Genomic DNA, 138,902 nt, shown 5'->3' with positions numbered 1-138,902 from the left:
TTTGATTATGTCATCTAAAACTTTGATTGAAAAGAAGGACTCTGGATTTTTAATTTCTAGAAACATTCTAATTCACATTGTAGGCTAAAAAACGTAATGAGGACAACGCTTTTTTTCCTGTTAAATTTAAAAAGAAATCTGCAAACACGATAAAGGAAAAGCGGAAAATATCATATCTTTACGTATTGATTAGTACCACTATTAAAAAGTATTGAAAAGTGTAAAAATACATAATTGAAATTTTTGAAAAATGGCCCAACACTACTGAAATATTTTTCTATAGAAAAAGTTTAGAAATAAAAGCAGTACCACATGTATAAACACAAATCGTGATAGCCATGGGTATTAAAAGAAAAAATAATATTCTCGTGTTTAAAAGAATGTCTATATCGAATAACGATTGCTGTGGGTGCTGCTAGGGCACCACTCCACACTACCTGGCTCCTGGGCGCAAATGGCCTGAAAAAAATTTAAATTATAAGAAAATATTCAAGTCACAAAAGAAAGAAATGTTTTCATACCGAATATACTCTGGTCAATTTTTACCTCATCTCTGCTTCAGTTTTTCTGTGCATTTTGTCGAGAATGGCTTACAGAGTTTCTTCTTCTTCGATGGCGTAGGAGCTTTAAGAAGTGCATTTGCCTGTGGACGACAGACAAAGTATATGCTCAACTCCATATACATGGTAATCTTTTTTTTACATTTTTTTTTAGTTAATTTAAAAAATTTTAATGGTTTCAGGAGATGAACAACACATCATGTATTCTTCAAGGAAGAGATACGAATCAGCAAAAACAGACTGCTTCGACTTATACATCTCTTACCTGATCAATGCAGAATAAATGACTTTTTTCTACTTTAGGAAAGATTTAAAAATCCGAAATTCCCTTCTTCCTGGGGGTGTACCCAACGTGGTGAGCTACTCCTGGATTCGAAAAACAGGAAGGAAACTTGAAAATGGAAGCCAATTCATTCTAAACAAAAGAATAAATTTGGAATGGAGCTTACCCTCCAAATCGACGGAATTAGTAAGTAAAATATAAATTCAACCCAATTGTCATTTTACAATTTTTTTAATTTAATAGATTTTCAGGTTTGTGCAGTTCGTCGCTGTAAGAAAACAGCGAAAACGTCGGCGTACATGAAAATGTTCTTCAAACTATTTCATGCCAGGAAAATTACAGCTTTCCATTTTGAACAACAATTGGAACAAAACATTATTCCAGCCTTGATTCCTGTTGACCGTTCTATTATTTTATTTCAACGGTAATTTGTCGGTGACAATAAATAATCCTCAACGTTTCAACGAGACGTCTGGTAAGTTTTGATTTGCGCAATTTAAATAACATAAGGTTTAATTGTTTTATTTTTTTTTTAAAAGATATTTTGACAGTTAACTTTGACAGATATTTCGACGGTATTGCCATGGAAGAAGACAAATGGAGTAAGTTAAATATCTAATGCAGTCTTCCTGATCCACATCCACTTCTCATCACTATAATGGACAAGGGAATGGTTCTCAACGAAAACGACGAGATAAGGTTGCTGCAGGATAGTACGGCCAACGCAGCTGCCGATGTTGATGCTGTCAATCCTTATAATGGATCGTGTAGCAAATAGTGAGATGAGAGTCCTGCAGGTCGGTGAAGCAGCAGAAGGTGCTGCCAACCCAGCAGCCAATGCGGCCAACTTAGTCGCCGGTGTGGCCCATCCAGTAGCCGGTGTGGCCAACGAAGTTGTTATTTTTCAATTATTATCATTAAAAAATCCGAAATTCTGCTTTTTCCTGGGGGTGGCGTGTACCCAACGTGATGGTACTCCTGGATTCAAAAATCAGTCTACCGTTAGTAGACTGGTGCAAATTCATACAAGGGAAATATGTGATGCATTTGAAGGCCAATTCTATCATTACTTTTTGGAAGTTCACCGAAATGGGCGAGGTAAGTGTGCTGTCTGAAACTTTTAAATTTACGACTGTTAACTTATATTTCAAATAGTCATTTCAGGTGAATCGTATGGGCCTAAAAAACAATACGCATGTAATGAGGCCTATTTGGAATTAGCCAGTAGGCTATATAATGCCAACATGATCTCCAATGTCAATGGCGTTATGAAACGTGATTTTTTAAAGCCCAACATTGAAAACGATGCAATATGCAAGTCTTTCAGCAAATCCAATCCCATGAGTAAGTTTAATATATAAACTATCGGTGGTACCATCAAATTCTCGAATGAAATGAAGCAATATAGAGCATTGCCCATTGGGTAATTATACTGTTTCAATCTAAACCCATAACCCATTCCTCCTGGAAATCAGTGGAAATCCCTCGAGAAAACCTATATTTGTTAGCACATCAATAACTCAACTTGCTTTTTGAACTTTTTTTTTCAAAAATTAGAATAATTTCGTTTCTTTTGCTGTTTTAAAAATATTTTTCTTCATTATTCATTCTTGTGTGACGATGATTAGATCATAGGTACATGAATACTCTTCGCCATGTTTGAATAAAACAAAATACTTCAAGACGTCTAGGCCCTCCATTTTAAAATTTTTGTAGAAGGTGCGCCTCTTAAGGTTTTTTATATTATTATAAGTATCTTGGAAGATCCCTCTACTTCAGCTGTGAAGTATATCTAATAGACTTATTATCTATATGAATGTTAAACAAGCTCTAATAATCACTGATGACGAGAAATTTAACACAGTGGAAAAAATTCCAACAGATGATCAGTAGAGAACCCTCGAAATAACCTGATGTTTTTTTGCATGTTTGAGTTGAGTTGGTCACATCAAAGAAAGCAATTTGACGGAAACTGGAGAAATATTTGCTGAAAAACTCAAGATTAGTTTATTCTTCATTGTAAGGGCAGGGGATCGATGGATATTTTTATCGAAAAATAATCTAACGACTCTGGCAATTTATGGATGGAAAATAAAAAAAACCCAATTTATCCATTCTTTACAATTAAAAAAAATGTGTAAATTTGTTTTCATATTTGGAAAATGAATTGACAAAGGAGTTTTTTTACGTCATTAATAAACCATATGCTGTTAATTTTGATCGGAGCTTTTTTCAATTGACACCCCTTTTTTAGAGGCGAAAAATAAATTTTCTTGGTGGGAGAATTTTATATTGGTGGGTTTAATGACGGGTCATGAGCATGAAGTACAAAAGAAGTACACCAGTGGCAGAGGTGAATTGAGGATGACTCACTTATAGTCCAACTAAAACTAAAAGTAGTCGATAAGCCAAAAGTGTAGCGCAGCTTACGCTAATTGGAACCGATGTGGTTGATAGCCGAACTAAAAATTTGTTTTAATGCTTGATCACTCTTGATTCCACTTGCCTGCCATATCCGTCAAGACAAAAATGGTCCCTGAGGGGCACTCCCATGGCCGCGAGATGAGTAATGGATCCTCGCTGCTAAACAGCGGAGCCCGCGCTGCACAGGCAACATTGCCAAGTGAGAATGTGTTCCCGCATTCATTTATATATTTTTGGCAACATTGTATGATGGGATGGCTATCAGAGGGTGCGCCCAGTCGGTATTCGATTGAATTAGTTTTATTCACGTGATCTCTGAAAACCAATGGCGTTGCTGAAAGTTAGGTCGAAAGTGAAACCATCTCAAGATCAAAACACTTTCAGCATTGCCAAACCGTTATATAGAGATCTTTGAACTAATTCTTTTGTTGGGAAGGACACGAGATAAATATGTGTCAACTATGAAAATGTATTGAATTTAGTTGGGTTAACTGGATAGGGCGTCACTCGTTAATTGATGCATTTTGAGAAGAAATGAGATTGAGAGGTCGAATCTTGTTGGGAGCAAGTATTTTACAATATACAGATTACCAAAAATATTCACTGGAATCATAAATTATTGTTGCAGAAAGTTTGAGATTGCAAAATGAAATAAAAAAGTAAAGAAAAAAGTTTTGAGTGATGCTCTACTCATCTTTCACTTTCCAATAGCCTTTCCATATATTTCAAAATAAAATAGTACCTGTGCACATACCATTAAACAAAAATTTAATTAATGATAATGTTTTAACTCATTATCCTTTCGCAGGAAACCTCTATTCTAAATCTTAAAGTAAAACTACATTAAAGAAAACTAGTATAATTTCAAAACTCATTGAAAACAGGAAAAGTGATGAATTCTGAAAGTGGCAATGCTGTAATCTGTAAACTAATTCGAGCTGTACAAGAACTTTCAAAATCAGCTGATCGAAAACTAATTCGATCGAATACCGACTGGACGCACCCAGAATGATGGAAACTGGCACGCAATCCCATCGAAGTGTTGGGTTGCATATTAGGTATCTGATTTTGCTGATCTTGATTGATGGAAAGGATAGAAAGTCTTTAACTTAGCAATTTACCAACAGCAATGGTCAAATTTCTGCAACCAAACTAAAGTTAACATCCCTTTTTTAAGGGTTTTCACGATTGAGAAAAGTTTGCCATTTTTGCAAATATTTGTTGTGTTTTTTTTCAACGCACCTCATCTTCCCTATGCCCATTGTGTTTAGTTATTGTATATAATAACTAATACACCATTTTATCATTGTCGATTACATTTTGACTGTATGTGAAAGTTGATCATATACAACCTGCGAAAAAGTTATTGAGTTTACTTAGCACTGTTACATCACTTCTCTTCTGAAGTAATAGAAACAATTAGTTAAAACAGCTACGATTATCATAGCAATTGACAAATTTTTTACACATGGACGCGTTTCATGTTTGTCATAATCAAGAAACAGCAAGATTAGAATCATAGCGACTGAAACTGAGGATAAGAACAAAATAGATCCATTTAAAAGATGACCAAGAATAATAAAATGGTTCTTAAAGTTTTTGATCACTGGAACTAAAGCCCTCATAAGGTCCATAATTTGTGAAACATTCACAAAATTAATTGACGAATTAATTGGATCAGGTTTGTTTTGATAGTCTTCCTCCTTTTATACAGCTTCATCCAGCAGCATTTGCAGACGTTGAATTTCAGCTTTTTGGTCCGTCACAGTATCAGGTGAGGGCGGATGGGGGATAGTGGGTAAAGTTGTTTTAGGATCCTTCCGTTGTTCTTTACATGCAAAAGAAGACAAAAATAATTAAGATTTTGAAATTAAAGTTATTATTTAATGGTTAAATCGAACCTCGACGATGTGATTTTTACCCGACAGGGCGATGCCCAGCTCAAGGTACCCCACCGTTATTGTTAATGTGTTTATTTTCACATGTTCATTCTTTAATTAGGGGGGGGGGGCATTAGTTACGGGGGGCCTTTATTTTTGTGGGCGGCAGTCAGGGGGCAATTGGAGCAAAGCCAGGGGGCATTTGTCGAAGACGATGATCGTTCAAATGCCCTTGGAAAGGGTCGGCTATGCTATTCGGGTGGATAGGCTACGCTTGGTGTAGAGTTCTATTTTACCCTGTACTTTGGAGGGACAATCACCACATTTTTTGCTAAAGACTATAAAGATCTTCATACCAAATTTCTTTATTCCAAGCATATCAAAAGAGTTCCGATTATCAAATTTCTGTAATTTAAACTTAAATTAGTTTGTATATCTTATGTAATAATTAATTTTTTTTCCTACAGATTTATATTTAAAAAAAATTAGGTTTCACCAGGGTTCCTCATTGCCAATGTCTGAAGTTTAGAACATGAAATTGAAAACTATATTTTAGTTTAAGTTTATTTTCAATGTTTTATCTTTTACTTACAAAAAATTAATCTCAATGATGGTGGGCACTGTGTTTTCATTGATTCACATCTGGTTGATCTCCATGTTAGGCCTTCCCGTTTCTTTGACCCCGTTAGGCTCTGGCTCTGGCTCTGCCTTTGCCTCCTAATATTATTAAATAATTATTTTTGCTACTTTAATTTATTTTAAATAAGGAATTTTTTATTTTTTATTACTAAACTGATGTCTGGGCCCTTCATCTATTAAAATTTGAGCTGAAATATTCAAGAGGGTTTCACGGTCAGGTCCCCAGCCGAGGCAACCCACAACACCACGCTGAAATATGGAAATTGTAAGTATTAGTTAAAAGAAATAAATGAATCCTTTTCAAAAACTTACCTCGGCAAATCTCCATCCATTGTAGATAACCACACAATTGAATCGATATTCGTGGCTGCTGTTTTTCGAGTAAGAGCTCGAGTACAGGTGATGCAGCCCTGCTTGTACTTCCCGATGACAAGTGACTTGAAAAAAAAAGTTCGCCGCACTAAGGGTGTCACTAAACGCAACTCTCACGCGGACTGCATGAAGACTTCCACCGCGAACCCGACGAGAAAGACGAATTTCTCGACGGTTCAGTACCATTTTTTTTTCAAATTAAGTCAGAGTAAACAAAATGGCGACGCAGACCACTAAACAGCTCAGAGCTGAAGTCAAAAGACGCCACCGAGCGCAGGCAATTTGGCGACCGAGGCCATACGGAAGATTGCAGCGTAGAAGAAGAAGCGCGTTCGATCCACACACGGCAAAGGAAGTTGTTTTTAGTAGGAATACCATGGAGTAGGGTTGGGACCGAAGCGGCTGTTGCGCTTTAGAACCGCACCACTAGGGTGCAAACCGTGACGCACAACAGCGTGCGTAATTCGAATTATCCCTTACCAAATTTTATAAAAAATGGCGACGTATCTCGGTCAGTTTTATAAACAGAATGAGATGCATTAAGCCCAATAAGTGGAAAGTCAATTGAACAAGAAAATTTTAGAATCTGAATCTAAATTATTATCCAAATGAAAAACCATCCAAAAATAAGCACTGGTAGCGTAGATTTTAATCCATGAAAAAAGAAATATAATAAATCTTCTGGAATGCCGCGTTGGAATAAATCTTCCAAAATAATCTTCTGCAAAAAAAAAATGTTTATTAAAAAAGAAAAAGAAAATTTTTTTTATGTGCGGCAGTTGTAAAATGGGAAAACTTACTAAATGTTGTGGCGAAATCGTGAATGATGCTGGTTGGGACATAACTAAAACCAGAATGTCCATTGGTTGGTACTTGTGAATCATGTTATCGAATAATAAACCCATTGGCTGCCCATTGATTTCTGCTTTTCGAGTACGATTGAATCTGGATTGTATGCTAGAGATAGCCTTGGCTGGTGCCACAAAGATTCCACCATTCTTCCATTTGAGGGATATCCTACTCGATTGGTTTGACCAAATGGCCCATAATTATTAAAAAAAGATTAAGTAAATTAAAGAATAATGTAGGAATAACAGAAACTCCCCTCGCGCTATCGAAAAAAAGACTCTTTCAATTTTATTTAGTGATCTTTATATATTGGCAAATCACCAGATTGTCTACCGCAATAAAAAGTCCAAGTGACTGCCTTTCTCTCTAACTTTTCTTGTTCCATTTTGGGTAGAAATAACCTGTTGGCATAGATTCTTGCACTTTGAATACGTTTTGTAGAATGGCATGCTTGACAAAGTTGAGTTTTTGTATCAATCATAACATCCGTGAAGTGTCGGCATCTCCTACACTTTGGACCAGTAACGATTGGTAACGGTTATTTATTACATAATTCCTTCGAATACAAGATATGCAACATTCCGTGCAACGGAGACACTTGCCAACGAACTTAATCACATGAAATCTTCAGCGATTGACTTGACGTGCCTGACAGTAGCGTTTTATTTGAACTTTTTAATTGTTCAGTTAGCAAAGTAAATTGCTCTCCATAATTTTCTGCATGTTGTATACTTGTATCCATAGTTATACCCTTTCAAACAATGGAATGCCAAATTTCCATAAACGCAAGCAGACACAACCGTTGAAATTATTATTTTCTTTCGCCTCTTTCTGTAAGACATTTTCTAATTGCTGTCCTCGCTTGCCTAGGAAAAAAAATAAAAAAATAGGCGAAAATATCGAAAATGACGCCTTGCCGCAATAATGCCTTGCATCTTCCAATGATGAATTTCCACAAACCATTTCTAAGAATTTACGTCTATCTGCATCAACAGGATCAACAATCGTCATTATCTTCATTTTCGGATTCAAATTCTGCGTATCTTTTTTTGCTGGAATCAATCATAAAATTCGCACGCGCATTCGTTCTTGACGTGTCTTTTATCCTTACGGCATTTCTGCTTAATTCCAAGATTTTTTCGGAAGAAGTAGACACTACTGAAAAACAAGCACTATTGGCCTGAGGTAATGAAGACTCTATAGCATCAAATAGTTGACTATTAACTTGAGATGAATCTTTGTTTTTGAGATTTTTTCGTTTTCATTTCATTTCTTCTTTTCTAATTCTACTTTAATTTTCAAATTCTTCAACGTAAAAATTAAAATTTTTCCAGAATTTCTTCTTGTTGTGATTCATCTACCAGTAGTTTCAGTTATTATTTTTTGTTTTGTGCAATAGTGAATTGTAAGGTTTTTTTGTTTAGCCGAAAAAACAAATTAAATATTGGGATTTACGAAAAACATCTTGAAGAGACTGAACATAAGAATTATCTTACACTCTAAATATCAGTGTGAAATAGAGGTATAGCATAGGCTATCCACCCGAACACTATAGTCGGCCATCTTTAAGGATTTCCAAAGATTCCCGTGCCGATAAGTTATGAAAGGAGTCGTTCAGTTTCACAACAACGTTTGTTCTCATTGTCCCAAAAAACAAGAAACTACACAAAACCTGTGTAGGGTGGTGTTCCATGGATAGCACACTCAGATTTCTAAGTAGTTTTTCAAATTTTCTCATCTTGCAGCTTTTTCCTGACATCTTATTTCTTTTTTTTTTCGCTTCCACAACTAGGTGAAAAATTTTCATGTCAGAATGTCTTTTAAACTGAGATTGAAGAAAAGCAAGTAGTATAATGTTGTGACCAAAACAGTTTTTGTTATTTGTGTAGAAGTTCTTGATAATAGTATTGTAAAATGCACTTTTCATCAGATAGTCTTGGCTATGATTGCCTTGATAATGTTTGCCAACGTGTGGGGCTCAACCAGGTATCAAATTTTTAAATAGACGAGTGACAATTGTAATATTTGCTAATATACTGGCTGTTTATGGCATGAATATTTTGTATTACGTTAGGCCAGTCGAAAGTCACACCCAGGGTTTATTTTTCATTGATATTTAAAAAATATTATGTTGCTAACATACAACTTTTGTATGCTGAGTTCGTTGGGTTGAACTTGATTGTCCACTCAAGAAACAACTGAATAAGCATGCCCAAGAGGCTTATCTTTTTTTGAGAATCATGTAACATCTAAATGATGTCACCCTTTATAAAGAAATTAAGTTCTTTTTTTTTCTCAGCAACTAACTAACAAACAAACAAAATTATTTATCCGAATTTAGGGATCATGATCCAGAACGTAATACTTTGCAAAACTTAACAGAACTCGTTTATCAAAAGTATTGGGCAGGTTTATACTGATAGGGATGGGAAATGACGAGGGAAAAGCAAAGGGGTTCAAAGTTGGAAAAATCTCCCTTACTTCACAAACAATGCTTGTGAACCAAATTGTATCTTTCGATTGAGGATGGTTAGCTAATAAAGGATCTGCAATTATCGAATAAAATGAATTGAATAAATACTAATTACGCAATAGTATTTGATATTAAACTACCGTTACTTCGTTTCAACCTACCGAGTCGTATCGTCACAAATATCTACGGTGTGGCACATTTTGGGGTGCAGGTCGATTCGGCATGTATATTATTTTCATACATACATTCATATTATTTTGACACATCATTTACGGAGAAGAAAATTTTGAGGGCAATTCTCACCCATTTTTAAATCCCCTTTTCACCTTTTAAGGAAAAGAATGAGAGAAAGAAAAGGTGAAAAAAGGATTAACAAATGAGGGAGTAGTTTGATTCTCAGTATACCTTCCGTAAACTTGAGATAAAAACATACAGAGCAATTTGCCTGCTCCAGAAACTTTCAAGCATGACTGTATAAAGAAAAAAAAGAGTAGGACAATTTGGAGAAGGAATACATCGACGGAGTAAGACTGATTGATTATGAAGTTAATGAGAAAGATGGTAAATCCCTACTCCCAGAAGTACCATCAACCAGCCAAAAACGCGTTGGTGAAGGTTGAGCAGGAAGAAGTTCCAGGCAATCGAAAGAAGAAAGCAAGTTCACTAATGACTGTGGTTTGTTTTCAATACAGTCCATTATGCGGCCGACAAGGCCTCTTTCGCCTTTGCTTAGTTTGTTTGGGGGGAGGGGGGGATCCGCGGTTTATCTGTAAATGGCGTTTGGAAAACCAGTCGAGCAAAAAAAAGGAAATAAACGCAACTATAAAGCACAAAGGAAGAGATGGGAAAAATTTGAGAAGCCGACAACGACTGGCAAAGCCAATTAAGTTATTTATAAGTAACTTTCCACAAAGCAACATCTACTATTTTATGATCCATAAATCTTACCTTAACCAGGCTAGGGTAACTTCTGGGAAGTTTGACTTTGAGAGGTGCTCCTTTTCTCATATCCTATTAAGGCTGCTCGATGAATATAGAGGAATATGTGGAAATTAATGGCATGGCCATCAACATATTTCTGAAATACTAATTGAAATAATTTTGTTGTAATTAATTTTTCTGGAAGAAAACAGTAGCAAACCTTTACCTCTTTTAAAGCAATATTATACTTAAAAGTGATCATGGAAAAAAGCACAAGCAATTTCACTGTTTTCACACTGCAGAAGGCACGTAATTCAGAGTCCTACTTGGTTCAAGGTAAATTTTTTAAATCAATCACAATCTATTATTATCTGATTTAAATTAGCTGTAGTACTTACTAAACTTATAGTACAGGGTTTGATACTTGGTTGTGATCACTAGGGCGTTTAATTCCCGACGAATTTTTTTGTTCACAAAAGCGTTTGTGGATCGGAGTTCTTTGATATTTGAAAACTCTGTGTATTTTTTATTTCAACCATTCGAGAACCAAAGGAACGATGACCGTATGGAGTACTCACGCCTTTCGGGTGGACCGTCATGGGAGAGATTCCTGGCAGATCCATCCAGCAAGATCCATCCAGAACTCCCTTCAATGCCACAAAATCAGAGTTGATGGAGATGAAGAATCGGATGTTGTTGAACAGTTCTGGAGTTTCGAATCGTTTGGATCAAAACTAAAGTGGAAGGAGTATTTGACAGAGCAGAAAGAACTGGCAATGTCAACATTTAATCGGACGATCCGGGACGTTGGTGACAGATGCGAGATCGGGCTACCGTAAAGGTCCGGAAAGGTACGGCTGCCGAACAATCGCGCAAGTGCCCAGCGTAGACTCTTCACAACAGAGTGTCGTTTCCGCAGTGACATGGAGTTCGCTCGACGCTACACTAGACAGATCGAGGCAAACATCGAGGCTGCATACGCCAGGCGGTTGCGCTTAGAGGAACTCGCCGGGCCAAAAGGAAGAACCTGGTACCTTCCCCATTTCTTAGTGACGAATTCTAATAAGCCTGAAAAACCGAGACTGGCCTTTGATGCCGCGAGCAAACACGGCTGGTTGTATCTTAATAAACGACCCGCTGCTCCCTACCAACCTACACGACCTACTGCTCCAATTTAGGGAGCGACCGTATGCCGTTTCGGTGGACACCGCAAAGATGTTCCTGCAAGTCCGAGTGAGAGAAGAGGACCAGCGGGCCTTTCGTTTTCTGTGGAAACGGCCAGGAGATGAAGAAGGCCCACCCGTAGCATACCAGATGATTGTATAGATATTCGGAGCTGCTTCTTCTCCTACTTCATGCACTTTCGTACTGCGTCGAATGGCGGAGGACAACCGTGGGTACAGCGATATAGCGCACAATTTTTCGGAAAATTTCTACTAGACAATTATTTAATATCTTTCGACGACGTGGCCTCTGCCATCGACTGTTGCCGAAGGATGTGTGAATTGTTGAAGAAGGGCACACCTGATGACACACCTGATGACGTCATCACGAGAGATGTGGCAATCCTTTCCTGCTGAGAAGCGGGCTCAAGCGGAGCTGAACGTGGATTTGGACAACCTCGAATCGAACGCTAGGACTCCTATGGCACAAGAAAACTGACACTTTCGCGTTTTCATTCAACAAGACGGGCAACGCAGACACCAACAGGTCGATACTAGCCGCAGTATCAAGTGTTATTGACCCAATGGGATTGCTGGCTTGTGTCACTTTGACCTCAAAAATACTACTACAAAATATTTGGCGGTATGGACGAAACGACGACGAAGCGGAAAAGTTTAAGATCGGATGGGACCGTCTACCCGAGAGCTTGTTGAAACGATAGTACGCCTTCGCTGGAGAACTAAACGCCTTACAAGCGCTGCGAGTAGCAAGGAGCCCACGCCCACTTGACTTTGACCCGGCTCTGACTACGTACCAGTACCATACATTTTGTGACGCCTCAACGCTTAGCTACGGGGCAATCGTCTACCTGAGAGCACAATGTGGGTAATCTACATCAGTGAGTGTAGTGACCGCCCGTGCCAAGGTGGCTCCAGTTGGGCAGCAAACAATTTCACGTCTGGAGCTGATGGGCGTAGTTCTTGGATACCGACTGCGAGTACGGACTAGGTGAACCTTAAGGTTAATTATTGACTCTGTATCTTGGTAAACAGACTCATGTACAGTGCTTCATTGGCTGCGTACCGAGGCTACACTATATAGCGCTTTCGTTGCAAACCGCAAAGAATAAATTCGCGAAGGATCAGGGTCATCGGAGTGGCATGCCACTCCACGTGCCGGGAGTACAAAATCCCGCCGACGACGGGAACCGCGGAATCTATGCTACTGAGTTAAAGGTAGATCACCGCTGGTTCCAGGGCCCCCGTTTTATGCGAGATCATCCATTAAAGAGGAAAATTAACAATGACCAGCCACCGGAGAGCACGGATTTGAAGGAAGTGTACCCTGCTAAGAAATTATTTTTCTGTCGAAAGGTCCCGAATCTCCCGATAAAAAAAGGGCCCAATATTTATTTACATTTTTTAATTTTGAAACCAAAACCCATTTTTTCTTATAATTTTAATAATAGTTGTTGCTGTGGACGCAGTCTCGCGGTGGCGCGGGGGTCGCTAGCATTGGACTGACGTCCATTATCACCACCAGGGTTGATCCAGGGCTTTTGTTGTGTTTGTGTTTGTGCTTTTGTTGTGTATTAAACCTTGTGTTGGCTTACCAGCGGCCATTTTATTTGAACAATTTTTCACGTGAAAACAAAACACTTTCTTTCCTTATTTCCTATTTCGTTTTCATCAAAATTCATGTTCAAAGGGTAAATTTTGCTGAATGAAAAAGTAATTGTCATCTCCCTTTCAATTACTGTAAATCTAGTTCTCACAAACAAGTAGTTTCAAAGTTAGTGTGTTGTTAGATAGTTTAATTAACTATGAAGCTTCTAATAATATTTGTTTCTTTTAAATCTATTTAGGCTTTCTGATTCGACGGAACAATAGACCTCACTGAAGTTCACTTAATCAAGTCTTTCTTCTAAACAGTTGGCCTGAAATTGTTCTACGGTAAGACAAAATCATTACTTTCTTCATCTACTTGAAACATTTGGTTCTATTTGTGATCTGTTCTTGTCTCCCCCGAATGACTGCTTGGAACTAGTGATGCTTATTAACTATAAGGCATATTAGAAGAGAAAGAGAAGATTGAGTCTATTTCACTATATTTTTTGTAAAATCGGAACACAACACAACAATATTCATGATGTCTAACTTGTTTTTTAAGTTGTAGTCAATTTGAGCTTCAATCTTTAATAACGACAGGTAAAAGTGTATTAGTTTTCTTTATCTTCTGGGTACGTTTTATCTGAACCTTTTTATCTACCTTTTTTTTCACGGTTTAAATTTTATTTCTTCTTCTTCCATTGGGTTTGTATAATTTGCTCATCATTTTTGCGTCGACGGATTGCGAAATATCGGTCTGATTGAACGAGAAAAAACCCCGTCGCATATTCTCTCTCTCTCTCCGTTTGTTCTTGTCTTCTTTGAACGAATTGCGCAAATGCAAAGCAGCTGATAATGGACGTTGGGCAACGCGGCCCACCGTCTTTTGTGTGAGTGAGTGAGGCGAGCCGATTTTGTGTGTTTAGACACACGCGTGCTAAGTAGTGGAGGGAATTGAACGCACGAACACAATTCGGTTCCAGTCTTCCTGTTTCATCGCCTAGAAGAAAAGAAAAAAAGAAACGATAATTTTTTTCTTTTCTTTTCCGACTTGTCATTCTCCTCACGCAGGTGACGCGACGGGTCCTTGGTGTCCCATGTGGACACACACACACACACACACAAAATCCCGCCCGTGCAGTAAGTGCTTTCCAATGTCTCGGTGGGCCCCGCCGAATCATAACACCCTTTTAAATTCTATTGACGTTCGGCGCTTGTCTTCCGATCGTCTCTCTGCTCATTTTCGCTCACTTTGAGAATTTCCATGTTTTTTTCTACCGAAATTTTTCGTTTTTGTTTTATTTCGCTTGCTCATTTCGATTGGACGGACACCCAACATGGCATTGCATTTTCCATCCTCGGAAAAAAAACAATGAACAAAACAAAAACGTTGAAATTTTTCTTCCAATCGCCCCAAAGTGATATTGCGACCGGTTATCTCTTTTTACCCGAATCGCTATCAAATCTTCAATCCTTTTCCGATCACATGATTTTTGACCAATCGGTCTGATGGTTGGGACTTGTATTTGCTATGCCAATTTCTTCCCCCTCCAACGCCATACCGGTTAACATTGTTTTTGATTTGATTTGTTTGGGGTTTTCCCATTAACATTCTTGTCCATTTGTGTTTTATTTCAAAGCGCCGATGATTTGGCGCCAAGAGAAAAAAGAATAATGACCCAAGTTTCCATTTTGATTCGCCCGCGTCTTTTTGCTCTTGTGATGCTGTTACCGTTCCATCAACAAGGGATAGAGGGGGGTGTATTCTCTCTTCTTGTCGTCGGCGTGCGTCCGTCTCTGCCCATCGAGTCGATAAATATCCGGCGGCGGCCAGCGGCCGGCCCGATGAATGGGATGGTGATTGAAACAGACGTTGACGATTCTCCTATAAATTACCCGGCACAGATTAGACGCTGGCACAAATCTCGCATTTTATTTATCTCTTCTCTCCCCACCAACCAATCGGGTGGTATCCTCGTTTCACTTTCTCTCTTCTACCTGGGCTCTCTTTTACCTGCATTACACAACAAGGACATCACAAACACAATCGGCAACTGATAAGCCATCGATGATGACCTCCCAAGCAGCAAACAACATCAACAACAAACCTCCTCCCAAAATGAGAGAGAAAGAGAGAGAGTTTGACTGTTGTAGTTGTTGTTTCTCTTTTTTGAGTTTTAGATAAAATTCGTTGCGCACAACAATTCGATTATTCCGATTGTGTATTATGAATCGCCCCCTTTTTTGTTATCCTTTGAGTCGGTGTGATGGTGTGTGTGTGTGTGGTCTATTGTTATTGGGTCTCCACCAAACAACAACTCCATTCCGATTTACATCCGAATCTGATTTTGATTTGTCCTTTCATAAATTCTTTATCAGCTGGGTACGTTTTATCTGAATTAGGGTACGACGTGTAGCGACTAATTGTCTGACGGCAGAAACAATGGATAAACGCAAAAAAACGTATCCTGTAGAGAAAATTCTTAATGTTGGGTAAGTTTGTTTTAATTTTTTAAATTATTTAGATGATGTAATTCTTTTTTTTATGTTTTAGAATCTGTCCGATTGGAAATACATGGTATCTAGTAAAATGGAAGGATTACAAAAGAGCCGTATCAGCTAGTATAAGCTAATTAAGACCTCAACGAGCCTTACAGCACTGGAAAGAAGCGTAGCAGAGATGGAGGAATTTTCAGATAAAACCACCGTGGCCCAATTGCAGATGGCCTTAGAGAAGTGCATGCGACGCGTGCAGGAGGGAAATTTTCAAGCTGAAATCGACGCCATTCATAACGATTCGAGTATTCCCAGAACATCGAACGTGCTCAAGCTTTCCCCGTTTTTGGGCCAGTTTGGAGTGCTACGCGTTGTTGAGCAAATAGAAAAGGCGCCGATTGATCGAGACGCAATTCACCAGATGCTACCACATCGTCAACCCTTTACGAGTCTAGTGACCAAGGACGCACATGAGAGATGTTTTCATTCTCAAATTGATTGAACCTTGTATGAGGTACAATCAAGGTTTTGGATTATACGAGGAGGCAGGGGGTGCACAAGGAAGTGAAAAAGTACATGGAATCAGGAGAAGACTTTCCAAACCAGTATGGCCCCATTCTCCACAGCTCGAGTCACCCTTGATCTCTCGCCGTTCACTCACGTTAAAGTGGACTATTTGTGGCTGCTCCACGTAATGATAGGAAGACACACAGACAAAAAGTATGGTTTTCTTTTTACGTGCCTCGTAACACGCACCATCCACACCGATTGGCTGTCCAGCTCCACACGGATTCATTCTTGATGGCCTTACGGCGGTTTGTGAGCATCCAAGGACACCCCAAAGAAATTTTCAGCGACAACGGTACTAATTTGGTGGCAGGTGAACGCGAGCTACGAGAAGGATTACGCGCTATGGAGAAAGAAAACAAGATTTTAAGCAAAGCAGCAGAAATGGAGATCAAGTGTCACTTTTTACCCCCTTCTGCACCACATTTTGGAGGAGTATTGGAACGCCTCGTCCGATCAGCTAAGACCGACCTTAAAGCGGTTCTTGGCATGCAAACCGTTCAAGAAGAAGTTCTCAGTACCACATTTGAGGGAGGTGTACTCTATGTTGAACGCCTGACCACTCACGCATCTGAGATGGCATCCGCAGAACGGAGGAATTTTAACCCCGAATCACTTCCTCCATGGCCGGCCACATCCACTCTTCCCACTCGGTCTCCTCGACGATACATGGGGGTTGTGTCTTCGCAGATGGCTAAGAGCCCAAGAACTGGCTCAACAAATCTGGAGGAGGTGGTTAACAGAAAATGTGCCATCACTGCTTCAGCGAACGAAGTGGACAAGGAAGGAGCGTAACTTAGCAGTTGGAGATATAGGCCTAATAGTCGACGACAAGAACCCTCGTGGTAAGTAGCCAACCGGACGAGTGACAAAGCTACTGCCGTGTAAAAGGGAAAAAGACGGAAACCAGACCGTAAGGACCGTAATAGTAGAGACGCAGGATGAAGAAAATCAACGGCCGGTGGTAAAACTGTGTATCCTCAAAGCCGTGGAAGAAGAAATTGCTGATAACCAGGAAGAAACAAAGAAGAAATGATGGAGTTTCCAAAAAGAAAAATGGACTATATATGTTGCGGCTCGAAGAACCGCAAGAACGAGTTGGCAACGCCGTTTTTTTTTTGGGGGGGGGGGGGGGGTTGTTTTGGTTCAGCAGACATTTTTTTTTAACTAGTAAATTTTTTGCAGGCTGGAGTCGCAGCTTTAAGAAATAAAAGGAAGTTTTTGCCTAAAATTCGAGTTGTTCGTCGTTGTATTTTACTCGGGTAATATTCTGTGCCGACCTGTTCGCGGTTTTATAACCGGGTAGTTCTATAACCACGCACTTGATCCCAGCGCCATCTACGGGGGATTCCACTTTACTAAAAGCCCATACATAAATAAAGACAGTCATTTCTATAATCTTGGAAATTGATTTTTTTTTTCACTATAAGTAAACAAATCCTGCTGTTTGTTTCGAAGTCTGTTTTATTTCGATGATATTTTTTCTTATTAAGCTTTAAGAAAGTCTAACTTTGGGATCTGACTCTAGATGTAACTATTTTCTCACTATATTTTTCCCATATGAAACACCCTCTTATCATATGAAAAACTTTTGGTCGCTTTCAATTATTCTGACAATAAGCCAAGTTTATCTACTTTATTTTAATATGGTATAAAGAAAACAGTGGAGATGACGCAAGCAACTAAATGCTTGGATTGGGTTAAATAATTACGAACATGGTCGCTTTTTTCAGTAGGGAAATTAAGGAAGGCAACGATTGTGAAGGAAACAGGCTATTAACTCGTATTCTTTTTTAAATGAGTCCCAACATTTCTTTATGAACCGCTTAACGTTTGAGACATTAACCTAGAGTCCAAACTGACGACCCTTTCTGTCTTATTTGCTGTAAATTCTAAGTTCCCGCTGCAAAAATTTACATCTGTTGAATCAGTACGCCGATGGTGGCGCTGAAACACGGCAGAGCCATTTCGGTTCTATAACCGGGTTCGTTCTATGATCGGGCGGTTCGCTAAGTGGTGCTGTCTCCGTAATTTCTTTATGACAGATCCCACTCCACTTCCTGCATGTTTAGGTAATCAATAGGACCATAAATTTCAAAAAGCAATCATGCTCCTTCTCCGGGGGAGAAAGTGGTTGACATGATAAGATCCCAAGCGAATTTTAATTTCGTTTTTTTTTAATCCGTCGTCAGCGTCAATGTGTTGTTGGCCGCTTCGATGAATAATTTCCGTATAAAGATTCTACAGTTGTATTATACTTCACCTATTGTCAAAGTCGTCCGGCAAGATCTTTTTTCTTCATTAACCAGCAATTAGTTACATATTTAAATTTAGAACCCCATAAAAATCTGTGAATTTATGGAATGCCATAAACCAGCACTGAACATTCACGTTCAAAAAGCAAGTAATTCCTTTCCACATTACTCAAAAGACTATTGCGTACGTTGAAGGCTTACGCGTACGTTGACGGCTTGCGTACGGAAAAAACTCTCTTAATTTCATATTGATACTGTTCAATTTTTTGACTAACGTTTTCAACATATGTAAGAATTCATTGGCAATGGAACCCGTTTAATAAGTTGTTCTCAGTGGTTTAGGAATTCTGCGTGCTTCAAGTCGTCAGTAGCTCGCATTTGATGACTAAGTTCAATTTTTTTGAATGTTTTGAATAGACTGATGCCATACTTGCAATGAAAAAAAAAACACGTGGGACAAGCAAAAAGACACATTGTGAAAATTACATGCAAAATACATAAGAAGAAAAATAATAGTACAGGAAAAAAATAAAATTTAATATTCTCGTTTCCCGCTATCTTAAAGCAATTTTCCAGGACTAATTTTCTTAGGTGATTATTAGGATGCGGGAATCGGATGTTTTCGTACTGGGATCGCTCACTGTTCTTCAATATATGTTAACGTGAGATTGGGTTAAGTTCAGAAATTCAGCTTCACATCTAGCAGAAAAATCACGCTGACACACTATTGATGAATATCAATAAAGTACGACACTTCTGTCAACTTCAATCACAATGTAAAATATAATATTTCAATAATTACTGGAAAATTTTTTCATTGATTCAAGTAAAAGCAACAAAATTTTAGTATCTTGTATACCATTATGTGTAGTCGTATTCCTGAGGAATTTTATTATAGAAATGTGAAATTTATGTGTTTCATGATAGTTAAATTATTGATGTGTTGACAGTTGCATTGTTTTGAAAAAACTGTTTCATTATTACAAATCAACTTGTTTGGTTTTGAATCCCTGTATAGCTTTGCGTCCAAATGAAACTGGTTTTCCTAACCATTCGAGGAGAATATTTGTAAATTTAAATAGTTGCGTCGACTTGGACAAAAATAAGCCATTTATTTTTTCTCTAGACTTCCTAGTAAGTCAAATATAGCGATTCACATTTATAGTTAGCAGACCCCACACCATTTAGAAGTTACACCTGGCATTGAAAACTTTAATTCAATGCCCACTTCAAATTTGCCTCTTAAGCTACGTAAAAATGAAACTGTGAAACTGTAGATTCCAGATTCGTCTGCTTGAAATTAAATCAGCAACATAGGGCTTAAAGTAAAAAAGCTATAATACAGATGTCTGGGTGAAATGACGTTTGTGAATATATGTCCATTAAATTGAAAAAAATCTGACGACGAAATCTCATCATTAGTGCCTCGAAACTAAGAAAAAAAAGAGACCACGACCTTTCTCTGGGAAATTCGAATTTTGAAATACAATTTTAATTAAGTAATTACGTTCCACAGCAGACCATAATGATATGGGTGATTTCCTAGACTTTTTCGTTAAGGAAATGGATGAAAGGAGATCACATATAATATTCAATAATCAATATTTCAATTCTTTTTAACTTATGGAAGTTTAACAAAAAAAAGTATTCAACTACACAAATATACATGACCTATAAATATGGCCTTCTATCAAACATACCGATGAAAAACAACTTCTAATGGCCCTCAATGCGGACAGATATGCCTAAAAAGAATATTGTTGGGTGTGAAAGAAATATTTAGAATACAAAAAGTCCACCCTTTCCTCCTTCCTCCGTTGGAGCTAGCTGAAGCACTTTTTGATGCCATATTTATGGACTAAATGGGGCATTTCACACCCCCCTTTACATACGTTAACAAGTATATATTATGGTCGTGGCCGACTATTTTTCATATGGAATATTGAGCCGGACTGGGACCTGAACGCAGTGCCTTAAATGATCTTAGAATGTCTACTTGCTTACAAATTGCCAAGGCACTTTCTGCAGACATTATTTCAGACATATATTTCAGTAAATATTTTGCCTTTGGAAAAGGAGGGTGGGTAAAATAATATTTAAAAACAAACGATTTTGAGTTGAAATAGTGAACAATGAATATCCTTTTCGCATCAGCTGCAAATCACCGCTCTGCAAAATGAACTATCGAAGATTAATTTATGGTTTCTAATTCTGTAAAATAAATCATGTGGAGAATGATGTGTCAAAATGCAGATATTTGTATTTGAACCTACGCTCCCAGATTGAAACTGGTTTTTGTCAGTCTTCTAAACCACTCGGCCTCATCTGCTGTTGTGTATTCTGAAAGAAGTTTTTTAGTCTTCCATATATTTTCTTCTGGATGGATTATTTATTACTTGTGTTAGACAGAGGAATTCTTACTTACAGAACTGAAAAACGATGGACTGCTCGTGACCTGAATTCAACGCCACAAACCGTTTGGCCATCTTTCGTCCTAGTAGATTGAACTCACAACAACTTGAGGATAGAGCGTATGTCAAGATTATTGCTCTTCTACTGAGCTAATCAGACTAAGAAACTAGAATAAATCTTATCGTAAAGCTCATTTTAGAAAGAGCTATGATTGTTGGGGAAAAATGGGGTGCTACAATAGCCCGCCCCGCTTTGTCTGACCAATTGACGTAGGTCACATGACGTCAAATTTTGTCATGCGTCATGTCATACGTCACATTATCTCTATACTCATCCTGCCAGTTCATCCCCGCAGCACCCGCGTTGATCGCTTTCGCAGGTGCACGTTGTTTGGGGATAAGAATCCACATTTCCTGGGGTAAAATTGCATTTGTGACAATCGTCAGGGGTAGTGGGTTTTAGGTTATTCAATCTATCAGCAACTATGAGCACAGCTTGAGCACTTTTTCCATGGCTAGCAGTGACAGTGATGAACAGGGCACTGAGGAAGAGAGTGGTTTTTTTTCATAAAAAAATCTCATTTTAAGTTCGTTCTCCTGCCTTTTTTTCCATTGCTGTAGTTCAGAAGTTTTATTGTTTTTTGTATGTTAATCAGACGGGATTAAGCGTAATACACCTTCATATGCTATGGGGCTTTCCTGTAGAATTGTTTGGGTTAGTAAAAGAGAATGAATGTGCTAAATCTGTAAAAAAAAACCTTTAAATGGCATTGGATTGTGCAGAATGCAAAAGAGTAGCTTATAGGTTGTTGAGGATCCTTTCTTGTAACTAGCAAACTTCAAATTGATGATGTTCAAGATTTCGCGACATGCGGTCGATTGCTCTAGAAATTTTTTTGTAGATTTTGCTACTTCAACATATTCTTGAATCAACTTGTCTTCTTCTGAATATCCAATCATAGTTATGTTAACGCCAGAAAAAAATCTTCTGATGTCAAAAACATCTGAGGGGCAAAAACCGAAATGTAAATATTTTTAGTTAATTGCAACCCATTCATTTAAAACGATTAACTCGCTGTCAAAAGCTTAACTTCTCGTCACTAAGAACCGCTAAGAACCAAAACAGAGCTGGGCTGATGGCAATTAGCAGCAGATGGAGGACTTTCCACTGACTATCCTGCGACTTGCTGACTTTGATTGTGAATTGTGCTAATTGCGAAAACAAAAAATTAATTGGCAAATTCCAAGGGATCAGTTTTTCCGTGGCTTTTGACGGCTATTCCATTGAGACCGATCCAATAAGCCCCATTGTATTTTTGGAGGTACAGTTGGCATTTCAAGCGTTCAAAGATGAGCTTTGTAATCAAGTACTCAAGCAATCCCCGCCACGAGCTGGAAAAGCCCCACTTCAAAGCGTCAAAAATTAGGCGTATCACGCCTTCTCCCGTTTTGAGGGCCATGTTCCCCGTAATATTTATTTTATTTAATAATTTTTTTTCGGTCACCGAGACATCAATAATCCCGCGGGTCAGATTACCCCCCCCCCCCCCCCCACACACACACAAACACACAAACCCCTGAAAATTCAGGGGAAGTTTTAAAAGAATAGAAGCAGCTTCCTTCAGTAGAGTGGGGCCATTAACCACTTCAGAGCCGTCTTTGATCTACCCTACTTTGGGATTGGGTATGCCAAAAACATGTTGTACAAATTTTTCTCCCATAAGGACAAATTTGACCAAATGACACAGTCTACACTGAATGTTGCCTCCTAGATCCAGGAAAAGTCTCTCTCCCTTGAAGGTGGGAATTTTATTGACAATTGCAGGGCGATCAATAACTGGAAGGGTCTTCAAAATGATTTTTGCGAGCCCCATGTAGGAACATGTGTTCCCTGCTGAAAAAAACGAATCGAGTTTTTCCTCTACGATGAGCTTCCAGAGCTAAGCGCATGCTCGAGCACTTTAACGAACGAATGGCCATGCCTTGTTTTGTGTAAACAAGAATCAGTTCATCCTTATGACAAATATAAACCTTCTTTTGAAGATTCGGGTATTTTTTAAGTAAAAGAGAAAGGCATTCTCCCTCTCCAAAAAGAAGAAATATTAGAGACGAGAGGCACTGAAGGATTAAATGAAGAACCTGCACAACAACTCTGGTGCATGGTCAACCCCATGACATCCACCGTGATTGTTAAGGACACTACGCCCTTACTCCTCTCTCAGATTAAAGTCACAAATATACAACATTTTAGGTTTAGCTCCCAGATTGGTGGCATTGGCTTCCTTAGGATCCAATACAAGGTGATCACGGCAATGACTACATGTCCCGCAAAAATGATGGGAAAGCTTGTGAGCCCCCCCCCCCCCCCCCAGCAAAAGGGCACAATATTTTTAGGTGTCAAACGGTCATAAGCCCTCCACAAGTTTCTTCGAATGTGGGAGGTTCTCTTCCTAGGGACAACCATCTGTTTTCCTCAAATTCATTCCAACTAAGGGCTCCCATATTTAGCTTAACCTTCAAAATTACAAGAGGGGTTTAACCTTCGACCTTATTTTACTTTGGAAAGCTCTGGAGATAAAAATTCAAGCAAGCATTTTGAGAAAGGGGATTTCAGGAGAGCGTCAAGTACTCTTTCTAGGTGGATATTTGGTGATCTGTTTTTCAAAAATGTTTTTGAAAAATCAAGGGTTGTTTTGTGCTCTCATGCCAGTGAGGATTACACCTTCCTTTCTCTTTTCATATATTTTTTTTACCTTTACAGGTCTTCCTATATGCGCTGGCCAATTAACCCGTTGTCGAGATCGTCATCACCGTCTGGCGATGCGATCCGTGGTAGTCTTTGAATCCCCCCCCCCCAAAAAAAAACACGGCCACTACGTTTTTCGTGTCCTATAATTGCGGGATTCGGTCACTCGTCCCGAGCCACCTGCCACGTTTGATTGTTACTTCCTCTTCTTCCTCTTACTATTCCTCTTTTAGGTGTGAAACAACGAATTTACGTCATGAAACGGAGCAATATGCGCTGGCTAATTAACCATTGTCGAGATAGACATCACTGCCCAGAGATGCGATCCGTGTTGCCTTTGAATTCCCCAAAACACGGCCACAACATGTACCGTGTCCTGTACCGATTACAAGTAAATTTTTGTTTCAATTTTTTTGTTACTTTTTTATTAATTTTTATTTTTTTTTATATTTCCAGAAACTTAACGAACATGTTATGAGGAATTCCGGTTCGTAATGAAGAAGGTGATGCCCGAATACTTCGAAAAGTGTTGTGACCCGAGTTGTAAGTAGTATTCTCCAAATCATAAACAATTGCAATCCTCCTAACAATGTGTCATTTGTTCGCCATAGGCACAAGAGGATAGCGGATAGCTGTGCTACCCCAGTTGCTGCTCGATCAGAAACCACCAATCTCATTCCACACCTTCAGAAAGTCGGTGGGAGAGTAAGTTATACTCTCTCCAATTTGAATTTTTAGAACTGAAAGACAGTTCTAGAAAAGGCCAAGCCCTTTCTCAACCGCCATCTTTTCGTCAAGAAAGTACCCAAAGATTGTGACGAATCACGGATAAATATTTTTTTAAAATGTAATGTATGGCATTAACTCTTTTTTTATTTTATGAACTTTTTGCTCCATGTGGAGTTTTCTTGGCCAGCCGTTTCAATTACCATTCGTTCATCGTAATATTCAACGAAAGAGATTCTGTTCCTTCAGTGCTTTAAAAACAAGTACATTTTTATAAGGGGTCAATAGGGTCAGCTCATTGCAAATTTCCACTCGAGGTCATCCTTAATTGGCCAGGTTCTCCTCCTTCTTTGTAGAGAGGGAAGGTTAGGATTCCCTCCAGATCTACTAGAAAAGTTTGCGACGTGCCCAGTTTGTTTCGAGATTCTTATAAGAATGCCGACACCAAAGAAGATGAAGTACGCTCCGACGGTGGCCGAAAACGAAGCATTGGTTACCACAGTTACTATTAAATTGAGAAAAGTACTCAATTTCCGGGCGAAATTGAGGATGTACACAGACTACGATCACCAGTATCGTCGGTGTGGAATGATAATAAAGTCCACGAAGAAAAGAGTTTGTTTAATAAGAAAAACCACACCGTGAAAAGCCAGCAAGTCCCCGCAATATTTAATAGTCGAAATATTTCAAAAATAAATTACAAAATTTTGAATTTTTGGGTTAATAATAAAGAAAAAAAGCGGAATGCATTCATATCTTTTGTACATTCTTATTCATAATTAACGCTCATCCATCGTCTCGCATCGTCTCTCTCTCTTATACGTGTTCTTCCTTGTTTTGGCCGACTCTGTAATAATAAGATTATATATTCTGAATTCGCATCCTGCAAATCTCCACTTCTTTTTTCTTTTATGTTTTGATTTTCTTTTTTCGGGAGCTTTTCTTCTTTTGTTTTTATCTGGTTATGGCCAGACCTACAGAACAAAACAAAAGATTGGGAGGAAATTGAATAAAATAAAATCTGTACTGATGGAATCTGCTGAGACAGCTAATGCTACATTAATTTTCGTTTATTTTCAGATTTCACAGAAGATTGGCGATCTTCCCCGCATGATGGAACGTCCCCAATCTAAAGATTTCATGGGAGGAAATTGAGGAAGAGGAATTGTCAAGCAATGTTTCGAGTATTCAAAGTGGTTGGTCAAAAAATCGTCAAAGTGGTAAAAATTTCAAGTTGTAATTGTCAAAGTGGACAAAATTTCATTTTGTCATTGTCAAAGAAGTGTAAAAATTTCAAGTTGCAATTGTCAAAGTGGCTTAAAAGTTTGAGTCGAATTGTAAACAAGAAAACTTTTTCTAAATGTCTTGTACGAATAAATGTACAATCAGGTTAAACATTCAGTGATGTTACATTACGAAATGGGTAAATGGGTCAACTCGTGATCGCTGTTGGTTTTCCACCAGAAGTTTTTTCAAGCCTCGCCAGCACGTCGGTATCAAGAAATTTCTTGTTGACTGTTTGCAGTGAGAGCGGGATGGAGCGCTGAGGAAAATCTTTCAAGAAAAATTTTAAGTTCGCAAAGGGTAGGAGAAGTTGAGAAAATGCACACTAACGTGAATCAGTAAATGTTTATGTTTTTTAAATGTATTAATATAATTTTCTAAATGTGTATTTTCTTTTTCGTGCTAAGACGTCTTATCCTTCTTTTTATAGGAAGAGGCAGCCGCTAGAAAGCAGTTGGTGGAGCTGACTGGGAGATTGGCGAATTTGGAGGAAAAGGAAAAAGATATGTTGGAGTAATTTTTAAATGTTTTTTTTTTGTTTGTTTGCTGTTTTTAAACATTTCATTCATTCAAGATAAATATAATATCCTTTTAAACAACTCCTTTTTATACTTTTTCGTTCTAAAAATAAACACACTTTCTCGATCTGTTTACTTTACTCAGCCTTTAAAAAATGAGAACGGAATAGAAATCTTTTGAAAACTATAACTTTTAATACTTTGTGTACTGTTTACTGTGCTTGGCCTTTGCTTTTGTTAAATTTTTTCTCAGAAGTTTCTACGGAAAGGTGCACTTTCTTTTGAAGTGAGCTGCAATAGAAGAAAGTAAGTGGGTGCAAGTTTGTGATTTGGGAATGAAATTCTAGCAATCCACTACAGGATTTTATTCCAGGTATGTATTTTCATTATTCCTGCTTCTATTTGTACAAACGTTAGTTTTAACAATTGTTAACTTCCTGTTAGAATAAGAGAAAAAGGCATTGGAAAAGTGCGGCGTCCAATATCCGATTTTGTTGGAAAAATTGCTGCACTGCTTCAGAGGAGGGCATGGTTTTCTTAGTGCAGGATACTGTTGCTTTACAGGGAAATAATAATGGGATTGCAGTGGGTGTGGGGGTTAGGGCGGCAAATGTAGAAGATAGATGGAATTTTTGGCTGGAAGAAATGCTGAAGTAGATGTTGGCGGGGCACATGCAGCAGGTGGCAAGAAGAAGAAGGGGAACAAAAAGAGGAAAAATTTAAAAAGAAAATTTCACACGTTGTTCTTCCCGGAGCTTTCCATGACAGAGGTAACCCAGGATACCATATTCAACCCGTTAACTTCGTCACTGCGAGTTAAGCCCTCACCTCCCCAAGAAGATGCACCTTATGTTTTTGGGTTATTATATAGTATTTGCAAGATTTGTTTTTTATTTAAATACATTTTAATCGATCCTTTAAAAATAAATTTACGAACTCTACAAATCTATTGCATAAAGAAAAATTCACTATACCATAACCACCAAATGGACATTCATCAAAATCAACACAGTCATCCTAGTTTGCTCTTCCCATATCACCGAAAGCCGAATTGTCTTTACAAATTTTAGAAGAAAATTATTTCTTCCATCTGGAACATGACAACGAGAAGATGAAGTATATTTGGATCTTTGGTTTGATTTATCGTCAAACCAATTTATATGGTGCATTATATGAGTCAAACTTGATGTTATTCATTTAAATGCTTCAAAAGCCGTAGATGAGTCAAATGCTTTATTTTCGCAGCTCTAATTTACATATTTTTAGTTCACACTTCTTTCATAGTATTCAACCCGAAAAATGAAAAGATACTGACATCTTTTGGTAAAATATCTGTTTTTGCTTTTAGATAGAGATCATAAAATTGAAAATCTTGAGAGATCCCAAATTTACATTTTAGGAGTGAACTTGACATTTAAACGGGGGGTTGACACAGCCGGTGCAAGTGGCCGTCATTGTTTTGATTTTTAACACACACATCTAATGTACCTGATTTTGTTCTTCATGCGAACAGTTAAATTTAAAAAAAAAAACAGTTTCTCTACATCTTTCTAGTAGATCAATACTGTCAGCTGACACGCTTTGTTGCGAAAGCAAAATGTGATGATTTGAATTCTTTCAATTCCAGCCTGGTCCAAATCTAAAGTCTTTTTGACAGACATCATACCAATTGTAAAGGAAGGGATCTCAGTGATGAAAACCACCTATATAAAAAAGTCGTTTGCTCTAATGTTGAAACAATACTTTATTGACAAGTTGCAAAAGTCTATACTTTAGCAATGTAAAGTTTGTCATTAAAATGTCATAATTTGTATTTTAAGCCAAACGGATGCAACAAAAAACACGAACGAGAGAAAGAAAGGAAATAAAAAAACTAAAAAAAACATACCTGTTTTGATTGATGTACAAGGGAAAAAGCAAGATACGGTTCCCTCTAATGACATTTCGTTATCGTGAAAAATACAATATCACATTTTTTCTCGGATAGATTCTATGATAGAGCTATTTTTATCTAAATTCTTTATCTAAATTCCTTACAAATTAATTAAATTCGTGTACCAATGATCACCGATCTGGTTTCCAGATTGATGAAGCAAATACTATAGAAACTTAAAAAAAACTTTAAGCCTTCATCCACCTGGTAAAAAAAGGTGCCAGACGAAAAGTTAAGTTTTTTGTGCAGTGACTTACAACGAGAATACATGGTCTGTATCTAAAAAAATGTTTTTGTTGAAATTAAGATTTAAAGGTCAAATTCAAAAGATTCAAAAATTTAGTCAATGAAATTAAATCAACTATGAAGGGTTTCGTTACCCGACGTTGTACGTTGTTTTTTCACGATATATTTTCTTTTAAGTAAACGACGGTTTGTCCATTCCATTCCATTCCAACAAAAGGATTCTTTAAAATTGAAACCGCACAAAGAGAAGTTTCATGCGCCTAACCAGATTACTGGTAACCATTTACGTGGAGATGACCCCCAAGTAAGAAGGGTCATAAGAGCCCTTATTAGAAGTCAAAATGCTACATCTTTTATTACTCAATTGTTTTGTCATTGAGAGATTCAAAATGGCTTAAACAAACTAATACCAAGAATCTATAATAACAATAGAAGTGCCGCGTATTGTGTTTTTGGTTGGTGCCACCAACCAAAAACAAAATGACAGTCTACCTGGTGGAAGACAAAAGAAGATAGCATCAAGCGAAAGAAAGGAGAAGGCGAGTATACCATGACTGTGACGACTGTGGCGGAATTCAGAATGCAGTTCATGGCGGCCGAAAAGGCAAAGGCCGGACAATTGGATTTCGGTGGAAATAAGCCAATATGGTCGGGTGCTTTTCCCCTATTGGAGAATGCTCAGCAGTGGAGAGTAAGGTAGACTCACCATAATTTTCGGCTTGGTTTGTTTGTACAAAAATCTGCAATCCGCATAACAATTTTTCATTGGGGCGTCTTAGGCACAAGGGATAGCTGTACAACAACTGTTGTTGCTCGCTCACAAACCACTGATCTCATTCCACACCTTGAAAAAGTTGGTGGGAGAGTACGTTTTTACTCTTTGAACGCGCCAGCAGTTCTTTTTTAGATTCCGAGAGTGAAATGTCGACTACTCTCAAGAAATTAAAACTTTTCTTGTCGATCGAAGACGACGAAGTTTTCCTCCGTGGCGTTGATCTTGGCCTGCCATATGGTTGTTGATTTCAATTACCACTCGTTCATCTTAATACTCAACGAAAGAGACTTCGTTCCTCCAGCGCTTGAAAAACAAGTAACTTTTTTTAGGGAGTCAATAGGGTCAGCTCATTGCAAATTTCCTCTCGAGGTCATCGCTTCATTGGCCAGGGTCACCTCTTTCTTTGTAGAGAGAGAAGGGTAGCATTCCTTCCAGAAACCGCAAACTTTTAAAACGCGCCAGTTTGTGTCGAGTTTTCAGAGCGACATGTCTACACCGAAAAAGACCCATCTTGCATCTTCCGTAGATGACGACGAAAATTTTGTAAGCTCTATTTCCAGGAGCCTGAAAAAGAGGTTATTGGAGAAAGATGCAGCTACATCTTTAATTCAAACTGAAAAAGATGCTGCAATTGCCAATTTAGAATTGGAATTTTCGGAACTCAAACGAAAATTGCTTGAAAAGGCCGAGCCAGACCTGAATCGGTACCTGTTGGTCAAGAAGGTCCCGATTGATTGTGAAGAAACGAAGATTAAGGTATTTTTTTTTAATTATTTAATCAAAATATTCACCTTTTTTTTATTTATTTCAGGAAAATTTTGCTCCATGTGGAGTCATCTTATCCTGCCGTAAGGTTGTGAACTTTCACTTCCGAACCTTCATAATCATTTTAATGAGAGAGAGTCTGTGACTGCAGCGATTAACAATCATGTAAGTTTTTTCTTTTCTATTTTTTTTTATTTGTTTATTTATTTCATTTATTTCCATTCCAGCAAGAAAAAGCCTACAAGTACAATGGACATGTTCTAGTCTTAGAGCTGCGCGAAGCATTAGTTGATCCTGGGTTCGCCAATCGTCCGGTAGTGACCGTCAGTGGTGGCGGCCCCGATATTCGTCGTTCCGGAGCTTTCCAAGGCTGTGACCCGTTCCCAACTCGTCCGCTATATGGCGTTGGTCGTCAGGGTGGAAGCGTCGCTCGGCACGGTGGGGCAGCTGGGGCTGCTAGTGGACGCCGTAATTGATTTGTTGTTGAAGATATAATCTCTGTCTTTGTCTTGATAGTCAATTTGCCAATGCTAAATTCAGAAAATAACTTGGAGTTTTGGTCCTCCAAGAAAGTCATGTCTTGAAAGTCTTGTAGTAAATTGAAAATTGGTTGGAATTTTTGTCGTGTTAAGGGCTAAGGACTTAGGGAGGTTATGTCTTGAAAGTTTGTCGAGTAATCAGTCTTGTGCTGGAAGTTTTGAATACAAAGTATCAACTGAATTTATTTACGGAAGTTCTAACTTGATTGTCCCAAGAGGATTGCATTTCCTCACTATAATCCCCCATTTTTCCTTATTACGTCTACCCCAGTTGATCTTTTGGTGCCTTCTTCCTCCAAGACGCGCATCCAAAATGGCTGACTCTCCCCCCCCCCTAAACATACATCTAGGTTTCTAGAAAATCTCTCTTTTTCTCATAACTTTTTATGGGAAAAGAATTTAAAAAGGGGGTAGTGCTGCAACAGTGGAATGTTGAGAGAAGATTGACTCTTTGAAACGTTTAAGGCGCAGAGCGTGAGAACTCTGCTCAAAAACTCTAAATTACATCGATTCCCGATGCATCGCAATCTTACAGTGAAAAGTCGTTTGTCACTGCAAATCGAAGACAACGACTTTGTCGAAACCATGGCCACAAAACTGAAGAAGAGGTTTGAACAGAAGAAAAGGTTGCCGAACTGACTGCAGTCCAGACGGAGCTGTTTGAGCTAAAAAAAGTGACTCGAGAAGAGAGAGCCTCACCACAACCGTCACCTTTTCGTGAAAAACGTGTCGAAGTTTTACTATCTGGAAATTTCTAGAAGTAATGCTACGCTTGCCTCTCTATAAAAAAGAAATTACCCTAACCAATGAATGACCTCGAGGTGAAATGGAGCAATAAGCTGACCCCATTTCTTCTCCTCCCTGAGAGGTCAGCTCACTGCTGTCGACGAAAATTTTGTAATTGGCGTCACCAACAGCATCCATCAAAATAAATCTGAGAAAAACGGCGAAATTTCTAAGTCTCACGTATGAGTAGACCCAAAATGTAAAAATAAAAATAGTATATAAGATATTTATAACACCTTATCCTCATAAGTTATTTAGTAATCTTTTTTCATAAAGTGGTGATAAGTTAATGGGATCTCGTTCCTGTTGACATTCGAGTTCCCTTACTTTCTTCGGCATGAAATGAAAGTTATCTGCGCTACTCACTCTTTGGGAGGGGAGGGGCGACGTTGTCAAGTTACAAAAATGCCAAAGAAAAATTTGGTTTCCGGCAATTTCAGAATATCGTCAGTAAGTCAATTCCAAATTTTGCTTACTTGAAGCCGTTGCCCTAAGTGATTTTCACCTTGAATTTTAAAAATATTTCAAATTAGAGTATAGTAGTGTTCCTAATTCTGGGCACGGACTATGACACATTTGCGTTTTATTAGATTGGTCAAACGTCTTCCTTAATTGAGATCAACCATAAATACCCTTGCACAAATTCGGAACAGTCACTAGCGCCATCCATGATTAGGAACTACAACTCAATAAAACAAGTCGTAGATGAATAATTCGACTGCAACACATAAAAGTATAACATTACTCCATTACAATAACACCTGTTAATCTTACACATAAGTTTAAAACTTACATCTAAAAGGGATCTACAAATGGTGGAGGAGGAGGACGTGGTGGAAGACCCAGGAATGTTGTTGGTCGTGGTGGAAGATGTGGTGCTGGAAGAGATTGTACTGGAAGAGATGGTGCTGGAAGAAGTGTTCATGTTTAATTCTTTGCCCCTTGTACCTGCCATACTTCCGTAAAGTAAATGTTTTTGACTGCCTTTTGCTTGCCTTTTGCCTGCCGTTTGCCTGCCATTTACATGCCATTCGCTTTCCTTTTGTACTGTTTGTCTTCTTTATTCTGTTGTATCTTCTGTTTTTTGTCCCTTGAAGTACAGTCAAAATTAAAAATGATTAGTTTGTAATCTTTCAATCTATTTTATTATAGATCATGAAGGATGAAAGGAGGAAACGTTACGTTAAATGTGTACATAAAAACAAACTGATTTTAACGAAATTCCCAAAGTTTTTAACTTTTATGTAACTTATCACATAAAAGAGTAAAGAAGGAGACCCAGACAAAAAAGCCTGTCGATGCTGATTTTTCCTCAGGCAGAGAATTAGGTTCTCTTTCGACCACTAGATGGAGAAATGGTAGCCTATCTTATTAAAAATCTTGGCCTTTGGTTACCATCGTTACGAGTGTCATCTGTCAAGTGTGTAACCGCCGCTTTAGCAGATGAGCTGTTGTTGTTGGTGCTGCCCAAACTGCACCAATTACTCCAAGCAATGACATCTCCATTTATCCTCCACAGTGTATTGGATTTGACGATTACTTAGGATTTGATCAAATCTTAAAAATAAAAAGAATTTCAAATTCAAATCAAATCAAAATGAAATTTTTTAAAAACAAATCAAATCCAAATCAAATCCAAATCAAATGTCCCCCCCCAAAAAAAAAAAATTAGAATTTTTTAGTTTCAAACCAGTTTTTCAACAATCTTAATCAAGGAACAATTTTTTTTATTTACTTGAAGAGTTCAGAGTTTTATGGCTTACTTAATGCTACACAGCAGCGGTAACTTAATTAGGGTTCAATCGGTTCTTAATCGGAAAACGGGTACATCCACTCGCTGACTGCTAAATTCACGATGATTTAAAAGAAAATCTTTTATGGGTCTTTGATGGAACCACTATAGGCATCATCAAATAGTGGTAGTAATATTAGATTCCAGTCCCAATCATTCAATGAAAAGCAATTAAACCATAGTTTATCGTCTTGTTCCTTGAGAACTATTTCTCAGTGATCTAATGACCGTTTTGCTAAATCACGAGATTCGTTATTTTTATCTACATTCAGAAAGCTAGTCAGTTTTTCACCTGATTAGCTTTCGGATCCTTAGTCTACGAAAGTAGCATACAAACTAAAACGAACTACTATTGACTAACCAACAAGCGCTCTAAAATTAAAATGTAAAAATAAAACGAAAACTGTCAAAAATGGTTGTATAGTATAATGAAGATGAACGAAACAATGAATAAAATCGGTAGATTCTCACACAAGACAATTACTTTAATTTTTAATGTTAAATTTAAGCGAAAAACCTATTTTTACGAACCTGGTAATCAGCGCCTCATGTGGAAGCCCCGATTTTATTTTCAAAAATTTGCAGACGAAACTACTAGCAAACGACACTTCGTACACCTCTAAGTTTATATACCGCTATTACCGCTGCTGTGTAGTCCGGTCTTCCAGCTATTCCCCCATTAGTGTAAAAAATGCTACCCATTCTCAACCTGACTGGGAGGTACCGCCTCTAGCGTTTGCGATTCACTTACGATTAAATCTACAGCTCGAAATTGCAAACTGTTAGCGCTAGTGGCGCCACCAATGGATTTGGTTGGTTTGGATATTTGAAGAAAATCAATATAAATCCAAATCAAATCTTTAAGTTTAAAAAATTTTCAAATCCAAATCAAATCTTTAAATATTTTGGATTTGATTGGATTTGATTTGATTTTTTTGGTCAAATCCAATACACTGCTTACCCATCTTTTTTAATATAAATTTCTTTTGCAACGACATTTCTGAAATAAAATTATTAAAAATTTTTGACCTTGTCATTAAATTTGGAACTATGACACTTACCTTAACACATACTTATTAATAGCACCGATACAATAACAATTTGAGTCATCAACCAAGTTTTTGTCTTCCTTGAATTCGGCCACCTATTCCATTTTATTAGGTTTCCACTCCCCGTAGTCTTCTCTCTTCGTGCAAATTTGAAAAGTTATGTAAACAAATTAATTTAAGGTATTTTGCTAATAAATAATCACAATAAAATAAAATATATAAAAAGTTAATTTACCTATTTGTCTCATTAGGGTGTTGGAAGGCAAAAATACAATCACAGTAAATTTGTGGCTTTAAAAGCTGGTCCACTTTGACCAGAAACATACAGACGTGCCAATCTTTTTGATATCCTTAAAATCATCGGATATGTTGGAAGTATCCCTTCCCCTTCCACAGGAAGCTCAAAGTGATACTTGATCAGGCAGATAGGAAATTTCCTTTTCATCTTTTTTTTAGGATCTTCATGTCTTTCAAAATTCATAAGTTTATATTTGAAATATAGAAAAAGCTCTTACCTAGCTGTGGGCAAAAACTAACTACACTTCGTGTGTAAAATCTGGCTCCAAAAATATAGGATCAATAAAAAATTCAACTTTGATTACAAGAAAACAAATGAAATATATTAATTAACATTGTAATGCAATACCATGTAATTGAATTTTCAGAATTAATCACCTGATGCTAGTTTTTTTACCTTCTTGTGAAGAAGAGGCCATCTACAGTCCGCTGGTTGTTAAGCCTGCAATCTGCTACTGCGTCTCATTCTTACGAATGTCAGAATTGAGAAAGTCACAAACACAGAACACTAAGACACAGTAAAAAAGAGAAAAAACGTTTGAAATTTTCAGAAAATGTAACGTTTTATAATCCATATTAAGACATGTGTAATCATTCAATTCCAAACAATTCGAAATTTTCGAAGTTAAAGCTCTAATTTATTTAAATTTAATGAAAATGAAAAAAATTCTTACTATTTTGTTAAAATAAGCTTCAATTTTTATAGGTCTGTCATTTAGCCTTAACATTCTCGATTTTTAAAATTCCTTGACAGCGTTGTTTGCAGAGAAAGACGCCATCGTTTAGACTTCAACCCCTAAGTTTGCATTGATGCAATTCTTTGTTGCTTGTTAATATTTTGGCTGCCTTGAACTGGGAAATTTGAAGCTAGGATTCATTGTCATTGTAGGATATAGTTTCGATATGAAATTCCAATTAATTTCTCTTATTACTTCAATTGTCCTTGTAAAAATAATATTTTTTTTATCATGCCAACTCTTTCATTAATTAAATTTACTATATGTGTTACTTGAAGCTGAGGTTGTGCTGAACAGGCTTGTTCTGAAGAAAAGTGCTTTAAATAAATTGATTAACTGTGAAAACAGTAGTTGGTTATACATGTGGGTCTCAAAGGTTTTGTTTTGTTAGAGTTTTGTTGGATAATGTATCGGCCTCCTCAAAAAACAAAGTTAATTCTTTCTGATGTAGATGCCTCTTGATAGCCTGGATCACGTTCCACTGGAGTGAACTAGGTGTGATGTCCTTGAAGATACATTTGGAGGGATCACACTTGAAAAGCTACACCCATTTGCAAGTACGGTGAATATCAGGGTGTAAAAGACTGTTTGATTAAATTAATCAACTTCTGATCAGGATTATGATTCAGCAAGGACGTGAGTGGCAGCACAGTCCTATCATGTTTCATATACATATATGATGTAATAATAATAATAATAATAATGTATTGCATTTAATATTGAATAGCGCCTTTTCCAAATCATGATCAAAGGCGCTATCAGCTCCGACAATATACATGGGGAAACTCAATTTTCATATGCCGTTCGAAACAAAAATGTTTTTAGCTTACAACGAAACTGTGTGAGAGATAAAAGAGGAGAGTAAGGAAAGAGAGCTAGTAAGCGAAGGTCGGGGGGTAAGGAATTCCAAATTCGAGGAGAGGCGACTGAGAATGCTCGATCGCCAAAGCTTTTCATGTGACTGCGAGGGGTGAAGAGTAGGAGCTGGAAGGAGGAGCGGGATTCACGACCGGTGTCACGGATGCTGATTAGTGCACTGAGGTATTGTGGCGCGAGACCAACTAAGCAACGGAACACTTGGACAGCAATCTTGAACTCGATGCGCTGACACACTGGGAGCCAGTGCAGGGAGCGGAGAACTGGAGTGATGGATTCACGTCGGCTTACACCCATGATGAGACGAGCTGCTGAGTTTTGGACACGCTGCAACTTCGCCAGGCGAGTTGCGGGAAGACCAACCAGTAGAGCGTTGCCGTAGTCAATGTGGGACAGAACAAAAGCATGCACGAGCTGTATCACTGCAGGAAGAGAGAGGAATTTCTTTATTCTCGCGATTCGCCTGAGGTGAAAGTAGGACGATTTGCATGATGAATTTATCTGTTGCTCCATTGTTAGGTGAGAGTCAAGTAGAACCCCAAGATTTCGGACCACAGGAGAGGGAATGATGCTGGCGCCACCGACCACGAGAGGAATAGACGCAATGCGTTTCTTCGCTACATTGTCTTTTGAAGAGACTAGGAGAGCATCCGTTTTGTCTTCATTCAGTTTAAGGCGGTTGGCAGCCAGCCATTTCCCTTGTTCTACGAGAGACCCTGTAAGGTTATCGAAAACTCGTTGTTGGTCAGCTGCAGACAGAGATGGGGTGAAAGAATCATATTCTTGGGAATCGTCGGCAAAGTAGTGGTCAGAAATCCCAAAGGACGAAGCTATTTCGTGCATCGGGGAGTTGTACAGGATGTAGAGTATAGGGCCTAGCACCGAGCCTTGCGGAACACCGTAAATGAGTGGGGTGGGAGATGACGATACGCCATTGACGCTGACCGACTGCTGCCTGTAACTGATGTACATGTAACTATAACGTACGGACTAGCACTTGGAAGTAGTATGTGGCTGCTTAGGCCTCTTCTGAGGAGTTGACGAAGGTATCCGATTCTGTACGGACAATATTTTCCCTTTCATCCTACTTCAATCCTTTTAAGCCTAGTTTTCGTATTCGAATTGAGACCTTCACGGTAAGCGGTGCAGCAGTTCCCTGAGGATTGAAAAGACGTCAGCTACTTTCGATAACATAAAAAAAGAACAACAGCAATGGAAATTAGAACCTAATAAATAAATAAAAACATTTTTTTTTGTTAGACACAGAAATTTCAGTTAAACATTTTTAATTTAATGTTAGCCACTTGGACTTAAATAATAACTGTCGGGGTTCAGTAGAATCTATATTAACCGAAAACACATTTATTACTAATCTCTATTACCGGAGTAGCTATCGATATTTCATATTTGAAAATGTCAATCCCTGTTGTTTACATTACACTATTCTGTTGACTTAACCACTTTTATAAGTACTAGGTTAGTGGATGACTTAAATGTAACTGAAAAGTTATAACTTCACGCCTCCTATTTTCAAATAAAGGGCAACCAGTATACAGCAATATCTTTGCTTGTGATTCAAAATTTAATTATAAATGTTTTTTGTACAGTAAACTGAAAGGTATATAGCTTATAATCCCTTTTAGGTTCAAATACAAATTATTTCTAGTTTTACAACATTTTGCATGAAATATACTTATTGTTACAATATCAATCTAAATAAAATCATTTGGTCACATTAACTGAGAGCAATAGACCGTATCCCTATGACCATTCCAATGTCCAACAATGCCTTAGTTTGCACACTCTAGGCAACTGGATAGGCAAGGATCAAGTTAAGTAAGACATTTGAATGCATCGAAAAAGAGTATAGAGCCAGTGAGCTGCTTTTTTAGCAATCGCAAATTCTCGAGCTTAATGCAGAACATAAATTTAAGTTTCTCTAGGTGATTGAAGTGTCTGCCTGGCTTGATCTCAAACTTATCCAGAAAATGCAATGGCCAAAGATACCTGTTTATCTTGAGAGATCTCGGTAGCTTTAGCTTGTTAAGATGCAAGCATTTCAGAGAAGTCAACTTTCTTCAATGTGAAAGGAATTTCACGTATCTGTTCCATTTCTGTTGCAAAATGAACAAAAATTAGCACATAAATAAAAAAAATTATAATCACTACTACAATGTATTAAAGTACACAGTAAAAGTGAACATAATCCATCATTGCCAGTCACCTTCATCCTGATTTTTGAAGCCAGTGCATTCTCGACTGGCTCTTTTATTTGGCGATTTCAAAATTTATTTTATCTGTAAATTAAATTAAAATTTTAAAAGGGAAAACGTGCATTTTAAATTCAATATCCAATAATATTGCAGCAATTATTTCGGACTCATCATTCAGTTTGTATCTTGGAGTAAAAAAATGGGGCAGAAATAACACCAAATGCAAAAGTATATTCTCAATGGATAAGAGATTATCATGATGATGAATGGAAAGCACAGAGGCACGATGAGTAAAAAAAGGTCTCCTATTACCACACATGGGTAAACCTTTCCTGGATATAACTTTCGTGGTCCAAAAATAGTTAAGATTTGGTTCCAACTACAATGTTGGAAGCTATTTTTCAATATCATGACTGAGTTTATGCCAACAGACCTTATTCCTTACAAAAAGCAAAGTAAAAATAAAATGCTTGTGATGGATGGACGAAAAACCAAAAATGGTTTCTTCAATTCAAGGTATATTTGGAATGAAAGTTGCCGTCGGAATGGAAAGTTCATAAACAAACGCTCTTTTACCTCTAGTTCTAAGAATTTTTTTTATTGACTGTAAGACATTTTACTTCCATTTTACTGAATATAACAATCAATAAAACACGACTGAATAGAAAAGAATATATCGACAATGTTGCTGTTAATGATGTAATTGACAATTTTTATGATGTAAGTGAATGGTGGAATCAACAAGCTACGAAACATGAAGATGTTAGACACTTAGCTTTCAAGAAATTTAACAAATATGAAAGTCAAACTAGGATAGAGAAATGGATTCCTGATATGTTTATGTTTCATTATACAGCCAAAGCAGATACTTTTATTATGAATTACCACGGAGAAGATGGTACAATATGGCCCATTAACTTTGTTCATGATGCAAGAGTTCAGAATATGTTATGTTCATGATTTCAAAACCCAAACAAAATAATAAATTCCCCATTAGCAAAAGCCGACGTATCTTATGCAGTGCATAAAAGATATGAATCAAGAGATTATAAAATTCATGGAATAAATTGGGAACCAGTTTATTCATATTGGTTGCTATTAGAAGATCCAAGGGTGAGGTATTCAGTCACCTTGGCTTCCAGATGAATGGGAAGAATTCCCGGAACAGCCAGTGCTTCAAAGCTGAGGAAAAATTTCCAAGAAGAAGGACTTACCACACCATAGGCGAGAGAAACTTCTTTAAGAAACAAAAAAAATGGCTGTCATAAAAAATATGATAAATATTTTACTTCCTTGTCGATAAAGTCCTGGTGCAAGAAAAAACCAGAATTGGCTGAAGAAAACGGAAAGGGAGGTGTTAAAAGCCCCCAACATAGAAACCCTCCAATAGGTGAGGAAGACCTCCGTCAGTCCTGTGGAATTTAAGAAGTGATTATGGGAGGAGACGATATGGGCTAAAGTATTGACTAAAAAACGACAAAAGTTATGATAAGCCGTTGCCTTAAATCCCCGAGATGATCCACAAGGGACATAGAAGAAAGAATAGAGGATTCATGTATCTTTCCCTTAGGGAGGGAAGGAGCAGTTCTCACGCAAATTCACTCCCTCGACGTTTCGAAAGAGTTGTCGGTTTCTCATGGATTGAGAGAAGGGCAGAAGGTCCACCTCAGAAACAGGGGATTCAGCTTTTGTTTCTTCCACTTCTTGATTTAGTTTGATGTGCTAAATGCGCATCAATCCTTCAAATTCTTGGTGTATTCCCGCTGTAGATTCCCGCAGTCGTACGATCCATTGTCCCGAGACCTAAACAAGTCGGGGAAAATCTTTAGGACCCATATTAATCATAATAATCAACCAAAACTGGCTTCCCTTGGAAACGAATTTGCCTTTAAATTATGAAGAGTGCTCTCATGCCAGTGAGGAGTACACCTTCATTTCTATTTCCATAGATTTTTTTTTACCTTTACAGTTCTTCCTATATGCGCTGGCCAATTACCCACTGTAGAGATCGTCATCACCGCCTGGCGATGCGATCCGTGGTTGTCTTTGAATCCCCCCCCCCTCCCAAAAAAAAACATAACTCGGCCACTACGTGTTTCGTGACCTGTGATTGCGGGATTCAATCATTCGTCCCGAGCCACCTGCCACGTTTGATTGTTACTTCCTCTTCTTCCTCTTACTATTCCTCTTTTTTGTGTGAAACGACGAATTTATGTCATGAAACGTAGCAATATGCGCTGGCTAATTAACCATTGTCGAGATAGACATCACTGCCATGAGATGCGATCCGTGGTTGCCTTTGAATTCCCCAAAACATGGCCACTACGTGTACCGTGTCCTGTACCTATAACAAGTAAATTTTTGTTTCAATTTTTTTGTTAATTTTTTATTAATTTTTATTTTATTTATATTTCCAGAAACTTCGACCATTCAGGTACAACGAACACGTTATGAGGAATTCCGGGTCGTCATGAAGAAGGTGGTGCCCGAATACTTCGAAAAGTGTTGTGATCCGAGTTGTAAGTAGTATTCTCCAAATCATAAACAATTGCAATCCTCCTAACAATGTGTCATTTGTTCGCCTAGCTGTGCTACCCCAGTTGCTGCTCGCTCATAAACCACCAATCTCATTCCACACCTTCAAAAAGTCGGTTTGAGAGTAAGTTATACTCTCTCCAATCTGAATATTTAGAACTGAAAGACAGTTGCTAGAAAAGGCCGAGCCCTTCCTCAACCGCCACCTTTTCGGCAAGAAAGTACCCAAAGATTGTGACGAATCACGGATTAATATTTTTTTAAATGTAATGTATGGCATTAACTTTTTTTTTTATTTTATGAACTTTTTGCTCCATGTGGAGTTATCTTGGCCAGCCGTATAGTTGATGATTTCAATTACCATTCGTTCATCGTAATATTAAACGAAAGAGACTCTGTTCCTCCAGTGCTTGAAAAACAAGTAAATTTTTATAAGGGGTCAATAGGGTCAGCTCATTGACAATTTCCACTAGAAGTCACCCTTCATTGGCCAGGGTAACCTCCTTCTTTGTAGAGAGAGAAGGTTAGGATTCCCTACAGATCTACTAGAAAAGTTTGCGACGTGCCCATTTGGTTTCGAGATTCCTAGTAAGAATGTCGACACCAAAGAAGGTGAAGTACGCTCCGGCGGTTGCCGAAGACGAAGCGTTAGTTAACGCAGTTACTACCAAATTGAGAAAAGTACTCAATTAAAAAAATTCTGTGCTTGAAGAAGTTCAAGAGGAACTTACCTGCCTAAAAAAGAAATTGCTCGCCACCGTAAAACTGACACGACGCGCCAACTATTTGTTAAACATTTGCCAAAGAAGTGTGAAGTCAAAACGATTAGGGTAATTTCTATTTTTTTATTGTGAGACATTTTATTTATTTTTTTAGTAAATGTTCGTAGTGTGCGGCGCCGTTATTGATGTTGAGATGGTGGTGGATTTCGATTCAAGGTCTTTCCTGGTTTATTGTAATGAGAAAGAATCAGTTGCTCTAGCACTTCTAAAACATACTATTAATTAAATTTTTAATTTACAACTTAATAACATTTTTGTTTTGTTTTTTAGAGAAAAAAAAAACATTTTCTTTCGAAAATGTGCCGCTAGCCGTTAATACCGCTACCGCTGGAAATTATGTTGCGCGCCCAATTTATGTCCCGACAGATAGTGTTGGGATCATGGCAGAATGACGGATTCCCATAAGTAACACCGTTTTATAAGTAAAAAAAATATTTTTCTGCTCATAAGTAAACAAATTCAAATATCTACTTTACCATAAATAAAAGTTGTCATAAGTAAATATATTTATAGGTAAACCTAGGTTATTTACATGAGTAACAATTTCCATAAGTAAAAAGTATTATAACAACGTCGCATTTAATAAAAAAATAATTTTCCCGTAAGTAAAATGTATTACACGCAAGTAATTGCAGAAGACCTTTTGGTCATTGCGACTATGCTTCAGAAGTAATTTGTTTCACAAGTAACACTAAATAAATAAAACGTGTAATAATTTGCTCAATAGTAATTTTGTTTATAAATAAAAATTCCCACTGTTACATTGTTCCATTAAAACTTTTTGTCATTGCGACTATGCTTCATAAGTAATTTGTTTCACAAGTAACACCAAATAAATAAAACGTGTAATAATTTGCAAATTAGTAATTTTGTTTACAAATAAAAATTCCCACTGTTACATTGTTCCATTAAAACTATGTTTCACAAATCCCGATTAATTTTATGATTTATAAGACAACAGCCTTCTCATAAGTAAGTATATAGTTTCATTAGTAACACCCGCGATAATAAATCGATATGCTATACACGGCGATATACGGCGGTTCTTTTAAAATTGCAGCCTTCTTCCGCCTTGAAATGTAATATAGTTTTAGCTTATGTTGCTATTATTTTAAAGATGTGCACGTTATTCAGACTATTGAAAAAAAAAGAAGATAGCGCTTAATAAATGTTTTCCTCCAATCGACTTTTCCTTCTAGACAGTTCGTTGAGTCGAGTGTAACGGTCCTTAACAACTATGGAAGAGACGACGTCTTCAGCCCCTTTATTTTTTTAGTCACTCTTTTTCCTTGCGTCGAACCATCCGGATTCACCCGTGACTTGGTTGAATAGATTCTTCCTTTCTGTTTAGAACCATGTAATGTAATTAAAAGCTGTTGGAGCATCAGCGAAAACTCTGAATGTATTTCTTAAGAAAGCAGCAGACGGGGCAGAAAAATTGGAATGACGATATTGTCAATTACCTTCATGAGAATCAAAAAGAATTGACACTTTTACAGTAGTTAATGATTTTTCAGCCAATTTTTAAAAGTTCCTAATTCAAGCTAAAGAAAGTATACCCTAGAGTGATGTGATGTTTCATCAAGAAAGAAAGAAAGATTAAATCACAGTTGATCGTAGTTTACGTTTGCAACGGCGACTGACGCAGTAAAACGAACGGAATTATTAGACCAACAGCTCCAATGCAGTAGTATGTCCCGACTCCGAACACAACACATACAAAAAAAAAATGTTATGATTTCACTTTGTTGCTTGCAATTATGCGAATATTTTTTAATTTTTAATTTACCAAATGAAGACAGTAAAGGGCAGAAGGCACGAGCGAGCTCTTCCAATGATCTTAGGTTACCAAAAACTGCTCCCTTCTGATCGGGTCGTCCATAGGCAGCGGTCATTGCTGTTAGACAAGGAATTACGATGGCTGATCCTAATAAATTCGAAATCATTTCCATTTACTCAAAGAGGTACGCAATGAGAATGAAATTAAAAATTTACTTACCAAGAGTACAAGGCAAGTCCAAAATACAAGGCTGTTGCCCTATTTCAATAAACAGTCGCCCTGATATCATCAGAGGGGGCCGTTTTCCTTCCAAATCAATTTGGCCTAAGAGGCAAGAAATTTGCATAGCGTTAACGCTAGATCCTTTGGCACCTGACTGAATCATCAACGCCAAGTTGTTATCCGGAAACAGTTTATGCAATCCTCCAGGAATGCAGGCCCTAGTTTTCATCAACGAACTCATTTAAAATGTGAATTTTAAAATAAAAAAAAGAAAAGAAAAACTTGCCTGTTAACTTCGTTGTTAATTTGATCAGTAACACCCTTGTATTCTCTGTCGATGGCCATTTTTTTAAGGGCATTTTGGCTGAAATGTATCTCTTGCATTTTCTTCTTCACAATCTCCATTCCACTTTTCTAAACCTCTTGAGGGGTAACACCAACAGCTTTAGTAGCAACACCATCTCCAACCTAATTCGATTTTGAACAATTAATAGCGGTAATGAAATGTAAAACGGGTCCAAACGACTTACCATTTCAATTCGCTTAAGAATCTTTCTGCGCTTTTTATCAGCCCGAGGAGTTACTAAGATGTCCTCGACACCCAAACTGAATCCTTTCAGCTGAAGGTATGTCGTGAAAAGGCGCGCGAAGCACGAGAGAAGTCGGCACGAATACTAACCTCCATAAAGCTCATTAAACAAATGGACGAGACTTTATGAAGTGGCTCCATAATGCATCTTGTCCAGTACGCCAACCAGCAGCTCTCCATGTTGGATGACAACTTCATTTTCCGTCCCTTGTAGTTCAGTACCATCTCCCTCCCATTTTCTTGCCGGTACCGTTTGCCAGTCCTTAACGCTAATCTTGGCTGTAGAATCCATGTTTAGATCCCGCTAATCCATGGCTGGAATCCAACTTTTTGCCTTTGGGGGTCAGATTGATGATAACGGTGGACAATATTTGTTTGCCCGACCACAGGGCGACCGGCTTCAGTATCGTGGGAGACAAAAGTTTAGTTTTACCATCATACTCTCGTCCGCCCAAGTCAGCAAAAACTAGCTGCTGGTAGTCGGTTCTGAAATACAAGTAAAAATAAATTTATCTTAACAATTACAAGATAGGTCTTGGATTTGGGAAGTAGTTACTAACCGGTTAAAGAATTGCCCGCGCATCGTGAGTTTCACTCTTGCGATCATGTGATCCTGGATCAGCCCACTTAGAGGAGTTCCATTTTTGGGCACGAGATACTGATGCGGCACAGCCGCTAAAAAGGATAACAGGCTAGATACAATTAAATAATTTGTACAAAAACATAAAATGAATCATACCGATGTTGTATCCCTCAGAACGAGCTACTTCGCCCTGAGGAAAATGTGCATTCATTTCGTCACCATCAAAATCAGCTTTGCAATTTGCGTAGTGCAGCCGCAAGGTCTTCTCCCCCATAAGCACCTTAAAAGAAAAAATTAAATTTTAATTATAGTAATAGTAATAGTTTTGCCAGAAAAATTAAAAACTTACCCTGGCTTTATGAGCCATCATACTGGGCTTGTGCAGAGTGGGCAGGCGATTAAGAAGCATTATATCGCCCGTTTTCAAATGACGATGCACAATTTTCGGTTTGAATAAAGTACGAATTTTGCCGCCTTTCTTCATAAACCGCCGCCTGAGAACTAGCTTCGAAAGGGGTTAGCAAGGTTTTGGCAATGACCGCTCGTGATTTTTCTTCGTTGGGGTTCAGGTTGATTTTTTTCCCATTGCTCTCTTCGATGTGCGTTGCGCCAGGCCAAACGTTCCATTACGCACGGCATCGCGCATTACCTGAAATAGGCCAGTTGTGAAATTATATGGATCCCATTTGTTTTCCTAATCGTCCAGACCATTTTGGGTTTAGGGAATCCCTTGAATTTGTGTTCCAGCATGCCGGATACACCACAGCTGACCTCAGTGTCCGCCAGGTCCATGGTGATTGTAGGAGCTTCGGGCTCACGCAACAAATGGCGCTCGGCTCGGCGGATTTTGCCGCTGCTGTTGGCCACCACGCAAGTGTAGAGTCCAGCGTCTTTTTGGAAAACCAATTCCAAAGTGTCGGCTTCGTCCTCGTAAGTAACTTTGAATCGCTCCTCGGGATCGTAAGCGGCGCCGTCCTTGTACCACTGGAACTCGGGTTTCTCACCGGGGGCCAAAAGACCGTGGTTGGCCAGCAGACTGAAAACTTCATTTTCAGCTGTCAAAGAAAACAATGAATGAATCAAATTGGTTATTAAAACGATATTATAAAATGAATACGATCCTACTGGTAACGGTGACTTGGGCCTTTGAAGTGGCTTCGCCGAAACGGTTGAGAGCCTTGCACGTATACTCGCCGGCATCGGATTCGTTCACTTGACAGATGACCAGCTCAAAAAATCCGGTGGCCGCTTGATCGTTGATGACTTTGATCCGATCGGATTCCACCACTTTCTTGCCATCCTTTTTTCTGTAGCCAATGAAACGAAATTTAGCTATGAACTTGTTTAAGTTGTAAGAAATCAAAAGGAATACAATTCGACATTCGGGATAGGATCGCCTTTGACTTTGATCATGAAGTGGACAGAAGTTCCCTCGATCAGTTCCGTGTCGTGCAATACGACAAGGAAGACGGGGCACTTTTTCTGGGCCATTTTCTCGCGTTCGTCGGGAGTCAGGACTTGGACGACTAAAGAAGCCGAGAAAGTGGCCGATCCGTCCTCGTTGGAGGCCACGACGGTGTAGAGTCCACTGTCGTCCAGTCGGCAGTTCATCATTTGCAGACTGTGCTTCCGGCCTTTGGACGTGGTCACGATGCGGTCTGCAAAACGATCGTCCAGCGGCTTGTTGTTACGCAGCCAAGTCACCTGGGCAGTAGCGTTAGATTCTAGGGCGCAGTCAAACGTCGCTTTCTCATCGGCTGAATATTAAATGGACGTCGTTCATTAAATCGATCGAATCGGAATAAATAATTAATTTTAATTAATAACAAAAAAGGGCAAAACTCTCGTTAAGGGATAGTTATCTTAGTTAGGTGATTAGACAGAAACTTACGTTCGCAGAAGTTTCCGTGAATGGTGCGAGAGAAACGGGGTCGACCGGGCAGCGGCTCGGCCGCCATTTCAGGTATGGGTTCGGCCATCGAAGCGAAGAGAGTGGCGTCGCTTGCGTCGCGGGGGGATCACTTTCACGAAGCGAACCTAACGATTGATATTCTTTTTTTTTTGTTTCAAAACGAAAATGATTTTGTGTTAAATAAATGAAATGCCATCCCGAACCAAACAGATTAGATCCAGCAATTAGCAATTCGAGCATTTTTGGGCGTGTTTAAAAAACGATAACAAACAATTAGCGTAAAATAAAAGTGACTTGCTCTTATGGGCATTCGTACCTTACCGGATAAAGACGCCTGTGATGCCGAGCGGATGCTGGCGCTGCCCTTTTTGATTGAATCAACAGAATCGGAACGCTGAAGATTGATTTCGCCCGGAGGAGCTTTTTCGGTGATGGGCGATTGCAGAGGGGTCGCCTGTGGGACGGACTGCACAACTCCTTTCAAGTGAATGAGGTCCTTGATCTTTTTGGCGATCTGAGCGGAATCCTGTTGTCCAACCGGGTCGGATGGTGCAGGAGTTGTCGGTTTCAACTGCGTCGGTTTTGTTTGAACTGGAGGTGGAACGACAGGGTCGTTGGCTTCGTTGTCAGTTTCACCCGGACCGTCGACTTGCAAATCGTCTTCGGCGTGTTCCTGTAAGGCGACTGAAAATCATTCACATAAAATTTAGTCAAACCAAAATTTTAAGGAATAAATTTAAAAGAATAACTGACTAGCGTGAGAGGCGTGGTTGCGTATTTCAATCAGCCAATCGTCGTGAATGGATCGATCCGTGCAGCGTAAATTGAGCGGGTAACGGACGAAACGCGGATCCGAATGGATCAAATCAAAATTGCAGCAATCTCCTTCTTCTTGGCGAACTTTGACCTCGACGTCTTGCAACTATTTTGAATACAGAAGGAAATCTTGAAGAATTGTTGAATTCGTTTTCATAGTATACCATTTTCAATTATGTCTTACCCTGATGATATCCTTGAGGAGGAAAAGGTTTCGATCGTCGGTGACTCGTCTCACCTTCGTCACCAAAATGCGGGCCTTGAAGAGAAACAGGTAACGTTCTCTGGCCCGTCCACGACTGTCCACCAGTCACGACAGTCACCGTCCACCAGCTCTGAATGAATTCAAATTCCAGTTGATGAAGATGATGTTGAAATGAAATAGAGAAAACCCCGGCCCTGGGAGCGTGGACAATGAGAGATGCGGGGCCCGACAAGAACACCAATAATCCGACTACTCACTAATTCACGCTTGGGTCGGCGATTCTAAATTTAGCCGTGACCTAATGCGAAGCGACGAGGATCCAATTTTCGTGGGAGAGGGCATTTAGAAAAGAAAACAAAAAAACAACCGGGATAGTACACGATGGCAGACGTTGGAGTCACCCAGTCTATCGGCCGTATGTCGTTCACGCTCCCACGTACGAAAAAGAAACAAAACATTGACGGGTGTGAGGAAAAGTAGGAAGAAAAAAAGTTAAATAGCTGCAGCTGTTTTTCACTGGGGGATGACGCGTTATTGCGGTGCAAAGAGTCGCTATGAATAACCTGCTTGTCTAATCGTCGCCGCTACACGAACGATCGGGATTTCAAGTGGCCGCTCATCAATCGACGGAGGGAAAGATTAGCAACTCTCTCCTGGATTTGAACTGGATGGCCAAATCAACTGCGCCAATAGTTAAGAAAGAGCATTCAACACGCAGCAGCTCGAACGAGGGTTCGGTTAGGAGAAGAAATGACGTCATCTCTTTTCACGGTCGACTTTCAGGAGGGGGAAAACAAACGGAAGCAACTGCAAAATAGACTTTGGTCACTTTTGAAAAGAGAAAATCCTGTGCGAGTTTCTATATTCCCCGTCCCGCGTGTGTGTTTTATAAATAAACGCCGGGCACACACCTGGAGCGAGTGAAAAGAAAACGGACGGAAAAACATCCGTTAGGAAATTCTAATCGAATCCGTTCAGCGTTACTTTAATTATTCATCATGTCTCAAGGCTGACAGCAAAATGATGACTTACGTGTCGTAAAAGTCGTCCTAACTTGTGGATGTTGCCCTTGTATTCCGGATAGATTCTCGATGAATTTCGAATCAGTCAGCCGCTGGGGCAAGGCCAGCATAAACTCGTGAGCCTTTTGCAAATCCTTCGTGTCCTCGCGCAGTTCTCGCGAATGCGTTATCAGATCCTTTTGGAGAAACAAATTCAAATTGGTAAGAGACATCCAAGATGATTGTTGTTTGTTTCTTACCTTGAGGAGAACCTGGAAGTCGTTGATGCGTTGAATGGGCAACTTGAGGTATTCGCCCAATCGTTTGTGGTCGCCGATCCGGTGACTGTATTCCTAAATGTACAAAAATTAACATTGAACGATTAAAAATTTAGATCCTTGATATTTTGCGGGCAACATTGCATAACAAATGGTCTCGACTTTTTGGTGGTTTTTTGGCAAGAAAACAAAAGGGACGAGACTCGGGAATAGGGTCGAATACCACCGATGGCATAGGAAATAGAAAAACTGCAGATTTTGCGGATGTTACTGGGCCAAAATCCAAACATCATCGCATTTTAACTGTTTAATTCTCTGAAAACGAAATTAGGAAATTTGAGAGCCGTAACAGCGAAACTTCAAAGGAACAAATCTGCGCCAGCAGATTTCTGACGCCGATTTGCATGGCATTCATCGCGTGTTGAATTTCGTAATGATACAGGGACACGGTCCCAACAACGTGAAAAAGAGACGGAATTTCTGGCGTGAGTTTTGGCGTTTGCAAAGTGGGCGGTCAATTAAGACAAGACGACGTGTCAGTCACTCACTCGCCCACTTGATGATCAGGGATGTCAATTCACTTCCGAGACAACTCATTTCCGCTGGATTGAATTAGTTTATCCAACTAATGAAAAACCTTCGCGTGAGCTAGTGAATGTTATAACTCAACGAAAGGAAAAAAGGGTCACGTCGATCACTCACGTTTTGTCCTTCGGCGGTGGCAGTCGAATAAGAAACCGAGCTTGAAGTCACGGATGTCCGGACGGATGAAGATGACGACATTTGCTGATGTTGTTCATCGCTGCTCATCGATTGACTCATGCTGCTCGTTTTTTGTTTCAACTCACTGACTACTGAATTGCAAAGAATCAAAACGATTTCAATCAAATTACTTCTGAAAAGGGTAACTTACTGCTGGACAGGAAGGCATTCTGTCTTCCGGCCATGGTTTATTCTCCCCAGCACCTAAGAGACCCGCAATTAACGAGATTAGATTATTTACAATTTACTTGCTGTCACTACGGCTACGGCTGTCGGCTAAAGTTACTACTGAACAGTTGTACTAATGCTACAAATTACCATTGAGAATTTCAATTGTTACTTGTGAACATTTTAAATAAATACAACTTTATTTGTGATATTAATTACGTATGATTAATATTACTTGTGAAAATAACGAATATAATAAATAAGAAAAATTCGAATTTCTATTTTTACTTATAAACATTTTAAATAAAGGCAACTTTATTTGTGATATTTATTACGTATGATTAATGTGACTTTTGAAAATAAAAAATATGATAAATAAAAAATTAGGAATTTACTTATAATAACTTTTACAAATGCACTATTGTATTTGCAAAATTATTTATTTAAAAAATATTTTACTTGTGGAAATACTTATGTACGTATTTTTAAAATATATTTTACTTATGCAGATTCTTACTTGTGCAACATTTTATCTATGACAAATATGTAATTAACAGCAGTCCTAATAAATATTTTTATTTATTGAAAATTGTTCTAATGCAAAAATGTATTACCGAGCACACGTCTTTATGAGCTAAGTTACTAGTGCAATTCATTTTTAAACGGTGTTACTTATGGGAATCCGTCATTGTGCTACGCACCCCATTTTAACCTTTTTTTAAAGCTTAAGATAGTTGTAAACATCGCCATTTTGGCTTTGACAAAATTTCGTCTGCTAGAACTTGAAACACAAATTTTCAAAAGTTTTACCTCTGTGAACGTTTCCGTCATTCCGTTTTAGAAAGATGGTCCTGTCAAAGTTTGAGATAAGAAAAGCCCGATCAATGGTTGGAGACTCCAGGCAAGCAGTAAGAGTCAGGGTAGCTTTCGCTGCAAGCTCGACGGCCGAAAACTTCGTGACTAAGATAGCTTGTCACCGTGAGGTACAGTCATACAATACCTCGTCATGAGATACAATTCATTTTTAAACGGTGTTACTTATGGGAATCCGTCATTGTGCTACGCACCCGATAGTGTTCAGATAACTTTTATGTAGAGCTATATTCATAAATGTAATTTACTCTTTATTGTAGCGTGCTGAATTTAGTTTTCTTGTACTTTCTCTAAGAGGTAATCCCAATCCGGTTGGCAGGGTTCGTAATCCACCTCCAACAGTTGATGGCGTCGTTCAATTTCCTCAAATTCGTGCTAGTAATTTACAATTCATATTTTAAAATTGTAAAGAAAAGCTAATGATTTATACATTATTTTGATTTCTAGGTATAACATGTTTCAACTGCAAGCAAAGCGGCCATCACAAGAACCATTGCCCGATGCCTAAGAAATGGGATAGAACCAGGAACTTGTGGTGTAATTTCTGCGGCGTCAAAGGGCACAAATTTTGCCATTGCCCATCAAACAACGCCTGGTTATTAAAAACACTTTACATCCCTACTGATTTGGGCAAATTCAAATTTCTTGGTAAGTTAATTTGTATACTAAAAACCTTGATTTGATACCTTTATAATATTAATGAATTTGTTTTTATTTATTTTCCTTAGATTTCAGCCAAAAAATTGCGAAGATTTGGGAAGTTAAACAATCTGATTTTGGGAATTTAAAAAACATGCATTCTCAACGCGTTCAATAACCCAGGTAGCATTGGATGTCATTGGGATGTCTATTTGATATTCCCATGTCATTTTGATGTTCCTGTCAATTAGTTGACATGAATTTGACATGAATTTGTTATAAATTATTTGACATCCCATGTATGATACGAAATGGATATGTATGTGACATTACATTTGTTAATGAAAAATTCTAATCTATTTTCTGATATTTTTTAATGTATTATTTACTGTACAAAAATTGACATCAATTTTTGTATATGCAAATCACGTGAATTTGACATTCAGTAATTTTACGTAAATTAAAAACATGCGAAAATAATGTGTAAAATTTGACATCATATTTAAAATATCATAACGACATGTTATTGATGTAACGTTTTCCGATACAATTTTTTGAAATAAAAAATTGACATGAAATTGATATATTAATATTGACATCATATTTCAAATAAGAAAATGACTTGCTATTGACATTCTTTTTTAAATATCATTTTTCGAATAAAAAATGGACACGTACTTTAAGTGTGAAATTCGATATCATTTTTAAAATATCATAACGACATGTTATTGATGTAACGTTTTCCGATACAAATTCTTGAAATGCAAAATTGACATGAAATTGATATATTAATATTGACATCATATTCCAAATACTTGCTATTGACATGCTTTTCGTTATATCATTTTTCGAATAAAAAATGGACACGTAATTTACAAATTTATGTTCACATCGTTTTTCTTTTACAATTTATGCTATGAAACGGACATTTAAATGATGTACTATTTTCTATATAATACATTTTCAAATAGAAAATGGACATCTTAATAAATAAATTAATGCTGTTTAACCTCCTTTTTGAAATATGAAACGCACACATTAATCTTCCACTGCTTTTACCAATAACATATATTTTTTTAACTGCCCAAATAAAATTGAAAGGATAGATCACATGAAACTGACGTGCAGTGAACCAAAATTGTGTATTAATCAAAAGTATTTGCAAACTACTTGTCAAGTAGATCAATTTTCATTTATACATATCACATTTTCCAACTTGAAATATTTTCAAGCATGCATCCCTTTCCTTTTATTAAAATTATATCGATTTCTGAAAACGTAAGTATTCTATCGTATAATATTAAGTTTAAGTACTAGTTTTTTCGACCAACACGCCCGCTACCCTCTAACTCTTATTTTCTATACTAACAAAGACTATAAAACTTTCTAAGTCCTTACGTACAGGTTCAAATGTAATTCATAAATATATGACATTTTAATAAGTCAATTGGTCAAGTGGTTAGCGAGCTGAGCTCGGAAGTCAAAGGTTGAAGGTTCAATACAGGCCCATGTCGTATCATTTATTAGTCTTCTATACAACCCCGAACATTTCGTATTGCGATGCGATACAAATTTTTCGGGTTTGGGAACCCCAGATCTGGTTTAGCGAGAATTTAGGGCGTTTATAGTTGTTAAGTTTTTTAACAGTGATATCTAATTCATGCATTTTTATTGATATCAATGTCATGCGGTTTAATTGACATCCATTTAAGGCAGTGTTTTGTATATCTTTGTTATAAACATAATTAGACGTGGTTTCAATGTCATACGGAGAAAAAATATTCAAACGTCATTTTCATGTGACAAAATTGATGTTATTTTTTCATGTCCAAACGAACTTCGTTGGCGCGACAACATTGATATCCAAACGATATTACTCTTTTCATTCTTTTTTTGTCTAAAAGTTGATGTCAAAAGTATTTCAACAGCACATCAAAACGACATGAAAATTGTTACCTGGGAAGACCCACAAAACTCGTGGTGGCGTCATAATGACCCTGCCCTAGCACGAGGTGAATCAGTACGTTCCCAAGTGGACCAACGAGTAGGTGAAATAGTCGACGCAGACTTTTTCCAAAATTAGAGTAAATCAATGTATGCCAATCTCGGCTTTCTGTATATTGGCATTAACCACCAATCTTTCCTTATATTTATTTCTAGGACGGTGTCTACTTGACTGAGCAATGGAAGGAAACTCCAAGTACCATGACTGCTTATGAAAAGCACGGACCCACTGCGTTATTGGAAAAAGTTGGGCATTCTAACCTTGACCGGGATCGGAATTGCCTGCACACATCACTGGTATGTTAATAAATTTAAAAATATATTTACGTTTTGTTATTGAAAATATATAGATGTAACATAGAATCCATATATGTCCATGTCTTTACACATAAACATCTTTTCCATAGGACGCCTTTGAAAAATGTTGGTTACGAAAGACTTTCCAAAGTATATCGTCGCTCACGACTACACCACCCGTTTTTCCAGTGGCAGCACCAACGATTGGTAAGGAGATGTCTAAATACCTGAATCCAGCCGTGGTGATTTGGAAAAACTGTTCGAGAAGGAGTATCCGGAAAGCTACCGAAAATGCCGGGCGGCACATTTGTACGTTAAACAAAAAACTAAATTTCTGTTTACATTTTTTTTTCTTTGTTTACAGGCACAAACAATTTTTGACATTTCCTTATGTTCTGCAAACGGCTGTCCCACCCATACCGTTCCAGATAATTCGGCAACGTCCAGGACATGCGTAGCAACATGGCCGGGAGCCTATAATAACGAAAGCAAGAGCGCGACAAGTGGCGACCTGTTCTAGCGAGAGCAAGGTTTATTCTACCATTGTTTGAAAAAAGGAGTGTGTGAAAATATGGGATAAGAAAGGGTTGCAATGCAACATTGCAACATGTTTCAAAATGTTTCAATTACGGATTTATATCTGGCAGCTCGAGCCTTTAGTAGTGGACAGCAGAAAACTTTCGTCCGAAGTTGTTTTCTTTTGCTAGGTTATTTTCTGTTTGTGAGGTCATAATAATAAAGTTTGAAACCCTGACGTTTTGCAATCGAATTAAAAGGTTTTCAAAGCGTATTTTCTTGACGCAAATTTAATTTTCTGCAATTCTTCGATTTTTTGTATCGCTTTGAGTATCACTATCGCTAGCGGCGGTACTTACGAGTAAAGGTCATCTCTGATGCCATACTCTTCTCGGTCTGAGGGAATTTTGGCGGAACTATTGAAATGCTATCTACAATTATCTGCGAACTACAGGGATATGTAGTTCAAATTGGTCCTCCATTTCCTAAATTTTACTAAAACGAAAGCCAATTAGTTCTACTGCTAGTCTTGATTTGGTATTCTTATCCATCGTGCACGAATAAAGTAGAGAGAAGGAAGGGATAAGTAAAGAAATGTTACCAAAAGAAGGTAACTAGGAGGTAGTCCCCAAGAATAGTTCAATATTTTATTTCCTGACGTAACTTTACGATAAATTTGCTGTTTGCAATTAAAATCTAAGAAAATCAACTTAGCCATGTGCCAAATGAACATCATATCACTATCATTATTTGTTGTAACCTTCTGTTTGACTGTTTTAATTTCTTGAGATTTCAATTCTTCGAGATATCTCTTATAACGTTTTCATTCTTTGAACCACATATTGATTTCTTGTTATCTGTAAAAGCTGTCTCATCGTGAGACTCATAATTATCTTTCTCTTGACTATTCTGAGTAGAAAAATAGAAATTTTTATTTGAGAACACAATAAATCAACAAAGAAACACCAGCTCACAAAAAGCAGGATTACATGAACTTGCCTTATTTGCTGTCAACTCTAGGTCTGCTTTACAAAGAAGTGCTCCAGATGTAAATGCCTTTTTAGTATTTGTTAAAAAACTGACTCTACATTTATTTCACACAATAACTTCTTGAAAGCTAACAGAATTATGTACAGCACTCGGTGAAAAAAAAAAATCATCTACACTAACCAAAAGATACAAACCAACGACACAATGAAAATGTGAGAACAGTTTCTCACCAGTGTGGTGACTCTAGTTGATTATGATACTAGCTGGCTATTACCAAAGGAATTTGCAAATGGTTTTTACCTATCTTTGACTATATTTCACAGGTTTATTTGGTGATCAATGGTTGTGTATGGCCCATACATAGCTAGAGTAAGGGTTAAGGAGAATGTTACATACTATTCATCACTAACTGCGATGAATAACTTTCTTTGCAGATACTCAGCTAGTTGGCCTCCTTACTAGCTATCTAAGCCTAATGACTTCTTTTGGCCGACCCTCTCCTATCTGGTGTTCTGCATACAAAGCCGAACCAAACTGCCCCAGCCCCATGTCTCCTCCAGGTTATATATTTTTTCCGACTTCGTACTTTGAATATGAGTGTTGATGTATATTCTGCTGGCATGTCGACACTTTTTTGCGTATTTACTTTTATGGTTTTATTTCACACCGATACATGTTAATGTGTTTTTCATTGATATCCCCCTTCCTTCCTCATTTTGATCTAATAACACCGTCTCTTCATCATCACCCTCTCCGTTACACTCCTCATGGCAATCCTCTTCCTCGTCCTCTTCAAACCATATTTGAGATCCGCCGATCCCGTCAACCACAGGATCCCACCCACCTTCCTCTTCTTCATCTTCGACTAATTTGTCTTTTCCGTTTTATTCACCGTCAATTCGTTCTTCTACCCTCTCTATAATTGGTATGTTTAAATAAAAATAAATAAAAATTTATGCCTTTATTGCTATGTTTAAATGAAAATAAATACAAATAAAAAATGTATACGTTTGTATGTTTCACCCGCATATACGTTCACTGAGCCGCCCCTCTCGTTGCATAGCCTTTTGTTGATTGTTGACTCCTCCTCGCCCCTCTTCCTTTTTCGTTGCTCCACTTAACATGTGTAAATTAAAGGGGGAAATAAAAATATATACAAAATTAATAAACAAATAAACTCATTGAAAAAAAAAACACAATTTGACTTACCTAAAATGGAGTCTACTACCTAAAATGGAGTCTAATACCTAAAATGGAGTCTACTACCTAAAATGGATTCTACTCCTGCAAAAGGCTCCAATGGCGTCGAAGCTACAGCAGTTTTTTCTTCATTATACATAGGGATTTCTTCCAGTGAGAGACTTAGGTTATTAGACATATTTCCTAGGAGTATATCCCGTAACTAATCCTGTAAGAATTCCACTTTCCATAGGTAAACTGTTTAAATTAAGAAAACTCCCGCTATGTATGTTATTGTATCAATTATAAAAAATATATATAATTCAATACATTATTCTCCGGCAAAATAAATAATCCAGGATTATGAAGCACGCTTATAGTTTTTCTCACAAATAGAAATTATGAAAATCGTAGGATTATAGACTTGTGGATTACAGACGCACACTTTTGATTTAGGATGTTTTGGTATTTAGAGGAATATTGGGGATTAGGGATTATAAAGGCACGTTCTTGGACCCACTCCAAAATATAGAAAGCTTTAACAGCAATAATATGAAGCACGCTTTGACAAACCAATACCCAATCCATACACATTCTTGGTATGGCATGAACCTATATAAGAAGTGCAGTAGGAAAAGGTCCTTTTTTTTTCCTTTTTGTTCAAGAATATCGCTTCTCGCTTCTCTCCCCAAGGGTTGTGTATTTGAAAGTTATGAGGAAATTTTATTGTTGATAACACACTTTAAAGAGGAGAAAAATGTGTATTTATGTTTAGAGAAACCAATACAGACAGTTATGAGTTGGAATAAGAGTGTTAAAAGTGAAGACAAGAAAATTGATAAATAATATGTTTATAAAGAATGTACGAGATCTCGTATGTCCTCATTCCGTGTCCCGGAAACCAAGACAAACCAAAAATATGCGTGTTGAAAAAAATATCATGTAATGTGAATGTCCAGTGTGAATTCAGTTCTGATTCTATTTGTTTAAGAGACATTTTAAAATTGTGAAAATGGAACTTGATCATAAAACCCATCCGGTCTCAAAATTGCTTATACAAACTTGTGCAAGGAAAAAGTAAGGGAATAATTTTTTTTTAAATTACAATATGAAGATTATTAAATAATAAATATTTTGTTATATGAACATGGCTTCTGAGGCGCTTGAATTTGCAAAGGACACGATCACCACTGGAGCTCAACCCACCATCGTCAGGAAACTCCTTCAGGACTAGTTCGGAACAAATCTCATGGGAAAGAACCTTATTAACATTAAGCAAACATTACAAGGTAATCAAAAACTTCATTAAACCTTACTTATACTTCAGTAAAAAAACTATTATCTCATTTTGCAGGAAAGTCACAAGAGGAATGGGAGGCAACGGCGGAATATCTACAAAAACTCAAGTAAATCCCAACAACGTAACTAAGGTGCTGCAGAATTCCGATGATAAATTCAACGCAATTTTTATCCAGCTAGAGCCACAACGAAAAATGTACAAAAATTACAGAACTTTGATAGAGATGGGACTTACAATGAGAACAAATGTAGCTTTGCTCTTTACCACTTGATAATTCACGAAAACAATGGAGCTGGTCAACCCGTCGTGTTATTTTTTATCAAGGAAGCGACAAAAAAAGCTATATCTGAATGTCTACAGATTTTCACCGAGGTATTACCTTAAAATTAAACCATTATTAAAAAATACTAATTAATTTTGTTAAATTTGAGAACAACGACTTTTCGGCCACGAAAGTCACTGTTATGCAGATAAACTGCGCAGTGATTGCTGCTTTAGCTAAATTTTTTACTGAAGCTACCGGCATTCTCTGTTTCTACAGAAATTTAAATTTCTTTACCTCGAAAAAAAGAATGAAATAGGGAAATGGTTCCGTGCGGCACTTTATGCAGTAACGCAAGAAGATTTCGCCGAAGAGAAGTCGAAACTTCTGACTCAATACGGTATTAAAATTATTATTTGTAATCTGAATTGAATAAATTATAACTTAATTATGTACTTTATAGGTAAAGTGGTTGCGGCATACTTTGAAGAAAATTGGTTCAACATTTCGAATAAGTGGAGCTGTCTCAAACGTCGCCACTTACCTACTTTTGGAAACAATACAACAAATTGCATTTAACGATATACACTATGTAATCTCCCTAGCGAAGTGGGATTAGCGAAGCGGGATTAACATTTTTAACAAATTTCTAGCTATCACAATACTCAAGATGTTCTTCAAAATACCAAGCCAGAAGTCATCAGAAAATTGGTAAGCCTCGTATTACTGCGTGTGAGTGATAGACAACCTTAACAATCGATTCGGGAAGTATGGTAACTACTTTTATTCATTGCAGGAATTGACCACATACAGCATTGCTTCTAGTAAATCCACATACTTGTTGAAACGAGATTTGGCTTTATTTGCAAGTTTTTCATGGAATTCGGACTTCTAATTACCACATTTTGTTTAACAAAAACTGTACCGTCCAAGCAAGTATTTCTTCGCCTATTGGAATGTATTACTCCAAGAAGCTTACCAAAAAGCCCATAACTGACAAGGACCAATACAACATTGCGATGGCTTTTTTTTTGGAAGATGGCAGACACAATGAGTTCATTAGTTGAATCAGATTTTGATTAAAAATTACAGCTGCTACAAGAGATCCACGAACTAATCAAAGAAGGCAAGTCAGTTGAGTTGATGCACGCTGCAGCTCCTCCTGAAGATATTACTCCTGTTGAACAGATTTTGGTGCTGGATCCTAATCCGGTGGTGTGAGAAGTCAGTAAAAATTCTACAAGAGAGAACTCGTTTTTTTTTCTACAAATGTTTTTGTGGTTTAACGTACAGTTATTAAAACCATCTTGGAATGCCCTACATCTTTTTGCAGCTCAACAAAAGAGAGGTGGTCCAAGGAACACCAATTGATACTTAACCTCATACCACACACACGCGGAAAACTTTAAACATATGATATGGAATCGTTATCCTAGCCGGAAGAAGAGGAGATGATCATTATGGATGGAAGAGGAACATTTGCTGATGAATGATGGTGATGATCAGGAAGCCGACCATGATGTAACGGATGACATAAAATCCTCTTCCACATCCACTACATTGGTCGCATTATATGTGGAGGTACATACTTAAATGTCTAGGTTATATTAAACAATTGATTCATGCAATTTTTTGTAACAAAACAGACATTCCAGGTCGGGTCAAGACAAGTCCATGACCCTTACATGCTGCAATTCCATGCTAATGTAAAGCCAGTAACCAATGCCAACTGGCTCGCTTCTGGCATCATCAACAGGGCAATGGAGATCCTCAAACAACAGCATCCCGGGATTAGTGGTTTATATTTTAGCACTCTTGGAGGAAAACCTGGAATATCCTTAAGCAACATGAAAACGATTGCTTCGAATTGTTCACAACGGGAAAAATCACTGGTTGTTGTTAGCGAAAGGATTCACCTTGTCCGATCCCTTACTTTTGTACGATAGCAGTTCTGGAGATAAGGTTTGTCCCCACGTCCTCAGCTGCATGTCATCCTTGATACAAACACCTAATCAAAGCATGACATATGTAGTTAGAGGATGTCAGAAGCAAGGGAATGGCTATGATTGCGGGGTCTTCGCCATAGCATTTGCTACTAGTTTGGCAAATAGAGAAGATCCATCATCTTTACTTAACGACACAACACTATTGCGTGATCATCTCAGAACTTGCATCGATTCCGGAAAGCTGACTCCAATCCCTTCCAACATCATTCACCCAAGAACTCGAGAAGAGAAAATACGACGTGAGAAAGTATTTTGTTATTGTCGAAGAACAAAATACAAGCCTGATTATGTAACGTCTGATTGGGTAGGATGTGATGCTAAAGGAAAAAACTGCGCGCTTTGGGTTCATCAGAAGTTTGAAGATTCTTTTTATTTAGTAAAAATTAAAGATTAGTGGTATTGTAAAATGTGTGTACCCAGATAACAAACTCTAACCAGATTTGTAAATTAATCAATTATTTATCTTTCTTTATTTCTCGAAATGTTAGTTTGACTTGACTGCTTGTTGCAATATTTGAATTTTTTTATTTTTAACTTTTATTTTAAGTTGCAAAATTACTCCAATTTTTCTGTTTTTTTATAATTTTCGTTTTTGTTTTGTTTTGTGTTTTAAAGGATCTGCAATTGACTACAATTACGCCTTTTACGCCTCTTTTTTATTTGTTAAGCAACGATTACAATTTAAAAATTACACTATTACAATTAGAAACTAAACGAAGTTAATTTCAAACTTCATTTCATTCCACAAGATTGCAGATGTAAGCTTTTTACGCTATGTGTCAATGTCATTGTGAAAAAAAAAGCTTGCTGGTAAACGCGACCCTTCCCCGTAGTCCACTAGCGGCAGGGGCCAATAGCTTTACCCCTGAATCCTGGGGCCAAAAGCTGTTTTGGCTATTGGCCCCCGAAATCCAGGGCCAATAAGCCATTGGAAGATAAGAGCCAGTTGTAACTATTTGTAGGTGAGTGGTTAGCGGTGTCTACTACCATACCATAGCCCACAGGCATGGCGTTTAATTCTCGATCGGGAGTAAGCTTTTTTATTTGCAGTTTATAACAAAGGTTGTATTTCAAGGAGTAATTGATTTTAAAATATTAAATATGAATCTTAAAATATTAAAAATGAATTTTAAAATTCATTAAAATAGAATAAACAAAAATAAGTAATAAAAAATACATTTAATTTGATTTTTTGGCGCAATTTTCAAAAAAATGCGAATTTCAATCACAAATTAAACATATAAAAAATTTCCTAATCTAGATAAATTAGGTATTTAAGGATATGGAATGAAATAAAGCTTAAACTCAATCGATTTCTGGACACATTGATTGATAATTTTATGTGAATATGTGATCATGCTTGAATGGATATTTACTATCCTTGCTGGAAATCTGACCGCTAGAGTGCTGTGTACCGTCCAGGTTTAAAGAAGGGGATGGGGGGAAAAAGTTACACTAAGGGGATATACCTCGAACGCCGGCCTAGCAGTTAAGTAGGTTTGCCTCAGTCGTCTAACCTTGTAGGCCTGTAGTCTATGGTTTAATGGTTTAATAACAAGGGAACTTTTCACTTTTGGTGATGTTAAAAGTTCGCAGTTTCGGCAACTAATTAATTCGTTATCCTCTTATATTCTTCTAATAAAGGAAAGAAGACAGAGAATTATGGTATTGTGTGTTCTACCAGTATACTGTTAAGATCATTTTCGTTTTTCCCTGTACTTTATTTTGAATTTCTTAGGCGGTTGGTCGATTTTTTCTGTTGATTTTTCTGATAGTTGCAACTGTCAAACAATTCAACGCAGAAAAAGATTTCTATGAACTACTTGGCGTGGAAAAAACTGCCGACAGTCGTGAAATTAGAAAAGCTTTTAAAAAACTTGCCATCACTACCCATCCCGACAAAAACCCAGATGATCCACTAGCTCAACAAAAATTTTTAGATCTCAAGCAAGCTTATGAGATACTCAAGGATCAAGAGACCCGTAAACAGTATGATCTACATGGGGAGAATGGTATAAAAGATGGCTTCAAAAGCAGCAAAGAATATCAAAATTGGAACTTCTACAAAAACCATTTTGGCATTTATGATGATGATCCTGAAATAATTACTTTATCGGCATCTGATTTTGGTAACTATAATTACCTTGAACTATTGTTTTTTCATCTTTCTTATTAAATAATTCTGCTTTAGAACAAAATGTGAAAAATTCTATGGAGTATTGGTTCATCAAGTTTTATTCCCCCATGTGTTCTCACTGCCATGTTATGTCACCAAACTGGAGGCAACTTGCACAAGAACTGAATGCTGTGATAAAAGTAGCAGCTGTAAATTGTGAAGAAGACTGGGTCCTCTGCCGTAAGGAAGGAATCTCATCGTATCCTTCACTTGTTTTATATCCCAATGTAAGTTGTTTTTGTGCTGTGAAATCATAGTGTTCATTTTAATTAAGTTTGATTTTTAGAAAGATAAATACTATGGGGAGAGGACTCCTGAAGACATGCAGAACTTTGTTTTGCATAAACTACCTACTCAAGCAACTGAAATTTCTAACTACAATATCCTTAAGGATACTCTGGAGGATGAAATAATAAGAAGTTCTCCCTTACTGTTCATCTTCTGTAAAGATTCCGACGACACCAATTGTCCTTCGTGGCAAAGCAGGAGCAAGCTCTCTTATATCTTCGTCAGTATTTAGATGTTAAAGCAATTTAAATTAGTCAAACAAAACTTTGATTTTTGTTAGGATGGGTTAGTTGCAGTGGCTTATGTCGACTGTTCCTCCAAAGATATATCGTGTTCCAAGACCGGATTCCAGTCAGCTACCGTATACCTACCGTCAGGCAATTCTACTCTTCAAGCTGGCATTGAGATTCACAGTCTTAACTATCTTGAAATCGCGACTCAAATACTCGGACAGCTTCCGGAAGCGGAACTCGTTGACGAAGAAAGTCTAGAGGTAATTTTAAGCTTTCAAAATAAACCCAACAAATATTTATGTTATCTCGTTTATAGAATATCAGGGCAAAGTTAAACGAAGATCTCGGCCAAGATTGGCTCATTTATTTTACAGAAAGCCAAGATTCGTCTCGCTTCACCGATCTACAGTATAGACGACTACCTGCCCTCTTACCTCATATAAAATTAGGTCACATCAATTGTAATATGTCTGAAGAACTTTGCAAGTACGTCAAATGTTTCTCCCATATCGAAACATTTATTGAATAATCGATTTTTTCTTTCTAAACAGAGAAAAACATTACATCACAAAGTATCCGACATTTGCTACTTTCAAGCGAGGTGGAGCGGTAGAGATGCATGTCGGTGGAGTGAGTGTGTCTGAAGTAGTGAATTTTGCACGAAACAGCATTTGGGCACCTAATCTGGAAACGCTGAATCCGAGTTCGTTTCCCAGTTGTCTCAAAGATGGACACCCTTGGGTTGTTGACTTTTACGCTCCGTGGTGCCCACCTTGTATGCGTCTTATTCCTGAATTCAGAAGAGTAAGCTTATTGTAGTTTGTTGTGGCTCCAGAACTATTGTTTTTCAATTCTATTTATTTCAGGCCAGTAGTCTGGTTGGTGGCATAGTAAAATTTGGCTCTCTGGATTGCTCCGTTTATCGCGACCTCTGTGCCTCTTATGACGTTCGCTCATATCCAACAATAATCTTTTATAATTATTCAACTCCACATGCGTACACTGGTCAGTTTGTCAGCCGTGATATCGCCACATTTGTTGAAGATGTTCTTCGCCCTCCAGGTATCTCGGAAATGATCTTTTGTTACGCTTTAAATCGTGAGAGAATAATGAATTTGAAAAATGTTTTATATAAAACTTTTCGCAGTGGTTGATTTGACGATCGACAATTTCGAGTCGCTGGTGTTGAACAGACCCGTGACAGAAATATGGCTGGTGGATTTTTTCGCTTCGTGGTGCGGTCCTTGCATTCAGTTGGCACCCCAGTGGCGTTCACTTGCCAGAATGCTCGGCCCATTAACTAACATCAACGTCGGATCAGTGGATTGCGTCACCCAGGAATTGCTCTGTACACAACACAATATTCGTTCCTATCCAACCATTCGGATGTATGTTATGGGAGGACGCTCTGGTGAAATCATGTAAGTGTTTTATCACTTTTTAATTTTCTGTGATTTTATTCTTTGTTTTTTTTTTATTAATTGAATTGTTTGTCTCGCTACTAGTACCTACAACGGCTTCCAGCGGGACGCATATTCGCTACGCAGCTGGCTGGTCAATTCGCTACCATCGTCGGTTTACGCTCTGGGCGATTACAACTTCGCGGACCTGGTGCTCCGTTCCAGTACTCCTTGGGTGGTTGACTATTACGCGCCGTGGTGCGGTCCTTGTCAAGTGTTTGCAGTGGAATTCGAATTAGCCGCCAAGCAACTGGACGATGGCCGCCGTCTGAAATTTGCCAAAGTCAATTGTGATAGCTTCCCAAATGTGTGCCGAAATGCTGGCGTTCAATCCTACCCGACTGTGCGATATTATCCGGGTAAAACGGGATGGTCGCATCAGAGTCCCTTCGGCATCCCGTTTGTCAACGACCGCAGAAAAGTGGAGGACCTCGTGGAGTGGCTCGAAGAACTCCTGGTTTCTCATTCTCCTAGTGCCTCTGATAACAAAGTTGCTTCCAGTCGTGACGAGCTCTAAGTCACTAACCTGATCTTGTCAAAATATTTTTCCGATCAATCTCTTGCACACTCGCCAAATCAAAATCTCACTTTATACAATTTTGTTATTTTCCCAATGAAAAATGAATTGTGCTTATTGCATACTTAAGAAACGCTTTTTTGCCTGTTCTGCCCATACTTAATAAAAATGTTTTTGGATTATACGAAATTCTTGTTAATGTAATGTATTTTCCTTATTTTTAAAAAAAAGATAAGAATAGAAAATATTAAGAGACATGCGTTACTTTAGCGTAGAGATTACATTCCGATGAACTAGTTTAATGTTTGATAAGATGATGATGTAATATTTTAAGGCATGATAGAAAAGAAAATATGCAGATCAAGTAATACGTTTGAATGTTTTTTCATTCCTGAGATTTTACAATCCCTCCCTATGATGACATTTTCACAGAAATATTTGAAAATATAATTTATCCTTCTTTAAGTAATTTTTGTTTTAGTAAAATCCGAATGAGGCTGCCGCAGCACTGTTTCCTTTGGCCAAATTATAGTTCCGGTAAGCCACGGCGGCTGCGGCGGCCGAAGAAACGCCCACAACGGCCGGATTGTGATGATGGCCGTAAGAGAAGGAGGCCGAGGCGGCTTTTCCGACATCCGCATAGCTCTGATGATGGTGATGGTGATGATGGTGACCCATAAACATTTCACCCGTGGCCAGTCCGTTGTAGTTGTCGAATCCGTTGAAAGAAGCCGGAGCAGTTGTCCAGCTGGGCATTTCGGTTCCGATCGAATTGCCAGCGCTTCCGCCGCCGCCGCCGCCGGATTTCACAGCATTCCAACCGGTTTCGCCAAGGGCCCCCGGTAAGTGATGGTGCGGATGCGGTGGGTATTCCACACCAGCGGATGATGCGGAAGAAGAAGTCGGAGTGTAGTTGCTTAATCCGCCACTTGGTGTAGCCGCCGCAGCGGTCGCGAATAATTGTCCGAAAGATTCCGCCGTGTTGAATGCCGAACTAGCTACGCCTCCGGTGTTTGCTGATTGCGGAAACAGGAAATTGCCACCACCAGTGCGATCCGGCCAGCAACGATCTACATCTCAATAGAATTAACTTGTGTACTTTAAAATAAAGACTTTTATTTTGAATAAATACCTGACGTGGTTCCAGTCGATTCCGATGCGCTGTATTGGCCAATATGGGAGGCGACGGCCGGTTGGCTCTGATAAGGCAGACCGATGGAGCCGATGCTCGGCCCCGATGACGAGCTTCCTCCTCCCCCCGAGTTGGGATGTTGATGATGTTGCGACGTCCCCATGTGTTTGCGCCACCTGGCACGCCTGTTGCTGAACCACACCTATTGGAATTCGAAAAATAAAAATAAAAATCCGGTTTAAGTCAAAAGGATTTTTCTTTCTTCCTTCTTTTCTTTTCTCTTAAACCATCCGTTTGCGAGCACGTACACGTATTTCACGTGCTGATATTCAGCACAGATTAACTAGCGACTATTTTGGTATTATAACCTTGGCTTTTGAAAATGGTGCCATATCTTTTCTTTACGGAGGAATGTTACATTGTGTTTCAGAATGTCTGTGAAATGCATAGATAGATAGATATAGATTCCGAAGTCTATTTATTGGAACTCACCTGAACTCTGGCTTCGGTCAATCGGGTCTTCTGAGCCAATTCTTCCCTGGTGTAGACATCCGGATATTGGGATCGCTCGAATGCTCGTTCCAGTTCCTCCAGCTGATCGGCACTAAAGGTGGTCCGAGAGCGGCGCTGTTTCCGCTTGAGCGCGATCCCGGGCTTCGATTCGATATCCGACGAATCTTCATCTTCGCTCGAGCGGCCTGCAAAAGAATACGTATACATAATAGGTCAATCACAAACGAGGAACAATGGAGGACTTGATAATATCGGCAATAATACAATAATACAATAATGGTATCATCAATGCGTAATAATGGACATATCAACTTATTTAATAAAAGATATTCAATGTGTAAGGGTTCGAAATTATTAAGAATGAACTTGTGCTGCTTAGATTAAGTTTATTGGACAACACTTTACACCAGAAAAAGATGCATCACAGTCGGTGAGTGGGAGGATAAGGGTGGAAGGCATCGGATGCTGTCAACCGTGACGGACTTCTACTTCTACGTCTCTCATTACGCGACGAAGATGCTGTCAATGGAAGTGGACTTCTGCTTCTTAGTTGTAGAACCCGTGAAGAAGATGCTGTCAATGTAGGCGGACTTCTATTTTCTCTCTTTTCATTCTTTCTCTTCTTCTTCTTCTTTTTCGCTTTTTGCTTGTCTTCCAGTTTTTCCAGCTTCCTAATTAATGAACCATTAAACTTTATAGATATATTAAACACGAGAATTTGTGATGAGAAAAGCACATACTTAAGTAGTTTCTTCTTTTCTTTGGTTGATAAAGTTTTCAGAAATGTCAATTCTTCTGCTGCAGGCTTCTCCTCAGACTTGGATAATTGTTTCTAAAATTCAAAAGACAAGCACTGTCAGAACTCGGAAAAAATGAATAAATACAGGTTTGCATTGCACTTATTACCTGCATTGGAACCGCCATTTGCTCTAAAGTACTAATAGCACTTTTGGTCATAGCCAAACCAGTTTCCTTCATATCATTCATCAACTTCTCAGAAGGATCAGCAGCTGCAATGGCATCATCAAACGCATCTCTTGCCTTGTTGAACAATAGGCATTCCCTGTCTACATGTTCAAAAAATCAATCTTGAAATATAAAAAAAAATTAAATGACACAGTTAAATTATATCTTACCTGTGTTTACGTATCCCCATTTGTGACATTTGATACAACGAACATTTCTGACAGCAATACCAAAAGGTTAGTCCCTGATGTCCTCATCACCACGACAATAATCTTCACGTGGAGCATTATATTTTCTCTGCCACTCAAACTTGAATTCTGGTTCCCCATCTTCTTTTTCTCTTTCTTTCTTCATTCCTGGTGGTGGTTCATACAGAAAATTGACACTCAGCTTCTCCTTGCTTTCCTTGCTGACAAGTGATCTGAATTTAAAAAAAAAGTATCAGTTAATATAAATGATGTTATATTTAAATTTTTTGTTGTGGATTTACTTGTTGACGTATAAATCTTGTTCTTTTTCATACTGAGCTTTCAATTCTTCCTGCTTTTTCTTCTCTGCATCTGTCTTTTGTTGAGCCATCCAGACCTAAAAATGTATCGATTCAAATAGTTTACACAGTTAATTCTACAACTGATCTTAAACTGACACACGGTTGTTTAGAGTCGGACATACCCTTTTCAGGTTATCTCGAGATCCAGGGTGAAAGAATTTCTTGCACATGTAGTTATTGAATCCTTTGCCCATTTTTCAGCTTCTTCAAATTCGTGGTTCCGCTGGAGAAAATGGAGAAAACTCAAAGCCAAAAGGATACAATAGACCAAATGAATCACTAAAAAGTAAAAAGTAAGTCAGAATTTTCCGAAAATTTAGAACGCACAATCATTTGCGTCAATCTACGACAAATCCAACTTGGTCTCACACGCCGCGACGGTATGCTATGGCGCGCCGAAAGTGCCACAAAAAAAAAATAAAATTAAATTAAAAAAAAAAAAAAAACGCCACCACCATCTAGCGGTCAAATTTGGTACTACCCCTAAAAATTTTTTTTCTTCATTCCCGACTGTTTTTTTTCCTCTTGGGCCCGCGCGTATTATCACGGTCGGGTTTCGCCTTTATGTCAAGGTCGTGACTGGCGTGTGTGTGTGAGTGTGGCTCACGCCCTTTTTGCCGCTCTGCTTCGCCTTTTTTAAAAATTGGCTAAAGTACCGCGACCGTAGAATGAAAAAATATCACGGCGGGAGAATCAAGAGAGAATGATTCATGCCTTGCTAATACGTCCATTAAGGAGCCAGGGCCCTTTTTGTTATTTTTGATTACATCACCCGACTCGAATGTTTTTGATAGTTGGCCAAACCGAAAATTCTAGTTATCTCGGCAGCAGCAGCAGCCTATATTATTATTCATTGAAGCCGTGGTTATTATTACGTGATATTCTTACGCCGCCGTCCATATTATATTAAACCCGTTTCCAAAATGACGATGATTTGGTTTTGTTTTCCAGATGAAAATTGGGTCAAAGATCGACATGTCTAGCCCCATCAAGAAATATGTACACCGCCCTCCCCTCTTGAAATCATCTCTGAACACAAAGTAACAGGACGAGCGGTCTGACAAGAATTGCATTTCCCCCTCCCTCCAGCATGTTGATGTAGTACGGACCAAGCAAAACGTGAAATTGCATTGCCAATCAGCATTTCCCCCTTATCCCGACCTGTAGGCCTACAGGGACATCTGTAATCGAACTAACTGTGCGCGTTAATAACAAAAAGTCAAACTTGTTTACTATATTTTTTTTTCTCCGGATAAAAAAATGAGAGAACCACCTATATTATCTTTGTTCTTTGATACATTTCGAAAAAAAATCTTTAAAAATACAAAAAAAAACATCATCCTCCCGCGCTACAATAAAAAAACGTAATACTTATTCATAACACAACATCCTCCGAACACAAAGACAAAAATGATAATGCCATTCACAAACGAATAAACGTCAGTTATTAAAGTTATTAACAAAACCCCGTTGAAACTATGAAACATTATTGGGATTATCGGGAAACTCGAACACGCACAAAGGATCGAATTCTTGCAGATCTTCGATGTCTTCGTTCCATAAAGCTTGACAGCTTGTCCCGTCCTGGTACCGTCTCTAAAATTTCGTAAAATTTGGACGTTCTAGTGTCGCACGAACAATTGTTGTTTTCCCGTTCTAGTGTCGCCGATAAATTATGGACGTTCTAGTGACGCATGAGACGTTCTAGTGTCGTTATGATTTGTTGAAGTTTCCCGGCCCAGTGTCGCTACTAAAATTTAGACGTTCTAGTGAAATGCGGACGTTCTAGTGTCGCGTTCTAGTGTCGGTTTGCAAAAGTTTTTGTAGTGATCCGTCCCAATGTCGCTATGCACTTGTATTAAAGCTCCATGCCATCTATGGGGGGGGGGGGGTAACTAAAACTCGGCGGTCGGGGTGGGGAATGAATAACTTGGTTAGTAATTGTACCGCTAGTTGTGCGTTGATTAAGTTCGTCATAGTCATGACGTAGTTAAAGAAGAGGAGCAGAGGAAACGAAGATGCGGCACCATTGTTAAATATCATCAGTGCCTGGTATGTAACACTTTTTTTTGGCTACAAATTTCATAATTAAAAAATAAGTTAAAGACAAATATTTGTTTAAGTAATTTTATTGAAAAAAAGGACATTCAATTAGCATTAGAAGAGATGCCCAAAAGAAAAAAAAAGGAAGATAATTTTGCTAATTAACCATGAAATTAAAACAATAGATTAGTTGAATAATTCCTATTCTTAATAATTAATATTTTTTTCTTACTTTGTGTTATTAGGTTATTCACGACAGGAGTGCACTCAAACTCTACCTCCACCACCACGGCCTTTTCGAACACGTCCTTTTCCAACACGTCCATTCACAACCCTTCCTAGATTCCCACGGTGACCGCCTATTGAAAAAAAAATAATTAAAAATTACAAAACTTCATTTCTAACCCTATTTTACCTCTACCACCACCAGGAGCAGGGACCCTCCCAACAGCGGGAACTTGGACTTCAGCAGCAGCACCAAGGCCACCTTCAGCACCCTCCTGCAGCAGCAACAATGTCCGGTGCACCAAGGCCACCATCAGCAGCATTAATGGGAATTTCAGGACGGGCACCAAACAGCCTGGTCTCCTGCAGCAGCAACAATGTCCGGTGCACCAAGGCCACCATCAGCAGCATTAATGGGAATTTCAGGGCGTGCACCAACAGCCTGGTCTCCTGCAGCAGCAACATGGTCTGGTGCACCAAGGCCACCATCAGCAGGATTTACAATGTGGGCAGCTGCGCCTTGGGCTTGAGCAGCATTGGCTCCCACAGCAGCACCAAGACCACGAATGCCACCACCAGGATGGGCTCCAGCACGAGCAACAAGGGCTCTACCGCCTCTACCTGAGAGGAAAATAATGTAAGGATTATCAAATGATAAAAGTTTTTACTTTATAGTAACCGTTTTGATGAGGATCATTCAAAACAATTCCAGCTGCAATTGTTAGTAGTGCTTCTCGCTGTGGGCCCCACCCATGGCTGGTAATCACCCCAATCTGCAGCACCAAAAAAGGTAAGAAAATAATTTAAAGTAAATAATTTTTCATTATGTCTATACGTACCCCGTTAAAAGCCCATATATTGTGTACCAAAATACAGTTAAATATGTATGCATGTGACATACTCTTGTTGTACGTGTTCTGAAAGTAGGCCAGACTGTACCTCACGGTGACAAGCTATCTTAGTCACGAAGTTTTCGGCCGTCGAGCTTGCTGCGAAAGCTACCCTGACTCTTACTGCTTGCCTGGAGTCTCCAACCATTGATCGGGCTTTTCTTATCTCAAACTTTGACAGGACCATCTTTCTAAAACGGAATGACGGAAACGTTCACAGAGGTAAAACTTTTGAAAATTTGTGTTTCAAGTTCTAGCAGACGAAATTTTGTCAAAGCCAAAATGGCGATGTTTACAACTATCTTAAGCTTTAAAAAAAGGTTAAAATGGGGTGCGTAGCACAATGACGGATTCCCATAAGTAACACCGTTTAAAAATGAATTGCACTAGTAACTTAGCTCATAAAGACGTGTGCTCGGTAATACATTTTTGCATTATAACAATTTTCCATAAATAAAAATATTTATTAGGACTGCTATTAATTACATATTTGTCATAGATAAAATGTTGCACAAGTAATAAACTGCATAAGTAAAATATATTTTTAAAAATACGTACATAAGTATTTCCACGAGTCAGGGCATCAAGTAATTATTATCACAAGCACTTGGGGTATTAAGTAAATAAGATCAATAATTATGGGTGTAAGTAATTTTTCTCTTAAGTAAATACGGAATTGAATAATAAAATTCATGAGTAATTATTTTCTGTCATCTAAGTAATTAAGGTGGTTAGTAATACTGGCAACAAGTAATTTAGCTAACCAACACAAGTAATTCCCTTTTGCAAGTAATTAAATTCACAAGTAATTAAAGCCATAAGTAATTCAAGTCCTAAGTAATTATGTTCTTAAGCATTTTAATTAAAAAGTTTGTCATATTTAATTGTTTATATTCCGTACAAGAATGAATAATTATGATATTTAGTATTTAGTATTTAGTATTTAGAGAATGATAGTGATGCCGGTGATGCTGCACAAAAGGAAAAACCACATTTATTAATTGCGTACAAACTTTGTTGCGTTTGCAGGTTTAAGAACGCACCTGGAAATTTCATCAACAGTTTCGCGTTGTCTGCTTGTCACTTGTCAGTTTGTTTTTTTCAAAAGTCAGACTCAGACAAGAGTTAATTGCTGGTTAATTGAGGCTCAAAAGTCAAAATAGGCGTTGTTTGTGAAAAATATTTTGTCTTGGGTAACATATTTTCTTTCTTTATTAAGTAAACGTAAGTTAACATTTCTGTAAAAATGTTTGTTTATTTTTCTGTCTAATTACCTCATTCTCATGATGGCAAGAAACATGTACCGATTCCTTCGGGTAAATTACTTATTTACTATTAATTGTGTTTTGTAAATGTAATCAACTTACTTAATGTTGTTATTGATTATAAAGGGAAGTATGTTGTTGGCTACACCAACAAAATGACTGGTGGACCCAGCAAGGAAGATGGTTGCTTTCTTCGAGTATACTATCCTAGTCAAATAAAAGATGTATATGTAAGCGACCTTTTCTCAAATTGCTGCTGAACTTTTTTAGTTAATCTATTTACCTCTTTTCTCCAAAGGAACATTCTTCCCGTTGGGCAAGCTGGCTCCCCCACCAAAAATACGTAGAAGGTTACACCATAGTACTAGGAATGATTCCTTTCTTTGGCAAGAAGCTGATATCCTGGGCCTTTGGTGTGTAGCGAAATGAAGTACCTGTTTTTAACAGAAGGTTAAAGTCAACTAATTGTGATGTATGTGAGCCAGGAAATTCATACATCCCTGTAGTGGTAGATGCTGAGCTATGCAATGAACAAAGATTTCCTGTGTTGTATTTTCTCATGGTCTTACTGCGTGCCGTACTGCCTACTCAACTTTCTGCTCAGACATATCATCACATGGGTTTATAGTGGCAGCTATTGAACACAGGTACTTACTTTAAACAAATTTGTTTTAAATAATGACATTCTCCACTAAATCTTAACTTTTAAAGGGATGGCTCCGCTTGCATGACTTATAGTCTCGAAACGGAACAAAATAGTAAAGGAGGTTTAGTCGAAAGCTGGATCCCGTACAAACTAATGCAATTTGAAAAAGACGATATGCCATTCAGACAAGAACAATTGGAAATTCGTACTCGTGAATGTAGTCAAACTCTAGATTTACTTAAGCTCAACGACGGTGCTGATATCAAACATGTTCTCCAAGCCACGGTGGATCTGGGAATGTTCAAAGTACGCTATTCATCGCCAAAAAGAAATTATGAGGTCACACATTAATGCTTTGGTTATTTGCAGGGAGTGATGGACTTGAGCATGAGTGTGATTGCAGGCCATTCTTTCGGCTCTGCAACGCTGTTACGCACATTGGCCGCTGACAAACGCTTCAAGTAAGCTGATACTACCATATCATTATCGACAGTATTATAATAATCTTTCCTTTTTAAAATTACTCGCAGAATCGGGATGTCCATGGACGCCTGGATGTGGCCGCTCAAAGACGAAATCAAATTGGCTAAAAGTGTCGAACAACCACTGACCACAACACCACAGAATGTCTTCGTACATAATCAACATAATAGCAACACCAATCTACACTGCCGGATTTCAAGAAGAAGGAGCCGTCGCCCGCTCCGGCCCCTGTCGAAGCCAAGAAAGAGCCGGTGATGCATGGCCCGTTTGAGGAACCCGTTTACACAGTGTACACGGTGCGTTATACATACATCTTGTCAGCTTCAGACCTTATTACTAAAATTTTTCTACTTTGTGTAATAACTACAGCTGACTCGAATTCAGCTGAAAAACAACGTAGACATGTGTGCAATTGTCAGTCAAGCTTCATTCCCACTGTATTAATCTTGTTAGCCGACTATAATACATGTTTGCCATCAGCCCATGCCCGATAAAATTGACAGTCACATTATTAATTTGAACACTGACTCAACTTTGAAGCTGTTATTCGCTCCTAAATCTATTTAGCAGCTAGCCTATAGAGCTAAATGAAATATTGCATGTATCGTCCATGGTAGAACCGCGTGTTGTGTAATTCAAAACAATTTTAAAGCTAGAAGCTAGCTTGTCTCACAGCTATACACGCATGACTGCCGAGACTAATTAGTAGGTACGATAATCTTTTCTTAAATTTTGTAATGTCATTCTAGTATACAAATGTGTGCAAGCGTGTCTCTAATTGAAACCCGAGACGACATCAAACTTTGCTTATTGCTTTCCAACAGCGTCAAACTTCGGGTCCAACGATTTGCGTCTGTTCCTAAGATGAGAAATCGATGCGAGGGAAAGATTCATTCTCATTAACATCCGGATAAATTAAATTTCGTGCGATTTACTCATTTTTACTGCTTACAAACGGACACACCTGTAAAAGGAAACGTATTTTCTGTTTCAAAGTTACGCGCATTAAAAAAAATTACCGAAAATTACAAATGTGCCTCTGTAATTATTGACAAGAGATTTAATTAACCAGTTACAGAGGGGCTAGTTGGGCTACGCTCACTTGAAGAATGAACACAATAGAATAGCCAACAGTCTGCTTGAGTAGATTATGTAGAAACCGGTAGATACGTTGTTCGCATTGGTCTGGTGTTTTATACATGGATAGATAATGGATGGCGACCTTTACTCGCCCTTTCCTTTGATTTCCGCCAAAACATGTGTGTTATACGAGCTGCTGATAGATTTTCTGGGTATGCTGGATGTCGAATTCCATTATAAGACCGCGTGAGATGAGATCATGTAATTGCAATAGTAAAGGTTTTTTAGAGAAAACTAGGCTAATAATGGGTGGGGACGTATTGTACACGCCAGTACATGCCCAATCATCAACGATTTGAGCAAACGTCGGTGTACTTCGTCCCAAATGACATTAGCGAATAAACTCGCTAATTAAATTTCATTAGCGAAAGCACTGGCTAATAGATCATAATTTCAAGCCCTCTTTCACCACCATCAAAATTAAAATAGCGAATCATCTCGCTAATACAATTTCTTATTAGCGAGTGCATTCGCTAATTCATTCCCTCTTAGAATATATGATTTACGTCCTCGATATGGCGTCATTCAAGGAAGCGAAATCGGTAATCGAATTGACTTGATGTCTTCAATTATAACTTTTAAGCGAATGGACTTTATTACATGTGTCGTTTGCGTTATAGTTTGAGACAGCCAGATCGTCTCTGATGCAATTCGTCAGCTTCTTTGTGGATCCCGTTTGGCTGTCCATCGACGTGTACTATGGTTACAATGTCACCGAGTTACAATCGCCGATTGTGCTGATGGACTATGACACCAAAATCGAGTTGCTGGAGAAAATATCTGAGCTGAAATATGTCGGTAGCATTTCCGATAAATTTGGCGAAGCTCTAGAAAGAGCTCAAACGGTAAAAATACTTTATAATTTACGGGTTTGCAAATAATTAAGCTTCTTTTATGACGTAACAGCAGAGCCTATAGCGGGCAGGACGTCATTATTTTAACGGCAGTTCAAACATTTTCGAGTCTGAGTACTTGGGTCAAGTCGTACCAAGAAAACAAAGTCAACGCCCATCTCGTTCATTTTGGATTGTCGACGACCAAGGTGGATATCGCCCAGCTGACTCGTTACGGCAGTTCGAATTTCGTGCCGAATGTCATCAACAACCGCGCAATGAGCGCCTACTCATGGCCATTGGGCGGTCAATACCCTTCAGTCCGTTTATGAGAAAACGAGAACTCACCGAGCTAAAGTAAATTCAAATCAAATTTTAATTCTCTTATGAATCACGAAACTCATTTTTGTTATTGATTTGATTAGATTTTTGAGCAGTCCATTATTCAGAATTCGTCCTCCGACGTCAACAAGACGGGTACTTTTTACCTGGACAGCCCAGCGTCCAGGTTGCTGGTTTCCCTCTACTACCGACGACGAAAACGAAGCCATCAACGTCAGATCGTTCACCCTCACTCAACCGAACGGACTGCGAAACGACACAACTGACTTAGCCATTATTTAAAAAGATTTCCTTACATTTACCTTGGAATGTGCGCTTGAACCACTTCCTCAGGTAAATTCGAATTTGAATTTCGAAAACTCTGAAATTCGCAGTGAAAACATGCCATTTTTTATTCATTAAATTTTTATTTTCTTTGCAGGGTCTTTGGCGATTTGAAATCATTTTTCAAAGAAGTTCCAGTCTGACGGATAAACGACTGGGCATCTGGGCTGAGTCTGCCAATTCGTCTCAAATCCAGCTGAAGACCTGGAACAGCGCCCTGGATAACCAACAGCCGTTAGATTTCACTAAAGCGCCGGTCGGCCTCTACGCCCAGCTGACGCAGAACAACAAGCCGATTCGAGGAGCCAATGTCACGGCCTTCGTCTACGTCAGCGACAGTGGTGGATCGACTTCCAGTTTGCTGGCCGAAATCCCTTTGATGGACGAAGGCATTTCAGGTATAACCCCAAAAAATTCAGCAGGTGAATTGTTAAATAATTTATACCCATAATTATTAGATGTGACTTCCGGTGACGGAATCTATTCCGGTTTCATGATCAAGCCGTCAAATTCGTCTTTCTCCTATTCCGTCTACTACCGGGCGTACGGCGTCAACAGCCTGGCCGAAGTCGACAATGGTATAACCTTACCCAATTAATAACTATTCAAACTGAAAACTTAATTTCAAACTTGTCTTCGTGTAGGAGTGTACAGCCGACAACCGACGACCGGAAGCGTTATCCTGATGTCGGATCCTGTTCCGGCCGCCATCCAATTCAACCGTTTCGAATACAGACCGACACCAATGGGGACGCATTCGACTGGACCTTGACTCTTATACGAACGTCCCAAATTCACACAGCGTCATAAATCGATCCACCAGCTAAAATGTGAACTTGGTCACGCGGATTGAACGAGACGGAACGTAGTTGACTCATGCTGCGTAAAATTATTTCTGGTTGCACAGCTCTTTCTATTCAATATTCATGGAAGGAATTGTTACTTGCAAAGTTATACTGCTGAATAAAGAGACATATCATTCTCATATCGGCAAATGTCAATACCAATATTCATCATTTCAACATTTGATGTAAGAATCATTTTCTTTGTGGTCAAACAGATTTTTCCAAAAAGGATCTGAATAAGCAGCGGCTTCTTGCGGGTTGACATCGCGAGGCCATCCACCTTCCTTGTGGAAAACTCCGTGGGCCTCGGTCGTAGCACAATCCGTATTGATCTAAATTTTCCAATACGTTTTGTATTAGCTATAATGCTATTGACAAATTTAAATTCAATACTGCTGACTTACATTAAGTGCTGAAACATCACAAGCTTGGCATTGGACTCCGATTTCTTTACTCCTGGCTATGGTAAACAAAGATGTCAATTGCGGATCCGGGAAAATGTCGACAAATTGTGGCGGGTTGAAAACAGCGTCGGAGAAGTTACATTTTCTCCTGCTCAGTACTTTAACATGTCGACGTACAGCACAGGTAAGATCTATCTTTGGAGGAGTGTCATATTGATCGATCTTCGTCGATCAGTAGTTCGGGACTGACAATGTAACTGGCTCCACCTTTGCAATATGAGCAATTCCTGCGGACAAACAAGTACATGTCCTTGTTAGTCGCGCAGCGCAATTTCGCGTTATTCGAAAAATACAAAAAGGAAATACATTTTCTTGAGCGATTCGCGAAAAGTGCCATTTTCGTCTGCCACATGCAAGAAAAGTTTGAGGCAATGACGAATTAATCAGCACAACGCCCTTGTTGTCTATACTCAATGTCTACTACACTTTTATTGACCAACTTAGTTCTTTTTTTGAATTTGATATGGATTGAAGAAACGAAATAGATTTTCGCCGAAGGTGACATCAGAGTTGAATCGATCAATCGGTCTAGACTTTGTCTTTGTCACAAAATCTTGGCTGATACCTGATATGTTCCAATTTGATATTGTTGGATTTTCTAAAACGGTTGGGAACTATAAATATTTGCTATGTGCAGATTGTGAAATCGGTCCAATAGGGTGGCACTGTATAGACAGCCAAGAAAGCTGTGTGGCTGATCAACGTGTAAAACACATGGAATAATGAATACAAAACCAGTTTATTTAATTACATTTTTCACATTCATAAAATTTGAAATATGGGAATGCTCTTTAACAGAAGAGGAACACAACAGGTACAATTTTCAATATTATGAAATTTTCTGTTTTTCTTAATTATTGGGTATGACAAGCATTTATACATGACAAATGGAACTTCAAAATATCTCTATATTCGGTCTGACATAGTTATAAATAAATGAGAATGTTGCAACGCTTACGCTAAGTGCAACAACCTTCGCAGTTTGGGATCTTAAATTTCTGAATCCAAAGGAGTCCAACGTTGAATAGCCGCTTTTGTATGTTTCCCTTGTAAAGCAGCCGTTCTCTGTTCCATTCTCCTTTTCCTCTCTTCGTCCTCTTCCTTTATCTTACGAATACTACAACAAGATGAAACATTAATGTCATTCAGGAAATATCAGCAGAAACTTAAATGCTTAGGATACTTTTCAGCGTGCATCTCTCGGACAACTGTTTCCATTACATCTGGTGGATAGGTTCGCATCAACTTTTCTGTTTCAGTAATAAGACTATCAAATGGTAGATTATCAGGGACCTAAGATAAAACTGTAAGAACATTAATCGAAAAAGAGCTTATTAAAAAAAATAGTACGTTGGAGAGCATTTGATGTAGAAGCGGCATCTCGCACGGTGTCAAGAAAATATCACTTGCTCTATGTAACACGACGACATTAGATAGATACATAGAGGTCCATGGATGTGAGAACATAAATACATCAAACAATCTTACGACAGTTTCCTAATCGTTGAGAACATGGCCAAACCAAGTAATCGCCCACGGAAGGCAGAAAATTGTCCCTAGCTCCGACCTAGAATTATAACAGGTTATTCAAATTTTAAAGATAATCTTTCTCTTTTTTTTAGGGGGGGGGGGGGAGAGGGGGTTTCAAATACCTCATCAAATAATTGTACAAATCATGATTTTCATTTTTGACTAGTGCATACACTAAGTTAAGAATTTCCATTGTAGATCGGCTCCATATCTGGGCCCATAAACAGTTGGAAATGTGATTGGGAAAGTCTGCATAACACACTGTAACTTTTCTCTTCTCCTAAAACAAGTAACAGTGTGATAGCAATATCGTGAAAACCCTGTGCATGGAAGCATAATAATTGTAAGAGGATCATCTTTGTAATTTAATTTTGCTATAACCTGATGGTAATGGAGACCTTCATTTGCTATCAGAAGTCTAATTATCAGCTCTGTGACTTTTACTTGGAGGTCTGCTTGAATATTTTCATTAATACCTAGGCGGATAACAAAATTTTAAGAATAGAAAATATACATCAAAGAAATATTATTGCTACCTGGAGGGAAGCATTTTAAAATTCGTTGACATCCAATACCACCTGGTTGTAGTACTGATGATGCTTTATCTCTTCTGATGAAACTCCTGTTTCCTTTAACTGGTGTAACAATTTGATTCTTAACAAATAGACAGAATAAACAAACATTTTTACACAAATGTTAACTTACGTTTACTTATAAAGAAAGAAAATATGTTACCCAAGACAAAATATTTTTCACAAACAACGCATATTTTGACTTTTGAGCCTCAATTAACCAGCAATTAACTCTTGTCTGACTTTTAGAAAAAAACTAACTGAGTTGACAAGTGACAAGCAGACAACTCGAAACTGTTGATGTAATTTCCAGGCGCGTTCTTAAAACCTGCAAACGCGTAAAAGTTTGTACGCAACCTGAACCTCATGAACCTACGCAATAACGCAATCAATAAATGACGTTTTACTTTAATTCTCTAAATACAAAATAATAAAAGTGTTTACACCGTATAAATACATAAGAGAATAATTACTTAAGAAAATAGTTACTTGTGAGAATAATTACTTAAGAAAATAATTTCTTAAGAGAACAATTACTTAAGAATATAATTACTTAAGTCGTTGCTAGTGACTTACGAACAATTGTACTTATAGAACCTATTATTTGTGAACATAATTTTAATTACTGGTGACCATAATTACTAGCAAGTATTTGACTAAATACACGTTGCATGCATTACTTAATGCCCGAATTATTAAAAATTTTAAATACAACAGTCCATAATTACTTAAGAACAAAAATACTTGTGTCCTTAATTTCAATAAAGCAAAATTTCGTTAGTGCTTGATACCATATTTACTAGTGAAAATAATTACTTGTATCCGGATCCCGAATAGAAGTATTATCAATTAGAAATTAGAAATTTAGTTACATTCTTTTAACCTGCATATATGTTCATAGAACGAAACGCAGTATAGGGAGAATTGGAAGAATATTCTAAGTATCCGGCGTTAGCCATCAACAATTCCAACACTTGTAATGGATATGAACATTCGTCAGGTCTGGATAGGTAAGGTTGTGCTCAATTAATTTTTCTATCGTTATTTTTTAGTCCAAGAAGCAGAATTGTCAAACATTTAAACAGGATCATCCCTCTTCCGATAGTGTTCTCTCCCCATTCTGCCCCTTCAACAATGAAAACTAAGGTGTAAACATATTTTAGAATTATTTTCAGGCCAACTCATGGTGGAACAAGAATTGTTTATAAAATTTTAATGAAATTAATCTGAAATTAGCTCAGAGACAATATTGATTGATATCTTCATAGCCTACTCGTTTAACATAGGCTACTGCCTGCTATTTGAATTCATTATCGATCTTTTCGTGATATGCCGACAGGTTGCATTGTCGACAGCTGAAATGAAACCAGATGAAAAGAATTAAGATTCGGAAACTTAACAAGGGTTGACAAAATTCAGTCAAACGAAGCTGCTTGAAGCTTCTTCCAATGGTCTACTTGTGTTCGGTGCCTGCCTTGCGACGTTCTGTGTTTGTCAAGACTCAAGAGATTCCTCAAATTTCCCTCTACCCACGTTAAAAAATCGCCCACGCTTCCACCACTTGTGTTTCGTCCGGGCACACTTCCGTAGGTGAATCCAGAAACAACCTCGCGCTTTACGGTGGATATTATCTCCTTGCCGCTAGATGGAATGCCGAGCTAAATGGTGTACCGCGTCAACGAGTTGCCGCTGGCTTTCTACGATCACATTTATGATTTTGGTCAGCTCTGCAACAAAGCCGAAGACACCCACATTGATGAATCTGTCAACACGGATTGCCGAAATCGAAATTCCATGCGGATTGCGTGAAATGGTTCGTTTCCATCATTAAAAGAAGTCACCGAGTAGCCAGAGCGTTGAGTATTGATCGTCTCGTATCGACCGTCTCGAACATTCAGGATTCTATTGAGTTGTATTCTGTTTGGTTAGCTGTTCTGGATGTGGTCAAGAGACGAAAGCTGATCTACGGTTATCACGAAGAATCCTTTGCTTCATTGGCTCTCCATTTGCAGGATGGAGGAATCAGTCAAGATGGACTTAGGAAAAGCAGACGAAGAGGGTCCAAATTTTGCGAATATCATCTGGGAGACGCCGGCCATGATCAAATTGGAACGCCAGAATTCCAGTATAGGATTTTTGCTTGCACTACCGCAACAACTTTGTTTTGGAAAGCATTGACGCTCTCCGTAATATCAAACCAAATCGAATAGTCATCATGACCAAAACGCTTCGCCATTTGGAGATTACCCTGTTCGACTCATTCACCAGCCGGCTGTTTGACGTCCAAAGTGAACTTGAATTCATCCGGCTGCTGGATTCTATCGACGATGAAGATTTAGCTGATCCCAACTTCTGTCTCATTGTCCAGTACGACGCGATGAATGGTCCGATCAAGCAATTTCAACTGGCAAAGTTGGAAGTGGACCAACGTTTCGGAAAAATCAAATGCCGTGTCACTTTCGTCGTTCACCTCGATCCACGCCCAATTAATATGCACTGGGTCTTTCCCTTTGGTGATGGTTGGGATTATTGCTTCGTTGACGAGGTCCTTCATAGTGGCTCAGCCAAATACCACTAAGAGAGCTCATCCGATCACCTGGTGACCAAATGTTATCGAAGTTTATCGATAATTTTCCAAACGAATCGTTCATGTCACTTTTGCTAGAAATGCTCGGTAACGTTTTGCAAACACGCCTTTCCAGCTTACGTTCTTGGGGCAATTCTACAGTGAAATGCGGACGGCATTAGGACTACCAGGCAATGAACTCTTGCTCAAATTGCTGAAAGGTATTCACAGACCTAGTATTTTTATAAATAAAGAAACATTTCGATTTTTAATTCTTTTTATCGACAGAGTGTCTAATATCCCAAGTAAAAGAGAGCAGAATCACCTGGAACGTTGTCGATGCCTTCAGTGACCCCAATTTTGATTCGTCTTATTCATTGACTATTATGGGTTTCCCGTTCCCTGATTTATTGCTTGATGACGAAAATGGAATGCGGAAGCTGAAAGCTTTGCAATACCTTGGCAAAGCTATGCGTTTCGTCGCCCCTTTTCGCACCGTTTTCCTTGGCGAGATCACTCTTGAAGAAGCCAATCGTATGTCCATCGCCCAGGGATTGGAAAAGATCACAGAAATCTTGCAGAAAACGATCCTTCTGGATCGAGGGCATCCGGTTTCCTCCCGGGACTACGTAATGCATCTCTTTGACGGCTTCAACATGTGTGGGATCGATTCAGTCAGTTGGATAACGCGGAGAAGAAAACTTTCTTGCATTATTTCGAGTGCCAACAAGTCAATGTGCAATATCCGACCCAAAACCGTGCTGGATCCGACAGCTTCTCCTACTCTCATTTTGGCCGGCAGTGAATTGCCTGAGACTACTTTCACTTGCCAATTATTGAATCACGCTGTGGAAGCGGCATCGTCAATCGCCCTCATCAGTTTCATCCAGCCTCTTTGCCGGGCACGATCAGGTCGCGTCCGCATCTCTTGCAGCAGTACAGCAGCTTTGTTCGAATTTAACGATTCTTTGTCGGTCTTTGTACGCTCACGTTTCCACTGAAGAAGTCGATCTTTTTTTTTTCTTGATCACGTCATCGATCACAGCACTACTCTCCCTCTAGCAGAATCCTTGGCCATGACTGCTGTTTTAGGATCGGCTGGCAACACAATCGTAGAAGACCTTTCGTTTGAAACGATCTCTGAATTTATTTTCAAAGACATGGATCCTGGAGAAGCCTCTCTAGCTTGGCAACCGTCTTCTATTCCTACTCAATTGCAGAAACTCATCCTGGCAGATTCGGTATGATTTGTTTTATCGTTTTCCGTGCTTGTGTCTTACGTTAAATTATCTTAAATTGTAAAATTACAGGAGAAAAATCGAAGCTTAGCTGAGATTATATTGATCCTCATTTCGACAATCACACATCTCCATTCTAATGCTGAGCCCCTTATAATAACCAAGGTAAATAGCCGCATTTTTTACTGCTGATGCAGCAACTAACTAAACACTAAACCAATTCCCAAATCTTGAATGACTAGGCCTACTTTTTTTGCCATAGGTGCAAAAGTATTACATACCGGACGTATTGGACGAATTAATAATTGTGGGACCCAGAAATCCTAAACCAACGTCACATGTCGAACGCCACACTAGGAGTTCTCAATCTTCATTTGAGACTGGAATAAGTTCGTCACGTATTTGGTTTGCTCAAAGCCATCATGTCACGTATGAAAGGTGACAATATGTTTGGTGGCCGAATCCCCGAGTGCTGGACAACGATGCTGCCCGAACATTTGGCTCAGCTTACGAGCCAAAAGTTGCGTGTTGATACCCAACCAGGTGGAGTTCTGGAGACTTTTTTGCAAATGGTCAACATTGTTTCCGCCTGCCAGCCCGTTCCTGTCAATCTTTCGCCCGACAAATCGAAAGTCCAGAATGGGACGGAATTCCTGTTGAGCTAAAGATGGAACATCTAGGTCGTGTGCTTCTGATTGCAGAATCCCTTGATAAAACAGTTTCTCTTCTTAATTATTGCACTCCCTGTTCACTTTCTTCTCGTTTGTTTTTATGTTAAAAAATTCATAATTATTGTCCATTAATCAAGTCATCGCAATTCCTTGTTTCAAGTCATGACCTTTTGAGTTGTTATAGCTATCTTAATAGTTGATGCGTTTTACAGTCATTCATCAATGTAATCTGTTTCAAAATCAATAAAAATCTGCTTTTTTGGAATTAATTTGTTGAAAGTCTTTTTTCTGATCTGATGTTTCTGACGCAAAGAACTATTTTATTAACACCATTGCGTATTTCAACTCAGTCGTAATTATTCAGTTTTTCACGTGCGTAACTCCTGCTTTTCCCTTGCACGGAGTTCTTTTTTGTTGTGTCCGTTGGCAATGCCTTTTTTTCTCCATCTCAAACATTGTAAACACACTTGTAAACACACAATTAATTTGATTGCATCAAAGGGCCACATAAAGGGAGAAAACGAATGGAAATATTTTTCTTTGATTTTTGAGTGTCTTTACATGTTCACGTTTCATTTTGTTTTCTTTTACGTCAGATTAGGCGCCGGTCTACACGACCCTCTTATACGATTCTTCAATCTCGAACGTCATCATATTTTTTTCCCCAGTCGTCGTACGTCGATCATAAGCACTTGTTTCATTTGAATGGATCGAGAGACTCTCTTCTTTTCGAGGAGGACCAGCTAGGCCCCGAGCATTTTTGTATCAATAGCAATTCCTCGTCGGTGTTTCTCGTCTCGTTCGTGAGAGCGGCACACACGGCGATGAAGAGATACATTTTCCCGGCGACGCTCTTGTGGGCTTGGCCAACCAAATTCCGAGCGAAAAGATGTGAGCGCTCTCTAAAGACGTCAGACAAGTGCGGGCCACGTCAAATCAACTCTTGGAGCCAATTGCGAAGAGGCCCGGCCGAGAAGGGGAATAAATGAGATGTTAAAATGAACGGAAAATATGCGAATAATCGACGAAATCTAATCGGAGGCATTCCCCGAGACTGAGTTGGATTCATTTATTTATAGACTCGATGGATCATCACTCACCTCGTGAAAGGATGGCATGGCTTTCCAGCAGGTCTACAGCTCACACACGAACCTGAAAATAATAATCAACAAAAAACAAAAAACAAAAAAAAACATATCCATCCACATTCATTTGGATGATATTGACTAGAGGTCCATTCGGAGAGAGGGAAGACGGACGGAGAGAAAAAAAAAGATATGAGTTAGATAATTCGATGGTGCGTAAATGAAACACGAACCTGACAGCCGTGGCATCAGTATTTGCTGTATTCAATCGTCATGCTTTTCTCGATGATCTATGTCAAAAAACGTAAGAAACAGACAAACAATTGACATTCCTGAATATAAGGCACATATTATGGTGGACGTCAGTAACGACAAGAACAAAGAACGAACAAGAAAAATTCAACGGAGAATCGAAATAAGCAAAGCAGAAAAAAGGTCCTGCACTGCTGTCATCCCTTCAAGCCAGCTGTCAGGCAAACTGTCACAGCGCGAGATGCAACAGCAATAATTAACAACGGCTTATTGATATGATGTGAAAATGCAAAGTGACAGGTCACTATGAACGTGTTGGGAGTGGATAGACATCAGAAAGGTCTTTCTTTATTCTCTTTCTCTCTCTTAGTCTCTCTCTTGGGCGTAGCATGTAATAAGCCCCCAGCTCTACTCTGCTATCTCCCTCTCTAGAGAGCACAATGTCACCATTTCTGCCCCTTGATTCTCCACTACTAACGATAGTGGGCGAATCGATAGTCATCGATAGTCAAGGGGGCATGGAGTTTTTGACGTGTTGACGTTTGAAATGCGCGCGCGCTCGCGCCTCTCTTTAGATATCCTCCCTCGCGCTTGTGTGCGTTTTTGTCTTTTTGAACGGGCCGGCTTTCACCTGACAGATGCTGGGCGACAGGTAATATCTGATGGGCCCACATTTTTCTCTTTTCTTCTTATGACCATCCAAAGTTGTTGATCATCACGATTCTTCGTTCCTCCCTCTAACGTGCAGATGAGCCACCACTAAGAGTCCGGGCTCTGCTGGGGCTGCTGACGGTGGTGGTTGAGGTGTGGTTGCTCTTGTTGTTGCTGCTGGTGGTGTTGGTGGTGGTGTCCAGCGTTGGTCACCGAGTCCAAACTTTGATAGTCCGCTTCTCCGTCACCGAACGCCACACCGACTCCGAAAGGCGAGTTGACAACTTCTTGGTGTTGTTGCTGGACCACAGCCGATATTTTATTCTGGTTTAAAAAAATATATACATAGATAGATATATCACCGAAGACATGGAAACAAATCGATTGAAAAATATAATGATATGATGGATGGTCGCTGCTGTAGCGATACGTCACAATTTCTCTATATTATTGAAAGGGGGAAAAAATTGGTCGAGCGTGAAAGTTTGGAATTTTACAAAAAAAAAAAGAAAGTAGCGAAATAAATAAATCGAAAATAAAGTCTTTTTGTTGAATGACGATAATATGAATGCACACAAAAGAGAATGGACAAAAATCAGTCGCCGAAAGAGGGAGGTTCGCTATATATAACTGAAGGGTTTTCGGGGGTTCTATAGACAACAACAGAAAAAGTTGAATGAATGGTCCGTGTTTTGTATATATAGCCTACCCGACGATTATTGATTAATGAGGTCTACGCAGAATTGACACACGCACAGCAAGCAACCAGCAATTAACCCTCAAGCCGAAGAAGAAGAAACTGAAACAAAAAAAAAAAGAAAAAAAATCCCCTGGGGTATTCATCAAAAAGGAGAATGACTCGATTAAAATAAGAAGCGCACACCGAAGAGAAGAAGAAGAAGGTAACTCGGAAAGTAACCAGGAGCAGCGGTCTCGATGATGGGAACTCTGCATGTCAACAATAGGCATAATCGGCCGGGACAATGACAAAACGGAACACACAGAGAGAAAGGAGATGGGCACCGGTATAGCAATGGCTGGAAAGAAAAGAAAGAAAATAAGATAATCTCAATGCCACTAGATTCGAGTGGATCAGTTCAATCCGAAAAAAAGTATTCATCGTCGTACAGTACAATAATGACGGCACGATCCGTCTCTCGAATTCAACAAGTTGACACTGTCTGCAATCGGACACCGTCATCCTTGAACAAAACAGCCTCATTTCTATGTTGCTTACGCAATTTTCGGGATTTCGTGAAACAGCAATTAACGATTTATTCGCCGCGTAAACAAAACGGGACATGAAAGAAACAAATAGTTTTTTAGTTTTTCGGTCTCGGCGCATGCCGGCGCAACAGACAGTGCATCTTGGGTGTCGAGACAAAAGAGTTTGGATGAAGGAGAAAGAAGAAGATGAACCAATGGCGTCCTGGGCCATTCTCACGATAAAGTGACCTGGCCCGTGTAACAACGAAAGTTCTCCCGACCCACCTGACGACCCCTCTCACGCCACACGAATCTTAAATTCGAAAAATAATAAAAATACAAAAACAAAACCTCCCAAATGGATGATGTTGTTTTCGAAGCGACGGACCATTGCAAATGAAAAATCATCAACAAATTCCCCGTGCAAAAATGTTTGTAAAAGAAAAGAAAAAAATTACTGATGAAATCCTTATTTTCCGGCCTTAACCAATTCAAATAACAGCACGCTCCAAAAATAAGAAGAAAAGAGAAGAAAAAACAAAATAATAATAAAAAAACAACAAATGAGAAATAAATAAAATAAATCGTAAAAGAAAAAAAAGGAACGACGGACGAGATTCCAGAGAAGCAAGTGCGGCGCTCGCTTATCTCGTCACATCTCTTGTGGTTCGAGTTTCTGGTTGAGAAAACGATATACACGGTTTGAACAAAGAAGCTCCGTGTAAACAAGTCATTGACGGACACGTTCTGGAAGAGAGAGAGAGAAGTATCAAAGAGACCGTGCGCATGTGGATGGAGTTAAGGTCATCCCGGCGTGTGGCTATAGTTGTGCACTAATGTTGGAAAGTTATCTACTCTCTCGTTCATTCTCGTGGTGCAACACTTCTTTAAAAAAAAGCCAAAGCATTTCTAATACTAAAAGAACACAGCACAGGTGAGAGCGACGAGTTATCGGCTGAGAACCTGTGCTGCTGCAGCAACGGTCATCAACCCTGTTAGGGTCCGGCGTTTGATATCAAAAGTGCCGAGTCGTGTATGTGTGTGCAGAAAATGTGGAAGTTGCAAGTTATTTCTTTTTGGTTTTTTCTTATATTCTCTAGCTACTACCTCGAGGGTTATAAAAGTTCTAAACGCTTCCTTCCCACCATCACTTTTTTGTTTCCTTCTTTTGCTTCGAATGCGCTAGCTGCTCTTGACCTTTAGTCTTTTCTTTTTTGGGATATTTTTTCTTTTGTATATTATAATTCGTATCGACTTTTTGTCACCGGGGGATTAGAAACGAGGTGGGTGGAGCCAACGGCTCGTTATAAGCGTTCTTATCACGCAATCACATTCCAATTTCTTTTCGCCAGACAACAACACGATGGTTCAATTGGATAATATTATATCACGGCAGCGCATATAGTATAAGAAGAAGAAGAGTCTCTCAAACGGAAATCGTTGATCTGGAAGTTTTGAGAAGCCGCAGAATTTTTTTTTCTTCTTACCTAGGCCTATATATTATTATAGAGGAAGTCGTACGTGTAGCCTATACATACGCGGAGATTACGTATATACGTAAAAGAAAAGGGGGGAAGAATAATAGAAAAGAAAATGAAAAATAATCATGATAATAACACAAAATATCCAAAAGAGCAATAATAACAGCACGTAGGCCTAATGGACGCGCCGCGCTATATAGAAGCTGCCGGCCCCTTGCTAGCTTCTTTATAATAGCCCTGGGATGGCATGACGCTGTTGCGCGCTACATGTCCGAGTTAAACTGTAACGAATGAGAGAGAGAGAGAGAAGCCGAGCAGCAGCTATATATAGAGACGAGATAGACGGGCGGTTTATATTATCTATTCTCGACCAGCAGCATTTTCTTTTCTTTTTTATATTTTTGATAATAAAACACGTGAAGGAGCAGCAACAGCAGCAGACACACACGACGAGGGAATATATACGGGACGAACTGGCCGTGTCATTACAGATTGAGCACGGTGATTATATATCTCGTTGATGGCAAATAAAAGCTCAGTGGCGCAATCATATGAAGTCTAGGCTGCTGCTGGAGCAGAGCTAGCTACCCGAAAGAAATCTAAAACAAGGTCTATATAAATGTATTACGGAATAAAAGATAACCGCTAATTCAAAAGCATGTCTCCTCGTTTCCAAAAAGAGAGAAAATGATATTAATTAATTTTACAAAAATCTTGGTTGGGGAAGAAAAGGGTTGAAGTATGTGTATAAAAACCGCTTAAATGAAAATATAGCGCGCTTTTTTAAAAATTTTAATTTTTCGGAATAAAACCAAACAAAAAAAACGGTTTTATTTTATGCTCCTTATGTTCCCTCCACTCCATTTGAAGGAAAATAAAATGCGCAAGTTAAAAAACCTACTAGAACTCGTCCAGGAGAGAGAGTTCATAGACAAGGAGCTGGAGCATACATCGCAGAATTATTCGATTTCGATCGTATTCCTTCTGATGTTGTTTCTTTGGGTGACGGTAACCGCATTGACAAACGAAATCCACCATGTAAATCATGCTCGGTTATCCACGGGCCAAGACTAACCGAAGTGGAAGTGGAATTGGAGGACCTTGAGGATTTAGAAATTGCAGATCGAATTGAAAGAAGTTCCTCTAGAGATTCACCGACAAACATGATTGACATTGAAGTACTGTCCGACGATGGAGCACTGGTTCCGGAGAGCAACTACACCTTGTTCGTTCGGGTAAATTAAGTTGTCATTAATACGTTATGACTAGTTTAACTAATAGATGTGCTGAATTTAGTAGTTGTTCTCTCCAAATACGCGAGGGCAGGTTGAGAGCGTTTTCAGCCCGTATACAACCCCGATGACTCCAAAACCCATCCCATCACCATATCAACCTGCTGATCGGTCTGTGGTACTTATGGTTACACTCTCGTCCTTTTTGGGCGTACAAAGGGTGTACATACTTGGTGTTAAATGAAAGTGGGTACAAGCTTGTACACTCGGGTGTACATAAGGTGTACATATTTTTTTTGTACACCTTTTGTATACCCTGGCACGAGGTCATAACGTCTTTGTTTTATCAAATTCGCGCGACCACCGTTTTTCTCACCCATCCCCCACTTTCAACAATGAAAGGAAAAAGTTTTTGCTTCCCTCTATTCTATCTCTATTTACTTTTACTTCATTTAATCTCATCATTTGATATTTTCCTCCTTCTCATTCTGTAATTCATGGCTATCTTAGACTCTTTCACAGACTGCCATAAACGTATTTGCTTTTATCGGGAGTCGAACCCGGAACTTCAGATTTACAAGACAGTATTTATCAGCTGTGCCACCAGCTATTGATATATAGTTGGGAAGCTTATAATGCTAATTAATTCTTAGGGCAGAGAAAGAAACTTCTAATTTCAAGATTGCTATTGATTGCAATCATTGTTGAATTAAAGAGCTTGCTAACAATATATTAAGCCAACAACTTATCGAGTGTTCATCTAAAAGCACCATTGAATTTCGGTGATGGGACTTAGAAACATTTTTCGTTTTTAGCCGCCATTATGGATTTCCATCGCGCGGCTTTTCAAGAAAGAACTTGAGATTAGGGCGGTTATGGATGGGAGAGAAACGAATAAACGAAGAGAGAAAAAAAGATTTTTGGGTCTCTTCCTTTCGCTATAAGAGTGAAAAACTCGAAAAAACCTAATTTGCATACTTGTAAAGGAGGCGTACAAATCGTTTTTTCCTTTACAGTATATACAAAAGGTATACAAAAGGTGTACAAAGACGAATTTGTACACCAGCTACAAATATGTAGCCCAAAAAAGGACGAGAGTGTATTGCCCTGGGAGTTTTGTGCGGATTGGCATTTGTCCTACTGTTAATTGTTAGCAGTCTGTTTTTCCTGCGCCGCTACTCCAAACACGTTGCACAAAGTGAAGGAGGAGAAATGTCATTAAGTAGCTCGTGCCGTCATCTATGGAGTCGATTTCGTGATGGTCGACACCTGCTCGTGTCACCTCCATAAGCACGTCTGCTGCTCCAATAGCTAAACTGGACATTCTTCAAGCATTTATGGAACGTCACCAAAATGCCGATTACGGTTTTCAACACGAATACGAGCTCTTGCCCGAGCGTTTTGCTGATCCAACTACTCGAGCTTCTGATACAAGAGAGAATATGCCAAAGAATCGGTACCAAGATATAAAAGGTAACAATCTAATATTACCCATTGTGAGAATATGTAAGGATTTTTTCAAATCATAAATTTTTTATAATTTACAATTATTTCAGCCTATGACCAGACCCGAGTGAAGCTTGACACGAATAATGGAGATGCTCATTCCGAATACATTAACGCTAACATTGTCATGGGATACAAAGAGCGAAAAAAAATTTGTTTGCGCACAAGGTCCAATGGAGGGTACCGTGTACGACTTTTGGCGCATGGCTTGGGAACAACGAGTCGAAATCATCGTCATGCTGACTAACGTAGAAGAGTATAATAAGACCAAATGCTTTCAGTATTGGCCTGATCCCGATCCGTCGAGAAATGCGTCTACTCCTGAACCGCTATATGTTGACCCAGTGGCTGAAACGCAATCCAATGGTGGGACCACTCACTCGCCTTCTAACGGCAGTACAGTAGACATTCAACAGCCAACAGTGCTAGGTACCATTAAAGCTCCTCAAGGCGACAAGATTTTCGGCGACATCCGTGTGATTCATGTAAAAGAGAAACGCTATTCGGAGTATGTTGTAAGAGAATTACAGGTGAATTTTTTTCGATTATTCTTTTGTATATTTTAAATATACTTACAATTCAAAATTTATTGCTAGGTTTCACGACCTAAAGTCGGTACTCCTACTGATCCTGAATTGGGCATAATGGAAAGGGAAGTTCGTCCAGTTTTTCAGTACCACTATCTAGTGTGGAAAGACTTCCAGGCCCCAGAACATGCCACGGGAATTCTTCGCTTTCTCCGTCACTTGAATGAAGATTACAGCACCGATCGAGGACCCATTTTAATCCATTGTAGCGCAGGTGTAGGACGAACGGGAACTCTGGTGGCCAGCATTGATCATTTAGTTCAACAAGTTGAAGAGGAAGGCTTCGTCTCCGTATTAAATACAGTCTGCGATCTCCGTCATCAACGTAATTTCTTGGTCCAGTCGCTTAGACAGTATATTTTTGTGTATCGTACGCTCATGGAATGGGTGCAATTTGGTAACACAGAGATTGCTATTTCAAATTTCCAGGTACGTTTTAATTGGTAATGATTATATCCTCTTGTTTGAGTTAATAACGATATTTTTCGTCTACCAGAATGCATTGACTAACTTGCGAATGAAAACGGAAGGTAGGGTTAAGTCTCCACTCGAAGAAGAATTCGATCGATTGGACCAACCATTTGATGACCGAAAACCGATGAGTGTAGCGTCATCGGATGAGAATCGTGCAAATAACCGCTATGAAACTGCCATCCCTTTTGATCAGAATCGCGTTATCCTGACCCCAGTGGCTGGTCGAGACCGGTTTTCACCACTGTCAGAAAGTTACGCTCGCAAAGGGCTCACATCATCGAGTTTCCAATGCAGTATGCCTTCTTATATGACGCTCTGGCTAATAATAATTTGTTATGAACACTCCTGACATATATGTGCCTTCGACTCCACAAACTATTGGATTGGGCAGAATCATCTGTAATCTCAAAAGTGAAATTGAGGGGAACTGAAACAAAATTGTCATGAATGGTGTGAAAAATTAACGCCTAAGGCACATCGGGTTAGCCTTAACTACTAAAAAGTGCATTAGTTTTTGAGAGTGTAGTCATCTTATTTCCATGAATTTCATTAGCCACTGCCTCTCCATTTAAATGTGCCATAGTGTACACACCCCTCACCATGCCCAACCTTTGTAAATTTGCCAACGTCGAAGGCAGCAGTCCTCTTCAGTCTCATTTTTTATAAATTTATTCTTCCTTGTGTCTTGTCATTTCCATTTTCTGTCAGCTGTCACTGGATTTCTGACACTGGGCTAGCCTTTGTCATGTGGTAATCTCGTTGATTTTGAGGAAAAGAACGTTGAATGCGAAAGCAAATGAAACGAATATCAGAATTGCTTTTGGTGCAAGTTGGACCGGAGTGTAACTCGACGCGGCAATATTTCAACGTCATATTTTTTTCTTTTTAGTTTTTTTTTCGTAATGGTAGTATACAGTTTTATTTGCAGTGCCAATGATTTAGAAGTGATGACCAACGATAAAATATGATTCGAAACCTTCTGTTATGTGAACGCGCTTGTCACATTTATCGTGTGTGTTGCTCAACAACATCGTTGTATGCTTTCGCCTCAGTGTTATTATCCTTACGACATCTCTTCTCTATCTCGTAATCTGTTTACCCTAATCTATTAACACCAGTAAATTGTGCTGCGAAATGACATTTCGCTAGACCCTAAGGGTGTAGACACATATATTTTAGCTCTTTAAAGAAAAAAAAACAAAAAACCCGTACTCTTCCTGGGCCTGACAACGCCCCCATATCCTCAGACTTATTTTAGCTCTTACGGTGTAAAGATGTCTGGTTTTAGTGGCAGGTATAGAGACTATTGGGTTGACCCGAGGGTCGCTTACTTTGAGAGAGAGCAGCAGGAAAGGGACCTGGGACCTTGTGGAACGATCTCGTTTACGGGAACGTGACTGTTACGAATCGCGTTTTCAAGAGAGAGAAAGGTCGCCTTTGCGTTCTGCGCCGAGTGATTTCTATTAGGATCAGGCGCTATTCCCAGCTATACCGCACCACGTTCACTTCGAGGGTTATGGTAGAGTAGGGCCAGATTACGTTTTATATCAACGGGATTTCCATTCTAGTAGAAATCCGAGATACGGAGGTAGGCTAAGCTACGACCAGCGCCGGGTAAATCCGTTAGCCGATCAAGGAGGCAGAAGTCGATACGGCGATGGCGTTCCCCGACGGGAAAAATTGGAGAAACTTAGCATTCCGGAGCAATGGGACGAAGATAGTTACGGTGACGAAGAGCAACCGGAAAGTGAGGAAGTATTAGACGAGTTGATTCTGGACGATTTAGACGATCAGGATTGGCTACAAAAATTCTATAATCGCCCGTGGCGACCGAGCAGCAGTAAGTCCGAGGAGCCACCGGAACCGCCACCGGCCGTCAAATCAAAGCGTGCGTCGGCAGCCATGCCCGTGTACGTGTCACCCAAGCCGGGTCCGTCGAAAGAGAGGACCAAGTGAGAAGGCAGAACCAGCACCGTTACGCGTTAATAGTTCCTCAGGAGGTGAGTGATGCGCTTTCGGGTTGAATGACGAAAGGGGTTTCGATGGATGATTCTAAAGCCATTTCGAAGAAGACGCCGCTAGAATTTCTAGACAAAGAATTTTCAGTGAAGCCCCCGAAACTAGACGGCTACATGCATAGGCGAGCGAAAGATAAAGGGAAGCTGTAAACGCGTCGGAAGAGTCGTTAATTACGACTCAGCTTAAGATCATGGACGTGGGCCCGCCACTTATTGATCTCTACACGCGCATTCTATCTCTCGGCGAGGGAAAAACGGAGAAGAAGGCGCAAGAATAGGAGCAAGATGCGTTGCGACAGTGGGCGCGTGCTTACCATAATATCACGAAGCAGAGACAGAGAGCGGTGATTGCCTTAGTGGAGCCGTCCTTCGACTTTCTGACAGCCGAACCTGAGGCTTTTGCACCGGGAAAGGAGGCTCGCGAGCTCCTTTTCACCGGAAAGTTCCTGGAATCGATGCCTAAAGAAGCATCACAGGACGCGTCGTAGTCTTGGATCAAGAGGAAAGGCGCTTGCGGGCCCATCTCATTCGCTGCCGCGCCATCCATTCGTTCTGCGGCCTAGAAAGGTGACGGAGCAGCCGCACCGAGGTGGAGGTGAGCGAGGGCGACAAGCAGGTGCCCACTCATGGACACGAGGTGTTCAGAGGTACGTTCGTTTTTCAAAACCTGTTATTTCTCCGACCCAGCCGTCAGAAGAAGAGGTGGGGGCCAGATTGTTGGCCTTTACGGGCCAATGGAGTGAGGTGACGGACGATAGTTGGGTTTTGGACGGGATTGCGCAGGGCAATTAATTAGAATTTTGAGGCGCTTCCAACCCAGCTTGTAATCCCCGCCCCCTGTTGCAATGTCAAAAGAAATGGTAAAAATTTGCGACAAGGAGGTGGAGGACTTGATTAGGAAACGGGCGATCACTAAGGTTGCAGATGGCTCAGAGGGTTTCGTCTGTTCCTTATTCGTTATTCCGAAAAAAATCCGGGGGATTTAGGCCCATCATCAACCTTAAACCATTAAATCGGTTCATACGATATGAACATTTTAAAATAGAGAATTTAGAATCTGCCAGGTTTCTTTTGAGAAAAGGGGATTGGAAGGCGAAGCTAGATTTGAAAGATGCTTACCTGACGGTCCCTGTGCACCCCTCCCATCGAAAATTTTTGCGTTTTCAATGGAAGGGGCGTATTTTTCAATTTTCCTGTCTGGCCTTCGGTCTCGCACCCGCACCGCGAATTTTTACAAAAATTCTCAAAGTAGTTATGGGTTTTCTAAGGAAAAAAGGGTTGAGACTGATAATATATCTGGACGACATTTTAATTTTAAATACTTCAAGAGAGCGCGTGTTAGCGGACTTGGAAGTAGTGATCGAGTTACTTCAGCGTCTGGGTTTCATTATTAATTGGGAGAAATCGGTACTAGATCCGGCGCAGAATCTAGAATATTTGGGGCTGGTTATCGATTCTAATCGATTGTCATTTGCATTGCCAATAGCCGAAATAGAAGCGGTTAAGGCTATGTGTGAAGCAGCTCTTTTAGCGAAGGTCGTTTCGCTGAGAGCGAGCCAATTGCGCCACAGAGGCATGCTGATTGGCTAACGACAACCATAAGGAAAGCAAACATTACATTTTTACTAAGGCCAACACGAATAAAATCTTGCAGTTGACTTCCGGTATGCCATAGTGTAGAGGTTATCACATCGTCTTCGCAAGCTGAAGATCCTCAGTTTGTTCCTAGGTGGAAGCATAAGAAAAGCTATGGGAACAAATAATATCCGAAGAAAAGTAAAAAAAAAAAAATGAGTAATAGTAGTGTATCTCATCTAGACGATTAGAAGAATTAGGCAACTGTGAACTACCCACAAAACCAAACAATCATAATAAAATTTCGTTCACGGCTAGCGGACAGGACAAAATGTCTTCAATAAAACTTGGTTGATGACATTGGAATAGAGCAAAAAATTCAAGCCTGGCTAGCTCAGTCGGTAGAGCATGAGACTCTTAATCTCAGGGTCGGGGGTTCGAGCCCCCCGTTGGGCGTTACATGTTTGCAAATATTGTAGATTTAATTTAGATTTTGGGAGACCATCGTTAGTATTTTGTAGTCATTTCAGAAAAATTCAATGTTGGCATGAAGTTTCCATAGTGTAGTGGTTATCACGTCGGCCTAACACGCTGAAGGTCCTCAGTTCGATCCTGGGTGGAAACAGGGAAGTATTTTTTAGAAAGACTATCAATCAGATGCATATTTGGAATTTATGCAAAGGCCATATTCTTTGTGAATGAAATCTACAATCTGACATTCTGAAAATATTCGCAATGCTGTATCCGGAAGAAGTAAACAGACAGGGGAAGATCAATGGCGACTGCTTTTGTTGTGCAGGTGCTATAACCCTTAAGATACTTTCTTCTTTAGCCAATCGACAATGCCCTTTGGTTTTAGGAATGTGGGAAATGACTTGCGCTGGATGGGGAAGAAGTCCATAAACACCAGCAGAGGGGAATCTATGATAGATTACACCTGAACCTGGAACAGTAGCTCCACAGAGAGAATGAACATGATGCGTGTGCACCCTACGCTGCAAATTTTCAGTAGATTCAACAGTCATCAGCTAAAGAAGCCATATCGTGAGTGTGCACTCTACAATGCAAGCTTTAGTCCGGTATAAAGTCATGAGAAGAAGAGTTTAAAATAGAGCAAGAGATTTCAATCACCATGCGCCCCTGGGTGGGATCGAACCACCAGCCTTCCGGTTAACAGCCGAACGCGCTAGCCAATTGCGCCACAGAGGCATGTTCATTAGCTAACGACACCCATTAGGAAAGCAAACAATACATTTTTGTGCAGCTGTGCTGTGCTGTGCTGTGCTTTGCCTGGAAGAATTTCTTCTTGTTTCTATTTCATAAACATCATGGATGTTTTTATGAATTCATTGATTCAATTAACTTTAAATGGTGTATTGGATATTGATTTACATATCCTGTAAGAATAAATCGCTTTGAATAAGCGAATCAGTAAATATATCAAATTCAAATTCATTGAAGTGGTGTTTGCCAGCTCGTCAAAGCAGTATTTTTGATTTTTCTTCAACGCCCATGCAAGATATGACTTATAAGGAGTTATCATGTCAATTATTCGTGTGTGAACGAAAAAGAAATGAACATCCATATTTTTACCTAAAGAGTATCATTGTTGAAAATTGACTTCAATTCCGTAGGTTGACTAGTCTGCTAAGATCTATCAATAATAGCTAAATTGCAATAGCCGAGAATTGAACTCGGGTCAATTGCTTGGAAGGCAACTATGCTAACCATTAAATCACCAACGCCTGCTGTGAGTAAGCGTCATCATTTTCGTATTGTATTGTCACATCTTTTTAAATGACAGAAAATCGACAAGTATTACCACTTGGTGACCTTGTATCGTGGTACATTAAGCATTCTCTATCACTATATCAAAGCAACCTCTCTAATTATGTTGCAATGCGATGATCATGTGAATTCAGAAAACCAAAAGTTTGTCAGGAGTGGGATTTGAACCCACGCCTTCATTGAAGACCAGAATACTGCAACTTCTCTTATTGAAGTAAGGAATATGTCCTTGAGTCTGGCGCCTTAGACCGCTCGGCCATCCTGACCACATCATATATACCTTGTCCCTTAGTTATTTGGCATTGAAACTCTTTTCTGCACTTGCTCGCTGCACTGGCTCGCTGCACTGGCAGAGGGAAGAAGTCCATAAACACCAGAAGGGAATCTATGATAGCAGCCGAACGCGCTAGCCAATTGCGCCACAGAGGAATGCTGATTGGCTAACGACACCCATAAGGAAAGCAAACATTACATTTTTACTAAGGCCAACACGAATAAAATCTTGCAGTTGACTTCCGGTATGCCATAGTGTAGCCCGTACGAAACTTTTAGCTAGTTCCGCACTAGAAATAGCTACGAAGTTAGGAGTATTTAGCTAGAAATATTCAGACTAAAATTTTTAAATTCCACATTTGGAATTTTAGGGTAGTTTTAGCTGTTTTTTCTAGCTAGAAATCTTAGATTGAAGGTAGCTTGAAATTTTCTCGCTACCATACCAATTGACGAAAAAGGGATTTTCCGAGCGCAGTTCCTTTATTAGCCTGGTCAACCATCCGGTTACTGTTTTAGAATTATTTGCTGCGCTTATTTACCTATGGTTGCTGGTTGTCCGGATCTGGCATTTTCTTATGTTTCTTGTTCTATAAATATTTGATCCTATTATAGCTATGTCAATAATTCTTCACTTAGACTTCAAATTATAAAACTAATCAAATAGAATCAAGTAAAAACTTATATAAAAATAAGAAATTAAAAAATATATATTTTCAACATTTTACCTATTGCCCATACCTATTAAGCTATTATACTATGCGTAGGTTATACATAGAAAAATCTGTAGGCCTATTTTGTGTTTAGGACTACCCCATATGCAGCGTTTTTTTAACCTTTTTTTATATCACGATTTATTTCGCGATCAAATTCAAAAGCGAAACCCTAGATTAAAAATTCCATACTAAAATTAGCTGTAACAGTTAGGAAATATATTAGGGGGGAAAAATTCGAGCTGATTTTAAGGTCAATTATTTCAAGCCAGATCATAAAACGTCCTAGCTAGGAAAATAAAAGCTGATTTCTGCTAAAAAAAGTGGAGCGAAACCCTAGATCAAAACTTCCATACTGAAATTAGCTTACAGTTAGGAAATATATTTAGGGAGAAAAATTCAAGCTGGTTTTCAGATTAGTTTTTTCAAGCAAAATAAGAAAACGCCCTAGCTTGAAAAAAAAAGCTAATTTCTGCTAAAAAAAGGGGAATTATGTTGAGGTAAAAAATTTCGAGGTGATTGCAAGCATCATAGCTGGTTTGATTTTTTAGCCTAGCACCGCGCGAGCTGTTATTAGCTAACAGTTAAAATTTAAGCTAAAAGTTTCGTACGGGAGAGGTTATCACATCGTCTTCGCAAGCTGAAGATCCTCAGTTTGTTCCTAGGTGGAAGCATCAGAAAAGCTATGGGAACAAATAATATCCGAAGAAAAGTAAAAAAAATGAGTAATAGTAGTGTATCTCATCTAGACGATTAGGCAATTATTTGATTAGGCAACTGTGAACTACCCACAAAACCAAACAATCATAATAAAAGTTCGTTCACGGCTAGCGGACAGAACAAAATGTCTTCAATAAAACTTGGTTGATAACATTGGAATAGAGCAAAAAATTGAAGCCTGGCTAGCTCAGTCGGTAGAGCATGAGACTCTTAATCTCAGGGTCGGGGGTTCGAGCCCCCCGTTGGGCGTTACATGTTTGCAAATATTGTAGATTTAATTTAGATTTTGGGAGACCATCGTTAGTATTTTATAGTCATTTCAGAAAAATTCAATGGTGGCATAAAGTTTCCATAGTGTAGTGGTTATCACGTCGGCCTAACACGCTGAAGGTCCTCAGTTCGATCCTGGGTGGAAACAGGGAAGTATTTTTTAGAAAGACTATCAATCAGATGCATATTTGGAATTTATGCAAAGGCCATATTCTTTGTGAATGAAATCTACAATCTGATGATGACAATCTGAAAATATTCGCAATGCTGTATCCGGAAGAAGTCAACGGACAGGGGAAGATCAATGGCGACTGCTTTTGTTGTGCAGGTGCTTTAACCCTTCAGATACTTTCTTCTTTAGCCAATCGACAATGCCCTTTGGTTTTAGGCATGTGGGAAATGACTTGCGCTGGATGGGGAAGAAGTCCATAAACACCAGCAGAGGGGAATCTATGATAGATTACACCTGAACCTGGAACAGTAGCTCCACAGAGAGAATGAACATGATGCGTGTGCACCCTACGCTGCAAATTTTCAGTAGATTCAACAGTCATCAGCTAAAGAAGCCATATCGTGAGTGTGCACTCTACAATGCAAGCTTTAGTCCGGTATAAAGTCATGAGAAGAAGAGTTTAAAATAGAGCAAGAGATTTCAATCACCATGCGCCCCTGGGTGGGATCGAACCACCAGCCTTCCGGTTAACAGCCGAACGCGCTAGCCAATTGCGCCACAGAGGCATGTTCATTAGCTAACGACACCCATTAGGAAAGCAAACAATACATTTTTGTGCAGCTGTGCTGTGCTGTGCTGTGCTTTGCCTGGAAGAATTTCTTCTTGTTTCTATTTCATAAACATCATGGATGTTTTTATGAATTCATTGATTCAATTAACTTTAAATGGTGTATTGGATATTGATTTACATATCCTGTAAGAATAAATCGCTTTGAATAAGCGAATCAGTAAATATATCAAATTCAAATTCATTGAAGTGGTGTTTGCCAGCTCGTCAAAGCAGTATTTTTGATTTTTCTTCAACGCCCATGCAAGATATGACTTATAAGGAGTTATCATGTCAATTATTCGTGTGTGAACGAAAAAGAAATGAACATCCATATTTTTACCTAAAAAGTATCATTGTTGAAAATTGACTTCAATTCCGTAGGTTGACTAGTCTGCTAAGATCTATCAATAATAGCTAAATTGCAATAGCCGAGAATTGAACTCGGGTCAATTGCTTGGAAGGCAACTATGCTAACCATTAAATCACCAACGCCTGCTGTGAGTAAGCGTCATCATTTTCGTATTGTATTGTCACATCTTTTTAAATGACAGAAAATCGACAAGTATTACCACTTGGTGACCTTGTATCGTGGTACATTAAGCATTCTCTATCACTATATCAAAGCAACCTCTCTAATTATGTTGCAATGCGATGATCATGTGAATTCAGAAAACCAAAAGTTTGTCAGGAGTGGGATTTGAACCCACGCCTTCATTGAAGACCAGAATACTGCAACTTCTCTTATTGAAGTAAGGAATATGTCCTTGAGTCTGGCGCCTTAGACCGCTCGGCCATCCTGACCACATCATATATACCTTGTCCCTTAGTTATTCGGCATTGAAACTCTTTTCTGCACTTGCTCGCTGCACTGGCTCGCTGCACTGGCAGAGGGAAGAAGTCCATAAACACCAGAAGGGAATCTATGATAGCAGCCGAACGCGCTAGCCAATTGCGCCACAGAGGAATGCTGATTGGCTAACGACACCCATAAGGAAAGCAAACATTACATTTTTACTAAGGCCAACACGAATAAAATCTTGCAGTTGACTTCCGGTATGCCATAGTGTAGCCCGTACGAAACTTTTAGCTAGTTCCGCACTAGAAATAGCTACGAAGTTAGGAGTATTTAGCTAGAAATATTCAGACTAAAATTTTTAAATTCCACATTTGGAATTTTAGGGTAGTTTTAGCTGTGTTTTCTAGCTAGAAATCTTAGATTGAAGGTAGCTTGAAATTTTCTCGCTACCATACCAATTGACGAAAAAGGGATTTTCCGAGCGCAGTTCCTTTATTAGCCTGGTCAACCATCCGGTTACTGTTTTAGAATTATTTGCTGCGCTTATTTACCTATGGTTGCTGGTTGTCCGGATCTGGCATTTTCTTATGTTTCTTGTTCTATAAATATTTGATCCTATTATAGCTATGTCAATAATTCTTCACTTAGACTTCAAATTATAAAACTAATCAAATAGAATCAAATAAAAACTTATATAAAAATAAGAAATTAAAAAATATATATTTTCAACATTTTACCTATTGCCCATACCTATTAAGCTATTATACTATGCGTAGGTTATACATAGAAAAATCTGTAGGCCTATTTTGTGTTTAGGACTACCCCATATGCAGCGTTTTTTTAACCTTTTTTTATATCACGATTTATTTCGCGATCAAATTCAAAAGCGAAACCCTAGATTAAAAATTCCATACTAAAATTAGCTGTAACAGTTAGGAAATATATTAGGGGGGAAAAATTCGAGCTGATTTTAAGGTCAATTATTTCAAGCCAGATCATAAAACGTCCTAGCTAGGAAAATAAAAGCTGATTTCTGCTAAAAAAAGTGGAGCGAAACCCTAGATCAAAACTTCCATACTGAAATTAGCTTACAGTTAGGAAATATATTTAGGGAGAAAAATTCAAGCTGGTTTTCAGATTAGTTTTTTCAAGCAAAATAAGAAAACGCCCTAGCTTGAAAAAAAAAGCTAATTTCTGCTAAAAAAAGGGGAATTATGTTGAGGTAAAAAATTTCGAGGTGATTGCAAGCATCATAGCTGGTTTGATTTTTTAGCCTAGCACCGCGCGAGCTGTTATTAGCTAACAGTTAAAATTTAAGCTAAAAGTTTCGTACGGGAGAGGTTATCACATCGTCTTCGCAAGCTGAAGATCCTCAGTTTGTTCCTAGGTGGAAGCATCAGAAAAGCTATGGGAACAAATAATATCCGAAGAAAAGTAAAAAAAATGAGTAATAGTAGTGTATCTCATCTAGACGATTAGGCAATTATTTGATTAGGCAACTGTGAACTACCCACAAAACCAAACAATCATAATAAAAGTTCGTTCACGGCTAGCGGACAGAACAAAATGTCTTCAATAAAACTTGGTTGATAACATTGGAATAGAGCAAAAAATTCAAGCCTGGCTAGCTCAGTCGGTAGAGCATGAGACTCTTAATCTCAGGGTCGGGGGTTCGAGCCCCCCGTTGGGCGTACATGTTTGCAAATATTGTAGATTTAATTTAGATTTTGGGAGACCATCGTTAGTATTTTGTAGTCATTTCAGAAAAATTCAATGTTGTCATGAAGTTTCCATAGTGTAGTGGTTATCACGTCGGCCTAACACGCTGAAGGTCCTCAGTTCGATCCTGGGTGGATACAGGGAAGTATTTTTTAGAAAGACTATCAATCAGATGCATATTTGGAATTTATGCAAAGGCCATATTCTTTGTGAATGAAATCTACAATCTGATGATGACAATCTGAAAATATTCGCAATGCTGTATCCGGAAGAAGTCAACGGACAGGGGAAGACCAATGGCGACTGCTTTTGTTGTGCAGGTGCTTTAACCCTTAAGATACTTTCTTCTTTAGCCAATCGACAATGCCCTTTGGTTTTAGGAATGTGGGAAATGACTTGCGCTGGATGGGGAAGAAGTCCATAAACACCAGCAGAGGGGAATCTATGATAGATTACACCTGAACCTGGAACAGTAGCTCCACAGAGAGAATGAATATGATGCGTGTGCACCCTACGCTGCAAATGTTCAGTAGATTCAACATTCATCAGCTAAAGAAGCCATATCATGAGTGTGCACTCTACAATGCAAGCTTTAGTCCGGTATAAAGTCATGAGAAGAAGAGTTTAAAATAGAGCAAGAGATTTCAATCACGATGCGCCCCTGGGTGGGATCGAACCAACAGCCTTCCGGTTAATAGACGAACGCGTTAGCCAATTGCGCCACAGAAGCATGTTCATTAGCTAACGACACCCATTAGGAAAGCAAACAATACATTTTTGTGCAGCTGTGCTGTGCTGTGCCTGGAAGAATTTCTTCTTGTTTCTATTTCATAAACATCATGGATGTTTTTATGAATTCATTGATTCAATTAACTTTAAATGGTGTATTGGATACATATCCTGTAAGAATAAATCGCTTTGAATAAGCGAAACAGTAAATATATCAAATTCAAATTCATTGAAGTGGTGTTTGCCAGCTCGTCAAAGCAGTATTTTTGATTTTTCTTCAACGCCAATGCAAGATATGACTTATAAGGAGTTATCATGTCAATTATTCGTGTGTGAACGAAAGAGAAATGAACATCCATATTTTTACCTAAAAAGTATCATTGTTGAAAATTGACTTCAATTCCGTAGGTTGACTAGTCTGCTAAGAACTATCAATAATAGCTAAATTGCAATAGCCGAGAATTGAACTCGGGTCAATTGCTTGGAAGGGAACTATGCTAACCACTAAATCACCAACGCCTGCTGTGAGTAAGCGTCATCATTTTCGTATTGTATTGTCACATCTTTTTAAATGACAGAAAATCGACAAGTATTACCACTTGGTGACCTTGTATCGTGGTACATTAAGCATTCTCTATCACTATATCAAAGCAACCTCTCTAATTATGTTGCAATGCGATGATCATGTGAATTCAGAAAACCAAAAGTTTGTCAGGAGTGGGATTTGAACCCACGCCTTCATTGAAGACCAGAATACTGCAACTTCTCTTATTGAAGTAAGGAATATGTCCTTGAGTCTGGCGCCTTAGACCGCTCGGCCATCCTGACCACATCATATATACCTTGTCCCTTAGTTATGTGGCATTGAAACTCTTTTCTGCACTTGCTCGCTGCACTGGCTCGCTGCACTGGCAGAGGGAAGAAGTCCATAAACACCAGAAGGGAATCTATGATAGCAGCCGAACGCGCTAGCCAATTGCGCCACAGAGGAATGCTGATTGGCTAACGACACCCATAAGGAAAGCAAACATTACATTTTTACTAAGGCCAACACGAATAAAATCTTGCAGTTGACTTCCGGTATGCCATAGTGTAGCCCGTACGAAACTTTTAGCTAGTTCCGCACTAGAAATAGCTACGAAGTTAGGAGTATTTAGCTAGAAATATTCAGACTAAAATTTTTAAATTCAACATTTGGAATTTTAGGGTAGTTTTAGCTGTTTTTTTCTAGCTAGAAATCTTAGATTGAAGGTAGCTTGAAATTTTCTCGCTACCATACCAATTGACGAAAAAGGGATTTTCCGAGCGCGCTTCCTTTATTAGCCTGGTCAACCATCCGGTTACTGTTTTAGAATTATTTGCTGCGCTTATTTACCTATGGTTGCTGGTTGTCCGGATCTGGCATTTTCTTATGTTTCTTGTTCTATAAATATTTGATCCTATTATAGCTATGTCGATAATTCTTCACTTAGACTTCAAATTATAAAACTAATCAAGTAGAATCAAGTAAAAACTTATATAAAAATAAGAAATTAAAAAATATATATTTTCAACATTTTACCTATTGCCCATACCTATTAAGCTATTATACTATGCGTAGGTTATACATAGAAAAATCTGTAGGCCTTTTTTGTGTTTAGGACTACCCGATATGCAGCGTTTTTTTAACCTTTTTTTATATCACGATTTATTTCGCGATCAAATTCAAAAGCGAAACCCTAGATTAAAAATTCCATACTAAAATTAGCTGTAACAGTTAGGAAATATATTAGGGGGGAAAAATTCGAGCTGATTTTAAGGTCAATTATTTCAAGCCAGATCATAAAACGTCCTAGCTAGGAAAATAAAAGCTGATTTCTGCTAAAAAAAGTGGAGCGAAACCCTAGATCAAAACTTCCATACTGAAATTAGCTTACAGTTAGGAAATATATTTAGGGAGAAAAATTCAAGCTGGTTTTCAGATTAGTTTTTTCAAGCAAAATAAGAAAACGCCCTAGCTTGAAAAAAAAAGCTAATTTCTGCTAAAAAAGGGGAATTATGTTGAGGTAAAAAATTTCGAGGTGATTGCAAGCATCATAGCTGGTTTGATTTTTTAGCCTAGCACCGCGCGAGCTGTTATTAGCTAACAGTTAAAATTTAAGCTAAAAGTTTCGTACGGGAGAGGTTATCACATCGTCTTCGCAAGCTGAAGATCCTCAGTTTGTTCCTAGGTGGAAGCATCAGAAAAGCTATGGGAACAAATAATATCCGAAGAAAAGTAAAAAAAATGAGTAATAGTAGTGTATCTCATCTAGACGATTAGGCAATTATTTGATTAGGCAACTGTGAACTACCCACAAAACCAAACAATCATAATAAAAGTTCGTTCACGGCTAGCGGACAGAACAAAATGTCTTCAATAAAACTTGGTTGATAACATTGGAATAGAGCAAAAAATTGAAGCCTGGCTAGCTCAGTCGGTAGAGCATGAGACTCTTAATCTCAGGGTCGGGGGTTCGAGCCCCCCGTTGGGCGTTACATGTTTGCAAATATTGTAGATTTAATTTAGATTTTGGGAGACCATCGTTAGTATTTTATAGTCATTTCAGAAAAATTCAATGGTGGCATAAAGTTTCCATAGTGTAGTGGTTATCACGTCGGCCTAACACGCTGAAGGTCCTCAGTTCGATCCTGGGTGGAAACAGGGAAGTATTTTTTAGAAAGACTATCAATCAGATGCATATTTGGAATTTATGCAAAGGCCATATTCTTTGTGAATGAAATCTACAATCTGATGATGACAATCTGAAAATATTCGCAATGCTGTATCCGGAAGAAGTCAACGGACAGGGGAAGATCAATGGCGACTGCTTTTGTTGTGCAGGTGCTTTAACCCTTCAGATACTTTCTTCTTTAGCCAATCGACAATGCCCTTTGGTTTTAGGCATGTGGGAAATGACTTGCGCTGGATGGGGAAGAAGTCCATAAACACCAGCAGAGGGGAATCTATGATAGATTACACCTGAACCTGGAACAGTAGCTCCACAGAGAGAATGAACATGATGCGTGTGCACCCTACGCTGCAAATTTTCAGTAGATTCAACAGTCATCAGCTAAAGAAGCCATATCGTGAGTGTGCACTCTACAATGCAAGCTTTAGTCCGGTATAAAGTCATGAGAAGAAGAGTTTAAAATAGAGCAAGAGATTTCAATCACCATGCGCCCCTGGGTGGGATCGAACCACCAGCCTTCCGGTTAACAGCCGAACGCGCTAGCCAATTGCGCCACAGAGGCATGTTCATTAGCTAACGACACCCATTAGGAAAGCAAACAATACATTTTTGTGCAGCTGTGCTGTGCTGTGCTGTGCTTTGCCTGGAAGAATTTCTTCTTGTTTCTATTTCATAAACATCATGGATGTTTTTATGAATTCATTGATTCAATTAACTTTAAATGGTGTATTGGATATTGATTTACATATCCTGTAAGAATAAATCGCTTTGAATAAGCGAATCAGTAAATATATCAAATTCAAATTCATTGAAGTGGTGTTTGCCAGCTCGTCAAAGCAGTATTTTTGATTTTTCTTCAACGCCCATGCAAGATATGACTTATAAGGAGTTATCATGTCAATTATTCGTGTGTGAACGAAAAAGAAATGAACATCCATATTTTTACCTAAAAAGTATCATTGTTGAAAATTGACTTCAATTCCGTAGGTTGACTAGTCTGCTAAGATCTATCAATAATAGCTAAATTGCAATAGCCGAGAATTGAACTCGGGTCAATTGCTTGGAAGGCAACTATGCTAACCATTAAATCACCAACGCCTGCTGTGAGTAAGCGTCATCATTTTCGTATTGTATTGTCACATCTTTTTAAATGACAGAAAATCGACAAGTATTACCACTTGGTGACCTTGTATCGTGGTACATTAAGCATTCTCTATCACTATATCAAAGCAACCTCTCTAATTATGTTGCAATGCGATGATCATGTGAATTCAGAAAACCAAAAGTTTGTCAGGAGTGGGATTTGAACCCACGCCTTCATTGAAGACCAGAATACTGCAACTTCTCTTATTGAAGTAAGGAATATGTCCTTGAGTCTGGCGCCTTAGACCGCTCGGCCATCCTGACCACATCATATATACCTTGTCCCTTAGTTATTCGGCATTGAAACTCTTTTCTGCACTTGCTCGCTGCACTGGCAGAGGGAAGAAGTCCATAAACACCAGAAGGGAATCTATGATAGCAGCCGAACGCGCTAGCCAATTGCGCCACAGAGGAATGCTGATTGGCTAACGACACCCATAAGGAAAGCAAACATTACATTTTTACTAAGGCCAACACGAATAAAATCTTGCAGTTGACTTCCGGTATGCCATAGTGTAGCCCGTACGAAACTTTTAGCTAGTTCCGCACTAGAAATAGCTACGAAGTTAGGAGTATTTAGCTAGAAATATTCAGACTAAAATTTTTAAATTCCACATTTGGAATTTTAGGGTAGTTTTAGCTGTGTTTTCTAGCTAGAAATCTTAGATTGAAGGTAGCTTGAAATTTTCTCGCTACCATACCAATTGACGAAAAAGGGATTTTCCGAGCGCAGTTCCTTTATTAGCCTGGTCAACCATCCGGTTACTGTTTTAGAATTATTTGCTGCGCTTATTTACCTATGGTTGCTGGTTGTCCGGATCTGGCATTTTCTTATGTTTCTTGTTCTATAAATATTTGATCCTATTATAGCTATGTCAATAATTCTTCACTTAGACTTCAAATTATAAAACTAATCAAATAGAATCAAATAAAAACTTATATAAAAATAAGAAATTAAAAAATATATATTTTCAACATTTTACCTATTGCCCATACCTATTAAGCTATTATACTATGCGTAGGTTATACATAGAAAAATCTGTAGGCCTATTTTGTGTTTAGGACTACCCCATATGCAGCGTTTTTTTAACCTTTTTTTATATCACGATTTATTTCGCGATCAAATTCAAAAGCGAAACCCTAGATTAAAAATTCCATACTAAAATTAGCTGTAACAGTTAGGAAATATATTAGGGGGGAAAAATTCGAGCTGATTTTAAGGTCAATTATTTCAAGCCAGATCATAAAACGTCCTAGCTAGGAAAATAAAAGCTGATTTCTGCTAAAAAAAGTGGAGCGAAACCCTAGATCAAAACTTCCATACTGAAATTAGCTTACAGTTAGGAAATATATTTAGGGAGAAAAATTCAAGCTGGTTTTCAGATTAGTTTTTTCAAGCAAAATAAGAAAACGCCCTAGCTTGAAAAAAAAAGCTAATTTCTGCTAAAAAAAGGGGAATTATGTTGAGGTAAAAAATTTCGAGGTGATTGCAAGCATCATAGCTGGTTTGATTTTTTAGCCTAGCACCGCGCGAGCTGTTATTAGCTAACAGTTAAAATTTAAGCTAAAAGTTTCGTACGGGAGAGGTTATCACATCGTCTTCGCAAGCTGAAGATCCTCAGTTTGTTCCTAGGTGGAAGCATCAGAAAAGCTATGGGAACAAATAATATCCGAAGAAAAGTAAAAAAAATGAGTAATAGTAGTGTATCTCATCTAGACGATTAGGCAATTATTTGATTAGGCAACTGTGAACTACCCACAAAACCAAACAATCATAATAAAAGTTCGTTCACGGCTAGCGGACAGAACAAAATGTCTTCAATAAAACTTGGTTGATAACATTGGAATAGAGCAAAAAATTCAAGCCTGGCTAGCTCAGTCGGTAGAGCATGAGACTCTTAATCTCAGGGTCGGGGGTTCGAGCCCCCCGTTGGGCGTACATGTTTGCAAATATTGTAGATTTAATTTAGATTTTGGGAGACCATCGTTAGTATTTTGTAGTCATTTCAGAAAAATTCAATGTTGTCATGAAGTTTCCATAGTGTAGTGGTTATCACGTCGGCCTAACACGCTGAAGGTCCTCAGTTCGATCCTGGGTGGATACAGGGAAGTATTTTTTAGAAAGACTATCAATCAGATGCATATTTGGAATTTATGCAAAGGCCATATTCTTTGTGAATGAAATCTACAATCTGATGATGACAATCTGAAAATATTCGCAATGCTGTATCCGGAAGAAGTCAACGGACAGGGGAAGACCAATGGCGACTGCTTTTGTTGTGCAGGTGCTTTAACCCTTAAGATACTTTCTTCTTTAGCCAATCGACAATGCCCTTTGGTTTTAGGAATGTGGGAAATGACTTGCGCTGGATGGGGAAGAAGTCCATAAACACCAGCAGAGGGGAATCTATGATAGATTACACCTGAACCTGGAACAGTAGCTCCACAGAGAGAATGAATATGATGCGTGTGCACCCTACGCTGCAAATGTTCAGTAGATTCAACATTCATCAGCTAAAGAAGCCATATCATGAGTGTGCACTCTACAATGCAAGCTTTAGTCCGGTATAAAGTCATGAGAAGAAGAGTTTAAAATAGAGCAAGAGATTTCAATCACGATGCGCCCCTGGGTGGGATCGAACCAACAGCCTTCCGGTTAATAGACGAACGCGTTAGCCAATTGCGCCACAGAAGCATGTTCATTAGCTAACGACACCCATTAGGAAAGCAAACAATACATTTTTGTGCAGCTGTGCTGTGCTGTGCCTGGAAGAATTTCTTCTTGTTTCTATTTCATAAACATCATGGATGTTTTTATGAATTCATTGATTCAATTAACTTTAAATGGTGTATTGGATACATATCCTGTAAGAATAAATCGCTTTGAATAAGCGAAACAGTAAATATATCAAATTCAAATTCATTGAAGTGGTGTTTGCCAGCTCGTCAAAGCAGTATTTTTGATTTTTCTTCAACGCCAATGCAAGATATGACTTATAAGGAGTTATCATGTCAATTATTCGTGTGTGAACGAAAGAGAAATGAACATCCATATTTTTACCTAAAAAGTATCATTGTTGAAAATTGACTTCAATTCCGTAGGTTGACTAGTCTGCTAAGAACTATCAATAATAGCTAAATTGCAATAGCCGAGAATTGAACTCGGGTCAATTGCTTGGAAGGGAACTATGCTAACCACTAAATCACCAACGCCTGCTGTGAGTAAGCGTCATCATTTTCGTATTGTATTGTCACATCTTTTTAAATGACAGAAAATCGACAAGTATTACCACTTGGTGACCTTGTATCGTGGTACATTAAGCATTCTCTATCACTATATCAAAGCAACCTCTCTAATTATGTTGCAATGCGATGATCATGTGAATTCAGAAAACCAAAAGTTTGTCAGGAGTGGGATTTGAACCCACGCCTTCATTGAAGACCAGAATACTGCAACTTCTCTTATTGAAGTAAGGAATATGTCCTTGAGTCTGGCGCCTTAGACCGCTCGGCCATCCTGACCACATCATATATACCTTGTCCCTTAGTTATGTGGCATTGAAACTCTTTTCTGCACTTGCTCGCTGCACTGGCTCGCTGCACTGGCAGAGGGAAGAAGTCCATAAACACCAGAAGGGAATCTATGATAGCAGCCGAACGCGCTAGCCAATTGCGCCACAGAGGAATGCTGATTGGCTAACGACACCCATAAGGAAAGCAAACATTACATTTTTACTAAGGCCAACACAAATAAAATCTTGCAGTTGACTTCCGGTATGCCATAGTGTAGCCCGTACGAAACTTTTAGCTAGTTCCGCACTAGAAATAGCTACGAAGTTAGGAGTATTTAGCTAGAAATATTCAGACTAAAATTTTTAAATTCAACATTTGGAATTTTAGGGTAGTTTTAGCTGTTTTTTTCTAGCTAGAAATCTTAGATTGAAGGTAGCTTGAAATTTTCTCGCTACCATACCAATTGACGAAAAAGGGATTTTCCGAGCGCGCTTCCTTTATTAGCCTGGTCAACCATCCGGTTACTGTTTTAGAATTATTTGCTGCGCTTATTTACCTATGGTTGCTGGTTGTCCGGATCTGGCATTTTCTTATGTTTCTTGTTCTATAAATATTTGATCCTATTATAGCTATGTCGATAATTCTTCACTTAGACTTCAAATTATAAAACTAATCAAGTAGAATCAAGTAAAAACTTATATAAAAATAAGAAATTAAAAAATATATATTTTCAACATTTTACCTATTGCCCATACCTATTAAGCTATTATACTATGCGTAGGTTATACATAGAAAAATCTGTAGGCCTTTTTTGTGTTTAGGACTACCCGATATGCAGCGTTTTTTTAACCTTTTTTTATATCACGATTTATTTCGCGATCAAATTCAAAAGCGAAACCCTAGATTAAAAATTCCATACTAAAATTAGCTGTAACAGTTAGGAAATATATTAGGGGGGAAAAATTCGAGCTGATTTTAAGGTCAATTATTTCAAGCCAGATCATAAAACGTCCTAGCTAGGAAAACAAGATTCCTTCGGTAATGTCCTTCGGGAATTTTTTTAAACGTTAAAGAGACAGAAAATCAATATTAAATAGTAGAAAGTAAATAGTACACATACTATTATGTTTGGAAAATCCTGTTTCCCTTTATTCTCTTAAATGATTTGATTCTTATTAATTAATTGACTAATAATCTGTCAATATTATGAGTTCATGTTTAGATTAAGTTAAAATAACACTTATTACTATAGTAACAATACAATTATATCATGCGGTCACATGTTGCATTACATGAATCTTGGCTAATAGATAGCGAGCAACCATCATACCCATTTTTTCCCTTCTAATAATATAACAATGATTGTCTAATGAACATCAACCCAGGCTGCTATTCGCATGGTTGGCGGTTCGAATCACGATCAAGTCGGAAAGGAAAACTAAGTTTGTAATTTTGAAAAATTCCTCTTAATAAGCTTTCGGAGGTAAATGGAAGTGGAAGATCGGTGGTAACTCTTCACGACCGCAAGAAGATCTTGATGACCGAGGAGAGGACAGAGGAAGAAGGGAGAGATGACCCAGAGCTTCAAAATGAATATAATATAACATTTTTCAAATGTTCCTCAACTTCTTGGTTGATGACCAACTGTTAAAAAAGGAGGCATAGAAATTTTACTGACAACCAAATTTATTAAAATCAAGATAAAAAATAGTAAACAAAAAGAGGTAATAAATAATAAAACAAAAAAGGTTAAAAAAATAAGAGTGGGAAAATACAAAGTAAAAAGAAGAATAAAGACGAAATCGAAATCAAACATAAAAACCAAATCAAATAATTAATACTCTCCACTCCCATAGCAGAAAACTTGTCTTGCTAGGGAAGATCCAAACTTTTTTTTCTTTTTGTTTACACTGCTGAGCATGCACTGACAGTTGGAAGGTTACGCAAAAAAAGCGAATTCACTGCCTAGGATTCGGCAACCAGCTAGGTAACAAGTACGCAAATTAAATTTTTAAAACAGTAATGAAAACAAATGAAAACCCCACTACGCAATGTATCAAATTTTGACAGAATTATGTACAAAATTTGGTGACGATTTGTCATTCAGGGAAGAAACGTATAAAGGATTACCAAATGGACATTAAACCCTCTGAATTTCACTACTAGCTACTACTACCCTACCCCCTATAACCCACACCCTATATTGTTAAGGACCTTCGTATATAAATATACCTCAGGGATAAAAGCTGATTTCTGCTAAAAAAAGTGGAGCGAAACCCTAGATCAAAACTTCCATACTGAAATTAGCTTACAGTTAGGAAATATATTTAGGGAGAAAAATTCAAGCTGGTTTTCAGGTTAGTTTTTTCAAGCAAAATAAGAAAACGCCCTAGCTTGAAAAAAAAAGCTAATTTCTGCTAAAAAAAGGGGAATTATGTTGAGGTAAAAAATTTCGAGGTGATTGCAAGCATCATAGCTGGTTTGATTTTTTAGCCTAGCACCGCGCGAGCTGTTATTAGCTAACAGTTAAAATTTAAGCTAAAAGTTTCGTACGGGAGAGGTTATCACATCGTCTTCGCAAGCTGAAGATCCTCAGTTTGTTCCTAGGTGGAAGCATCAGAAAAGCTATGGGAACAAAAAATATCCGAAGAAAAGTAAAAAAAAATGAGTAATAGTAGTGTATCTCATCTAGACGATTAGTAGTATTAGGCAACTGTGAACTACCCACAAAACCAAACAATCATAATAAAAGTTCGTTCACGGCTAGCGGACAGAACAAAATGTCTTCAATAAAACTTGGTTGATAACATTGGAATAGAGCAAAAAATTCAAGCCTGGCTAGCTCAGTCGGTAGAGCATGAGACTCTTAATCTCAGGGTCGGGTGTTCGAGCCCCCCGTTGGGCGTTACATGTTTGCAAATATTGTAGATTTAATTTAGATTTTGGGAGACCATCGTTAGTATTTTGTAGTCATTTCAGAAAAATTCAATGTTGGCATGAAGTTTCCATAGTGTAGTGGTTATCACGTCGGCCTAACACGCTGAAGGTCCTCAGTTCGATCCTGGGTGGAAACAGGGAAGTATTTTTTAGAAAGACTATCAATCAGATGCATATTTGGAATTTATGCAAAGGCCATATTCTTTGTGAATGAAATCTACAATCTGATGATGACAATCTGAAAATATTCGCAATGCTGTATCCGGAAGAAGTCAACGGACAGGGGAAGATCAATGGCGACTGCTTTTGTTGTGCAGGTGCTTTAACCCTTAAGATACTTTCTTCTTTAGCCAATCGACAATGCCCTTTGGTTTTAGGAATGTGGGAAATGACTTGCGCTGGATGGGGAAGAAGTCCATAAACACCAGCAGAGGGGAATCTATGATAGATTACACCTGAACCTGGAACAGTAGCTCCACAGAGAGAATGAACATGATGCGTGTGCACCCTACGCTGCAAATTTTCAGTAGATTCAACAGTCATCAGCTAAAGAAGCCATATCGTGAGTGTGCACTCTACAATGCAAGCTTTAGTCCGGTATAAAGTCATGAGAAGAAGAGTTTAAAATAGAGCAAGAGATTTCAATCACCATGCGCCCCTGGGTGGGATCGAACCACCAGCCTTCCGGTTAACAGCCGAACGCGCTAGCCAATTGCGCCACAGAGGCATGTTCATTAGCTAACGACACCCATTAGGAAAGCAAACAATACATTTTTGTGCAGCTGTGCTGTGCTGTGCTGTGCTTTGCCTGGAAGAATTTCTTCTTGTTTCTATTTCATAAACATCATGGATGTTTTTATGAATTCATTGATTCAATTAACTTTAAATGGTGTATTGGATATTGATTTACATATCCTGTAAGAATAAATCGCTTTGAATAAGCGAAACAGTAAATATATCAAATTCAAATTCATTGAAGTGGTGTTTGCCAGCTCGTCAAAGCAGTATTTTTGATTTTTCTTCAACGCCAATGCAAGATATGACTTATAAGGAGTTATCATGTCAATTATTCGTGTGTGAACGAAAAAGAAATGAACATCCATATTTTTACCTAAAAAGTATCATTGTTGAAAATTGACTTCAATTCCGTAGGTTGACTAGTCTGCTAAGAACTATCAATAATAGCTAAATTGCAGTAGCCGAGAATTGAACTCGGGTCAATTGCTTGGAAGGCAACTATGCTAACCACTAAATCACCAACGCCTGCTGTGAGTAAGCGTCATCATTTTCGTATTGTATTGTCACATCTTTTTAAATGACAGAAAATCGACAAGTATTACCACTTGGTGACCTTGTATCGTGGTACATTAAGCATTCTCTATCACTATATCAAAGCAACCTCTCTAATTATGTTGCAATGCGATGATCATGTGAATTCAGAAAACCAAAAGTTTGTCAGGAGTGGGATTTGAACCCACGCCTTCATTGAAGACCAGAATACTGCAACTTCTCTTATTGAAGTAAGGAATATGTCCTTGAGTCTGGCGCCTTAGACCGCTCGGCCATCCTGACCACATCATATATACCTTGTCCCTTAGTTATTTGGCATTGAAACTCTTTTCTGCACTTGCTCGCTGCACTGGCTCGCTGCACTGGCAGAGGGAAGAAGTCCATAAACACCAGAAGGGAATCTATGATAGCAGCCGAACGCGCTAGCCAATTGCGCCACAGAGGAATGCTGATTGGCTAACGACACCCATAAGGAAAGCAAACATTACATTTTTACTAAGGCCAACACGAATAAAATCTTGCAGTTGACTTCCGGTATGCCATAGTGTAGCCCGTACGAAACTTTTAGCTAGTTCCGCACTAGAAATAGCTACGAAGTTAGGAGTATTTAGCTAGAAATATTCAGACTAAAATTTTTAAATTCCACATTTGGAATTTTAGGGTAGTTTTAGCTGTTTTTTCTAGCTAGAAATCTTAGATTGAAGGTAGCTTGAAATTTTCTCGCTACCAAACCAATTGACGAAAAAGGGATTTTCCGAGCGCGCTTCCTTTATTAGCCTGGTCAACCATCCGGTTACTGTTTTAGAATTATTTGCTGCGCTTATTTACCTATGGTTGCTGGTTGTCCGGATCTGGCATTTTCTTATGTTTCTTGTTCTATAAATATTTGATCCTATTATAGCTATGTCGATAATTCTTCACTTAGACTTCAAATTATAAAACTAATCAAATAGAATCAAGTAAAAACTTATATAAAAATAAGAAATTAAAAAATATATATTTTCAACATTTTACCTATTGCCCATACCTATTAAGCTATTATACTATGCGTAGGTTATACATAGAAAAATCTGTAGGCCTATTTTGTGTTTAGGACTACCCCATATGCAGCGTTTTTTTTTAACCTTTTTTTATATCACGATTTATTTCGCGATCAAATTCAAAAGCGAAACCCTAGATTAAAAATTCCATACTAAAATTAGCTGTAACAGTTAGGAAATATATTAGGGGGGAAAAATTCGAGCTGATTTTAAGGTCAATTATTTCAAGCCAGATCATAAAACGTCCTAGCTAGGAAAATAAAAGCTGATTTCTGCTAAAAAAAGTGGAGCGAAACCCTAGATCAAAACTTCCATACTGAAATTAGCTTACAGTTAGGAAATTTATTTAGGGAGAAAAATTCAAGCTGGTTTTCAGGTTAGTTTTTTCAAGCAAAATAAGAAAACGCCCTAACTTGAAAAAAAAGCTAATTTCTGCTAAAAAAAGGGGAATTATGTTGAGGTAAAAAATTTCGAGGTGATTGCAAGCATCATAGCTGGTTTGATTTTTTAGCCTAGCACCGCGCGAGCTGTTATTAGCTAACAGTTAAAATTTAAGCTAAAAGTTTCGTACGGGAGAGGTTATCACATCGTCTTCGCAAGCTGAAGATCCTCAGTTTGTTCCTAGGTGGAAGCATCAGAAAAGCTATGGGAACAAATAATATCCGAAGAAAAGTAAAAAAAAATGAGTAATAGTAGTGTATCTCATCTAGACGATTAGTAGTATTAGGCAACTGTGAACTACCCACAAAACCAAACAATCATAATAAAAGTTCGTTCACGGCTAGCGGACAGAACAAAATGTCTTCAATAAAACTTGGTTGATAACATTGGAATAGAGCAAAAAATTCAAGCCTGGCTAGCTCAGTCGGTAGAGCATGAGACTCTTAATCTCAGGGTCCGGGGTTCGAGCCCCCCGTTGGGCGTTACATGTTTGCAAATATTGTAGATTTAATTTAGATTTTGGGAGACCATCGTTAGTATTTTGTAGTCATTTCAGAAAAATTCAATGTTGGCATGAAGTTTCCATAGTGTAGTGGTTATCACGTCGGCCTAACACGCTGAAGGTCCTCAGTTCGGTCCTGGGTGGAAACAGGGAAGTATTTTTTAGAAAGACTACCAATCAGATGCATATTTGGAATTTATGCAAAGGCCATATTCTTTGTGAATGAAATCTACAATCTGATGATGACAATCTGAAAATATTCGCAATGCTGTATCCGGAAAGAGTCAACGGACAGGGGAAGATCAATGGCGACTGCTTTTGTTGTGCAGGTGCTTTAACCCTTAAGATACTTTCTTCTTTAGCCAATCGACAATGCCCTTTGGTTTTAGGAATGTGGGAAATGACTTGCGCTGGATGGGGAAGAAGTCCATAAACACCAGCAGAGGGGAATCTATGATAGATTACACCTGAACCTGGAACAGTAGCTCCACAGAGAGAATGAACATGATGCGTGTGCACCCTACGCTGCAAATTTTCAGTAGATTCAACAGTCATCAGCTAAAGAAGCCATATCGTGAGTGTGCACTCTACAATGCAAGCTTTAGTCCGGTATAAAGTCATGAGAAGAAGAATTTAAAATAGAGCAAGAGATTTCAATCACCATGCGCCCCTGGGTGGGATCGAACCACCAGCCTTCCGGTTAACAGCCGAACGCGCTAGCCAATTGCACCACAGAGGCATATTCATTATTTAACGACACCCATTAGGAAAGCAAACAATACATTTTTGTGCAGCTGTGCTGTGCTGTGCTGTGCTTTGCCTGGAAGAATTTCTTCTTGTTTCTATTTCATAAACATCATGGATGTTTTTATGAATTCATTGATTCAATTAACTTTAAATGGTGTATTGGATATTGATTTACATATCCTGTAAGAATAAATCGCTTTGAATAAGCGAAACAGTAAATATATCAAATTCAAATTCATTGAAGTGGTGTTTGCCAGCTCGTCAAAGCAGTATTTTTGATTTTTCTTCAACGCCAATGCAAGATATGACTTATAAGGAGTTATCATGTCAATTATTCGTGTGTGAACGAAAAAGAAATGAACATCCATATTTTTACCTAAAAAGTATCATTGTTGAAAATTGACTTCAATTCCGTAGGTTGACTAGTCTGCTAAGAACTATCAATAATAGCTAAATTGCAGTAGCCGAGAATTGAACTCGGGTCAATTGCTTGGAAGGCAACTATGCTAACCACTAAATCACCAACGCCTGCTGTGAGTAAGCGTCATCATTTTCGTATTGTATTGTCACATCTTTTTAAATGACAGAAAATCGACAAGTATTACCACTTGGTGACCTTGTATCGTGGTACATTAAGCATTCTCTATCACTATATCAAAGCAACCTCTCTAATTATGTTGCAATGCGATGATCATGTGAATTCAGAAAACCAAAAGTTTGTCAGGAGTGGGATTTGAACCCACGCCTTCATTGAAGACCAGAATACTGCAACTTCTCTTATTGAAGTAAGGAATATGTCCTTGAGTCTGGCGCCTTAGACCGCTCGGCCATCCTGACCACATCATTTATACCTTGTCCCTTAGTTATGTGGCATTGAAACTCTTTTCTGCACTTGCTCGCTGCACTGGCTCGCTGCACTGGCAGAGGGAAGAAGTCCATAAACACCAGAAGGGAATCTATGATAGCAGCCGAACGCGCTAGCCAATTGCGCCACAGAGGAATGCTGATTGGCTAACGACACCCATAAGGAAAGCAAACATTACATTTTTACTAAGGCCAACACGAATAAAATCTTGCAGTTGACTTCCGGTATGCCATAGTGTAGCCCGTACGAAACTTTTAGCTAGTTCCGCACTAGAAATAGCTACGAAGTTAGGAGTATTTAGCTAGAAATATTCAGACTAAAATTTTTAAATTCCACATTTGGAATTTTAGGGTAGTTTTAGCTGTTTTTTCTAGCTAGAAATCTTAGATTGAAGGTAGCTTGAAATTTTCTCGCTACCAAACCAATTGACGAAAAAGGGATTTTCCGAGCGCGCTTCCTTTATTAGCCTGGTCAACCATCCGGTTACTGTTTTAGAATTATTTGCTGCGCTTATTTACCTATGGTTGCTGGTTGTCCGGATCTGGCATTTTCTTATGTTTCTTGTTCTATAAATATTTGATCCTATTATAGCTATGTCGATAATTCTTCACTTAGACTTCAAATTATAAAACTAATCAAATAGAATCAAGTAAAAACTTATATAAAAATAAGAAATTAAAAAATATATATTTTCAACATTTTACCTATTGCCCATACCTATTAAGCTATTATACTATGCGTAGGTTATACATAGAAAAATCTGTAGGCCTATTTTGTGTTTAGGACTACCCCATATGCAGCGTTTTTTTTTAACCTTTTTTTATATCACGATTTATTTCGCGATCAAATTCAAAAGCGAAACCCTAGATTAAAAATTCCATACTAAAATTAGCTGTAACAGTTAGGAAATATATTAGGGGGGAAAAATTCGAGCTGATTTTAAGGTCAATTATTTCAAGCCAGATCATAAAACGTCCTAGCTAGGAAAATAAAAGCTGATTTCTGCTAAAAAAAGTGGAGCGAAACCCTAGATCAAAACTTCCATACTGAAATTAGCTTACAGTTAGGAAATTTATTTAGGGAGAAAAATTCAAGCTGGTTTTCAGGTTAGTTTTTTCAAGCAAAATAAGAAAACGCCCTAACTTGAAAAAAAGCTAATTTCTGCTAAAAAAAGGGGAATTATGTTGAGGTAAAAAATTTCGAGGTGATTGCAAGCATCATAGCTGGTTTGATTTTTTAGCCTAGCACCGCGCGAGCTGTTATTAGCTAACAGTTAAAATTTAAGCTAAAAGTTTCGTACGGGAGAGGTTATCACATCGTCTTCGCAAGCTGAAGATCCTCAGTTTGTTCCTAGGTGGAAGCATCAGAAAAGCTATGGGAACAAATAATATCCGAAGAAAAGTAAAAAAAAATGAGTAATAGTAGTGTATCTCATCTAGACGATTAGTAGTATTAGGCAACTGTGAACTACCCACAAAACCAAACAATCATAATAAAAGTTCGTTCACGGCTAGCGGACAGAACAAAATGTCTTCAATAAAACTTGGTTGATAACATTGGAATAGAGCAAAAAATTCAAGCCTGGCTAGCTCAGTCGGTAGAGCATGAGACTCTTAATCTCAGGGTCCGGGGTTCGAGCCCCCCGTTGGGCGTTACATGTTTGCAAATATTGTAGATTTAATTTAGATTTTGGGAGACCATCGTTAGTATTTTGTAGTCATTACAGAAAAATTCAATGTTGGCATGAAGTTTCCATAGTGTAGTGGTTATCACGTCGGCCTAACACGCTGAAGGTCCTCAGTTCGGTCCTGGGTGGAAACAGGGAAGTATTTTTTAGAAAGACTACCAATCAGATGCATATTTGGAATTTATGCAAAGGCCATATTCTTTGTGAATGAAATCTACAATCTGATGATGACAATCTGAAAATATTCGCAATGCTGTATCCGGAAAGAGTCAACGGACAGGGGAAGATCAATGGCGACTGCTTTTGTTGTGCAGGTGCTTTAACCCTTAAGATACTTTCTTCTTTAGCCAATCGACAATGCCCTTTGGTTTTAGGAATGTGGGAAATGACTTGCGCTGGATGGGGAAGAAGTCCATAAACACCAGCAGAGGGGAATCTATGATAGATTACACCTGAACCTGGAACAGTAGCTCCACAGAGAGAATGAACATGATGCGTGTGCACCCTACGCTGCAAATTTTCAGTAGATTCAACAGTCATCAGCTAAAGAAGCCATATCGTGAGTGTGCACTCTACAATGCAAGCTTTAGTCCGGTATAAAGTCATGAGAAGAAGAATTTAAAATAGAGCAAGAGATTTCAATCACCATGCGCCCCCGGGTGGGGTCGAACCACCAGCCTTCCGGTTAACAGCCGAACGCGCTAGCCAATTGCACCACAGAGGCATATTCATTATTTAACGACACCCATTAGGAAAGCAAACAATACATTTTTGTGCAGCTGTGCTGTGCTGTGCTGTGCTTTGCCTGGAAGAATTTCTTCTTGTTTCTATTTCATAAACATCATGGATGTTTTTATGAATTCATTGATTCAATTAACTTTAATTGGTGTATTGGATACATATCCTGTAAGAATAAATCGCTTTGAATAAGCGAAACAGTAAATATATCAAATTCAAATTCATTGAAGTGGTGTTTGCCAGCTCGTCAAAGCAGTATTTTTGATTTTTCTTCAACGCCAATGCAAGATATGACTTATAAGGAGTTATCATGTCAATTATTCGTGTGTGAACGAAAAAGAAAAGGACATCCATATTTTTACCTAAAAAGTATCATTGTTGAAAATTGACTTCAATCCCGTAGGTTGACTAGTCTGCTAAGAACTATCAATAATAGCTAAATTGCAATAGCCGAGAATTGAACTCGGGTCAATTGCTTGGAAGGCAACTATGCTAACCACTAAATCACCAACGCCTGCTGTGAGTAAGCGTCATCATTTTCGTATTGTATTGTCACATCTTTTTAAATGACAGAAAATCGACAAGTATTACCACTTGGTGACCTTGTATCGTGGTACATTAAGCATTCTCTATCACTATATCAAAGCAACCTCTCTAATTATGTTGCAATGCGATGATCATGTGAATTCAGAAAACCAAAAGTTTGTCAGGAGTGGGATTTGAACCCACGCCTTCATTGAAGACCAGAATACTGCAACTTCTCTTATTGAAGTAAGGAATATGTCCTTGAGTCTGGCGCCTTAGACCGCTCGGCCATCCTGACCACATCATATACACCTTGTCCCTTAGTTATGTGGCATTGAAACTCTTTTCTGCACTTGCTCGCTGCACTGGCTCGCTGCACTGGCAGAGGGAAGAAGTCCATAAACACCAGAAGGGAATCTATGATAGCAGCCGAACGCGCTAGCCAATTGCGCCACAGAGGAATGCTGATTGGCTAACGACACCCATAAGGAAAGCAAATATTACATTTTTACTAAGGCCAACACGAATAAAATCTTGCAGTTGACTTCCGGTATGCCATAGTGTAGCCCGTACGAAACTTTTAGCTAGTTCCGCACTAGAAATAGCTACGAAGTTAGGAGTATTTAGCTAGAAATATTCAGACTAAAATTTTTAAATTCCACATTTGGAATTTTAGGGTAGTTTTAGCTGTTTTTTCTAGCTAGAAATGTTAGAACGAAGGTAGCTTGAAATTTTCTCGCTACCATACCAATTGACGAAAAAGGGATTTTCCGAGCGCGCTTCCTTTATTAGACTGGTCACTCATCCAGTAACTGTTTTAGAATTATTTGCTGCGCTTATTTATCTATGGTCGCTGGTTGTCCGGATCTGGCAGCTTCTGATGTTTATTGTTCTATAAATATTTGATCCTATTATAGGTATGTCGATAATTCTTCACTTAGACTTCAAATTATAAAACTAATCAAATAGAATCAAGTAAAAACTTATATAAAAATAAGAAATTAAAAAATATATATTTTCAACATTTTACCTATTGCCCATACCTATTAAGCTATTATACTATGCGTAGGTTATACATAGAAAAATCTGTAGGCCTATTTTGTGTTTTGGACTACCCCATATGCAGCGTTTTTTTAACCTTTTTTTATATCACGATTTATTTCGCGATCAAATTCAAAAGTGAAACCCTAGATTAAAAATTCCATACTAAAATTAGCTGTAACAGTTAGGAAATATATTAGGGGGGAAAAATTCGAGCTGATTTTAAGGTCAATTATTTCAAGCCAGATCATAAAACGTCCTAGCTAGGAAAATAAAAGCTGATTTCTGCTAAAAAAAAGTGGAGCGAAACCCTAGATCAAAACTTCCATACTGAAATTAGCTTACAGTTAGGAAATATATTTAGGGAGAAAAATTCAAGCTGGTTTTCAGGTTAGTTTTTTCAAGCAAAATAAGAAAACGCCCTAGCTTGAAAAAAAAGCTAATTTCTGTTAAAAAAAGGGGAATTATGTTGAGGTAAAAAATTTCGAGGTGATTGCAAGCATCATAGCTGGTTTGATTTTTTAGCCTAGCACCGCGCGAGCTGTTATTAGCTAACAGTTAAAATTTAAGCTAAAAGTTTCGTACGGGAGAGGTTATCACATCGTCTTCGCAAGCTGAAGATCCTCAGTTTGTTCCTAGGTGGAAGCATCAGAAAAGCTATGGGAACAAATAATATCCGGAGAAAAGTAAAAAAAAATGAGTAATAGTAGTGTATCTCATCTAGACGATTAGTAGTATTAGGCAACTGTGAACTACCCACAAAACCAAACAATCATAATAAAAGTTCGTTCACGGCTAGCGGACAGAACAAAATGTCTTCAATAAAACTTGGTTGATAACATTGGAATAGAGCAGAAAATTCAAGCCTGGCTAGCTCAGTCGGTAGAGCATGAGACTCTTAATCTCAGGGTCGGGGGTTCGAGCCCCCTGTTGGGCGTTACATGTTTGCAAATATTGTAGATTTAATTTAGATTTTGGGAGACCATCGTTAGTATTTTGTAGTCATTTCAGAAAAATTCAATGTTGGCATGAATTTTCCATAGTGTAGTGGTTATCACGTCGGCCTAACACGCTGAAGGTCCTCAGTTCGATCCTGGGTGGAAACAGGGAAGTATTTTTTTAGAAAGACTATCAATCAGATGCATATTTGGAATTTATGCAAAGGCCATATTCTTTGTGAATGAAATCTACAATCTGATGATGGCAATCTGAAAATATTCGCAATGCTGTATCCGGAAGAAGTCAACGGACAGGGGAAGATCAATGGCGACTGCTTTTGTTGTGCAGGTGCTTTAACCCTTAAGATACTTTCTTCTTTAGCCAATCGACAATGCCCTTTGGTTTTAGGAATGTGGGAAATGACTTGTGCTGGATGGGGAAGAAGTCCATAAACACCAGCAGAGGGGAATCTATGATAGATTACACCTGAACCTGGAACAGTAGCTCCACAGAGAGAATGAACATGATGCGTGTGCACCCTACGCTGCAAATTTTCAGTAGATTCAACAGTCATCAGCTAAAGAAGCCATATCGTGAGTGTGCACTCTACAATGCAAGCTTTAGTCCGGTATAAAGTCATGAGAAGAAGAGTTTAAAATAGAGCAAGAGATTTCAATTACCATGCGCCCCTGGGTGGGATCGAACCACCAGCCTTCCGGTTTTTTTTTAAATATATATTTAAACGATTTATTGTCACGATTAAAATTTAAATTGCTTTACAGATTCTTGCAGCATTTACGAGATTTGCGACATAAGTGACTTGCTGTGGCCAAGGAGAAACATTACAAAGAAAAAGAAACATTTCGAGACGGAAATGAAAGAGGACAAATGATTTTAGTAAAAAATGTGGAATTTAACAATACGACATCTGTGGGGGGGGGGATCCAAGAAATAATAATTGTAATGAGAGAACAATGTTGTATAAAGATAAGAAGGAATCTGTTGAGAATTTTGAGAGGGAATATTTATGGATTAGAAGGTGACATCTGGGGAGAATTTTTTGAATGAAGGAGGCTTGACCGGAGAGACTGTATTTCATTGATGGCTGGGGTGAGGTTTTGGCTGCGGGCGGTCCAGACGGTGATGATGTAGGATTGGATGAGTGCCAATATTTTCTCTTTATTGGGGCCATTTCCAATGTCTCCATTTATTGTTGATTTGAGTGGTTTTTGACATCCAAGTTTCGTTAGTTGAATTCGGAGCCATAAACTTATGTGAACTTTCTCAGAACATAGTAACATAAGATGGTCGTCAGTTTCTTGGCCGCCATTGCATAGAGGACATTGGTCATTTCTAGAAAGTCTGAGACTTGTGAGGCGCATTTTGGTAGGGAGCTGATTATGGTTGAAATCCCAGACGAGTTCAGCGTTTCTTCCTTTCATTTTGGCCACCCAACGCCAGATGGAAGCCCAGTCGAGGTCCGGTTTCGCAACTTCGGTTCTCCCTGGTTGCCCAAGGTTAGCGATCAGGTGATTGTAGGTGGCGCGGTGATTGGATACGGTTGACGATGTGAAGATGCCAGCTTTAAGTAGATCGATGATGGTTGAAAGTGCGGTGGTGAAGTATGGATGTGATGAATGGGTTGCATTAAATCTGGGCTGGATGATTTGTTGAAGGAGATTCTTGAGGTGTGGACCCAACCAATAAACGGCTGCAGCTCTCTCAATAGCCTCGGGATGGATTAAAGATTTAAAGATTTGACGGGTGAAAAGGGATTGGAAGAATTGAAAAAGTAAGGTGACTCCAAGTCCACCTTGGAGTCGGGGGCGGATCAAAACATTTAGGGGTGGGTGCTCTCTTCGTTGTGCCTAAAGAAATTTGTTGCATTTTTGTTGGAGGAGAAGGGCTTGGGTTTTGTTGCAAGGGAGTACATGAGCTATATGAACAAGTTGTGATAAGACATGTTGTTTGATGAATAGGACGCGACCATAAAAAGTGAAATGACGGTGTGTGTTTGTGATAAGAATATTTTGTATGATGTTGAACTGTCTTTGCCAATTGTCTCTTACTGTTGTTTTTATTTCAGAAGAAAAAGAAATTCCAAGAATTTTCAAATTGTCTACTTGAGTTATCCAATCATGTGGCCAAGTACGTTTAGGATGAGTTTGATTGAAATTGCTTCTACGTGGGATCGAACTCCTAACCTCAGGAATCCCAGCCGACGCCGCTACCGTCTGCGCTACTACGGCCTTTGGACATTCATTTAAGGTCCAAGTGCATAGACCAAGTAATTTTGTCTTCCCCTTGTTAATACGTGCATTTGTCCAGGCACAAAATTCTAGAATAATCTCGCATGCACGACGTACATCTTTCATTGATGAGACAAAAACTACTAGATCATCTACATATGCACGAACTTTGATGCGTTTTCCGTAGTGTTCAATTCCGTCAATACCCCTAGACAAGCAAACTAAAAGCGGTTCAATATAGAGGGCAAACAGATGGACTGACAGAGGGCAACCCTGTCGCACGGATTGTGCATTGTCCACAGTACCGACTATGTCATTACCGTTCAATGGGCATAGTTCAGTTATACTGTACAGCGTTTTCAACCAATCAACAAAGAGGGGGGGATAGCCCATGGCTGTCATTACTTCCCACAGAACGTCTCGATTGACAAGGTCATATGCTTTCTCTAAATCGTACGCGATAATGGCGGCCGGTTTGAGAGAAGATACCTCTTTTGATTTACGACCTGTATTATCAATGACATCTCGGATTAAACACAAGCTGTCAAAGATATAGCGGCCGGGTACACCACCTTTTTGATGTGAGTCTAGAGAGTTTTGAAGAGATTTTCTCAGACGAAAAGCCAATACTGACGCGATTAACTTGTAATCGGTATTTAACAAAGAGATTGGTCGGTAATCGGTGATTTTACTCGGTGTTGGGATTTTTGGGACTAATCTTATAGCTGCCCTTCCCTGCGACGGCTGGAGTTTTCTTTTGTCGAGGACGCAATTCATCATTTCCAGAAAATGAACACCAATAACATCCCAAAATTTTATATAAAACTCGAAAGGAATGCCATCTGTACCCGGGGCCTTGTTCTTTTTAGTTGCCTTAAGGGCGTAGTTAATTTCATCTACTGTGAACGGATCTACAAGAAAGTTGTCATTCTCCGGGATCGAACCTAGTACTCCTCGATTCAACGCTTGAGCGTTTAACGACTGAGCTACCACTGATACACCCGAATCGTTTTTAGTGGGTTTTGTACGGGTAAGTGCAACTCTAATCCCTTCTAGAAATTTTCCAGCTAATTGGGTATTGGGGGAGGGCTGGTTCTGAAAAATTCTACTAAAGTGTTCAATTATTTCTTGGTTAATCTGCTCAGGTTGGGTAATTTTACAGTTATCATTAGTTTTGAGCTGAGTGATCAAAGACTTCTGGAAATTGCTCGTTGACTTGTTCATATGAAAGGTAGATGGCTCTTCTTCGGCTATACTTTGAACGCGTGAACGAAATTGCAAATCCCCTCAATGCTTCTCGCTCCCAGGCTAGAAACTCACGTTTCAACTACATGTAACGCGCATGATTGAAATTTACATTGTTCACGGTTTCTTTTAGTTGATGTTGGAGCAATTTCCTTTTGACTCTCTGATCACAGATTCTCTTTTTACAGTAGTTCATTGATAATCGCCTGAGGCTAGGTTTGAAAATAATCTCCCACCAATGATCTACGTTTTCAATACGGGATGGGTGTTGAGACATTTCTTCAATAAAGACATGCACCAAGTTTATATATTCTTCTTCCTCAAGAATTGACGAGTTAAGTTTCCATAAATTCCTTGACTTGTTCCTCACTACATTAGGAGGGGTGGTGCTGTTTATATACCCTACGATTGGTCTGTGATCCCCGAGTGGTAAGTCGTGCAAATGGATATCAGAAAATTTTACGTGATGGTGGCAATAAATTCGGTCCAATCTAGCCTGGCTAGCCGCACAATTGTACGTCCAACAAGGTTCATTTTTCCGAATTTCTCTCCAGACATCTGTTAATGAAAGGGCTTTTACTAAATCTCGGAGGGGTTCTAGTAATGCTAGTCTAATTTTAGGTGGTGTTGTCTTGCTACTTTTCGGTCATCGATCTCGTCAACGGCATTAAAATCTCCCAATATAATTGCTGGTGCCTTATACTGGGCAACATAAGCCGGAATAGTTTGCCGGAGGAAAGAATCTCTATAACTTTTATTTTGGTCACCGGATGGGGCGTAAATACACACGAAAGCAAGACCCTTTACTTCCATGGCTATCAGCCTCCCCTCCGGTTCAAACAAAATGTTTTTGGCGCTCAGCCCGTGTCGTACTAGGATGGCTGTCCCATGTTGTCTAGGACCGAGATTTGTGTGCATCTGGTAATGTTTAGTAAATACGGTGCTAGAGTGAAATACTACTTCTTGCAAACATATAATATCAAGTTTATTATGTAAAAAGAAATTGAGTATTATTTGAAGTTTGTCAGGTGACGATATTCTGTTGATATTATATGTCGCGATGTTAGTCATGATTAATATTTAAATTTGGGTTTAGAGGGTTGGGTTTTGTTATCGTGGGCTTTTTTCCTTCTAACGGCCTCCATTGCTTTGAGAGTTTTATCTTCGATGGGGGTTGATGGAGTGCCGAGGGGGACGCCCAAGGACTCCTGAGTCTCACTCACATGACTTCTCCTGGCTATCAAGTGGCCGTTGTCCTGGCTGAATACTCCCACCAGAAAAAGAAATGTCTTCATCAGGATTTGAAATCGAAACCACCTCGGTTGCATCCATCTCTTCAACCACCTCGTTATCCATCTGATCTATCGTGGATGGAATAGATGGTACTCCAGGTGGAACATCGTTCCCCCCAGAGAGGGCGGGGAAAGAATTAATGTCCACACCCGGTATCGAAACTGGAACCTCTCGAGTCGGAGACCCGAGTTCAACCAACTGAGCTACACCAGATTCAATTTCCTCAGCTACCTCGCCCGAGCCAGAGGAAGAGGCAGTACGACTCCTCTTTTTTGATTGTTTTTGTTGGTCACGGAATTCCCTCGTCTGTTTCATTTTCTTTTTCTTGACCAATTTGGACGCAACAGACGAACCTACACAGTTGGTGTCTTCAGCGTCAGCAGCGGAGTCAGAAAAAAATTCAGTTCCATCGGGTTTCGAAATCAGATCCTCTGGAGCTCCATCAAGAACGACAACAGTCGACGTCGTTGGCCTCTGGGCTAACTCGGAGAATATATCAGCGTCAACAGTTGGAGCAATTGGCATTTGCCCGCCACCAATCGGGCCTGTCTCCTGGGGCTTCCTAACAGTTGTCCTAACTGGGCCACGATTTGTTAGTAATACACTACTATAGCTACGTGTTCCAATGGGGCCTTTTGAAATGGTGCTGGGGTTGGTTAAACTACGGGGTTGCTTGGGGCAATTAGCTAAGACATGGGTGGGAGAATCACACATGCGGCATGTGTGCATTTGCCCTGCATAAGACACCATTATTGGTTCCTTGTAGCTTCCAAAGGTGATATAAGACGGAATGCTCTTGTGGATTTCCATATCCACGTTGACAATTCCAGTCTTTATCCCGTTCCACCTTGGGAGCGATCTATCCTGATACGTGTCCCAAAAAATCCGAGAAATCACTCCATACTCACGCAATCTCTTGTTTAGCAGGCTTAGGTCATCATCGAATTTGAAATGTTGAATTCTAACGCGTACAAGGTTAACTGACCTATCACTCTAATTTTGACCTCCTTGCCACTAATGACTACTGATTCTTTAGCACTAAATTTATTCAAAAATTCAATATGGTCATTGACGGTCTTGAACCCAATTCGGAAAACGCAAATAGCTCGTCCTGGTAGGCGAGAAACTGCATCAAAGATGCTATCAGATTCATTACTGTCGTGCTCGAAACATTCGTAGAACTCATGCCTGGTCACTTCAGTATTACCAAAAGAGATTTCGGCAGTACGTGGCCAGACGTCTGGGGATTCCGATCCCATTTTACCCACAATAACAGGGGCAAAAGGACGGGGAGAAAATGCAAAAAGAGGGAACAAAACCAAAATGGCGCTCAACAAACAACAAGGGAAACAGGACACACAAGCAACAATACAACAAAAGAGAAACAAAAAAAGAACAAATAGTTTTTTGACTCACAGCAAGATGTCACACTTGGGAGCTCAGTTAGACACGTCTAGTCACAGCCGAACGCGCTAGCCAATTGCGCCACAGAGGCATGTTCATTAGCTAACGACACCCATTAGGAAAGCAAACAATACATTTTTGTGCAGCTGTGCTGTGCTGTGCTGTGCTTTGCCTGGAAGAATTTCTTCTTGTTTCTATTTCATAAACATCATGGATGTTTTTATGAATTCATTGATTCAATTAACTTTAAATGGTGTATTGGATATTGATTTACATATCCTGTAAGAATAAATCGCTTTGAATAAGCGAAACAGTAAATATATCAAATTCAAATTCATTGAAGTGGTGTTTGCCAGCTCGTCAAAGCAGTATTTTTGATTTTTCTTCAACGCCAATGCAAGATATGACTTATAAGGAGTTATCATGTCAATTATTCGTGTGTGAACGAAAAAGAAATGAACATCCATATTTTTACCTAAAAAGTATCATTGTTGAAAATTGACTTCAATTCCGTAGGTTGACTAGTCTGCTAAGAACTATCAATAATAGCTAAATTGCAATAGCCGAGAATTGAACTCGGGTCAATTGCTTGGAAGGCAACTATGCTAACCACTAAATCACCAACGCCTGCTGTGAGTAAGCGTCATCATTTTCGTATTGTATTGTCACATCTTTTTAAATGACAGAAAATCGACAAGTATTACCACTTGGTGACCTTGTATCGTGGTACATTAAGCATTCTCTATCACTATATCAAAGCAACCTCTCTAATTATGTTGCAATGCGATGATCATGTGAATTCAGAAAACCAAAAGTTTGTCAGGAGTGGGATTTGAACCCACGCCTTCATTTAAGACCAGAATACTGCAACTTCTCTTATTGAAGTAAGGAATATGTCCTTGAGTCTGGCGCCTTAGACCGCTCGGCCATCCTGACCACATCATATATACCTTGTCCCTTAGTTATGTGGCATTGAAACTCTTTTCTGCACTGGCTCGCTGCACTGGCTCGCTGCACTGGCAGAGGGAAGAAGTCCATAAACACCAGAAGGGAATCTATGATAGCAGCCGAACGCGCTAGCCAATTGCGCCACAGAGGAATGCTGATTGGCTAACGACACCCATAAGGAAAGCAAACATTACATTTTTACTAAGGCCAACACGAATAAAATCTTGCAGTTGACTTCCGGTATGCCATAGTGTAGCCCGTACGAAACTTTTAGCTAGTTCCGCACTAGAAATAGCTACGAAGTTAGGAGTATTTAGCTAGAAATATTCAGACTAAAATTTTTAAATTCCACATTTGGAATTTTAGGGTAGTTTTAGCTGTTTTTTCTAGCTAGAAATCTTAGATTGAAGGTAGCTTGAAATTTTCTCGCTACCATACCAATTGACGAAAAAGGGATTTTCCGAGCGCGCTTCCTTTATTAGCCTGGTCAACCATCCGGTTACTGTTTTAGAATTATTTGCTGCGCTTATTTACCTATGGTTGCTGGTTGTCCGGATCTGGCATTTTCTTATGTTTCTTGTTCTATAAATATTTGATCCTATTATAGCTATGTCGATAATTCTTCACTTAGACTTCAAATTATAAAATTAATCAAATAGAATCAAGTAAAAACTTATATAAAAATAAGAAATTAAAAAATATATATTTTCAACATTTTACCTATTGCCCATACCTATTAAGCTATTATACTATGCGTAGGTTATACATAGAAAAATCTGTAGGCCTATTTTGTGTTTAGGACTACCCCATATGCAGCGTTTTTTTAACCTTTTTTTATATCACGATTTATTTCGCGATCAAATTCAAAAGCGAAACCCTAGATTAAAAATTCGATACTAAAATTAGCTGTAACAGTTAGGAAATATATTAGGGAGGGGGGAAATTCGAGCTGATTTTAAGGTCAATTATTTCAAGCCAGATCATAAAACGTCCTAGCTAGGAAAATAAAAGCTGATTTCTGCTAAAAAAAGTGGAGCGAAACCCTAGATCAAAACTTCCATACTGAAATTAGCTTACAGTTAGGAAATATATTTAGGGAGAAAAATTCAAGCTGGTTTTCAGGTTAGTTTTTTCAAGCAAAATAAGAAAACGCCCTAGCTTGAAAAAAAAAGCTAATTTCTGCTAAAAAAAGGGGAATTATGTTGAGGTAAAAAATTTCGAGGTGATTGCAAGCATCATAGCTGGTTTGATTTTTTAGCCTAGCACCGCGCGAGCTGTTATTAGCTAACAGTTAAAATTTAAGCTAAAAGTTTCGTACGGGAGAGGTTATCACATCGTCTTCGCAAGCTGAAGATCCTCAGTTTGTTCCTAGGTGGAAGCATCAGAAAAGCTATGGGAACAAAAAATATCCGAAGAAAAGTAAAAAAAAATGAGTAATAGTAGTGTATCTCATCTAGACGATTAGTAGTATTAGGCAACTGTGAACTACCCACAAAACCAAACAATCATAATAAAAGTTCGTTCACGGCTAGCGGACAGAACAAAATGTCTTCAATAAAACTTGGTTGATAACATTGGAATAGAGCAAAAATTCAAGCCTGGCTAGCTCAGTCGGTAGAGCATGAGACTCTTAATCTCAGGGTCGGGGGTTCGAGCCCCCCGTTGGGCGTTACATGTTTTCAAATATTTTAGATTTAATTTAGATTTTGGGAGACCATCGTTAGTATTTTGTAGTCATTTCAGAAAAATTCACTGTTGTCATGAAGTTTCCATAGTGTAGTGGTTATCACGTCGGCCTAACACGCTGAAGGTCCTCAGTTCGATCCTGGGTGGAAACAGGGAAGTATTTTTTAGAAAGACTATCAATCAGATGCATATTTGGAATTTATGCAAAGGCCATATTCTTTGTGAATGAAATCTACAATCTGATGATGACAATCTGAAAATATTCGCAATGCTGTATCCGGAAGAAGTCAACGGACAGGGGAAGATCAATGGCGACTGCTTTTGTTGTGCAGGTGCTTTAACCCTTAAGATACTTTCTTCTTTAGCCAATCGACAATGCCCTTTGGTTTTAGGAATGTGGGAAATGACTTGCGCTGGATGGGGAAGAAGTCCATAAACACCAGCAGAGGGGAATCTATGATAGATTACACCTGAACCTGGAACAGTAGCTCCACAGAGAGAATGAACATGATGCGTGTGCACCCTACGCTGCAAATTTTCAGTAGATTCAACAGTCATCAGCTAAAGAAGCCATATCGTGAGTGTGCACTCTACAATGCAAGCTTTAGTCCGGTATAAAGTCATGAGAAGAAGAGTTTAAAATAGAGCAAGAGATTTCAATCACCATGCGCCCCTGGGTGGGATCGAACCACCAGCCTTCCAGATAACAGCCGAACGCGCTAGCCAATTGCGCCACAGAGGCATGTTCATTAGCTAACGACACCCATTAGGAAAGCAAACAATACATTTTTGTGCAGCTGTGCTGTGCTGTGCTGTGCTTTGCCTGGAAGAATTTCTTCTTGTTTCTATTTCATAAACATCATGGATGTTTTTATGAATTCATTGATTCAATTAACTTTAAATGGTGTATTGGATATTGATTTACATATCCTGTAAGAATAAATCGCTTTGAATAAGCGAAACAGTAAATATATCAAATTCAAATTCATTGAAGTGGTGTTTGCCAGCTCGTCAAAGCAGTATTTTTGATTTTTCTTCAACGCCAATGCAAGATATGACTTATAAGGAGTTATCATGTCAATTATTCGTGTGTGAACGAAAAAGAAATGAACATCCATATTTTTACCTAAAAAGTATCATTGTTGAAAATTGACTTCAATTCCGTAGGTTGACTAGTCTGCTAAGAACTATCAATAATAGCTAAATTGCAATAGCCGAGAATTGAACTCGGGTCAATTGCTTGGAAGGCAACTATGCTAACCACTAAATCACCAACGCCTGCTGTGAGTAAGCGTCATCATTTTCGTATTGTATTGTCACATCTTTTTAAATGACAGAAAATCGACAAGTATTACCACTTGGTGACCTTGTATCGTGGTACATTAAGCATTCTCTATCACTATATCAAAGCAACCTCTCTAATTATGTTGCAATGCGATGATCATGTGAATTCAGAAAACCAAAAGTTTGTCAGGAGTGGGATTTGAACCCACGCCTTCATTTAAGACCAGAATACTGCAACTTCTCTTATTGAAGTAAGGAATATGTCCTTGAGTCTGGCGCCTTAGACCGCTCGGCCATCCTGACCACATCATATATACCTTGTCCCTTAGTTATGTGGCATTGAAACTCTTTTCTGCACTGGCTCGCTGCACTGGCTCGCTGCACTGGCAGAGGGAAGAAGTCCATAAACACCAGAAGGGAATCTATGATAGCAGCCGAACGCGCTAGCCAATTGCGCCACAGAGGAATGCTGATTGGCTAACGACACCCATAAGGAAAGCAAACATTACATTTTTACTAAGGCCAACACGAATAAAATCTTGCAGTTGACTTCCGGTATGCCATAGTGTAGCCCGTACGAAACTTTTAGCTAGTTCCGCACTAGAAATAGCTACGAAGTTAGGAGTATTTAGCTAGAAATATTCAGACTAAAATTTTTAAATTCCACATTTGGAATTTTAGGGTAGTTTTAGCTGTTTTTTCTAGCTAGAAATCTTAGATTGAAGGTAGCTTGAAATTTTCTCGCTACCATACCAATTGACGAAAAAGGGATTTTCCGAGCGCGCTTCCTTTATTAGCCTGGTCAACCATCCGGTTACTGTTTTAGAATTATTTGCTGCGCTTATTTACCTATGGTTGCTGGTTGTCCGGATCTGGCATTTTCTTATGTTTCTTGTTCTATAAATATTTGATCCTATTATAGCTATGTCGATAATTCTTCACTTAGACTTCAAATTATAAAATTAATCAAATAGAATCAAGTAAAAACTTATATAAAAATAAGAAATTAAAAAATATATATTTTCAACATTTTACCTATTGCCCATACCTATTAAGCTATTATACTATGCGTAGGTTATACATAGAAAAATCTGTAGGCCTATTTTGTGTTTAGGACTACCCCATATGCAGCGTTTTTTTAACCTTTTTTTATATCACGATTTATTTCGCGATCAAATTCAAAAGCGAAACCCTAGATTAAAAATTCGATACTAAAATTAGCTGTAACAGTTAGGAAATATATTAGGGGGGGGGGGGAAATTCGAGCTGATTTTAAGGTCAATTATTTCAAGCCAGATCCTAAAACGTCCTAGCTAGGAAAATAAAAGCTGATTTCTGCTAAAAAAAGTGGAGCGAAACCCTAGATCAAAACTTCCATACTGAAATTAGCTTACAGTTAGGAAATATATTTAGGGAGAAAAATTCAAGCTGGTTTTCAGGTTAGTTTTTTCAAGCAAAATAAGAAAACGCCCTAGCTTGAAAAAAAAGCTAATTTCTGCTAAAAAAAGGGGAATTATGTTGAGGTAAAAAATTTCGAGGTGATTGCAAGCATCATAGCTGGTTTGATTTTTTAGCCTAGCACCGCGCGAGCTGTTATTAGCTAACAGTTAAAATTTAAGCTAAAAGTTTCGTACGGGAGAGGTTATCACATCGTCTTCGCAAGCTGAAGATCCTCAGTTTGTTCCTAGGTGGAAGCATCAGAAAAGCTATGGGAACAAAAAATATCCGAAGAAAAGTAAAAAAAAATGAGTAATAGTAGTGTATCTCATCTAGACGATTAGTAGTATTAGGCAACTGTGAACTACCCACAAAACCAAACAATCATAATAAAAGTTCGTTCACGGCTAGCGGACAGAACAAAATGTCTTCAATAAAACTTGGTTGATAACATTGGAATAGAGCAAAAATTCAAGCCTGGCTAGCTCAGTCGGTAGAGCATGAGACTCTTAATCTCAGGGTCGGGGGTTCGAGCCCCCCGTTGGGCGTTACATGTTTTCAAATATTGTAGATTTAATTTAGATTTTGGGAGACCATCGTTAGTATTTTGTAGTCATTTCAGAAAAATTCAATGTTGGCATGAAGTTTCCATAGTGTAGTGGTTATCACGTCGGCCTAACACGCTGAAGGTCCTCAGTTCGATCCTGGGTGGAAACAGGGAAGTATTTTATAGAAAGACTATCAATCAGATTCATATTTGGAATTTATGCAAAGGCCATATTCTTTGTGAATGAAATCTACAATCTGATGATGACAATCTGAAAATATTCGCAATGCTGTATCCGGAAGAAGTCAACGGACAGGGGAAGATCAATGGCGACTGCTTTTGTTGTGCAGGTGCTTTAACCCTTAAGATACTTTCTTCTTTAGCCAATCGACAATGCCCTTTGGTTTTAGGCATGTGGGAAATGACTTGCGCTGGATGGGGAAGAAGTCCATAAACACCAGCAGAGGGGAATCTATGATAGATTACACCTGAACCTGGAACAGTAGCTCCACAGAGAGAATGAACATGATGCGTGTGCACCCTACGCTGCAAATTATCAGTAGATTCAACAGTCATCAGCTAAAGAAGCCATATCGTGAGTGTGCACTCTACAATGCAAGCTTTAGTCCGGTATAAAGTCATGAGAAGAAGAGTTTAAAATAGAGCAAGAGATTTCAATCACCATGCGCCCCTGTGTGGGATCGAACCACCAGCCTTCCGGTTTTTTTTTTTTTTATATTTAAACGATTTATTGTCACGATTAAAATTTAAATTGCTTTACAGATACTTGGGGCATTTACGAGATTTGTGACATAAGTGACTTGCTGTGGCCAAGGAGAAACATAACAAAGAAAAAGAAAGATTTCGAGACGGAAATGAGAGAGGACAAATGATTTTGGTGAAAAATGTGAAATTTAACAATACGACATCTGGGGGGGATCCAAGAAATATTAATTGTAATGAGAGAACAATTTTGTATAAAGATAAGAAGAAATCTGTTGAGAATTTTGAGAGGGAATATTTATGGATTAGAAGGTGACATCTGGGGAGAATTTTTTGAATGAAGGAGGCTTGACCAGAGAGACTGTATTTCATTGATGGCTGGGGTGAGGTTTTGGCTGCGGGCGGTCCAGACGGTGATGATGTAGGATTAGATGAGTGCCAATATTTTCTCTTTATTGGGGCCATTTCCAATGTCTCCATTTATTGTTGATTTGAGTGGTTTTTGACATCCAAGTTTCGTTAGTTGAATTCGGAGCCATAAACTTATGTGAACTTTCTCAGAACATAGTAACATAAGATGGTCGTCAGTTTCTTGGCCGCCATTGCATAGAGGACATTGGTCATTTCTAGAAAGTCTGAGGCTTGTGAGGCGCATTTTGGTAGGGAGCTGATTATGGTTGAAATCCCAGACCAGTTCAGCGTTTCTTCCTTTCATTTTGGCCACCCAACGCCAGATGGAAGCCCAGTCGAGGTCCGGTTTCGCAACTTCGGTTCTCCCTGGTTGCCCAAGGTTAGCGATCAGGTGATTGTAGGTGGCGCGGTGATTGGATACGGTTGACGATGTGAAGATGCCAGCTTTAAGTAGATCGATGATGGTTGAAAGTGCGGTGGTGAAGTATGGATGTGATGAATGGGTTGCATTAAATCTGGGCTGGATGATTTGTTGAAGGAGATTCTTGAGGTGTGGACCCAACCAATAAACGGCTGCAGCTCTCTCAATAGCCTCGGGATGGATTAAAGATTTAAAGATTTGACGGGTGAAAAGGGATTGGAAGAATTGAAAAAGTAAGGTGACTCCAAGTCCACCTTGGAGTCGGGGGCGGATCAAAACATTTAGGGGTGGGTGCTCTCTTCGTTGTGCCCAAAGAAATTTGTTGCATTTTTGTTGGAGGAGAAGGGCTTGGGTTTTGTTGCAAGGGAGTACATGAGCTATATGAACAAGTTGTGATAAGACATGTTGTTTGATGAATAGGACGCGACCATAAAAAGTGAAATGACGGTGTGTGTTTGTGATAAGAATATTTTGTATGATGTTGAACTGTCTTTGCCAATTGTCTCTTACTGTTGTTTTTATTTCAGAAGAAAAAGAAATTCCAAGAATTTTCAAGTTGTCTACTTGAGTTATCCAATCATGTGGCCAAGTACGTTTAGGATGAGTTTGATTGAAATTGCTTCTACGTGGGATCGAACTCCTAACCTCAGGAATCCCAGCCGACGCCGCTACCGTCTGCGCTACTACGGCCTGTGGACATTCATTTAAGGTCCAAGTGCCTAGACCAAGTAATTTTGTCTTCCCCTTGTTAATACGTGCATTTGTCCAGGCACAAAATTCTAGAATAATCTCGCATGCACGACGTACATCTTTCATTGATGAGACAAAAACTACTAGATCATCTACATATGCACGAACTTTGATGCGTTTTCCGTAGTGTTCAATTCCGTCAATACCCCTAGACAAGCAAACTAAAAGCGGTTCAATATAGAGGGCAAACAGATGGACTGACAGAGGGCACCCCTGTCGCACGGATTGTGCATTGTCCACAGTACCGACTATGTCATTACCGTTCAATGGGCATAGTTCAGTTATACTGTACAGCGTTTTCAACCAATCAACAAAGAGGGGGGATAGCCCATGGCTGTCATTACTTCCCACAGAACGTCTCGATTGACAAGGTCATATGGTGATGGGGGTGTAGTGGCTAGAGCGTCAATGCTTTGGGAAAAAGGCAGTGATGCTCTGGGTTCGATCCCCTGCTGAACCCGTCATAAAACTGTTGGCCTGCGCCTTGAGGCTGCGGCATAACACTAAAAATGTTATTAGACAGGATCCTTGATTGCTTTCAAGGATATGACGTTAAATTCACGTCATTAGAACTTTACTTGGATAGTGCGCGTTACAAATAAATCAAAAATCAAAAATCAAAAATCAATATGCTTTCTCTAAATCGTACGCGATAATGGCGGCCGGTTTGAGAGAAGATACCTCTTTGGATTTACGACCTGTATTATCAATGACATCTCGGATTAAACACAAGCTGT

The 138,902-nt window shown here is 38.8% G+C and overlaps 8 protein-coding genes, 1 long non-coding RNA gene, 39 other non-coding genes and 2 pseudogenes across 51 annotated transcripts; 25 read left to right on the top strand and 25 right to left on the bottom strand.

Moving 5' to 3' along the window:
- Positions 1–43,121: 43,121 nt before the first annotated feature.
- LOC124342169 (major facilitator superfamily domain-containing protein 10-like) lies at positions 43,122–44,378 on the bottom strand. The gene is made up of 5 exons (XM_046795135.1): positions 44,033–44,378; positions 43,789–43,970; positions 43,500–43,720; positions 43,290–43,427; positions 43,122–43,219 (listed from the first exon to the last, which is right to left on the bottom strand). The coding sequence occupies exons 2-5, from the start codon at positions 43,905–43,907 to the stop codon at positions 43,122–43,124; spliced, it is 576 nt and encodes a 191-aa protein (XP_046651091.1). The 5' UTR covers positions 43,908–43,970; positions 44,033–44,378.
- LOC124342168 (DNA-directed RNA polymerase I subunit RPA1-like) lies at positions 44,361–45,291 on the bottom strand. The gene is made up of 4 exons (XM_046795134.1): positions 45,024–45,291; positions 44,831–44,954; positions 44,652–44,766; positions 44,361–44,577 (listed from the first exon to the last, which is right to left on the bottom strand). The coding sequence occupies exons 1-4, from the start codon at positions 45,156–45,158 to the stop codon at positions 44,361–44,363; spliced, it is 591 nt and encodes a 196-aa protein (XP_046651090.1). The 5' UTR covers positions 45,159–45,291.
- On the bottom strand, positions 45,240–49,301 carry LOC124342167 (obscurin-like). Its single transcript, XM_046795133.1, has 9 exons — positions 49,281–49,301; positions 48,869–48,961; positions 48,662–48,805; positions 47,340–47,508; positions 46,908–47,270; positions 46,047–46,431; positions 45,800–45,981; positions 45,383–45,729; positions 45,240–45,323 (listed from the first exon to the last, which is right to left on the bottom strand). Exons 1-9 carry the CDS (start codon positions 49,299–49,301, stop codon positions 45,240–45,242), a joined length of 1,788 nt encoding a protein of 595 aa, XP_046651089.1.
- A 12,030-nt stretch (positions 49,302–61,331) lies between these two features.
- On the top strand, positions 61,332–64,745 carry LOC124342249 (dnaJ homolog subfamily C member 10-like). 2 transcript variants are annotated; one of them, XM_046795220.1, is made up of 10 exons: positions 61,332–61,547; positions 61,621–62,011; positions 62,074–62,285; positions 62,345–62,448; positions 62,812–62,839; positions 62,896–63,065; positions 63,131–63,383; positions 63,446–63,641; positions 63,727–64,000; positions 64,085–64,745. In XM_046795220.1, the coding sequence occupies exons 1-10, from the start codon at positions 61,545–61,547 to the stop codon at positions 64,554–64,556; spliced, it is 2,103 nt and encodes a 700-aa protein (XP_046651176.1). In that variant the 5' UTR covers positions 61,332–61,544; the 3' UTR covers positions 64,557–64,745. The 2 variants fall into 2 exon arrangements, with proteins under 2 accessions (XP_046651176.1, XP_046651175.1); XM_046795219.1 differs by having other exon boundaries at positions 61,333–61,547; positions 62,345–62,566; positions 62,627–62,839.
- A 48-nt stretch (positions 64,746–64,793) lies between these two features.
- LOC124342166 (paired box protein Pax-7-like) lies at positions 64,794–66,408 on the bottom strand. Its single transcript, XM_046795131.1, has 3 exons — positions 66,181–66,408; positions 65,689–65,890; positions 64,794–65,626 (listed from the first exon to the last, which is right to left on the bottom strand). The coding sequence occupies exons 1-3, from the start codon at positions 66,406–66,408 to the stop codon at positions 65,034–65,036; spliced, it is 1,023 nt and encodes a 340-aa protein (XP_046651087.1). The 3' UTR covers positions 64,794–65,033.
- A 159-nt stretch (positions 66,409–66,567) lies between these two features.
- Positions 66,568–68,103, bottom strand: LOC124342250 (corepressor interacting with RBPJ 1-like). The gene is given in 6 exon segments (XM_046795221.1): positions 66,568–66,872; positions 66,942–67,033; positions 67,108–67,268; positions 67,338–67,588; positions 67,658–67,752; positions 67,840–68,103. Coding segments are annotated over 6 exon segments (921 nt in total). The 5' UTR covers positions 67,912–68,103; the 3' UTR covers positions 66,568–66,622.
- Positions 68,104–69,998: 1,895 nt separating this feature from the next.
- On the bottom strand, positions 69,999–71,692 carry LOC124342251. 3 transcript variants are annotated; one of them, XR_006918725.1, is made up of 4 exons: positions 70,825–71,692; positions 70,665–70,758; positions 70,176–70,606; positions 69,999–70,119 (listed from the first exon to the last, which is right to left on the bottom strand). XR_006918725.1 is itself a non-coding variant. In XM_046795222.1 (3 exons), the coding sequence occupies exons 1-3, from the start codon at positions 70,882–70,884 to the stop codon at positions 70,320–70,322; spliced, it is 441 nt and encodes a 146-aa protein (XP_046651178.1). In that variant the 5' UTR covers positions 70,885–71,692; the 3' UTR covers positions 69,999–70,319. The 3 variants fall into 3 exon arrangements, 1 of the variants encoding a protein (XP_046651178.1); XR_006918726.1 differs by having other exon boundaries at positions 70,182–70,606; XM_046795222.1 differs by having other exon boundaries at positions 69,999–70,606.
- A 123-nt stretch (positions 71,693–71,815) lies between these two features.
- Positions 71,816–72,568, bottom strand: LOC124342253. The gene is made up of 3 exons (XR_006918728.1): positions 72,424–72,568; positions 72,243–72,347; positions 71,816–71,948 (listed from the first exon to the last, which is right to left on the bottom strand). It is a non-coding gene; the product is annotated as an uncharacterized LOC124342253 (long non-coding RNA).
- Positions 72,566–73,748, top strand: LOC124342165 (annotated as a pseudogene).
- Positions 73,749–77,937: 4,189 nt separating this feature from the next.
- LOC124342164 lies at positions 77,938–80,208 on the bottom strand (annotated as a pseudogene).
- Positions 80,209–91,271: 11,063 nt separating this feature from the next.
- On the top strand, positions 91,272–94,224 carry LOC124342162 (tyrosine-protein phosphatase 69D-like). The gene is made up of 4 exons (XM_046795130.1): positions 91,272–91,737; positions 91,804–92,223; positions 92,291–92,499; positions 93,840–94,224. Exons 1-4 carry the CDS (start codon positions 91,294–91,296, stop codon positions 94,222–94,224), a joined length of 1,458 nt encoding a protein of 485 aa, XP_046651086.1. The 5' UTR covers positions 91,272–91,293.
- A 2,020-nt stretch (positions 94,225–96,244) lies between these two features.
- Trnak-cuu lies at positions 96,245–96,317 on the top strand. Its single transcript has one exon. It is a non-coding gene; the product is annotated as a tRNA-Lys (tRNA).
- Positions 96,318–96,413: 96 nt separating this feature from the next.
- Positions 96,414–96,486, top strand: Trnav-aac. The gene has a single exon. It is a non-coding gene; the product is annotated as a tRNA-Val (tRNA).
- A 510-nt stretch (positions 96,487–96,996) lies between these two features.
- Trnan-guu lies at positions 96,997–97,070 on the bottom strand. The gene has a single exon. It is a non-coding gene; the product is annotated as a tRNA-Asn (tRNA).
- Positions 97,071–97,796: 726 nt separating this feature from the next.
- On the bottom strand, positions 97,797–97,915 carry Trnal-caa. Its single transcript has 2 exons — positions 97,878–97,915; positions 97,797–97,841 (listed from the first exon to the last, which is right to left on the bottom strand). It is a non-coding gene; the product is annotated as a tRNA-Leu (tRNA).
- A 1,613-nt stretch (positions 97,916–99,528) lies between these two features.
- Positions 99,529–99,601, top strand: Trnak-cuu. Its single transcript has one exon. It is a non-coding gene; the product is annotated as a tRNA-Lys (tRNA).
- A 96-nt stretch (positions 99,602–99,697) lies between these two features.
- Trnav-aac lies at positions 99,698–99,770 on the top strand. The gene has a single exon. It is a non-coding gene; the product is annotated as a tRNA-Val (tRNA).
- Positions 99,771–100,286: 516 nt separating this feature from the next.
- Positions 100,287–100,360, bottom strand: Trnan-guu. Its single transcript has one exon. It is a non-coding gene; the product is annotated as a tRNA-Asn (tRNA).
- A 726-nt stretch (positions 100,361–101,086) lies between these two features.
- Trnal-caa lies at positions 101,087–101,205 on the bottom strand. The gene is made up of 2 exons: positions 101,168–101,205; positions 101,087–101,131 (listed from the first exon to the last, which is right to left on the bottom strand). It is a non-coding gene; the product is annotated as a tRNA-Leu (tRNA).
- Positions 101,206–102,818: 1,613 nt separating this feature from the next.
- Trnak-cuu lies at positions 102,819–102,891 on the top strand. Its single transcript has one exon. It is a non-coding gene; the product is annotated as a tRNA-Lys (tRNA).
- A 95-nt stretch (positions 102,892–102,986) lies between these two features.
- Trnav-aac lies at positions 102,987–103,059 on the top strand. The gene has a single exon. It is a non-coding gene; the product is annotated as a tRNA-Val (tRNA).
- Positions 103,060–104,357: 1,298 nt separating this feature from the next.
- Positions 104,358–104,476, bottom strand: Trnal-caa. Its single transcript has 2 exons — positions 104,439–104,476; positions 104,358–104,402 (listed from the first exon to the last, which is right to left on the bottom strand). It is a non-coding gene; the product is annotated as a tRNA-Leu (tRNA).
- Positions 104,477–106,089: 1,613 nt separating this feature from the next.
- Trnak-cuu lies at positions 106,090–106,162 on the top strand. Its single transcript has one exon. It is a non-coding gene; the product is annotated as a tRNA-Lys (tRNA).
- A 96-nt stretch (positions 106,163–106,258) lies between these two features.
- On the top strand, positions 106,259–106,331 carry Trnav-aac. The gene has a single exon. It is a non-coding gene; the product is annotated as a tRNA-Val (tRNA).
- A 516-nt stretch (positions 106,332–106,847) lies between these two features.
- Positions 106,848–106,921, bottom strand: Trnan-guu. The gene has a single exon. It is a non-coding gene; the product is annotated as a tRNA-Asn (tRNA).
- A 726-nt stretch (positions 106,922–107,647) lies between these two features.
- Trnal-caa lies at positions 107,648–107,766 on the bottom strand. Its single transcript has 2 exons — positions 107,729–107,766; positions 107,648–107,692 (listed from the first exon to the last, which is right to left on the bottom strand). It is a non-coding gene; the product is annotated as a tRNA-Leu (tRNA).
- Positions 107,767–109,366: 1,600 nt separating this feature from the next.
- Positions 109,367–109,439, top strand: Trnak-cuu. Its single transcript has one exon. It is a non-coding gene; the product is annotated as a tRNA-Lys (tRNA).
- A 95-nt stretch (positions 109,440–109,534) lies between these two features.
- Trnav-aac lies at positions 109,535–109,607 on the top strand. The gene has a single exon. It is a non-coding gene; the product is annotated as a tRNA-Val (tRNA).
- Positions 109,608–110,905: 1,298 nt separating this feature from the next.
- Trnal-caa lies at positions 110,906–111,024 on the bottom strand. The gene is made up of 2 exons: positions 110,987–111,024; positions 110,906–110,950 (listed from the first exon to the last, which is right to left on the bottom strand). It is a non-coding gene; the product is annotated as a tRNA-Leu (tRNA).
- A 2,823-nt stretch (positions 111,025–113,847) lies between these two features.
- Trnak-cuu lies at positions 113,848–113,920 on the top strand. Its single transcript has one exon. It is a non-coding gene; the product is annotated as a tRNA-Lys (tRNA).
- Positions 113,921–114,016: 96 nt separating this feature from the next.
- On the top strand, positions 114,017–114,089 carry Trnav-aac. The gene has a single exon. It is a non-coding gene; the product is annotated as a tRNA-Val (tRNA).
- A 516-nt stretch (positions 114,090–114,605) lies between these two features.
- Trnan-guu lies at positions 114,606–114,679 on the bottom strand. Its single transcript has one exon. It is a non-coding gene; the product is annotated as a tRNA-Asn (tRNA).
- A 726-nt stretch (positions 114,680–115,405) lies between these two features.
- Positions 115,406–115,524, bottom strand: Trnal-caa. The gene is made up of 2 exons: positions 115,487–115,524; positions 115,406–115,450 (listed from the first exon to the last, which is right to left on the bottom strand). It is a non-coding gene; the product is annotated as a tRNA-Leu (tRNA).
- A 1,608-nt stretch (positions 115,525–117,132) lies between these two features.
- Positions 117,133–117,205, top strand: Trnak-cuu. The gene has a single exon. It is a non-coding gene; the product is annotated as a tRNA-Lys (tRNA).
- Positions 117,206–117,301: 96 nt separating this feature from the next.
- Positions 117,302–117,374, top strand: Trnav-aac. The gene has a single exon. It is a non-coding gene; the product is annotated as a tRNA-Val (tRNA).
- A 516-nt stretch (positions 117,375–117,890) lies between these two features.
- Positions 117,891–117,964, bottom strand: Trnan-guu. The gene has a single exon. It is a non-coding gene; the product is annotated as a tRNA-Asn (tRNA).
- A 726-nt stretch (positions 117,965–118,690) lies between these two features.
- Positions 118,691–118,809, bottom strand: Trnal-caa. The gene is made up of 2 exons: positions 118,772–118,809; positions 118,691–118,735 (listed from the first exon to the last, which is right to left on the bottom strand). It is a non-coding gene; the product is annotated as a tRNA-Leu (tRNA).
- Positions 118,810–120,416: 1,607 nt separating this feature from the next.
- Trnak-cuu lies at positions 120,417–120,489 on the top strand. Its single transcript has one exon. It is a non-coding gene; the product is annotated as a tRNA-Lys (tRNA).
- A 96-nt stretch (positions 120,490–120,585) lies between these two features.
- Trnav-aac lies at positions 120,586–120,658 on the top strand. Its single transcript has one exon. It is a non-coding gene; the product is annotated as a tRNA-Val (tRNA).
- Positions 120,659–121,174: 516 nt separating this feature from the next.
- Positions 121,175–121,248, bottom strand: Trnan-guu. Its single transcript has one exon. It is a non-coding gene; the product is annotated as a tRNA-Asn (tRNA).
- A 718-nt stretch (positions 121,249–121,966) lies between these two features.
- Positions 121,967–122,085, bottom strand: Trnal-caa. Its single transcript has 2 exons — positions 122,048–122,085; positions 121,967–122,011 (listed from the first exon to the last, which is right to left on the bottom strand). It is a non-coding gene; the product is annotated as a tRNA-Leu (tRNA).
- Positions 122,086–123,692: 1,607 nt separating this feature from the next.
- On the top strand, positions 123,693–123,765 carry Trnak-cuu. Its single transcript has one exon. It is a non-coding gene; the product is annotated as a tRNA-Lys (tRNA).
- Positions 123,766–123,861: 96 nt separating this feature from the next.
- Positions 123,862–123,934, top strand: Trnav-aac. The gene has a single exon. It is a non-coding gene; the product is annotated as a tRNA-Val (tRNA).
- Positions 123,935–130,775: 6,841 nt separating this feature from the next.
- On the bottom strand, positions 130,776–130,894 carry Trnal-caa. The gene is made up of 2 exons: positions 130,857–130,894; positions 130,776–130,820 (listed from the first exon to the last, which is right to left on the bottom strand). It is a non-coding gene; the product is annotated as a tRNA-Leu (tRNA).
- Positions 130,895–132,502: 1,608 nt separating this feature from the next.
- On the top strand, positions 132,503–132,575 carry Trnak-cuu. Its single transcript has one exon. It is a non-coding gene; the product is annotated as a tRNA-Lys (tRNA).
- Positions 132,576–132,671: 96 nt separating this feature from the next.
- Positions 132,672–132,744, top strand: Trnav-aac. Its single transcript has one exon. It is a non-coding gene; the product is annotated as a tRNA-Val (tRNA).
- Positions 132,745–133,260: 516 nt separating this feature from the next.
- Positions 133,261–133,334, bottom strand: Trnan-guu. The gene has a single exon. It is a non-coding gene; the product is annotated as a tRNA-Asn (tRNA).
- A 726-nt stretch (positions 133,335–134,060) lies between these two features.
- Positions 134,061–134,179, bottom strand: Trnal-caa. The gene is made up of 2 exons: positions 134,142–134,179; positions 134,061–134,105 (listed from the first exon to the last, which is right to left on the bottom strand). It is a non-coding gene; the product is annotated as a tRNA-Leu (tRNA).
- A 1,609-nt stretch (positions 134,180–135,788) lies between these two features.
- On the top strand, positions 135,789–135,861 carry Trnak-cuu. The gene has a single exon. It is a non-coding gene; the product is annotated as a tRNA-Lys (tRNA).
- A 96-nt stretch (positions 135,862–135,957) lies between these two features.
- On the top strand, positions 135,958–136,030 carry Trnav-aac. Its single transcript has one exon. It is a non-coding gene; the product is annotated as a tRNA-Val (tRNA).
- The last annotated feature ends 2,872 nt before the right edge of the window (positions 136,031–138,902 follow it).

Source organism: Daphnia pulicaria, chromosome 6 (assembly GCF_021234035.1).
Source record: "Daphnia pulicaria isolate SC F1-1A chromosome 6, SC_F0-13Bv2, whole genome shotgun sequence".
In the NCBI taxonomy this organism is placed as follows: domain Eukaryota; kingdom Metazoa; phylum Arthropoda; class Branchiopoda; order Diplostraca; family Daphniidae; genus Daphnia; species Daphnia pulicaria.
The sequence above is the reverse complement of the archived record's forward strand: the minus strand, read 5'-3'. Positions and strand labels throughout refer to the sequence as shown.

Coding starts and splice junctions, on each gene's coding strand:
- LOC124342249 (XM_046795219.1), top strand. Junction 63,642..63,726: donor AGATGTTCTTCGCCCTCCAG/GTATCTCGGAAA, acceptor AACTTTTCGCAG/TGGTTGATTTGACGATCGAC. Junction 64,001..64,084: donor GGACGCTCTGGTGAAATCAT/GTAAGTGTTTTA, acceptor TCTCGCTACTAG/TACCTACAACGGCTTCCAGC.
- LOC124342162 (XM_046795130.1), top strand. CDS start 91,294: ATGGAGATGCTCATTCCGAATACATTAACGCTAACATTGTCATGGGAT. Junction 91,738..91,803: donor ATGTTGTAAGAGAATTACAG/GTGAATTTTTTT, acceptor ATTTATTGCTAG/GTTTCACGACCTAAAGTCGG. Junction 92,224..92,290: donor TTGCTATTTCAAATTTCCAG/GTACGTTTTAAT, acceptor TTCGTCTACCAG/AATGCATTGACTAACTTGCG.
- LOC124342166 (XM_046795131.1), bottom strand. CDS start 66,408: ATGTATACGTATTCTTTTGCAGGCCGCTCGAGCGAAGATGAAGATTCG. Junction 65,891..66,180: donor TGACCGAAGCCAGAGTTCAG/GTGAGTTCCAAT, acceptor GAATTCCAATAG/GTGTGGTTCAGCAACAGGCG. Junction 65,627..65,688: donor ATCGACTGGAACCACGTCAG/GTATTTATTCAA, acceptor ATTGAGATGTAG/ATCGTTGCTGGCCGGATCGC.
- LOC124342167 (XM_046795133.1), bottom strand. CDS start 49,301: ATGAATGCCATGCAAATCGGC. Junction 48,962..49,280: donor TGAATGCCATGCAAATCGGC/GTCAGAAATCTG, acceptor TTGTACATTTAG/GAATACAGTCACCGGATCGG. Junction 45,730..45,799: donor GGCCCAAGTCACCGTTACCA/GTAGGATCGTAT, acceptor TTTCTTTGACAG/CTGAAAATGAAGTTTTCAGT.
- LOC124342251 (XM_046795222.1), bottom strand. CDS start 70,884: ATGTCACATGCATACATATTTAACTGTATTTTGGTACACAATATATGG. Junction 70,759..70,824: donor ATATATGGGCTTTTAACGGG/GTACGTATAGAC, acceptor TTGGTGCTGCAG/ATTGGGGTGATTACCAGCCA. Junction 70,607..70,664: donor GAATGATCCTCATCAAAACG/GTTACTATAAAG, acceptor TTTTCCTCTCAG/GTAGAGGCGGTAGAGCCCTT.
- LOC124342169 (XM_046795135.1), bottom strand. CDS start 43,907: ATGGAGATTGTGAAGAAGAAAATGCAAGAGATACATTTCAGCCAAAAT. Junction 43,428..43,499: donor GGACTTGCCTTGTACTCTTG/GTAAGTAAATTT, acceptor CGAATTTATTAG/GATCAGCCATCGTAATTCCT. Junction 43,220..43,289: donor CCCTTTACTGTCTTCATTTG/GTAAATTAAAAA, acceptor ATTTTTTTTTTG/TATGTGTTGTGTTCGGAGTC.
- LOC124342168 (XM_046795134.1), bottom strand. CDS start 45,158: ATGAAGAAAGGCGGCAAAATTCGTACTTTATTCAAACCGAAAATTGTG. Junction 44,955..45,023: donor TGATGGCTCATAAAGCCAGG/GTAAGTTTTTAA, acceptor TTTTCTTTTAAG/GTGCTTATGGGGGAGAAGAC. Junction 44,578..44,651: donor CGCGGGCAATTCTTTAACCG/GTTAGTAACTAC, acceptor CTTGTATTTCAG/AACCGACTACCAGCAGCTAG.